General features: G+C 41.7%; 1 protein-coding gene across 2 annotated transcripts; it reads right to left on the bottom strand.

Annotated features, from left to right (window-relative positions):
- Nucleotides 1-70838: 70838 nt before the first annotated feature.
- MBOAT1 (membrane bound O-acyltransferase domain containing 1) lies at nt 70839-142410 on the bottom strand. Of its 2 annotated transcripts, none has more exons than XM_053977891.1 (13): nt 142321-142410; nt 118068-118213; nt 117467-117544; nt 114120-114215; nt 103718-103773; nt 101469-101523; nt 98591-98774; nt 96776-96968; nt 93941-94044; nt 91112-91176; nt 89639-89771; nt 88341-88492; nt 70839-70879 (listed from the first exon to the last, which is right to left on the bottom strand). In XM_053977891.1, the coding sequence occupies exons 1-13, from the start codon at nt 142408-142410 to the stop codon at nt 70849-70851; spliced, it is 1383 nt and encodes a 460-aa protein (XP_053833866.1). In that variant the 3' UTR covers nt 70839-70848. The 2 variants fall into 2 exon arrangements, with proteins under 2 accessions (XP_053833866.1, XP_053833856.1); XM_053977881.1 differs by lacking the exon at nt 70839-70879 and adding an exon at nt 84842-86614.
- Between the last annotated feature and the right edge of the window lie 1769 nt (nt 142411-144179).

Here is a 144179-nt window from a genome sequence, read left to right as displayed (position 1 = left end):
GGCACATTGTAACAGCACCACTGCTGTACACACATAACATGTTGACTGCTGTTGCGCTGACTTCTGTCTCATTAATTTAATAGGCTCCTGGACTGGGGATGGGGAGGTGGAGAGGCAGCCTTTACAAGCAGATTACTGAGCAGGGCTCTCTGCACTGATTGCAAATCCAGATTGGAGAACTTACTCTGAGCACCGCCACACTTCAGATGTCTGTCCCCACTTCTGCCGCTGCCATGTGGTGAAATAAACCAGTCAGAGGCAGAAAAATGTGTGCATCATGCATGTTATCCATGCTTAGATTATCCTGAACCCTTGTGTGAAGTAAAGCAGCACAGGTGCCTTTTCAGCAGTGACTGTAGCTGCATGCCTGTGTGAGGGTTAATATGAGTGTGTTTAAAGGGGAGTGCCGTATTCAGACAGGGTTGTGACAGCAGGAGCAGTCCTGCAGCATCTCAGTGCGGCTCTGCTCTTCAAAAGGAGCTGGTTTGCTTCCTTTGTCTGTAAAAGTAACATTCACTCATGTGGTGATGTCCAGCAAAAATCACAGCACACACTGAGGCTTCCATAGGATGTGAGCAGAGCATACGTCTTCCCATGGCCAAGGGGTGACTCTCCCTGAATCAATACATTTAAGCAGCTCTCACTTAAACTGAGGTCACTGAGTGCATGTCAGGGAAGAAAAATGGACATGGGTTTCCATTCAATTTCCTTGCCAAATTTTACATCCAATAGCACCTGAAGGAATTTGGAGACATAAACGTTTTCTGTTTCATTCTAATGAGTTTCTGCGGGTGATCTCAAGCACTTCTGTACATTTAAATTGATAAGAACATCGTAGAAGATGTCAGTGGAAGCAGAACTGCTCTGCAAATATATGCATTGTGAGAGATGTTCATTAAAGTGATCTCACTGTCAACAGGGTGGTTGGGTATGTGTGTGTATCTCTGCCCTCTCTTTATTTTTATGAATGGGTGACAAAAGAGAAGATAAAAAGAAGGTGAACTGATTTTTACAGTCTCTGCAAAGAAGCTTCACCCATCATACAGGAGCTGAATTCTTCAGACCCCATTGTTCTCTTAGGTTGTTTAGAGGTTACTCAAATGCTCCGGAGGTCATGTTCAGATATGGAACATGAAAAGGAGCCTACAGTATGTATACATAGAATCAGAATTATTAAAATTGTGAAAGACCTTTAAGATCATGCCAATTTTTTTTTCTGGATCATATAACAAAAAATGCAGATGCTGCATTACCTAAAAGCACATACAAACAAATGACAGCACAAAGAGCAGGTGGGAATCTTGTTTTGAGGGCCCTGTGGATTATACTGGCAAAGGATTTGCACTTGGTGGGTCTATTAGAAAAGAAACACACACATAGACAGCATCTTAAACACATCCCCACCACCTGGAAATGTTTTAAGTCCTTGCATCCATATACCTTTTTGGGAATTGTGCCAATAAGAAGGGAATCTTCCTTAAGTGTCTCACCTGACATCCAAACAGGTATGTTAAGATTTTTGAAACTGTGGAAATGAACAAGAATAAGTATTCCAGGAAAAAAAATCAGTATTTTCCCTCAACAACTGATTCCTAGGAAAATTTCTCCAAAGTTTACAGCAATTACTGACACTTGCTTACTTGAGATTTGATCTGGCTTAGAGAATCTAAGAATTGGTTTTCTTCACAGATTGTTGCACATGCACTTATTATGATAACTAGTGTACTTTCAGCTGCTTCTACATTGCTCCTGCATTTGGCTTTCAGGCTGATATTCCCCAGGTATCCTTTGACAAGGGCAAGGGTCTTGAGTGGTTGGGGCTGGAACAGTAGTTGGAAACATTTCCATTACCTAACCATTAAAAACAAACTTGCAGATGCTCATCATGTTTAAACATCTAAACTTAATGTTTACAGTCTCATTTTTGACCATAACCTGATTCCTCATGATGATGCCTGATTCAGGTGGAAAGGAAACCTTGGGACAGCAGTAGTAGAGACTCCCCAGACCTGCTGGCAGCCCTCCAGCCTGGCTTGCAGCCCTGGCACCTGATGCTCTGCCCATCTGCCCCTTCAGCAAAGACCACCTGCACCACCCTGATGCCAGGGAGCAACAAGTCATGTCACTCAAGTACTGAGCTGTGGTGGCTTCTAAGGCTTCCAGCAGCTTTACCCTGCTGAAGTCTTTGATTCCCAAACTTCAGGGTTAGCCTTCACAGATAATATCTCCATCTCCAGAACACACTTGTAAGATGAAGAGCAGAAAAATCCACTTATTCACATGTGGAGTCTGTAAAAGCTTGTAAGTCCAGTAATCAATGTTCATCCTGTTTCACCTTTGTGCTTTAGAATTTAGCAAAGGAATGTGAGCTGGGGAAAGGTACAGGTTTGTGAAATAATACTCCTTTTCCAGACAAAAGGAAACAAGTTGTTCTATACTCATAAGCATGGATGTTGGAATTATAATGTGAAATTACCAATAGGTGGTCCTATTGCAGTCCAAAATATGGCAAGAAACATTTGTTTCAGCACATGCAGTGTTACCTTACATTCCTATCTTTTTTTTATTCTGCTGTGTCTCTCCTCCCATCAGATGATTTTGGGCAATGCACACCAATGCTACCATGTGTGTAATATTGTCTAGGAATCTGTGTCCCCATGGTAGACAAAGGTTTCTGGGGCAAGTCTACAGCTAAAGGCCTCATTGCACATATCTCTGCAGCTTCCAGACCATGTGTCTGCTTAGATTCCCCTAGCCATTTGGTGGGACTGGGATGCAAGGTATTGAGAATCACTAATTCATGCCTTGAACTTTTTTATAGCTTATCCTTGGAAGAACCAATGCATTTAAGGCAGGGCCAGAGACACTTGTTTTCTCTGCAGGCAGTTCAAACTCCAGAGAATTCAGAAGGCTTAAGGATTTTGGGAAGAGGGGATAAAGGTTTACATAAATTAGACATATTCCTGTATGCCTTTAAGGTATGCAGGGTGGCTAGCGTCTGATTTGAGGGGCACAAGCTTCAGTGCAGACCAATCCCTACTTATTTAAGTGGTGATACAGAACATTTACACAACTGTAACTGAAGGATTCTTTTATTTTGAAACTGTTCCAAGTCAAACCCTGGTAGAAACCATATAGAGATTAATATGAATTTATTGCCCCTCCATTAATTTCCAATGACAGACCCATTCCTTTCCATTCTGGCTTGGTTTTGCTCCCAAGGTACTAAGTTTAAAAAGCCCATCTCAGCTCATCTCAAAGGTAATTGAAGTCATGCCTTCTTTGCTCTTGGTGCTTTAGACTCCCAAGGACATGGACCATTATTTTGCTCACATTATCCAAAGAGACCTGATAGATGTTCTGGTAGAAATTAAAATTGAAAATAATTTAGTCAGTCTGTTTATATGGACTGCACTTTGATAGCCTAACCAACTATAATATGATCTGCCTAACCAGCTTATTCAGAATACAATCTCCATTTTGCATCACTTGCACTAAAAGCAGAAAATTTACTTTACCTATTTTTGCTTTTGTCACCTGGAGCCCCACATATTGTTTTTTTTTTTTTTTTCTCCCCTGGCTCAATGAAATGGCTCTCTCTCAGAGAAAAATTTATGCTGCATGAATGAGAATATCTGGTGGCACAATTAATGGTTTTGTCAGTTTATAGTGAGTATTTTTATTAATGCTGCCTAATTAACTTATTTTAGAAGAACATATCAAACATATGCTTTAAAAAAATCCCAAAATGAAACACACACACAAAAAATCCAAACTACATACAAATCTTTCAGGAATGGGAAGAAAATACAAAAAAAAAAAAAAAAAAAAACCAACGAACTTTACAGTCATCTCTTGTATGCTGGATTCTTCCAGACTCACAGCTGCTAGAATGCCTTCTGCCAGCTGAGTGAAGAGTTTGATGTGATAACAAAAGAGCTTCCCTGAAAAAGCCAAAAATACGTCTGTAGCACAGCAGCTGACCAGCTCAGCAGCACGGGTCACTGCAAGCACAAAATGCCTGCTTCTCTATTCATTCCTCTGGCTCCTGACTAAATGCTGAGTCAAGCTGAAGGGCACAGACCATATTCCAACCATTCATCACCATTGCTGAAACCATTTCTGGCCCTTGGTTTTGCAGGAAACCCCAGGCAGATTCTGTGGGTCACACATAGTTCTCTTGAAATTAAACACCAAAATCTGAATGCCTAGAGCTGCTGTAGAGGACTTCTGAATGTGGTCCTGAGTCCTGTGAAGGGTCTTTGGTGACCTGGGGCTCAGGGACCTCTCTGTTTGCAGGGGTGCCATTGCTGGCTGCATTCTAACAAGTCACAGCCAGCAAGAGCTGTTTTGTTGAGGTCCAAGACCTAAACACACACCCTCAGCCCCACTTTCCCCTGCTATTTAAGCCAGAATTTATGAGAGACAGTGGGAAAAGCATCTTGATTGACAACCCCCTCAGGGAAGGAGAGGAGAGCTGTATCGTACCAGCAGTGAGTCATCCTGCTCAGATTATTTTCCCCTCCTAAAAGGCTAAAGATACTTCAGTGATGTAAACTCAGGCTGAAAAAAACATTTAGGATGATGATGAAGATGGCTTTAAGCCTTCAACACTGGCCAAATGCACTAATTTTTTGAGCAGTCAAGAGAGAAGTAATGGGAAAGGTGGTCCCTTGGGTGACTGTCCCTACTCGGGGTCCCCTGTCACCCCATCACAGCCCCATGCCAGGGACCAAAACATGCAGAGTCAGTGCAGGGCACACAAAGGAGAGCCATACAGAGGCTAAGAGAAATGCAGTGTGGATTGTAAAAAAAAATTATGCTCCAATAGTAGAGAAACACACAGACCCTTGGTTCGGTTCACAGGCTGCAGTGCTGTAATATAATTATCCTGATTTATTTCAAGGAAAGGGTCACTTTATGAAGCGACTGTGTCTAAACTTTGTTCAGATAAAAGGCCTTTAACAAAAGGCAGGCTTTGGGAAAATAAGCAAAACTCAGGCTGTGCACTCAGTAAGCATATTTTCTAGTTTTCAGTCAAGAAGTCATTGGCAGTGTCAGTGCTTGAAAACTGCATGGCTCAGACATTTCTAAACCCTTTTAATCCATCACAAAGGGCTCCCTTGATTGTTGCTTTGTTTTTCTGCTGCTGCCCTACAGTATGGCTGCCAGTGTATATTCCTGATAAGCAGTGAGCTATGCAGATGCTGCTAGGTTTCCCTGTTTTCTGTACCACTCAACCTGCCAATGCCTGTGTGAGGGACACAATCATGTGTCACAAACAACCAGGAGCAGTGACACTCCATCCTCCTCTTGTAGTCCAGGAAACCTAAAAGAATACAAGATTAATTTCCATGGGCTGTGTGGTGCCACCCACAAAAGTCCCTATTGCCATGAATGGGAAGTTCTTCTTAAAACCTGAGGAGACAATGAAACCCCCACAGTATTAATGCCATTTTAATTCCCCTTGGATTTGGAGTTTGGCATTACTAATGCAATTAATTCTGATAAAAGAGAGAGAGCACCAGCTCCATGCATCTGAATATATACTTCTACACACAATCCACCCTGAGATGTATGGGCAAGCTACATCTCTTTCGTTGTGTGACTGAAACCTCAGCACAGCCTGTCCTACTCTAAAAAGCACCACAAAAGTTCAAGGGACGTATTCAAAACCATCATGGGGAAAAAAAATGGACCAGGTCTCATGGAAAAAAAATGGAGCTGGGAGGGTCTTAGCACAGCAGCAAGGTGACAACCCAAGTGAAATGCTATGTGGATCCCCTGGCAGAGCTGGGGGAGTAGTATGCCATGTACAACCACCTGCTGGAACAGGTTACCAGGGGAAATAGGGGGACATTTCAGTTTCTAGCAAAATTCACAGCTCTGCTTCACCTCTGCAACCTCTTTTAAATGCAGCGCATTAGGCAGCAGCCCCATGGGGGATTGGAAGACTCTGGGGCCCTGGGGTTGTCTGAGCTCAGTGCACTGCCAGGATAATATTAGCAGAGAAAACATCTGAAAAGAGACCAGCGTGACAGGAACCCCATAAGCAATTCTTTGCACTTATCCCAAAAAGGAGCATGGATAAGGGGGGGCTACTGCTTCACCCCAGGTGCAGATTTTGATCAAGAGTCTGGGAAACTGAGCTGTTCAACTCAAAGCACTCCCTTTGCTTGCTGCACCCTGACAGAGAGCAGATACATATGCTCAGGATGCTCAGGTTGTCCTTTATGGCTGGCTGGAAAATGTTGTGGTTTTATCTGTAGGACAAGAGCACCTGCTGAGATTGGCCATGAACCAGTTGTTCCTTCCCCTTTCCCCTCTTCCTGAGAGGAAAGAGATTACCTTTTCATCTACAAACAATTTATTTTTTCCCAAATCATGGCTATACAAAGAGAGGAAAAGCAGAAAGATGCTCCATATGAACTAGGGTGCTTGCAAATGTTCCCTTTGACCTGGGGACAGGGCACAGGCAGCTGTACTTGTGTCTGAGCTGCAGGACAAAGAACTGATCAAGGAGTACAGCAGGAAAGCAATCAGGGACACACAGAATCAGGAGGAAGAGCAGAAGATGAGGGTAGGGGGAGAGAAATGAAAAAATGAATACAATCTGCTGATCTCTGAAGATCCTGGTGAAACATGAATGGGCCCTGGGTTAAGGAACGTCTGTGCATGGTGAGGGCTAGATGATACTGGGAATAAACACAGCAAAGGAGATGAGAGTGAACACATGCCTTATGTTCAAAATCCAAATGGAAAGACATTTACATGTCACTATTTTAAGAGTAGATATTAAACGTCCAACATTAACAACAAGAAATAGACACCCTATCAATTTTTAATAAATACTAATGACCTCTTAAATTAAATTTCTAAGCTGAAAAATATCATCAATATCAAACACTTTTGAGACACACAAAATCCTTACCAATCTGTATTAATGCCACTCATTGCAGTACCTGCAATATAAACTTCCATAGACATTGCTTGTTTGTTTGACTCCCCCCTGGCATTTTCACATGCCTCTCCCTTGCAGCTGCTCCTTCTGCAGCACCGTCATTCCCAACCAGCCTAAAGCACCTAACAGCAAACACCACAGAGGTGCTCAGGTCTACACAGCTCTTCAGTGCATGACACCTTACCAGCAGTGGGGAATAGGAAGGTTAAAACCCTGATGTGTTTTTTAACAGTCTCATACAATCTTCTGAATGACTGCAGAGCAAAACATCATATTTAGGAAGAACAGCTGGTCTTTACCTTTTCATTACTAACCAGCAGCCTCAGCGTTTGGTCTGTCTTTGGTTTTGAAGCAAGAGGATGTATTAGAGAGGATATGAAAATGTTACCTGAATCAAGTAGAACACAGAGAAGCTCAAGTATGTCAACCCCCAAACCTTTATCTTCTCTCGCCTTTGAATACTCCTATCTTATTTTTACTCTGTCTGCTAAATGCATGTACCCCATTAAAGCTGCAAGCTCTTTCAGACAAGGGCTGCATCTTCTTCTATTGTATTTCTTTTTCAGACACCCAAGGTGAGGTGAGTACTTAATTAATATGAAGTCACAATGATATGAAACAGCACACAAAAAACATTTCTCCAAAGAATAGAAGACTTGGCAGAGTAAATCTACTAAAAACATAAGATATTCATCAGGGTTTGTTTTTCTGGTTTTGGAGGAATATTCTGTACCACAGTGCATTCCCTGGCCTGACCAATGAGTTTTAGCTGGAATAAAATGGTATATTAATTTCCCTTGACAATAATTGGAGCAGCCTATGATCTCAGCAACCCTCTGGGTATATTCCTAAGGTCAGAACAAGAGTGTCACAGCCGTGTTGCTCTTTTATGCCACTCCCTACACACCTTCAGGGAAAGCTACTAATCCACTTAAACAATTACCTTTCAGAGGAAGAGGCAGAGGACTTTGTATGAGGATACCTAATAAACGACTCAGCCTGTAAAATATTTGAAAACCTCACAGAGCAAAGAAGTGGAATACAGCAATTATCTGACATGTAGCACCAATGAATAAAATTGTCACCAGACTGAAACCACTCAGTATTTTTATTCATGTCTGCATTGCAAAGTGGTTGAAGCCTAAAACTAATGAAGGAAATAATATGCAATTCATCATGGTGTAGAGAGAGAAAGGCAGACGAACATAACTCTTGACTCGTGTCACATCAGTGCCTTTCAAACTTCCCTTTGTGGCAGCTTTTGGGAAAGAACCATATTCTCTGTGCCACATGCCAGCTTTCTTTCATCCTGTGAAAGAGCCATGTCCCCAAACCCTGCTCAGGCTGCGAGCAGGAAATCCTCTCAGTTTCTTACTGCTCGCCTGGCACATGAATACAAAATAAGGAAAGATAATCAGTAATCATACCTAACTTTGAGTTAATGGGGCATAACACTGGAGGCGGATCACTAAGTAGCTGTTCCACATACTGGAGCTGGGAGTCAGATGCAGACTGCTGCTGTGCCTGGTAAGGGATGATGGGATGCAGTCACAGCACCTGCCTGTGCTGGGACCACATTGCCTCAGCCCAGCTTGCCTGGCTCTCCCAGAGAAAAGCTTGACTCCAGGAGAAAGCCTCACTCTTTGTTGTCCACCATGGACTTTGCATTTCTGCTAGGGAGTGAAAGCTCCTTCTCCTATCTTCCTGCATTCTGCACAGCAAAGGGAAAGTAGTGGAGGTAGGAGGGACTGTGACTCAGTTTGGGGCTCTCGGGCTCAGATGGAGGGGACCCTGCAGAGAGCAGTTTATAAGAGCCCTGTTTCACAGTGCACAGTGCTTGCAACCAGCTGAACAAGGGGCACTGCCCATCCCCAGGGGAAGGATCCCACCTGGGGACTGCAGTGAGCTGCAGCATTGGATTTGCTGCTGGTGGCAACTTCACAGCACACATGCACACTTGTCTTTAGCTTTTTCTGTCTTAAATAGCAGGACTTGCTGCTTTTCCTGGGTATTTGGGCACTGTCAGTGCACTTGCAGCTGCAGATTGGCACCTCTAAAATTTTAGTCATTATTTCAGTCAATTTTCACATTTCCAAAATGGAGCAATACCTCATAAAGCACAGATCTAATGCATATAACACCAATTTGCTGAATGTCAGTGTATACTGACCTTCTATTACAAACACTGGCAGATGGCCATTCCTTTAGTACTCAAGAGTTGCTTGATTAGAAAATCAAGTGAAGGCTTAGCCTGTGTTTCGCCTCTGCATCAGTGCCCATAGCAACACGCAGTGGTAGCTGCCTGAATGCAACGCCTCTGCCACCACCAGCTCCTTTCCAGCACAGCAAAGCCATTGGTGATCCCATGGCTACGATATCCAGTTCTGTCAGAGCTGCTAAATTGCAGGAGGGACCTTCTGGGAAGAGGATGGGAGTACACATGCTGCCAGGCAGGAAGCCTCAATCCAGCCATAGCACGTTGCATCCTGTAGAGCAACTGCTGCCTTGTGGTGCCACTGGGGCAAGGAGACACAGGCAGCCTAGAAGTAATGTCTTCCAAAAATGGATCATAAGTGCAATCTAACAGCAGAGGAAAAAACTGCCTGAGAAGCCAGGGAATGCAGGGTTGGAACAGACATCAGTTCTGCAGCTTGCTGTGTATGGCCAACCTCTGCACAAGTAGCAGCTACCTCCTTCCTGTGTCCACAAAAACTTTGCAGGTATTTTCTAATAGCCCAGTTTCTCTGTATTCAAGGTCTTTTCCCTATCCAGCCTACAAGGCCTATTTCCAGAGCAGAGAGCCTGGCAGTGCCCAAGCACAACGAGTGTCCCACTACAGGTAATGCACACTGTGCATTGCTCCAAATATATTCCTTCTCTTTTCTGCATCCCTCAGGTCTTCCATTTCAGAGCAGCCTGCACATTTTGGAATTTTTAAATGTGCTGTGGATGTTTTGGGAAATTGGAAGTGACATGGTGAGTAGCCAAATGCATCCTGCACTCTTTTCCTCCAGGACTCTGCTTTCTCCCTCCCATGGGGAGGTACTCAGACGTTCAAGGCCAAACTGGGTGATGGTCCTGTGCATCCAACTGAATTCTCTCACTTAGGGGTGCAATCTGCATTTCTGTGTGCTAGACCAAACCTGTGGCTGAGTTTGTGAGTCTGCTGGCAGGGCCACCAGAGTCTTCCAAGTGTTTTTGGTTGGTTTGCAGTGATGCTCAGGATCTCAGGGATGTTCCCTGCCAAACTCTTGTGGTTCTTTTAATAGGCTGTGAAATTTTGGAATGAAACTACTTAAGCCTTCTGACAACACAACACATCTCCAGGTGCCTTTCTCCACAACAAACATCCATTGTACAGCCTTCTTCCCTTACAATGCGGATTAATTTTAACCCTCACAACAGCCTAATGGAAAGACCATGCTGCACTTCAAACACCAAACACTTGCTGAAAGCTTTCCTTTGTTAGCGCCTCCTGGTTTAGTCACCACCAGCTTCTGAAAAGATTCCACAGAGTTAATGTTTCCATTTCTTTTAATTCGCTAGCAATGATGACACAGCCATAACACAGCTGTGTTCCAGCTCAAAGGAGCCGAGTGCGGATGCTGCCCACTGTTCCTCAGCCCCTGCTCCCTCCCTGGCTTGTAAGTGGGGCTGGTGCTGTTGGGAAGATACAGTGACATTTTCCAATCTGGGGTGGAAAAGTTCTTTTAGAGGAAGCCTCTTCTGTTTTATTTTTCCCCCTCATTATTTCTTCTTCTTCACTTTTTTTTTTTTTTTAATTTGACATTTTTCTCTGTGAAAAGCTGACCTAATTTTCTGGGAATAATGTAAACGGTTATACACTCAAAGCATTGCGCTGGAGAGTTTATAGATAAAGCTGAACTATTTTATGGTTCAATTATCACAAAGTACAGGGGATTCCTGTTGCATTAACACTTCATGAAGATATTACAGTGGGGGCTTCCTTGCTCTTTTCCATGTAAGTTAGGATTTGCCAGTAAAACCCTCACTGCAGTTCTGTCACTACAAAATCCATTAGCCCTGCCAATTGCAAAAGACATGTTAAAGATATTTTCCTCAAGGACTGTATCTGGTGTTAGTATTCATACCAATTCCTTGCCCAGTTCTGAAGGAAGTTTTAAATTGTCTATTCTGATGCACAAAAGATAAGGGTTATTATGGAGAAGAGTTATTCTGGGATGAGAATAGGCAAAGAAAAGGCCATGAAGCAGTGGCAAAAAGGGTTGGCAGTGGCACAAGGGCTGTAGCAGTAGGTGATGCCACTATGCTGCTGCGCTGATGTTAGGACAGGGGTGTCCAGGTCATCCCAACATGAGTGGCACACAGGCAGGGCAGGGCAGTCCCTTCCTGCAGCAGGATGTGGGACAAGTCGTGCTGGCAGAGCCCTTCTCCCTGTTGCATGGAATGTGGAGGAGGCTGCATGAGACTCCCATTACCCTCCACCATGCCAGTACAATCTTCTAGATTAGGCTGTGGTAACCTGTGTTTCAAACTAGAGTAGAGAACACCAGGTTCACTCCACCAAAGGGCCTAGGTAGTGTTGTGGGTTACAGCCTTAATGCACAGCCTAATGAAATTGTGGTGCAGGAGGGACCAAATTGTCTGGCCTATTCTTCTTATTCAAGAGTTGTCTCTTTAAGGAATTGAGCTGTAGAAATCTCTGAGACCCTGCTTGGGTGCATTTTCCTGTTGACCAAATTAGATGTTCAGTTCTATGATAGATTTGCAGTTTCAACACCAGATTTTCTGACATTTCCAGTTTGTTTGTTTTTTTTCCAAAAGAGCAAGGTTTTTTCATTTCTTACTTCACCTATTCTGTCGGTCAATGCCTTCAGCAAGTTGGAGACTGGGCTTTTCAAAGGAATAGATGTACTGCAGTTACCTTCCTTGGTGATATGTGAACCAGCAGCCTTAAGTGTGGATCAGATCTGGCTTCCAGCTCTCCAGCCATATCTGGCTGCCGTAGAGATACAGCTCATGCTCTTAAAGGAAATTGTTCATCTGTTGCTGGTGTGTGCTTTCATTTCTGTGAGAGTCTAATTAGGTTCAGTGATTAGGAATGCTAATAGGCATAACAATCCCACAGAAATTTACCTTTCAGAAAAATAACGGGAGTAAAAATACCCAGCAAAGGAAGAAAAAGAAAGAGAGGAAAACTTAAAAAAAAAACCAAACCAACAAAACCCTAACAATTTTATGCGGTATAAAATAAATAAATAAATAAATAAATAAATAGCCACTATGCAAATGCCTCTACCTATCTATCAGAGATTGTTGTAAAGGCAAATTAGCTAATTGCTGTAAAGTGCTTTGAAAATGAAAAGGGATATATAAGAGGTGATTATTATTATTCACAACAATCTGGTAGGTGAAGGCATCTGTCTATTTTGCTTTTTATATCCCCAGAGCTTTCCCAAAGCAACATTAGAAGAAAGGTAAAGACCTAAAATAGGAGAAGAACAATCCCAAAATGGAGAGAAAAGGCCTGTGACATTTGTGAATAATAAAAAATAATAAGCTACAGATCAGTTTGAAAAATACCGTCAGGAGTTTAGCGTAAGAAAGCTACACTGAGGTGCATTTGAACTGATCTTAATGGATATGAAGATCATTAGCAGTGTGCTGATACTGCTGAACTGACATGGAAAATATTAATTTAAATAGGAATATCTTACATTAAGTCTATAACTGCATTAAGATGCAAATGAGTCAAGATTCCATGCCCGATGCTTTGGCCCTTTTGGTACTATGCAGAGTGTCTGTTTTGTGTCAAAACTTAGACAAATTATAAAGGGTGAAGTTTTTATCCCATCACAGGATCTGATGCAATTCTGCAATCTAAAATGTTCAAGGATGATGCAATGAAAGCTGTAATTTAGCCTGAGACTAAATAATACATTTATCTCCGGAAGCTGTAGAATAGCATCCAAGCCTCTGCATACTTATATTATGTGTTAACTCCCCTTGCATGGGCAAACCCCAGGGAGCTACTCTTCTTGTGCTTATGCTAAGTGCACGCAAAAGTGCTACCAAGATCACTACACTAATTTTCAGCATCTGAAAATAAAATAATGCCTATACTGAGGCAAGACTCCTGATAAGTCTGTGAACTACATTCATAGCTGTGGAAGAATTAACTCATTTTTCCTTTTTTTTTTTTTTTTTTTTTTCCTTTTTCTCAATTATCACTTGCTCTAGCTATAAATCACTTCAGAGCTCATTCCTTAAAGGTATCCAAAATTCCCTCAGGTGTTTTGACATAATTCTATTACATCTTATTTCTGTTTAATATTAAATTCTTTCCTGCATGTTTAAATAAACCTGGAAACCTTTTTAGGGAGCACAGCTTAATGGGGAACTAAGAACATGAGCGCCGAATGTCACCATCTTACATGTGTTTTATTATTAATGGTAATTCATGCAGAACCAGCCACTTCACAAGGAGAGACTAAACACTTACATAAAGCTAGGTGCTTCTCTCTGACCTTAATTTGTTTCTGTACTTGAACATTGGATTCCTTTTCAAAAAATAATTATTTCCTTAAAGATTAAAAACCAATAACCCAGTCTCTTTCTGTGAGAAAAAAAAAATGCAGAGGCTTGAGTAGGAATGCTGGAAATACTTTCTTGGTGGCTATTCCAATAAACTACAGTGTAAGAGGTCTTCTTCTGGGTCAGGATGTGTGTGTTCGGAGAGGAGGGATATGGAGGATGGAGCCTGTTTGTTCCTATGTTTTTCATGGCATTTTCTGTCTTGTCTGTAAAATGTTTTCTTCCTGCTTCTGCTATTAGTTGACAAGATGTCAGGGATGGCCTTCCAGTATGAAAAGCAGGCAGCTTCTGCTGTTTGCTATCTTCTACCCAGAGTGGAGAGATTGTGGGCTGTTCTCTCACTTCTGATGCAGTCGCCCATCTATCCAGGCAGGGGCACATCTTGGGCTTTGTCCTCTGTGTGCAAGAACCATAGACCCACAGGCACTTCTGGTAGCTCACAGTCTCTCCAAATTTGCCCAGAAAAGCAGGAATAGTAGAAGAAATAGGGACAGGTTAGCTGAGACAAGATTTCCACCTCACCTCTTTCAAAGTTGGTGTTTGCTTGGGTGATTCACACACCCTTCTGAGTGAGCAGTGAAAATGCTCGTTGGAGTGGTATGTGGTGATTCCCATCACTGGTCATGAAGGACACATCATTTCAGACAGACTGGGCTATCTATACACACAGAAATGGAACATTTGGCAGTAAATCCAGATATGCCTTAACTGAAATATCCACATGTTTAACATTGCCATAAAACCTGGATATCATCAATTCTTAAAGTATTTCTCCCTCCTCCCACCTCTACCATAGTTCTTTCCCAAATAGCAAGTTAGCTGAGTCCAAGGATCATAGGGAATTTAGTCAAGTTAGTGGCAAAGGAAGGGTATCCAAATAATACGCCTGCATGGAGACTGTGTGTGCGCCATTTTTATCTCTGCTTTTGGATGTATTCACTGTGGGGAACAACTGCAAAAGGGAGAATATTAAATGACAAAGGTGCCAAAAAAAATGGGAAAGAAAAGCAAGGATTCTTGGATTATAACAACCTTTCCATTAAAAGAAAAGTATATAAAAATCACAACAGTGCATGATGTCTTTTGTGGTCCTTTGGTATTACATATCTGTTGGCATAAAAAAAGAAAGCTGTGATATAAATCTGACGCTGCTTGTCAAGACCCTGGAATATTACTCTAATAAGGCATCTACTACATCCTTTTCAGAATCCAAAAACACCCATCAAAGCCAAAGATTGAAAGGGATAGCTTCGACTTTATATTGCTAGGCACTGTTTTTTTGGAGAAAAAGTATTACTATTTTTTGTTCTTTTTTCAGGAATGCAAAGCTGGAACTTGAACAGGAAAGAATCTGACATTTTGCAAGTACTGGAAGAAGTTCTCAAAGATACATCTTGAATTTTCCATCCTATCTTTGACTGTGGCATAGTCACAGGTGTCTGCTCTGAGCATAGAGTGAGTATTTCTTGTCTAGCTTGCAATTAATGAGCAGTACAAGCAAATAGCATTGCACTGACATTTATCTCTCCAAAACTTTGCCCTACCAAGTCTAACTACACCCTTTGGGCAGGAAGTTGGTTTTTATTGTGTGGAAAAAAAAATAAAAAGGAAATTGGAGGGCTGAGCCAACACAGATGCACTAAGGACAGTGAGAACTCCCACTGAGGGATGCAGCATGAACAACACAACCAAAAAGACTTGGGTGGCAAGCAAATCTTCATCTAAAATTCTTTGGAAACTGAATAAGCAGGATTAATTTCCCTGTCAATCACAATTGGCTTTCAGCTGAGCTGGGTTGCTGAGGCCCATAGCCCAGGTCCTCATTCCTCACCTGGTCTCTCAGGCTGCGAAGCTGAAGCAGCACACTGCTTCATGCCTCTCTTTTCTCACCTGCAGAACTTGCATGCTACCTATCCACCTCACAATGACATTACAAGGCTAATTTAATCACAGCTATATGGGCCTTCTGAGACAGCTGGAGAAAAGGTGCTATAGCAGTCACTGTGCCTTTTGTTATCATTAGAAGTGGCATTTGAGTGCCAGCTGAGGACTGCGGGAGCTGGATCCAGGCATCAGCTGTGGCTATATGTCATAATGACCCAGATGATGAGAGTGCCTGAATGGGGAACAATTTTGGTGACCTGCAAAAGAGCTGCATTAAAAATGCAAACTCTTGTGCCGCCAGAATTTAATTCAGTGCCTGCAGAAACCAAAATCTTCTCTCATCGTCTCATACAGAGGAAATTAATTAATACTTTTTCTTCAGAAGTGCTTTTTCTTTTGAACAAATGAGTGATAAAGTTTCTTGGAGGATCATCTTAGGAGGATGGAAGGCAGCAGAGGTGACAGGGAGACTTCCCAACACCAGGAAAGATGTTTTGACTCTCCTTCTTCTTCGGTCTCTTTATCCTTCTCCCACTCCTCTTGCTATTGTTGACAGAAATACTTTCCAGCCCCATGTCTCTGGCAAAAAATCTTTAAAGTGTCATCCACCCACCACAGCCCAGTTATCCCATCCACTGCCTCCCATCCCACATTTTCCATGACAGAGCAGACATAGAGAAGCTGGAGTTTGCTTCAGAAAGTGAAACAGCATGGGGACGCATGCCTGTGGCACAGAGACAGCTTGGAGACACCTTCCCACTTCCCTCGCCCAGTTTCTTCCATGGGATCTAACAGAGAGAGCTGTGTGAATAAATATTGATACTAAACATAGTCAGGAATGAGAATTCATGATCTAAAATTACACAAATATTTGGGAATTTAGACACTATAACTCAAGTGGCTCTTAATCTCCAAGTGCAACCAAAAATATGTAACTCCTCGGTTTACTAGCAGTGTCAGCTCCCCAAGTGTGGAGCTGAATAATTTAGAGTGGAAGAGAAAAAGAGAATGGCTGAGCATGGATTTTGCTGGAGAGGAGAGGAGCTCCCCTTCAGATTCACTGGTGACTTTTCCTAGCTGGATGGGGAAGGGAGGCTTCAGGTCACCTTCAGGACAACCCCCATAAATGCAGAGAAAAAACAACCACTCATGCAAAACCCATGACCATTAAGCCTCCTGCCTGCAGGCTCCAGGAGAGAAAAGGGGGATACAGAGGGCGAGGAATGGGGGGCATGCAAGAGTGCACGGTGCTGTAGCCTTCCTGTGGCCGGGGAGGCTGCCCAACACCTGCCACCAGCCAGGCTCAAATCTGAGAACTACAGCTGTAGCATAAAGGCGGATTATCGCCCATCCAAACCAAATTCAATTATCATATCTATGCTGCTTCTCTATTTCTGTAACTGGAAGGCTATTATTAGGCTCCCTCCCTCTCTCCCTCCCTCTCACTCCCTGTTTTTAATACATCTCCAAGTAATGCTGCTGTAAAACATTCAGAAAAGTAAACATTAGCTTTAGGCCATTTGATTATCAGTTTTCCAGAACACTTCGTTCTGCCCTGCATTACTCCATACTCCTTTAATACCAAAAAAAAAGAGATGGACTGAGATGAGTTTAATGAATCCACACTATAGCAATTCCTCTCTCTGTCTCCAGTGATGGCTCTGGCTCACTCTCACAGTGGCAAAAAAAAATGCCAGTTTATGCTTGGATGGAAAAGAAGTGAGGAAATATGTTTTCCCTGTGGGAAAAAAAAAAAAAGACACTAAATTTCCTCCTGTTCTAATTGCTAAAATATTTCTTAGCAGGCTTCCTATCTGCACCTTCATTAATGACTACTTCTTTTCCCATGCTAGAAATGGGAGGTGGTTAGGTGGTGAGAAGGTGAACATGATTCATTCCCCGAGATGAGGGAACCAGTCCTCAGCACAGGGAGTCAACATCCCAGAAACACATTCACTGTCGGTGACATTTCTGATGCTGTTCATTTACACCACAAAGTGCATTGTCTTTCACTTGGGGTTGCAGGACAGGGGCAGGACAGGGATGAATAACCCTTCATGCATGCTCATCCTCTGCAGAGCTCTGTGCCCTTTGTGCCAAGGGCTGACACTTTACTCCAGTGAGAAGCTTATATATTTTTTGTGGATTGGTGGTATACTTCTTTCTTTCGTCAAAACACATTTTGAGCAGGAATTGCCTCTCAGATACATGGTGAAACAAAGCCTGTACACCTAAGCTCTAGGAACACAGAAATGTAAGTGGAGAGTAAGAGCTGAGTTCATCCCTTGTGACACATGATATGTCTTTGATGCCTTTTAACATGCCCATGTGTGAATAAGACACAAAAAAGGGCAAAATCTTTGCTCAGTTCTTGTGGGGCTACCAAAATACATATAATAAATAATACTCTTACACCCTAGCTTTTTGGTTGTAACAGGTGTTTTTAGCATCATAACTTTCATTTCACAAGCTGCTGTATTAAATTCCTTTATCTTGCACACAAATCAGAGTTTCATAGATAATAAAGCAGTTGGGCAAAAATAAGAAGATTGAAGAGGTAGGGTCTCACTTCTGTACTCTTGGGAGTTAACTAGGAGCAAAGAGAGAGGCTCTGGCTTCTGTGCTATGAATTCCACTCCCCATTAGCATCATCAAGCATGACTCAGGGCCACACAGAACTCGGCTGTGCTGAGGTCTGAGGTGTCACTCAGCTTACAGAAACATCCTTCCTGGTACATAATTAAGAGAATTTGGCTCACTGACATAGCTCAGATGAATCCCTCAGAAGTACTTCCTTTCAGGCCACAACCTGAGCACACAGATCTCTGCTTCTTGCAGTGACTGGTACCAAATACTCCACACCAAGGCAGGTGTGAGCCTTCTGCCTCACAGACACAGGAAGCTGCTCACTGCAATGGGCAGGTCTAAGCTGTGTGGGGAAATTGAGAAGATGAAAACTTAGTTATTGCCTGCTTCATTCTGCTGAGCTGCAAATATTGTGCAAATATTGTAGCCAGCCTTTTTTAAAATTGATTTTTAAAGCTTTTGGATAAGATTCTTATTTACATCGTTCTGATTGTGCAAAGGGACAGAACCGAGCCAAGTTTTTTAATTAACAACTCATATAGCAGAGAATTCAGCATGAAATGCAGAAGTACTTCCTCTCTCTTATGTTTTGGCCATGTGCAACCATAACACCACATAACATTAATCATAGTTGTATGACCATGCACCAGAGCAAAATCTCCTGGGATGCTAATTGGTTTGTAGGATTGGTGCTTGATGCCCTGCTCATGTCTGTAAACTAGGATAAGGCCTGGGGCTTAGCCACATGCTATTTGTTAAATACTGGAGTTTCTTCATTTCCTTTGTTTTACTACCACTGATTAAAAATTTAGCAGTGATGCTGTGCAAAGGTGAGCCTACAGGCACTGCATTAGAGAGCCACCTTTGAAAACTAAGGCACAAAGAGCAGCTGGGGAGGAGATAGGGATGTGGACTGGGATATGGGCAGCAGCAGAAAACACCCAAGGGAGACACAGAAACCATCTCTTGGTGGGAGGGGGATGGGAGGTACAGAGAAATGTGACAGACTTTGGAGGAGAAATGAAATAACTGAGAAATTATCATTGTGAGCTGACCTGCTCTGAGGGCTGTGGGCTGGGGCAGGCTTCACCCAGGGGCTGGGCCACCTCTGCTGGCCCTGCCACCTGCGGGAGGGCACTGGCTGGACACCCTTCCACCAGCATTGGCCACCTTGCCCTTGAACTAGGTGGGCAGGTGGGCACTGGGCAAGGAAGCACCTGACCCACAGGTGTCGTGTCTGGGGGTGAATTCATGCTATTTTCCTTAAATCTCAGAGCTGTTTCAATTTCATGTAACAGGAGAAGCCTAACAGCTGGTGTAGTTTTTCACTTCAGCTGTTTAATGTGGCGTCTGTGACTCAGTTTGCACTGGCAAAAATTAGGGTGAGGCCAGTATGAAACCATCCTTGTAAGCAACAGCTTCAGGTCATTCCTAAGCATCTCTGCTGTGAGGATGGGCTCAGACTTGTTCAAGCTGCTACTTCTCTATCTGGCAAACATACGGAAGGAAGTTTGTTACCTGCTAATGCAAAGAGGACCAAATTAAAAAAAAAAAAAAAAAAAAAAAAAAAGGAAAATACACAGGGAAAAAAGGGAAATAGGGAAGTAAAGTAGCTCAGTTCTGTTATTCTGCTGTGGTGTTTGTCATCGTCCAGTTTCCTTGCTGAGAACAATGAGAGATCACAAAATCGCTAATTCTCACTGGTATTTTCTCAGCAGTATTTCCTGCAGAATGTGAATGTCTCTTTTCTTGTAGGCAGATGGACAGAGCCTGCAGGATCACATTTACTGGAGAGAAACCAGCTTTGAAAAGTTTCAACAGCCGGCATGGTATCTGGTCCATCTCTATTGAAATGAGTTCATTATCATTCATTTTTTGCCAAATGCCAATCAGTTCTTAAATCACTCTTGAAATTAGGATGTTAGGAAAAAAAAATCTAAAAGTCTCCACAGATACATTTTCAACATTTGCAGGAATATTTTAGAATTATTTCTCCAACAGTTGATGCTATATAATTAATGTATAAAACAAAACAGACACAACAGATCTTCCAAAAGTGGTGGGATTTTTCATTATGTGGGTGCAGAAAGAAAGCATCAAAAGTTCACCAATTCCTTCATCTACTCATTTGCTAATGTATCACATTTCAGATAAGATGGAAACTTATTATTTTGAGAGACTGATCCTCAGTACCTATCTATTCTTTTTTTTTCAAAGGGCTATGCAGTTTTTCTGCAGAGATTCTGATTTTGCACTCAGAAATTTATCATCTTCCTAGTACTGGTCCTCTTAAACAAGTGTTTGTTAACATATCATGAAGAGACTCACATTCAGACTGTCATATTGTTCTACCAGATTAAGGAATTTGCATATTTTCCTGCAAAATAAACCCATTGTCACAGTGGATTGATAGCAAATAAAGAAAGCAGAAAAATGCAGATTTTAGCATGCATGCCCATGTCTTTCACCTATTGTATAATTGGTTTGCATTAGCTGATTAGTGAGTATGATGGCTTGGGAACACAAAGTTTTGCCACTCTTTTCCGTTTTAATGGTAGCAGATACGCAAATAAAATGAAAATATTTTTAACTGTGTGCCTTAAAGAAAAAGTTTAATTTTAGCAAAAGCAACACTCCAGTGGATATGTGGTCTCCCAGTGTATTGTTCTATGCAGATACTAAAAAAGGGAAGGCATTAAGTGTCCATGTGCTTCATGTCCCCTCCTAGCTCATCTGTGAATGCCCAGGTTCCATCTCCTTTTTCACAATCATGTGGCACTTCATGTGACAGATACATGGGAGGTCATGTCTAAATTCATCTTCTGATTTTTTCCACACAGGATCAATAATATCACTCATTTTTTGGGTGTGTCTGTGTACAAACACACAGAGGCATCAACCCTTCACTGATGGGAGCCAAATTTCTCCAATTTGCCCAAACTGGCCCTTGGAGCCCAAAAGGACACAAGCCACAGCACATCTCCAGCTTAAATAACATGAACCACATATTAGTGTAGGGAAAGGCTATGAGAATGCTTAAAAGGATATTGATTCTATAAGGGATGCAAATGTCTGACTGAAGATGCTATGATACACAGATGAAATTACTATCTGGGCTACTTCAGATGCAAGGAGCATTGCCAATAGCCAAAAATTTTTGTCTCTAAATAAATGAGGTTAAAATGGACTTTTTTTCAAGTGAGCAGTCTCATGCATTTTGCTTTTTATTGGTTACCTTCTCTGTGTTCTCTTTCTTGTTCTCTGTGATCTCTTTATCTTTCTACTTCTTCTTCTTCTTCTTCTTCTGCACCTTTTTTTTCATCTTTTGGTCTCAGGCAAAATAAAAGGAGATAAACAATTAAAAAGGAGAGAAAAGCATAAAAATCATGAGGATTTTTTCACAACCACCACTATAGTTTGGAAGGAAAAAAGGCCAAAACATTCTCTTTTGAAATGCTTGGGAGTAAAAAAAAAAAAAGAAACGCATCCCTTTTCATTCAGCTCTAACATTTGCACTGATTAACAAGAACATTTGCAATTCTGTTTAAAAGGTGTAATGCAGGTTAATATTACATCTCCACGGTATTAGTTTTTCCACAGTCACAATGAGAGTTTTAGTCTCCTTCCCACAAATATTTTGCAACAAGAGAAAATGGTTTCCCCTCTGACTCTGTGTTTTGTTTCCCTCAGGTGTCACATAGCACTCCTTTGTTTTAACCCAGCAGTACCTGCACCCATCTTGTGGCGTGCTAGCTCTGTGCCATCTCTAGTGTCATCTCACTTCCTCATCTGTGCTAATAAGGAGCATTTAGGAGCAGCTCCGGCTCCGGCACTGCATTAATGAAGCACTAACATTTGTTAGGAGAGAGATTCAGCGATGTTGACAAGTGACTTTGCTGATCAGAGGAGCACAGTTGGGTTGGAAGGAACCTGTGTTCTTGAAATGTGGGAGGTGAATTATCTCAGTATTCAAAAAAATAAACAGAGACAAGTTTGATGAGTTTAAATTCACAGAAGAGCTTTTTAATATTTCCTGAGGTTCTAATCAAAGAAGCATCTTAACTAGTCCCAAAGGGAAATGAAAGATGAAAGGAGCTGACACTGATGCCCACTCTACCTTGCCTGTCTGCTACTGGGGTTTTTTTTTAATTCTTTTTTTTGCTTGTTACTAAAAATATCTCAGCGGGTAAGAATTAACAGTAGGATATTAATGCAAAGTCACAAATAAAAATCCATTGCAAAATGTAGCATACCTTTAAAATTTTAACATCTAGTAATTTTAAATCAAGGAAATTGACATAGATCGGATGAAAGAAGATACAGCACCTCTAGCTTATGCCAACTAAAAATAAGAATTATTAATGAATCTGGGCTTTCTTCTGCTGTGCACATTAATTATTTATGATAATAATACTCCGCACTGCCATATTAAAGAATTTTCTTCACCCAGCTTCCCAGAAAACTCCATCTTCTGAAACCCTCAACATTTTAAAAAACACAAAAGAATGAATTCCTTTCAGTGTATTTATTATACTGGAAGATGAATATAGTCTTGGGTTATTAAACTGGAATGAAAAACACATCTTATTAGAACTTACATGGTGATTTTTATTCTCACTAGTTTCATATAAACTTAATGATGCAGACTGCATTTTTATGCTCATCTATTTTAAAATGGTGCCTGGAGCAAAAGAAGCTTCCATTAATGCCAGTTTGGTATTTCAAATACAATTTGATGTAATTTACTTCAAATATATGTGAACAGAGAAGGATAATGTTGAGAGTATTTGCTGGATTCAGATCTGGGTTAGCTCATGGCAGTGATTTGTTAAAATACAAGTTTTATGAAACAGAATAAAAAACAAAAAGGAAAAATGAAAATGTTTTTCAAAATATAGGGTAAAATTAGTATCTTTATAAAGATGGTGGAAGGGGAATTTATTTTGAATTGTCAGAGTTTAAAGAATTAGTACTGAAAATAACATTATTATTATTATTTAGAAATCAACAACAAATTAAACTCATTTAATAAGGGTATTGGACCGCATTTTTTTTAGAGCTGTTGAATTTGTTGTGATCAATCTAAAATAGACTGTGATGGATTTTTTTACGTATCTCCATTCATTTATTCCCAATCCAAGTTTCATGTACCTATATCCTTTGTTTTTTATGATAGCACAGACACTTGAATTTGAAAGCACACAGAAGCATCCTGCAGTATGTGGGCTATGGCAGGGGCAGAGGTCTCATGAAAGGAGAGGAGTTTTTACAACCAAGGAATGTATACACCAACAAAATATAATTAATGGTAAAAAATGCGTGCTTGAAAATGGTAAGGGTCTGTATGTGTGAATGTAATATCATACTATAAATTCACACTGTGTTTCTACACAGAGTGCCACACTTCCAATGTATCTTGCTATGTCAAGGGACAGCACTCTGAAGCAGAAAACATTGCAGCAGGTGCAAGGTGCTGATTCTGCTTTCCTCCTGCAGCTGGGATCCCCTGGCAGGGGTTTGCATCCCCTGCTGCATTGGGACACCCACCATTTCCACAAGCAAGGAGAAAACACAGTTATTGCCTCCCTGCTTTTATTGCATTTCTGCCTGTGGTTTTTTTTTTTTGGTGTTTTTTTTTTTTTTTTTTTTTTTTTTTTGTTGTTGTTGTTGTTGTTGTTGTTGTTGTTGGTTTTTTTTTCCCTTTTTTTTTCTCTTCCAGGGGTTTGCAGGGAGGGAGGGTAAACCTGAGATCAAGTAAGTGGCTTAAGGGTAAGATTATAAAAGCATTGGTGAGATGTAGGCACATAACCCCTGTGAGAAGACTTTATGCCTAGTTCCTTTAGGGCATTTATTAAGGCTTACTCCTCCTTATGAATTTCCTGAGCCTCTTTCACACTCTGTCCTTCTGAAGATAAATGCTACCCCTACCAGAGCCCATGGCATTGTAGCCTGTCAGCAGGTGGTCACAGCTCTACCCTCTTCTCATGGCTGTGCTGTAGAAAACCCTTGAAAATTTAGGCAGCACCAGTTGCCCCAAGTGCAGCTTCTGGGAATGTGGTGAATGGCACGAGATGGACAGGCATTCCCTTTAGGGCAGTGCCCCTGAACGAGGGGCTCTACAGTGCAGGGTAGCCAACACAACCCCCCACTTCTATTCTGCTTGGAAGGCTGAAGAGAGCCTGTCCCAGACCAGGGGTCCTCATCCCAGGTGGATTAGAGCCCTTTCTGGATTATTTCCATGAAGTAAATAATCAAGGACATTTGTAAAGGAATCCAATGGAAAAAATATTCCTAATTGGTTTTAGGCAAGGATTGGACAAAGAGCTGTTTCTGGAGGAAATGTGTCACAGCATCATTTCATAAATCAACAGCAGCTTTATAAATGTGTTCATAAGTTTCTGCATACACATAGAAATTGTTATAAGCAAAATGAATGCCTAAGAAAATTAATGAGCATATTTAGTGTTTAGTAATAGACTCTCTTTTCTCTGCCTGGGACAATGAAGAGAACACTGCATGTGACCTCATGAGTTATACAATTACAAAGAATTTAAAAATCATCAGCATTTCAAAGCTACATGTTGGAATTTTTTCTCTTAAATCCAGGCGTTAATGCTTTCAAAACAGCCAACCCCACCACCTGAAATGCAAATCTTCATTGGTGCAGTTCTTTGTTTAGACAATGGTAGAGGCATGGCCTATACTGGAGAGATGTTTATTGTGCACTGGAGAAAGGTGTTAAGATAAATCATGCTATTAAAAAATAAAAAGAAAAATATCACCTGTTTAGTTTGAGATTGCATTTTTTTTGGCGACTTTGACCCAGGGGCGCCCCTCATGAGTCAGTGACAGCACATACAGGCAAGGAGCAGGGAACGAATCCTGTGCTGGGTCCTGTCCTCTGTTCACTTGTGTTCCTGACAGTGAGGGCAGTTCCAGGATCAAAAAATAACCACTGAACTATGACAGATTTTCTGAATTCAGTGATTACAGAGTCTTCAAAACCTAAAGGAGATCACAGCTTGGGTGAAAATGCTGGTGGAGGTCAGCTGTATTAAAAGCAATTATGTATTAGTCCCTCACAGCTCTTGCTCAAAAACCAGTAGTCAGCTTGAGGGATATTTTGACCTTTTCCACTTTCCATCTCTCTGTTTCTAATAAAACAAACAGGATAACCTCTGCAGCACACACTCCTCAAGCTGGTATTAGACTGACACATATACTGAAAGCATGAGACCTTTCCTTTCACCTTTTCTGAAATGGTCAGGTTTGAGATTGTTACTGGAGAAAACCTTCTCTAGAATGAACCTGAACTCATAATCACTACTATATCTGATATTTAGAAAACACTCATTCACGTAGGGCCGAATAATAGGTGCTTTGAGCTACCTTTCAGCTATCAGTGAGTTTCACTACAGATATTTGGGTTCCGAAACAGGTACAGCACCTGCAAGATGGTTTTTGTTGATTTGGTTTTATTTTTTACAAACAGGAAAGACAAGAAAATCAAATAAAACACTGCATTCATTAAAACAGTCCAGCACTGTTTCACCGTAAATCAGCTATTGCTGATTAGATCTTTAATGTAATGGATCAATGTCTCAGCTGACACAAATGAACTTCACGGCGTTGTCTCACACAAGCTCAGGTTCTGGTGCAATGTCTTTACCAACATCATAAACACTCGCTGGATGTTTCCAGTGCACTCAGCAGCTAGCACCTGCTGGGCCACTCAGCAAAACAAACCCACTGGTGCTCACTTCATTTCCGGAAAAATCAAGGCAGTATGAAAGGAAACAAAAAAGCCATGTAGCTTTTACATAAATAGATAATATTAAGCCTTACTTTGTCTGTAATTAAAGAAAGGAATTCTCTACAAAGCATCGACACAGAAATGACTTTATCATTCAGTATGCTTTTCTAGCTTACTCTGATCCTATGCGTTGTCCCATCCTTCCAACAAACAGCTCCATTGCCCACCAGGCTGGTGGCAGCAGGTGCACAAGCAGTTGCTCAGTCCCATATTGATGCTTCTGTCCCCTGGAAGGTGCCAACCACATCCCAGGCTGGCATGGAGATAAAAAGCATGGAGATAAAAAGACTTCATGCACCAGGGTTTTCTAGGCTTGAAATATGCAGGAGACTCATATCCGTACGTGAAGATTGATGCTGCACTCTGGACCAATCGTCACTTTTTCCACCTCCTCTTCCCTAGTTGTGATGTTGGAAAATGAACTGGAGAGCAGAGAGTAATTGCCCTTGAGCCTTAACAAATGCAAAGTATAGAAAGAGTCGAAACTTGTGGCATTTCCTTCTGCCTATACAGTTAAAACCCCTACAATGAAGGGGCAGGAGTGACATTCAGGTATTGGAATATGGGTAGAAGTCTCTTATTCTTTCCTGGAAGAGAAACAATGTGAGAAGTAGGGGAAGTGAGAAGTAGCAAATATCACTGACAATTTATGGCACTTGAAAGAAAAATCTAATCTGTGATTTACTCATTTAAGTGCAATTTCAGTTTACCTACAATGTCATGACCTTCTTGATGATAGTTATATATGGCATGTGACATGGATAGAATGAACCTCTTACATATGTAGAAATGGGTTTAAAAATGAATGTTCTGTCCACCCTGCTTTACTACTGCTGTGATTTAGTAAAAGACTAGTTGCTGTCAGATCCAGTAATTTGAGTTTCATCTTACAACGAAGTATATATGCTGATGAAAAGCTGCTTTAGCAGCAGAGAGACTGCTAATTGTTTGATTATACAGGTCTTCACATTAATGAAGCACTATTCCATGGATTTGGAGCATGGCGTGCAACCAAATTACCACCCCAGCACTCAAGCTGTGAAATCTGATTATTCATTAGCCAGTCAGTGAGTGGTACAAACATCTTTTCTTTTTTCAAACCGTCAAAGGAGAGCGACTGCTTTCCCCCCCCCCCCCCCCACTCTTTCCTCTAAGAATATTGGGTTTTGGACTTTTATCAATGATAGTAGCTTACTTAAGAATTTCAGGATAAACATGTTATGTAAAGAGGGCCTCATTTTTCTCCAAACTGTGGTCCTTTTGCATAATTTATCCCTTATGTTTACTTAGTCCTGACCTCCCTAGAGCCTGTCACTGTAACTGACAATTGTGGTGCATTTAATGAATTGAGAGTAGACTACACCCTCCTTAATTGACAGGATCTACTAAAAGATAAGGAATCAAAGTGGGGAAAGCTCACAGTGTATCTGCCTCTACCAGGCAGACCTGACTGAAGATGGATGTAGAAGTAATTTTCAAACTTCTTTTATCATCATTGTTTTATAAACTTGAATTTTTTTAAGGGGAAATTTCTCTCTCACATAAACAATGAAATGAAGAAAACAATAATTGGATGATATTAGCAAAAAGGTCTTCCTTCCTTCCTTCCTTCCTTCCTTCCTTCCTTCCTTCCTTCCTTCCCTTCCTTCCTTCCCTTTCCTTCCTTCCTTCCTTCCTTCCTTCCTTCCTTCCTTCCTTCCTCTTCCTTCCTCCTTCCTTCCTTCCTTCCTTCCTTCTTCCTTCTCTTCCTTCCTTCCTTCCTTCCTTCCTTCCTTCCTTCCTTCCTTCCTTCTTCCTTCCTTCCTTCCTTCCTTCCTTTCCTTCCTTCCTTCCTTCCTTCCTTCCTTCCTTCCTTCCTTCCTTCCTTCCTTCCTTCCTTCCTTCCTTCCTTCCTTCCTTCCTTCCTTCCTTCCTTCCTTCCTTCCTTCCTTTCCTTCCTTCCTTCCTTCCTTCCTTCCTTCCTCCTTCCCCTTCTTCCTTCCTTCCTTCCTTCCTTCCTTCCTTCCTTCCTTCCTTCCTCCTTCCTTCCTTCTTCCTTCCTTCCTTCCTCTTCCTTCCTTCCTTCCTTCCTTCCTTCCTTCCTTCCTTCCTTCTTCCTTCCTTCCCTTCCTTCCTTCCTTCCTTCCTTCTTCCTTCCTCCCTTCCTTCCTTCCTTCCTTCCTTCCTTCCTTCCTTCCTTCCTTCCTTCCTTCCTTCCTTCCCTTCCTTCCTTCCTTCCTTCCTTCCTTCCTTCCTTCCTTCCTTCCTTCCTTCCTTCCTTCCTTCTTCCTTCCTTCCTTCCTTCCTCCTTCCTTCCTTCCTTCTCCTTCCTTCCTTCCTTCCTTCCTTCCTTCCTTCCTCCTTCCTTCCACAGCTAACGTAACCTAACAGAGATTCCAGGTACAGCCAGTCTGTTTTGTACAGTGAATGTAGCTGGGTTCAGTTACAAAATGAGCAGTGTGGAAAATCCTTCCTCACATGGTGGAGAAGGACTGACATCTATAGCAAATGGGATTATCTGTAATGAGATTACATACAAAGAGATTAAGATGTGAACTGACACTCCTAGGAGATACAAAAAGAGGCTCCTGAGACAACAGAGAAATGAGGTGTCAGAAGCAGAAGGTGGAATTGCTTCCTTGAGAAGGTTTTTCATGATAATGATAATGATCTTACCCGTATAATAGCGCCTTTCAAACCAGAAAGATCCCCAAAGAGCTGTACAAATGCTGTACACTAGTTCTTTTCAGACCATCATGGAAATGCTTCCACCCTCTGTCGAAGTACAGCAGCTGTTTAACCACACACAAGCTCACCTCACAAAGCAGTGCTGCGCAGGAACTATTAAGATAAAGCAGATCTCAGGGAAAATTCTGGACAACAAAATATAACTATATAAATCTCAAGTCTGACTCATTCCACAAAACTATGTTTTGGATTTTGAGTTTTCATTTCTTTGCTGTTTTTCCTTCTTGCTTTTCACTATTCACACTCACATGTTTAAATAAGAATATTGAATTAGTTTTTTTAATGCTCATTAAAAATGCATCTGTTTTCTTCCTCAAAAAATGCACTGGAAAAATATAAGACCAAAGCAAGTATGAAAGAACAAAGATGTTGAAATCTTGGTTGAAGCTTTGACCCTAATTTAGGTTGCATCTGACTGTGCAGTGCATCAAGTGGCATTGCCAAGTAGATGATAGACAGATGAGACCCATGCATGCCTGCTGGTGGACACAGTTTTAAAAACAAGACATCTCAAATTTGAATGACAAGGCTGTGATGGAAGCCACCCAAACCAGTGCAAACTGAGGAGAGACCTCTTCCAAAAGTAACCTTTGATTCTGGGGTGCTTCTGTTTTTGTCTCACAGAACACTATAGTACCTACTGAGCCTTTTAACTTTTCTCTGTAAAGCTGCCTGGCAACAACTTCACATGAAAAGCCTCAAAACAACAGGCAGTAGGTGTTGTCCAGAAGAAAAAAGTGATTAAAAAAAAAACCCTTCTGTGCCTGCTCATAGCTCATCAGAAGAAATATCTGTGCTTCAGGCATGGCTTGAAGACATGAGAGCAGCATAGGCGTTCCTCAGATACAGTGCTTCTCTCACTCTCTAAATTACCATCCTTGTTCTTAGTAGATTTTATTAGTCTTCTTGTCAGTCTTATAAATGGAGTTTAACAGGAAAACAAAATGTATTTAGACAATATGGCCTATATGGCTTTGCAGCTAAACCAAGTCTCACTGTCAGATTCTTTCAGCTCTCTGGCAAAAAGGATAATGAGACGTTTTGCTTGCTCCTCCGCTCCCATGTTTGCTCTGCCAGGCAACCACCAGCATCAATGCCCAAAGGAAAAATTGCTTTCAGAGAGGGGGCTTAATACTAACCCTGGATATTATCTCCTCCTTCCAGCCTTCAAGCAAGAAGCCTTAAGTCAAGATTACTCCTTCATCGGTTGCCAGGTACCAGGGGCTCACTGCAGACCGTGGTGCAGCATCCTCCAGTGCCTGTTTCTTCCCTGTGAAGGAGCCCTGGGTCCTGGCCCCTACCAACACCTGACAGCCTTGCCACGATTCCACAGCTCTGAGAAAACCCCTCTGTGGCCCAGTGTCCCTGTCTGCAGCATGGATAATGATGCTACTTATCCTGGTAGGGGTGGCTTTTATTTCTCTGTCAGTCACAGCGCACAAAAGAAAAATACACATCTTTGTAGCATCCCTCAGCCATCACAGACTGTTAAAACCAATACAAATTACAACTATTTCACCACTGCTGCTGCCACTGGTAAGCTACCACTAACCTCCTGAGAGCACTGTAAGAATGAGAGATCTCCTTTGCTCCTCCACATTTGACCTGTATCCCTCTCACCCTGGATTAAAAAACCACAATTTGTTGATACTAACAATGCTGTCCTCATAAATTAAATTATTATATCTTTTTTCACTTTTTTTTTAAACTGAATTTTTTGGGCCCTAAGATTAGTTTTCTAAAGACACTTGCCAGGACAAACATGTAATTTTAAGCTTTAGGGCCTTTTTCCAATACCTTTATAAGATTATATTGGCAAAACCCCTATTTTGACTCACTTGTCCTGAAATAAAGCTGCTTTCACTGATGTAGCTTGGTTCACATGAATGGCACATCCAGACTCCTGACATTACTTGTGTTCTACCAGAGGCTATAGCTACCCAAGGAAGGTTTTGCTCACCTAACCATCCTGACAAGGTCCACCCTAGGATATGTAAAGCGCTAATAAGTCTGGCTCTAAACTCCCCCATGGGACTTCTCTATCTGGGACTTCTTCAGGAGAATCTTGCCTGCTTCAGTCTGGTGAGCATCCGAGGCAGGATACATACCACAGCCTCTCAGCCAGCTCAGGTGGACCATCTGCTGTCCCACCCTGGCTCAGCACTGCTCCCACCCTGCCCCAGTAAGGAGATATTCCTGTCAAAACTCATGATGTCCCAGAGTGGACAGGAATCCATTACTCACTGAAGAGGGTCCTGCTTATCACTCTTGCTCTGCAGCATTCAATAATTTTGATCTCTGTCTGGGCTACCAACAAGCACTTCCAGGTCAAAGCAAGAAATGCAGCAGCTTTCATCACCCGCACAGAAGCTTTCATTTTAAAAATAATGCCTTTCAATGTCAGCTTGGCCAACAGCTGCTTCTAGAAGATTAGAGCTTTTCTCTGCCTTCTCTGGCAACCCAGATGGATTTGTTTGCCTAGTTTACATTGCACTGCATTGTTCAGCTATCTGTAAGCGTGATCAGTGCTGGCTTCCAATATTTCAAAGCCTGTGGCATCATCATCATCTAATACCAATTATGGGGGAAAAAAGCCTCTTCCAAGTAGCAGCTGTTGAGTTTGGGAGGGGTGATGGGGTACTCTTTGTTCTCTCACACTTAATCAGCAGGATGAGAGGTACTGGAGCTCACATGACACAGCACTTTTAGGACAAGAGACTACATCTGGTCTATCCCAGGATTTTCTTAGGTACCTATCCCAACAGGGTCTGCAGTGGCACTTCTACATCAGGATGATCATGGCTTTCCAGGAACATACAATATAGCAAAACTAACTCTTCCTGGCTGGCTGCATGTGCTTTTCATGTCAGGTTCACACCATACTACAACCACATTCTGCTCAAAGTAAATAAACTGATGCACAATTGTTTGAGAAGAGAAAAATTACTTTGGAGGTTTCAGCAACCTTTTCATGCGTCCGTTTATCCCTCCAAGCTCTCTTACATGAGTAGCATGTGCTTAGATGTCTTCTGCCACACATTCAAGGAGGACAAACAAGCACAGACTGCCAGATCCCCCCAGAACTTCTGGTTTTCTGCCTCCAGATCAGCAGCTAAGTCAATATATTACAAACCACCATCAGCAGTCTGTTTTTTTGGAGCTGCTGAGTGCCCACAAGTCCCAGAGATATCACGTACAGATGCTCCCTGCTCAGCTTCTTTCCCAAAAGTTTTCACAGCTTTATTATCTTGCTTCTTCCTCAGTCTGCATTAGCTTGTGGGCGTTGACATGTGTACTTCACTGCAGAGAACACAGTCCAGTCACTCTGCAGACACAGTCCATGACAGATCAAATGCCTGTAACCAATATGGATTTTCCTTGCCTTCAACTTATGTCACAACAAAGCTCTTTGTGAGACATTTGGCAGAGATGTTGCTCAGTCAAGAAAACATTTTATAACTTGGGGACAATAAACAGCCCTATTACATATGCTGCTACTTCTTTGTTTTGTTTACAAGATATTTAACACAAGAATATCAGCTTCCCTGTGATTCTTCATTTTTCTCATTATTTCCAGATATTAGGAGAAATTAATTTCCACCTGCAAATCAACTGTTTTCATGCATATCTATGCAAGGCACAATATATTTTGAATAGGCAAAGGCAAACAGTGAGGAAACCATTGGAGATACAGACCCTAAATAAGTGCAGCTCACAAAATGAGATTGTAATTTTGGATAGGAATCAGTGTTCAATCTGGGGTATAATTTGCACCACCAGATTTCATGAAACTTGCAATTCCACATTCCTTATTCTACATCTGGCTCAGGAACATATCAAAAGCTATGTTTACACAGCGTTTTGCAGGCAGACTCAAGCTTGATTTGACCACACTCCAAACCAGCCAGGAAACATGTGGCTACACCAGTGCAGTGCCAAACCTCAGAAAATCTGCCCAGATGAGAAAAAGTGTGTATGAGAACAGTCAGAGCTCAGAGCAAGTGTCAGCTTCCCTGCAAAAATGTGTGGTTATAACAGACTCAAATTTTCAGGAAACCTCCATGGGGTTTTTTGTTTAACCTTCTCCATATACATGGCTGGTAGCTACAGTAAAGAAATTTTCTTCTCATAAATCAATAATTTTCTCTAAAATTCTTTTCTACAATGACAAAAGGTGCTTTCATGGAAAGCCATGAGAGCTTGACCAACAGGCACCTGCTTCATAGGAGCTCTCTCAGCAAGACCCACAGATGAGAGCAATCTCAGTTCAAAGCAGTGGGAAGAATTAGGGCCTTTGAAACTCTTTGTCTGGTAGCTCTCAATTATTTGCTGAAGTCTTCCAGATGTTATGGAAGCAAATGCTTTTTTTCAGGTGTTCAGGTAGTATTTCAGGTTGGTTTCTGAAAAATCATCAACAAGTTATGCATAAGAAGTTGGACTGTGATGAACCAGGACAAATTTGGTGTGGGTGATCTATTCCTCATCACAGCTAAATTACTATTAGTCTTTTAAAAAAGTATACTAAAACTCAGTCCCACTAGTTTAATGAAAGACTGAAAAGTTATTATTTATGCAAGATCAGTTACCATATATTATCATGCAGATTGCATCTATTTATCACCTATTTCATTTGTTTGCAAGCCGTTTGAGTTTTCCTTTTCCTCTCAGATACTGCATTTGGACAGAAGTCAAAAGTTTATTTAAAACATGAGAGAATCACTGTAGAAGCAGAGAAGCAAAATGGTGTCATGTCCTCAATTTTGTCATGCAGCAAAGCAGGTTCCAGGCCTGGAGCAGATGGGAAACCTTAGTTTAGGCTATTTCATGGAGTCTGCTCAGGCTGGTCATGAGCTCCAACGGCTTGACATCCACTTGATTTCCGATGATCCTCCTGCAACACTGCCTTCATGGGAGCGATGAACTTCCTCTACTTCCATGCATTTTCCAAATGCATGCCAGGCACTTTTTAAGTGGCTAGTGAAGAAATTGTGACCCTGACTCAAAACCACTTTTTGTATGAATGCACACTGTGGAGCACAAACCAGATGGATGATGGTTGAAGGACTGTAGTGAAAACATTCTGGCTTTCCACAACAATGGAACACAGCCTTTTTCGTCTCCATGTAGGGAAGTCAACAGTCTGATTTCCCCACCTGTGTTTAGGAGGGGACTTTTGCTTCATGAAATAAGCTTGGTGTGTGGGTTTGTTTATGGAGACTTGAGCATAACTTTTTTCCTCGGGTGAGAGCTCTTTGCCCAGACTTAGACAGTACAAATGCATGTGATTTACAATTAATTCAGTGGGAAGTCAGCATCTGGATCTGCAGAATTTCAAATTATTGCTTAATACTGAGAATGCCTCAGCTTTTGAAGCGTTTTGTGTGAGATACCCAAAGGAAATTTTCAGACTACTGAGTTATCATTGCTGAACTACTGCAGCTACTACCTGTCCTAACATTTCACTGTAACGAGGTCATATTTAAGTTACCAGCAAGGAGGGTCTTGCAAGATCTCCTTAAAATCAAAGTGTTGGTGAACACCAAAAACAGCTCCAAATTTTGTCACTCTAGTGATGGATTTTGCAAGTAATCCATTTCTCCTCCAGCCCAACCATCCTGAGACACTGGATAATATAACTTGCACTTCTCTCTGCCTTAAACTTGCTACCAGCCATCATTACACTTGCGATAACATTTTATTGATCAAACGTCTTGGAAATGGGACATTCACAAATAAAATTTCAGCATGACAGAGGTAGCAAAAAGGAACTAGTCATGCCAAGGCAGAGCAGTTTCATTTCTTACTTATGGAGTCACCATTAATGTACTACTGTCACTTCTCACAAATGTAAGGGCCCTAAGAAAACAATGGCAATGTGTTGCCATAGAGTAGGACTGTCCAGAGTTCTCTGGGTAACACTAAACAGTCCATGTCTTTATTACACTGGTGGGAGACTTCTCCTAAGGCAAATGAACAGTAATTGCTACCAGTACCAGCAAAATCTCAGCAAGCACCAAATATTAAAAGAGGCACAGGAGACATTTGAAGACACAGATGGTACAGAAGGGGAATTTGACCATGCTTTACAGTCATCTTCTGGTATTTGTCTCCAAGATAGGGGGAGTAAGCATGCCAGCAGCTCAAAACTGTTGTCTCAGGCCCAGGTGAGTGGCACAAAGGGAGATGCAATACTTCCTGGCCCAGCAGGACCAGCAATAAGGTATTGAGCTTGGATTTACTGAACTTAAAGCATCTTAAAAGCAGTAGAGATTCCATGTTCTTTCAGGAACTCCCCCAGACAACCGGAAACCTTCTCATGCAATAAAAGGTCTCTTGAGGTAGTAAAGACCTATGAATGTCTAGGAAGAGGAAAGGGGCTTTTTACTTCTGCCCATGAGAAAAAAAAAAATAGAAAGACCACTTGAAAGACTCCTTTACTTGTCTCAAGCAAGTAAGGAGTAAGATCCTCTTGAACAGCTCTAAGCAGGAGACAGCAGTAGTCATACGATAACATTTTATAGGTCCATCTGCTCCCCAGAAAGTTATGTTCAGTAGGTATTTACAGATCTAATTTCTCTCTTTAGTTCTTTTTCATCAGGATAAATGTTATGAACTTTAAGAGATATGAAGTTGAGAGAGCAGGTGCAAAAGAAATATAGACGAATTTCAAGGTAAAAAAGTACACTCAATCCTCAATTCACTCAGCTTAAGTACTTCATGAAAATGTGAACAGCTGGTGATTTTGCATATTGCATCATCTGCACCATGGAAGGGACGTAGAGAGATCTGGATAATAACAAGAGGCTTTGGGACTTAACTGAGAATTAGTCAGGACTTTGTGGATATAAGTCAGCTATCTTAATATCAGGGTAGATTTTATACTAAAGTTTTCACTTTTTTTATTTGACTTTTTGTCACAGTGCTTGTTATTATAATTTCATTTTAAAGAGAAAGCCAAGTCATCTCTCCAACAGAAACAAAACCAATGCCTCTTACTAGAGTTCCATGAATCCACTTCGATGTCACTTGAAAGACTCCTGAGGAGTCAAGCTGCTTGGTTTCTGTGAGACAGCCCAGGAGTCTCTCTCAGTCCAGCTCACGCAGCTAAGTTAAGCTCTTATTAAACTCAGTTGTCATTTTTCTAACAGATTCTTAATTACTGTTTTTTGAAGCAACAATCATCCCACGCTTCACATTCGCTTTGTTTCTCCACCTCTTCATGCGGTGCAAGCATGTGGGCAAAGCGTGGGAGGCTCCAAGAGCCCAAGCAATTGAAAATTGATGTGGCGCTTTAAAATAAAGGAATGATCCTTATTATAAGAGGGGAACAACAAAGTAGCACACTGAGATAAACAAAGACGCACAGACAATGCAAGGAAAATAATATTAGCAGATGTTGAGCCAGCCGTTAATGATCTGTTTTATATTTAAATCTATCGCTTCAATGTTGGAGCCAGAACACCAAGGAGTGAGAAAGAAGCCTGGCAGCAGCCACGCACTTCACTTTTATTGCTCTGACTCCAGTAATTGATGTTGACTTTTTAAGTTATCGGTATGAATTTTTTTGTGTGCAAATAGAATGCTGATGGAAAAGCAGTGCTGATGGCACTGGGAGAGGGAAGGGTTCTCCTCACAGACCAAGCACAGCAAACCCCTGAGCATTGCAGGTCTTCTGAGGAGCAATGCTCAGAGCTTGTAGAACCTGGACCAGACCCTTTGTGCAAGAACCATGCAGGAGGTCAAAGATGTCAACGAGCAGCTCCCTAGCTCTAGTTTGGATTGGCATGCGGACTGGCAGAGAGCACGTCCCTGCTTTTGAGACTTGTACAGCTCATGCTGGGTGACAGGCACAAGAGCTGCGTTTTATACTTATTCCTCCCTACAAACCATACCTCACTTTTCACTAAAAGATTACACCAGATGTGTTTATTGCAAAGCAACACAATGGGTAAAAATTGGAGGCAGAAAACTTCCCTCATGTATTGTTCATTCAGGGTCAAACATTCAACTGCAAACCTGCAAGCAGCCACACAAGAACTAAATGTTGTACTATATCTCAAGATCAAACTTTAGCTAATTTAGATAACACCAGAGAAGGATGGATGTCATTTCACCATACTCTAACACAGGTCTTCTCCTCCTGCACCCTTGTGAGGAGGAAATCAAGTCCTTGAGTCTGCACAGGGCTACAGTGTCCTTTGCTCAAGTTCTCCCTCAAGGTGAGGGGACCTGAGAACCTGTCGTATCCTGCCATATTGCACCAGCTGTTTGGACTAGACACATCCAGTGGAGGCAGCCAGCTTGGCTGCTCTTCCAGGGTTGGGCTTCTTGTTTTATTCCAGGATTTCTTGCTTTGAGTTTCCTCTTGTCTTGCATGAGATGATTTCCCTGTCCTCACTCACCTGCTCCTGGAGCAGCTCCTAACTATTGGCCATATCCTCCTCTTCTTTATATTGACAATTTCATTTGCATTCCCTAACAAATACAGCACTTCTACCTTTCAGGGTATTTCCTGCTTATGCTATATTCAGTACTTTGGTAAAACTTCATAAATCAGCGCTCCTGAGGAACAGACACTATCCAGACAATCTGTTAGTAGCACAGCTGTCTGCTTGCTGTCAGCCTGATATAGACGTGAACCTGAAAAAAATCAACCTAAATGGAAAGGCCATTGCTCCAACATTTTCCCCTGCCCTTCTCAGTATCCAAAGGAAGAGTTCTAGGCTGTTCACAACTTTTGACCTAGCTGCAGACTACCTGGATCAGACTGTTGCTGTCAACTATCTTCTGTGCCAGTGGCAGAGATGTCCTCCTTAGATCATTTTAGGATCATTTAGATACTGATTCTCCATGAAATTATTGTATCTGTCAGGCTGTTTGACTCTAACTTCATAAAAATGTCTTTACAAACTATTATGTGTACTAATATTTCACTCCAATATGCCACCTAATTTAGTGATACCATTGCTTTTAGATTATTTAAAAAAAAACTTAATCAGTTGCATTCTTGCCCTACTGATTTTGGATCAACACGTGTTTTTCAGTTAAGACAAGACAATTTCACCCAAGACATGGTCTGGATGCAGAAAGATTTGGTGCAAGTTCCACATGTCCTACTCCACTGCCTGTCCGGATTAACCACTTTGGGCTTCTGTGCAGTCCTGAACCAAACAAATTGGATCCAGCAAGAAGTCAAGCACTTTATAGTTGCTTACCTTGACACTACAGGTACTTTTAGCCATTGCATTGAAATCTTGCCACTGAAAGGTACCAAGTTTGTCTTAAAAAAACATGAAAATTAGCCATTTCATAATTTCCATACTCATTTAACTATGTATTGATACCAGTAACAACCCTAATGTTATTGGTCCAGAATCTTCTTCAAGTTAAAAGTAATTTTAAACACCTGAATGGAGTAAGGATTCTCGTTCCAGACTGACCTTCTCCCACTTTACTGAAGGTCCGCCACTTTTCAGAAATAAGAAAGCCTTAGGCAGCTTTAAAAACTCTTCTACTTTGAATTACATGGAAATGCTAATTTTAAAGTATATATTAAGTTTTAATGTTTTTTAACATCCAGCAACACCACTTCTGACCTTACATGTGTACTCCAGCAGCACAGAAAAAATAGACTCACAGCTCTTTGATTTACCCTTTTCCATAGCCTACTAGATGCCTGTGTTTGCAATTATCTCCCAGTGAACAGTCATGTAAAGTCAAAAGAAACAGAAAATAGATCTGTGATGTGATCCTTGCAGTCTCCACACTTCAACAACACATTGCATTGCAATTCACTGTTGCGGATGGTAGTGAACAATTGGGACATTACTGCATCCATTATATATTAATAGCAGAAGCGTGTATCCTATTTTTCTTTCCTTTCTTTCCTCCCCTACCCTTTTTATGATAATTAACAAGGTAATAAACATGTAAAACTTAAAAACCACAGAAGCAGAAAACTGATAAAGGCCTCTGAAATGATACTAAGGAAAAAAAAAAAGAATCAGTGAACCAGAAGAACATATAAAGTTATTGCCATTGAGCTTCGCAGAGAGCAGAAAAAATTGAAAGAATAATAAATAACAAGGTCAATTAAGTTTTCCAGCAAGAACTGAATCCACGGTGAGCTCAGCTAACTTAAACAACTTGCCATAGATACAAGGAGTGGTTTGGGTTGGAAGATCATCGAGTTTCAACCTCTTTGCCATAGGCAGGGGTGCCATCCACTAGACCTGGTTGTTTGAAACTTCATCCAGTCTAGCCTCGAACACTTCCATAGATGGGGTACCCACAATTTTGGGAAACCTGTTCCAGCATCTCACAACTGTCACAATAAAGATTTTTTCCCTAGTATCTAATCTAAATCCACCCTCTCTCAGTTTGAAGCCATTTCCCCTTGTCCTGTCACTGCATGCCCTTGTGAAAAGCTGCTCTCCCACTCTCCTGCAGGCCCTCCAGGTACTGGAAGGTGCCGTAATGTCTTCCAGGAGCCTTCTCTTCTCCAGGTAGAACAGCCCAAGCTCTCTCAGCCTGCCTTTGTGGGACATCCTCCAGAACTCTTCTGATCACGGTTGTGGCCTTCCTGTGGACTGGCTCCAGCAGGTCCATGTCTCTCTCATGCTGAGACCTCAGAATGGGGTCACAAGAGAGCAGAGTAGAGGGAGAGAATTGTTTCCCTCATCTTGCTGGCCACACACAATAAAGTTGACTTTCTGGGCTGCAAGTGCTTATTGCTAGGTCATATCCAGCTTTTCATCCCCAAACACTCCCAAGTCCATCTCCACAGGGCTGCTCTCTATCCGTTCATCCCTCAGCCTGTATTTGTGCTTGGGATTTCCCCAGTCCAGGTGTAGGACCTTGAACTTGGCTTTTTTGAACATCATGAAGTTCACACAGGCCCACCTCTCAAGCCTGTCCCTCTGGATGGCATCACTTCTTTCTGACGTGTCAACTACAACCCACAACCTGTGTTATCATGTAAGCAAAAAGAGACTCCTTATGCTGGAATAACAGATACCATTCAGGTCTAGGGAGGGGGACAAGAGACATATTTTTTCAGGCACTCAGACATCCAAGAGTGTTAGCAGCTGTACCCAGCATGGAGAGGCAGCCTGTGCTCCCTCAGCAGCAAATGTTCCACCCAGCCTGGCTCACAAGGACCAGGTCCTTCCCCAGCCCACATGCTTTGAACACTGTTCTGCAATTAGCAAAGCACAAAGTGAAGTGCTGGAACAGCAGCATTACCCAGAGAGTGAGAGGGGAAATTCAGTCTATGCTGTGAAAATGGAGATAGCCAAGTGAGTAGTGAGCTCTTGAGGTGCTCTGCTGTGCTCTGCTGTGTGTTCTGCTCTGCAGTAGCTTCATCTGTCTGATTATCTACTGCCCTGCCACCTAATGCCCAGGTGTACATGTACATGCACACACAGACATGTGGGTACACACAAGCATCTACGTCCTGCCAGCTGAAAGCAGGAGCTTCTATATAAAGTGCATACATTGAGGTCTTAAGTTCAGTTAATGAACCATCATGACTAAAATTGGCAAGATTTCCTGTCTTGCTTCTTTTCTGTACCTCAGACTGTTTTGATCCATTTGTGAGAAATTTTGTTTTGGCAAGTGGAAGTCCTTTTTCACTGCCAGTGGTTAATCTGCTCTGTGACACATTCATTCAACCAGAGAAAATCCAACATTGACATTTGTACCTTGGGGGGAAAAGAGGTTAAACACTGGATGTAAAATAAACTGCTGGACTGTGCCAAGCCACTGTGTAATATCTATATTGTGTATAGGCAAGTTTCTTGCCCTTAGAACACAGATGTAGCTCGATCACATCTGGATTGCACTATTATTCCATGTAATTGGTCAAATGGATGCTGTTGGACAACATCTGGAAGTGTCTCTGATAGCTCAACTCAGCCTTTTGGTACTCTACTGAGAACAGATGGTTCACATACTACTAAACCTCTTTCTTGTTTCCACCTGCTAAATAGGATTAAAAGGCACATTAAAGTACAGTAAATACTCTCACAATATTAATTTTGTCTATAAGAAATTACTGGTTTGGCTACAAGAAGGTTTTGCAGTTCCTGGTAAGAAGGAGATGGTCTGTATGGCCAGACGTTCACACGTGGGAAGGACTGACCCCAAGAGCCCCACTAAGACATGTTTTCAGTGTTAATCATTTTCACTACTGCTGTGTCTAAGAGTCAGCCAGAAAAAAAAAATCTTATTGTGCAAGGCAGTGTGCAAACAAAGAGTGTGGTGAGACCCTGGCTCTAAAGAGTTCATAGCCCAAAGAAGTCTTCATCGCCCTCTTCCCACCTATTTTTCATTTGATTTCTAGAACTGGGTTTAAAAGTCCTAAAATCTGCAACCTTTGCATACCTTGTGCAATGCCTTTATCTGGGAACAGTTTCACTGACTTCAGGAGACCTGTTTCTAAGATGTATGTGCTTTTGGTTTAGGCATACATATATATGCTACCAGATGTGTATGTATAGTCTGTATTTCAGATTGTAACAGGCATAAATGTTGGTCTAGAAAATATTTCACAGAGGAAGATCAAAGCATACAGTATTAAATTCTCCCTCTCAAAAACTAACTGTGTTTGATCTTGTGTTTGTAGTGTAGGGTGCAGTGCTGCCAAAAATAAACAGGATTTCTCAAAGGTCATATGTTTTTCAACAAAGGCACCAAGATAATATTGCAATAATGATCAGAATTGGCTGAGATTTAAATCATGATTAAGCATTGCAAAACATTTCTCTTAACTTTAGAACTTCAGAATGACCAACTGACTCTTTTTATACTTTGTAATTAAAAAGAATATGGTGGAAAGATTGAAAGTAACCTGCCATTCAGATTTAACCAAGTTTAGACAGAAATCTGAGAACCAGACAGAACTGGGAAGAAATCACTGCTGCTGATTATTCTGACTGCTGACAAATGGAAACAAAGAGCTTTCATAAACAATTAACTTTTGAAATGCCTTAACAACTTCTTTCCCTTATATCTAGAACTTCAACCCATTAACAATGAGCCAAACCAAAGCAATGATGGCATCACACAGACTGCAAATATCAATTGCTTGCCTAAAAAGTTCTTTACATTTACTGAGGCCAGTGCTACTCACCCTGAACTTTGCATAAGACAAATTTAACAGAGCCAGAAATGGCATCCTGAAAACTATGTCTTCCTGATGTAGTCATTTTGGATAGAGAAATAACAGAGGAAAGCAAGGTGAACATCAGAGACTGCTAAACTCAGATGTGCAACTAATGATTGGGAAAAAACCTTTTACAGCTGTAAATTTGAATTCTACAACAAGGAAGATACCAACCACACAGAGCTGTAGTAATGCAATATTCAATGGGGTTTTGTCCAACCAACAGCATAGGCATACCATTAATGAAGAACATCGTGGCCAAGAAAGCTGAGAGAGATCACTCAGAAGTAACACCCAGAATCAGTGAGAGGAAGACCACTGAGCATTATTTACCTAGACAACAAAAAAAGTTTTGAGGCAGCATCGTACATCGTACAAAAAGGTGATTTATGAGAGGATAACTACCATCTACTCAAAAGCATAATGTTTTCATTCGCAATTGAAAAGCATTTTACCTGATTACAAAATAGAGAATAATGGGAAAAAAAAAAAAAATCAAGGCTCTCCTACAAAACCTTCACAATAGAAAGGTGTTTCAAGGGATTGCCCTGACGACCAGCTTATTGTAGCTCAGGTGAAGATATCTGTAGCAACAGAAATGGAATGGAAGATGGTTTGATCTGCAGCACATACAATGGTGTTAATAATAAAAATTTAAGAAAGAGTTAATATATGAAACCCAGTGAAATAAAGTGTATATAGGCATAAATAGAAGCAGTGGATGAGACTGGTACTGAGGACAAAATCACAAGTCCAGAACAAAGCAGTAAAAACGTCACACTGGTTAAGCATAGATGAGACTGATAGGGTAGTAACATCCTGTCATGGCACTTAAAAATGATGAAAAGTTGTGTGCTCTGCTAGACATGGGGTGTGAATCAGCAGGAGTGCTGTGTAGCAAGGATCACAGACCCAAGGTCTTGTCTTTGTGGATGTTAAGTAACCACACACATGTTTCTGAGGGACTACACAAGTAACAGAACAGACAGCACATCCTCAAAGCTTCCCCTTTGTTAAAAATAAAATTATATCAGGCAGTTGAAATCAGTGCCACCACAGTGCAGGCTCACTCACTGCATCCTTACCTACTTGTCAGGCTACAGCTAGAGGAAAAATCCCCCTAAATCACCCTGGCACAAGCCAGTGGTGGGTCAGAGCACTCTCCACTTTATAGTCTCCTCATCACTTCATTGTCTCTGAAAGAGATATGTTTCATCTTGTTTCCTCTGGTTTATATTCACAATCATGTACAGCTTTGTCAGTGAGGAATGTAAATACCTATACATATGTGTATATATAGTTTCACTTCTACCAGAGATCAAGGATTTGGTTTCACCAGCTGTCCCAATGCCATAGAGGGCCAAATAACAAGGGAATTATATCTGATCCATCCTGTATTACCCTTTAATCTGGAGTCTATTCCATAGACAGAAAAGGTGCATTAACAATATTATCAGGGTGAATCTATGCTCCTAGGTACTCAGCAGCTACTAAAACTTCAGTCTTTAGAAGAAAAAGGTTTATGTCTATTATTATCCCAGAGCTCCTGTTAAATCAGATGCAGGCATGGTTTCCATCTACTTTTAATGTTCCTCTTCATGTGCAGGGAGCATTTATTATCAGCATCAGCTTCATAATCTTGGGATGCAGGCTCATCTGGCTCTGGTGTCTTCTTCATCTTCATTAACTCTAATTTCATTATCACCTGTCCTGGAATGACCCTGGGATCACTCACTACTTCTTTCTTTCTCCTCTGGGAAATGAATTTCTGTTTTTGTTCTCAGCTACTGAACTGCTTTTATGAGCCCTGCAGCAAATAATTAATATTAGCAGTATCCCCTTCATGTCTAACCAATCTGGGTGCCCCACCCCATCTTAAAAGCACTGCTGACTCCTTGACTCATCTTTCTGTTTCTGATATACCTGTTTTTGAAAGTCTCTAGAATATTTCGCTTGACTCAGTACTCTTATTTCATCCGTCGTGTGAGCTTTTCTCACTTATTTTTTAAATCCATTTATTAACCTTCCTATTCCTCACCTTCCCTTCTTGCATTTGATGTTCAGCAGCTCTCAGAAGTCTTTTGCATGACATAAGAACCAATTTTTCCAGTTAATTATTCAACCCCTTCTCATGCTTCTTCCTTCCCCCCAAAACAAAAGTGTAATGAAGGTGGGCTTGGCATGACAGGGCATCGCTGGATTGAAGAAACAGCCTGAATTAAAGGTCTTTTCACAAAAGAGAGGTCTTGACTGAAAATCTCAGAGGGCCCCCTGACTTGAGGGAAAAGTTCTATAAAAAGCAGTGCCCCAGCTCCTCTCCCTGGCGGCAGCAGAGGACATTGCCATCTGATAAGGTAGCAGGGCAATAACATTGTATTTCTGTCCAGCACCTAATGAACGGGGCTGTTTGGCACAAAACAGAAACATGAAGTGGAGGAAGAATGACAGAAACATATAGTGGGGGAGGAATGACAATGACCAGGAGAGGAGAGAGAGAAGGAAAGAAACCTTTTCTTCATCTCTGTGTCTTTGATGCACATCTGAGGTAATAAATAGGGATTTTAATGAGCTAGTTGCATTTTAATTGATTTTCACTCATAACTGCATTGGAGAGGCTGCTAACTTATATTCATGTATGGCTTTACACTGTCCCTTCACTGTTAGCAATTTTATGAGAACAAAGTCTCCACCATGGACTGCTGCTCCTGAGGAGCACACGGAAACAAAGAGGAAGAGCAGGATCCTTTGCACAAACAAGGGGAAAATGGAGCAAGTGTGCTGCACAACATGAGGCAGGAGTGGAAGTTTGGTGGCTGGCAGCAACCCGCAGCCACAGATCTGTGGAGAAATAAATCCTGGCACCAAGAATTTGCGAGAGTCCAATAAAAACGTAGAAGCAAAGGCAGAAAACTCTTTCCTCCCGGTTGTGTACATGTGTCCACACAACCAGCATATGTTAAGCCTTTAAATGAACATTTGGCCGTGAAACAGTAGCTATGGCAATACGCAGGCATGGATTTATGTACTGTACGTACATATCTCATAGAAAAGCTCTCTGTTTCTGAACCGGACTGGCAGCTGCTTGAAATTTTCCCCTTCCCTTTCCCTAAGGTCTCAGGTGTGGGATTCATGAGCCAGTGTCTCAGCTAGAACAGGTGTCTATCGCTGTGTAAATAGCAATTAGGCCCAAATTTCAGACTTTTTTCAAATCCCTATCTGAGGAAAAGCCCAGGAATAAATAGTTGCTGTAACGGCCAGGGGTATTGTGTAGCATTATAGCCTCCAGCTGGGCTATTACATACTATAGACGGGTGAAGAATACAAGCACCTGACAGATGTGTTCTGTTAGCTTCATTAGAAAAGAAACAAAGAAACTCCTCAATTAATAGCAGTGGAGCCAAAGGGAAGGGGGGTGCGGGAGGGAGGAATCATAGCCTGTTATTTAAACAGAGTCAGGGAGCCTTTCACTGATGGCTTAATATGATTCATTAATAAAAACAGCTTTTTGAATGCCCAGTTTAAGTCAAAAGAAATCACTAGCGTGGGTTTTTTTGTTGATGGTGGGTATTTTTTCCCTGCAAAAGAAGGGCAAAATGACAAACTAGAGTTTCTGAATTCATTTTGTGTGAGACTGCTCCTTCTCAAAGCTGCCTTTCCCTGGGGTATTTATCCCTCAGCATGGTGGCACAGTCATCAGGAGTTGACGGGGTCATAGCGAGACTTCGGATGAGAGGGATTTGTAGGGAATAATATGGAAACATTCTGTGTCTCAACTAAGACAATTTAAGGATTTTAAGATGTCAAAATGGAGCTCCTCATTATGATGGAAGTTAGATGCATCTGAAAAGCCACACCTTGCTATCATGACATGTTATTCCTGTTTTGAGGGCATGAATTCACAGCAAAGCCATGTAGAATTTAGTTCTCTGCACCACTTCTTTAAAAATTATAGACTCCAAGTCTCTATTTAATACAGTTTTAGTTATAATGAACTTATGTAAAAACTTTACTGTACTGCATCTCCTTCTTATGCCCAAGTGCAGGACAGGGTAGAGAATCTTGCAGGTAGCTACAGAAACCAATTTCTTCCTCCTAGATGTAAGATGAAGCCATCACCACCTTTTTATATCTAACAAAACTCAAAGGTAATATAATTCTTATGCTGCAGTGCTTACTGCTCTCACTGAGGGTGGCTACAAGCACTGTCTTCCTGAAACACATTGGAAAGAGAGGGAGGCATTTCAAACACTTGCAGTTTCAGGGGGCTCCCAACATGAAGCCATCTGTGCTGGAGGATTTTAAAAAGGAAGGAATTGCCACAGCACCTCCATGGGGTGGTATAGAATAAACAGGAGGGAGCATAATTTGGCATCTGAGAGTACAGAAGGAGCCCTGCGATGGAGATGGCCACCATTTGCATCTTGACCTACCACATAAACGCAGGCCAAGAGAAGAGCTTGCAGGATTTACCAGGCTCCATCCAGGCAAGGGGATGTGGTAGTGTGGCTCTCATGCAGCAACGTGGATTCATGTGGTCCAAATGTGGTGATGACTAAGCTGGTATGCTGAGTTGGAGAGCTGGTTTGACGAAATTTTTTACAGAAAGATTGAGGAGACCAACAACACCTATCCTCTCACGTATTTCCCTGCAAGTGGTTTCCCATAGTGCATTAAATGATGTTTTGTCAAAGCCTGCCTCAAAATGTACCAAACGATGGGTCTTCCATCACTTCCCAAGGGACAGTTGTCCATGGCCAAATTGATCTAGCTGTCAAGAAAGATCCTTTTACATATTCAGCCTAATTTTTCCTATTCTTAGTTTCATCCTATTACTCTTAGTTAAACCCATTCCTATTGCCCTAAATAATTCACCTCCCTCAGGAATTAAGCCCCTCCATGTATTTGTAGGCTATTCTTTTGTCCCACTGTAGTCTTCACTTAGTGAAGCTATCTATATTTAATTCTTTTAATCTCTCTTCATAAATTAGTCCCTCCAGCCAGTGAGGGGAAGGGCATATTTGAGACATTGTTCAGTGATGAGCTATGATACTCTGCTACAGTCAGGATATCTAGAGCACGGAAAATGCCTAGGGGAAGCCTAAACATTCATATTACTTTTTTTCTTTCTTTTCCCCAGATGTTTGAATGGCTGTAGACGAAGGGGTATTTCTGAAGGAGGAAAACACTGCTGAAAATCTCTGTTTAATTCTCCCTTTCCTGTGCCACTGTTGTAAATGTCTGCTTTGTCCTCAGTTAATAACCTCCATCACCAGCTGGCCAGCTCTTGCTTACAAGCTTTGCCTTCCTTTACACCCTAGACTAGATTTTTTATGTCTGTGTGAAAAGCAGGAAATCAGACAGTGTAAAAACAGGTTAAACTCTGTATGATAATAAACAAGTGCACTGCTGCTTTGGCGTGCTGGAGGTTTTGCCATCAGGCTTGAAGAAGCTGTTTACTTGTGATAGTTGGTATACTTGTGAAAAAGTTATTGCTTTTCTAATGTACATAAATTCCTGATGAAAAAGATAGCTGCACTATCTTCTTACTCCACAGACAGAATCAGACAAGAGCAGTACTCTTGCCCTTCCCACACAAAATTAATGGCTTGGAGGACTCAGACTTATGAGTTAGATGTAAATTAATGACTGGCTTATTTGAATTGTTAGTTTCCTTCCTAAGGGTAGTTTGTATGATAGCAGAGTCTCCCTTTAGGAAAAACCTGTATAATTCTGTATAACTTACAGTTATTTGCTGCAAACCACTCTCTGTTTCAATCAAGCTCTACATCTGAAGAAAGTGAAGTGGCTTATACCAGGAGATGAGGATAGCGTAGTCTTCATGGTTTGTTGGTTTTTATTAAAAAGAGTACTTGTTGTTATTACTTGTACTGTATGTCACTTTTCCTGTGTAACTTAAACACTCCTTTACCAGCAAGTTGAATTTTTGTGTTAAAGCTTATATCCTGACACAATCTTAAGGTAAACATCAGTATTTGTTAAAGAGGCTATAAGATTATTTGACTTTTGTGTTGAAAAGGGATTTTCAATTGCTTTAAATACAACCAAAGACTTGGAATAACTGGGCCTGTGCATTGAAATAATTTAAATATCTAAAAGAGAAATGCAGAATCCAGCACATGAACCAGTGCCCACAATTGGCTCTGATACTTCAGCAATTTATTTATTTTTTTCTACAGCTGACTTAATACCAAAAAATGAATTCAGTACTTGCCAAAATGCCTATTGCAAAAAAAGTCAAACCATTCATATTTGGGTCATACAAACCTGAGAAACATTAGAGACCAATAAATGAGGTCTTCTGGAGGATATGAAAATAAACAGACCCCTATGTTAATGTGAAACAATTCAGTCTTTAAGCCTCTAGCTATTATTTTTTCTTTTTGCATTGTGGCAACACATAGGATCACTTCTGGTTATAAATGCTGTACAAGCACAAAACCCAAAAAAGTCCTTAACTTTAGAGTTTTTACACTAAGAAAAGTAATTGGATCATGAGAGAGCTGAGGATGTGTGTACACATGTACAGGGAAAAGGGGTATCAACCACATGCACAAGGTTCCCTATGGGTGCCTTTTTTCTCTCAAGGATTCCTCTCTTCCACCGCAAAGTCCATTTGTCTGCTCAGTGACCAGAGCAACGTGGCTTCATGTGGCTGGCAGTGGCTATTTCTAGAGTCAGGAGATGTCCATGAAGAAGACTCCATCCAAAACCATGAGACCTTCTGACCTCTGGAGTGTCAAGGTCGAGATCCTGACATGGCATCTCCACATATCAAACAGCTTTGCTCCAAAAGAAGGGAAAAGTGCATATTTGCTTCTCTTTAAATGTTTATGGGTCAACTTGAGTGCAAAATGAGAACATACACAGGCTGGAAATTCTATTTTAATCTTTGGGTTTGTTATATTTTCTTCTTTCATCATCCTGCATTGCAAATTATTCTAGTTCTATTTCTCTGGTGTATTCAACTAGCACATTTCTAAGTCTCAGCTCTCCATTCAGGTTCTGGCATCAAAGCCTTAGGCCAATTTTATTTCATTTGTATTTGCTGTCAGAGTAATGTCTTTATTCTAAAATGCCCTTCTCATATCAACTTCTCAGGTGGCTTGACAAAAGTAGAAAGTGTGAGGAAGGAAAAAAACCCTCCTCCACGCTGCAGACTGCTGTATTGCTTTTATGTTTTCGGCCTCTCTGAGGGGGAAAATGTACAATGCGCATAGAGAAAATGGAGTTCAGGACGCCATTTAACAATGAAAGGGATATTTTTCTAATCCTAGCTATAAAACTTGACCTGTTTTATTTTGTATATTTATATTTATGTTTGTGTGTGCGTGCGTGTGTGTGCGTGTGTGTGAGTGTGTGTGTGTGTGTGTGTATTTAAAAAGCCCACACACAGACTGTTTTTAAAAAACAGTCGAGCTGCTGTTGCTCTGGGCTAATTTATTTTCAACTGCAAGTGGCACATTTACTCAATTACAAACAAAATTTTAGTAAAGCAGAGTGAAAATCTATCACATCCAATTATGATGACAATGCAGTGCCATGCAGCTGGGACCAGACGTGTTTTTCTTGAGGCCATCAAGGATTGTGCTGGAGCTTTTTTTATGCGTGGATAGAAAAGTGATTTAAGCTGAATGACAGGAAGCCCAAATCATTTTGTCATATTAAAGACTGTCAAGGACCCACCTCAGGATGGAAGTGTTTTGTGTCAGATATAACACCAGAATTAGGTAAGGTAAGGATGGCTGTGAGCAGGATATTTTAAACATCACAGGACAAGGGGAAGCATGAAAAAAGTTTATCTGCTGGTTTTGCACATTAAGCAGTTGAAGCACTTTAAAACTTTTATTCTGTTTAATATTCCCCATTGTGTTGAGCAAAGGGCATTTTGCATTCTAATAGATTTTAGTTGTGAAAAACAAATGTGTTTTTCACACATTTCATTCACTACCTATAAAATCACACACACTTAAATATACATAACCAAACATTTTAAATTCCCTTTCATACATACACATCTGTCTGCAGCAATCCATGCATTGGCAACACTGAGGACACTGAAATTTCTGGGTCATGTACTTTTGCAGAGATCTCAGTAAGCATTGCCACCTTGCATCCCCCTCATGCTTTGTTTTCAGAAATAATGATTCTCACCCCTTTAAAAATAATAAAGATTTGGGTGGCACAAAATACAGGCGCTTCCCAAGCATGAACATATGTATACATGTTCTGAAGGCTACTCCCTATTAAGTGCTTTGGTTTTGGATAGTTTAATCTGTGTCCTTACTGGTTTAAGGCAGAACAATGGGTTTCTCAATTTAGGAATGTGCATGTTAAAAGCAGGGATCAGTTGAGACCTCTGTATCAAAGCAATGTGTTCCACGAGGGTATTTCAAATAAATCTAATCTACAGAAATCATGACTGCAGTTTGGATCCCAAAAAATGTTGTGCCTAGGAATGGAGTATTTCAAAAAGTAGTTGAACAGTTCCAGTAATTCAGCATCAGCAGTCAGGAAAAATAAACCTCAGTTCACTGCACTGCTAAGTGAATGCAGCTGATTGCGCCCTTGCAAGTGGTGACGATTCAAATTCCTCAAAAATTGTAACAGCTTCCAGTAATGTTTTACTTTGACAGTCCTGGGACAAACTTTTTCATTCATTCACTCTTTTCTCTGAATCTTTATGTCAAAATTAAGGATGAGTAAATCCTGCTTCTTTCCCTGCTTTATTTTGCTTTACCCCACAGCTCTGTTTAATTCTTTACAGGAAAAACAAGTTGAGGTAAAAGAAGTAGTGAAACCAACAGAAAACAAAACGTTAAATGAGTTCTCAGTAAAATAAAAATTGAAAGATTCTATAGCAAAAGGGGACTTTTTTCTTCCCATTTTATCTGGGAACAGAAACCCCTCTGCAGTCTACCAAGATATTGCTGCCTGAATGTATATTCATATTTTAGATACTATAGTGACAGATGCAAAAGAAGTGAGTTTTTTTACAGCAATTGGATGACAAAAATTATGGGATTGAATAAAATTTTCTTTCCTTGGGCATGCAGACACATAAATGTAGCATGCATTTATAATACTATCTCTTTACATATTATTCACACAATAATGTGTTTTGATTCTCTGCAAATTACAGAAGACTTTAAATACTAATTTTAAAAAACTTGCCCTGACTGCCTCTATCACATACAGAGACACACACTTATTTTCTACACAGTAACTCCTCTTTCTAGTGATCCTTATAGGAATATTTGCTCAGAACTCTGAAGCCTGAGAGGATGCATTGAAGGGTCAGTCCTGTAGCTACTTTTAGCAGGGTCACCCAGGGGTTGATAACAACATTTTTATGTTTCTTCTCTGGCCTTTATGCTTCTTGGTGTGCTGTATTTAAGGCAATAAACCCAGAGTGAAATATAGAAACCACAAATTCATTTATGCCTATAGGAAAAAATACCCTATGGACATTTCTTCACATTACAATATAGGAGTCAGAAGCCATGACATTAAATTAATTCAGTATCACTATTTTACTCATGTCAGATCAAAATTTGAGAGATGGTATCTGGATAATGGGATTTTATTTTTGTTATGACACAAATCAACAACCACACAGCCTGAAGTCAGTTTAACACAGAGGAAACTCATCATTACCCAGGCACATACATACAAATTAAATATTCCCAGATCTGAGGTTATGAATGAAGACCAAGCTGTTTGGAAGTTAAATCAAATGTCCATATCAATCAAATGTCCACTGTAGAACTGTCTCTGCTAATGTTTACTTTTTAGTCGACTACTTTTGACATTTCTCTAAATAGTAAACAACCACAGGAGCTATTTTCTCACCTACTTCAGGAAAAGGAAGAGTTTTGGAAGAAGTGAGTATTCATAATTTGGACACAGAATTTCACAAAGGTAGGTTTTTGGACAGGCAAAGCAACAACCAAGGTTATTGGTTCTCCACAATGCCCAGACAACATCTAAACTCTTCTGAGAAGCACCTCTCAGACTATTTACACTGCACTAGTTCTGCATATCTGAATGCTCCTGTTACAATCCAAAATAAAGACGTGCTCAGTGGAGAAAAAGATACCAGAGGGAGTTTTGAGTGGTGGGGAAGGGAAACTGCTGTGAGGAAAGAGCTTAGAAAAAGGAAGGGGGTTGAAGGAACACTGGGACACCATCATAGGCTGAGGGAGAAAGATGGAGGTAGTGCTGAATGAAACACCTGGAAGTTCCTCAACTACGAGATGGCTTGAGGCTGGGGTGGTCCAGAAAATGACAGGAGTGGAACAGAAGCAAGGCCCACCAAAGGTGTAATTTATCCCAGGGGAGGGCTTAGGATAACCATAGCCCACCATGGAGCTTGTGCTAACACCAGGTCACCAGGTTTTTGTTCTCTTGGAAAACATTTGCCCTTCCACAACTGATTGCCCCCAGGGATGCAGCACAACCAACATGACCCTGAGCAGTTCTATCAAACATCCTGGCCAGCACCACTCCCACAGGAGTCTCACAACATGCAACAACCACTCAGGTTAAGAAAGGCAAAAGGCTCAGATGATGCTGGCTCTGCTTAGCCTGATCTTCCTATCAGGAAAAGGAGAGGCAGAACAAACACTGGTGAGTTTATCAGAAACAAGAGATGGTTTATTGAGAAAGCATTCAACAATTACATCTTTGAAAGAATTTGGAACATCGCCCCTTCAACAGTGCCACTTACCATCCGCTCCAAAATTAGATTGGCAAATCCCTCCTGGCATTTTCCTACCAGGAAGACTTTCTACTCCATCCGTTAACCCTGAGTCCCACGTACTCGATATAAACTGATGATTAATCATCAATGGTATTGGCAAACCCACTCATCAGAGCTATTTGCACAACAGGAAACAGCCTGTTTCAGTTCATCATTATGTAATTCAGTGCCATGTTATTAGAAATATGAGGAAAATTTTGATAGGAAGAGAGATTGAAAAGAACAGGACTTCTAGTTTAGACAAGTAACAAGAATGGACTTTTTTATGTGACAGTAAAAAAATCTATTTTTGAGTTATCTATTGTTTCTCATAATGAAAGAACAAGAGATTAAAAAAAAATGAAAAGCATTCAATTGAAAACTGATAAAAGGGTTTATTTATTTCTGTACTAAATGCAAGTAACTTCAGGATCTAAGTGTCAACTGATATGACTGAAGGCAAAAAAACAGAATTCAGTAGGATTAGAAATTTATCTGGATATTAAGAATTTATATCATTACAAAACTAACCTGCCAAGCTACATTTTTTTCTCCTGCAGTTAGCAAATATAACAAACAGCTTTTTTGAAAATTTTGAGGTATTTTGAGGTAGTCAGCCTGAAGATTTAAAGAGACTCATAGAAAATCACTAAAAAATGAAATTGTACCATACTTGCTGTCTCATAATTCTACCTTACTGGCAATCTGAATAAAATAATTAGCTGATAAATAAAACCGTCTGGAAAACATATTTGTTGTCAAATACTGTAATATTCAAACTTCACACTCACAGTTCATTAGCAGAATAACCCCCTGGTAAAATGAAAAAAAAATCAAATCTACATGCTTTAGGATTTTCCATCATGCAAAGGTATTTCATTATTTTTAAATATATTTACCCCACTACATTCAGTATTAGGATTATGCACGCTTCTGACTTCAGAGCTACATTATTTTAGGATGTCCCAGCAGAATTTAACTTGTCTTTCTAATAAAATGCTTGGCTGGTGGGTCCTATAGTTTTGCCTTTGTAAATATGTGCCAAATTCATCTTCCAGCCTTGAACTGACTTCCCCCTAAACTCACGAGGTGAGCTACTGCATGTCTAACTGATTTAAATTCAAAGTGAACAGCATGTATCCTCTGCAATCTGCATCTTTCTTTCAGCTCATGCTTCCAAAACACGACAACTTCAAGACACGGTTTAAAAATGGAGGAAGCCATTGCAAAATAAATACTGCAGCTCATTTTTCATGCCCAAGCCTGTGAAATACCTTCACTAATCTACCTCATACTTTCCATCTAACAGTTCTACCAGATTTGTTAAAAAGCAGATATGCAAATTTTAGGTTGAAGGGAGTTTCTTTTGCGAAGTTGAACATAAGGGGTAAATGAGACTTGATTTAAAAAAGACTGCTGCAACGGCTTCCTAATTCAGGGTATTAGATTAATGCTTTATGAGCACATTACCTACAACTTAATGTAAATGCTGTAACAAACTGAAATTCAGAGATAGAGACTGTTCACGTTTCGCTTGGACCCCATCCACAGAGGCTTTATTAATGAGAACAGAAAGTTTAGTCTAACCTTTGCCAGTCAGTTCAAGGTAGAGAAGCTTCCTGAAGGATTACATAAATGTCTTCCATCCTTGCAGACATCTAGCAGCTCCCTCTGCTCTAGCCATAGGGCTGGGTCAGACCTTCCCCTGTAACCTCATCACTCCTGATGCTAGACCACCCAAGCCATGACCGAGGGTGCAAGAGTGAGCCAAGCTGAAAAGGAGTCTGCATCTGTCACATGGAAAAAATCAAAAAGCCAAAGCTCTGTATCACTGGTAAGGCCCCCAAAGCCCTACAGGACACGCACACACCCCGCAACACAACAGCAGAGACATTCTCAAGCTTTGCCCTCTGTCCCATCCATGCCTGTTGGAGCTCACCATATTTCCATCCTGCATCCTTTTACTTTTTTTTAGTCCACCACACACAAGGAGAACAGCTGAATCAGGAACAAGCAGAGAATTGTTTTTTAGCAACATTACATATGTTAACCTAAACAAACCAACAAGCAAAACCCAGCGTGGCAGTAATAGTGATGAAGCCACAGCACTTTATCATAATCTCATCCAGTGAGGGAATTTTTGTCAATATGTTTCATGCTCAGAAAATGTACTGCTCAGCACTTTGACACTGTACTAGCCAAACACATTTTATTTTATTTTATTTTATTTTATTTTATTTTATTTTATTTTATTTTATTTTATTTTATTTTATTTTATTCATCATTTTATTGTTGAAAGGTAATTTTATTTAAAAGCACATCTTGGATCCAGACCAGCGCCCTCCCATAGAAACTTCCTGACTCATTCAAACAGGGACCTATGGCATTGCCCACATGAATAGAGTGCACTGGGAGAAAGCACCAAGAATATGGGCAGAAGTCCTTGAGACAATTTTCAAGGACATTTACATGACAGAATACTAGGAACTTTTTTGAAAGAATTTATCCATTGAGAGCCCTTACAGATCTGGCACAGAGACATGTTACTATATCTCAGTACAGATTAACAGTGGAGACAAGTACGAGGCCTCCACAAGCAACCTGTATGAGCAGTCTCAACGACAAATATATTTGTAGTAAGGAGTTATGAAATAACTTACCAACTATAAAATATCTGCTGAAGCTGGACAGTGGGTGTCTGAGGTATGCCATGGCGTGTTAGGGTTTATGCCACTGGGCAGAGTGCAGCTCTCCTTCCTCTTTAGACATCCTCAGGGTTGCACACCTCTGTGAGCACCTCGCAAGCCTCTGGTCTACTCTAGATTTCATGCATTTACCCATGCATCTCTCGCCAAGATCATGTTTACATATCTTTCAAAGCTTCTAGAGACAACTTCCAGCCTTTCACTTTGCGGATTTTTTCATCTTGCATATAAAGCGTTTTTAAAATTTTCTTTATTATTCAATGAACTGAAAAGTTTTTTAAGATAGACTAACTTTCCTTCTATTGGCTGAAGCACAATTTACAAAGGGGAGGTTTTTTTAAGTTCCACAGAGTTCCAAGACACATTACTTCCTTTTTTTTTTTTTTTTTTTTTCTGGATACTCCAGTAGCTTCTGTGATTTATTCCAACTATTTCCGTGGATGTCCTTCACCTTTTTTCATTAATTAGAATTGGGTTTGACCTATCAACCTACTTGACTTTATCAAGTTACTCCAAAGTTCCTCACAGTCTTCAGGAGCTCTGAAACCTAAGGGCATTTGTATTATCTCAAATATTGTTAGCTGATTAGCGAAAATTTCAACAGCTCACAAGAGAAGAGCACTAAGCAGCACATTCCCATGATGAAGCTCCTATGAGGGTCAAAAGGCTACAAAACCTGGAGCCAGTCTCAAGCCAAGTTTAGCAGCGGCAGAGGTACACTTAGCGCCCACTCTCAGTTTTATTCCAGTAACAGCTAGTGATGTTGTTCTATCAGTTACCAGTAACTCTAATGACATTATTTTGCTCTTAACCCTTACTGAACTTGAGAAGTTCTTTCACCCTCCAATGGTTCAAATGAAGACAAAGGTCTTATTGTGCAGCTGTGCAGGGAGACACCAGGACAGCATGTTTTGGACCAAAGGCAGTGAAAAGCTGAAAGTGTGGAATTTACTCTACAATGAAGCATCATCAACTCTCAAGCAATCATCATTAGCCCTGAGAAACCACTCAATACCCTCCTGAGAAGGCTGTGGGACTGCAAGGGTGAAGCCCAGGAGACAGAGCTGCTGCTGCTGGCCCACATTGGCAGCCCTCAGTGGGCTAACAGCATGCCACAGGAATGCTTATGTGCGACAACCATAGCCTTTAGAATTGGATAAGGAAGAATAGAAGGGAAGCAGTATAAAATGTCACATCCAGACAAGAGAACAAAACAGCAGGGGAAAAAAAGTACTCACAGGAGCTTCTTATCCTTTCCTCCATCTTTTTTTTTTTTTTTTTTTTTTTTTTGTCCTTCCCAGGTTTCCTTCATGCAGGGAAATAATTCTCTTTCTGTTGACACCTATGCAACCACAGATGTGTCAGCTGATTGGGTGGAAAAGGAAAAAAATATTTACCCCCAGCATTTCTGAAATCTGCTGCATTGCCATTACTGCTGTGATTTATCAGGGCCTCTTACACATTTATACCTTAAGCTTCTCAGTCACCCAAATGATTTTCTCTCAACAAACGAAAAATACCAGTGAGCTGCTCAAGTTTGAGGGAAAGAAAGCAAAGGGGAAATGAGAAAAGGGGTCTGTCTGACCATTCATCGTGTTCCCCCCTCCAACATCTGCTTCAAAAATGGGAGTAATAAATACAATGAGGAGCAGACCACCGCTGATGGATGCTGAGGGATGCTGGAGAGCGGCAGGGTATCTCGGGCATAGGAAGCACCTCCACAGCCCCTCCTCGCCCACACGTCCGCAGCCCCGGCTCTCTCCCGGAGCCCCATGGTGCCCCCGCCGGTGAGGGAGTGCAGCCGGAGGGGGGCGGGGGGCGATGGCTGCAGAAATGCAGCCTCAGCAGGGAGACCAGGCTGTCAGCCTCCAGAGCACTTCCCTGCGAGGGAGCAGATAAGAGGGAAAAGGTGAATGGGAACACTTGTCACAGCAGATGGCGGCTTTGATTTGCAGAAGAAAGCGGGAGGGGGGCGGAAAATAGTGAAGGGGAGGCCGTGCTGCCCGACCGGTCCCCGCCGCTCCCCCGAGCCCCCGCCCGCCCGGGATGCCGCACCCCCGCCCGCCCTGCCCGGGCGCCCCAGGACTTGCTGACCCTCCCCGCAACCTCGTCAGACGAAGTGAGGGGCTCGGCAGCTCTGGCCGCCTTATACATTTTATTAACGCTATGCTAATTAGCTGGAAAGCCACACATTGATTTTCTTGAAAGGATTGAAGGATCAAATTAGGCATGAATAGAGCCGGCAAAACCTAATCTACTATGGATTTAACTTAAGAGAAATATAAAGCTCAAATAAAAATATGATTATTCGGGGAACTACTTAACTAGTACTTATCTTTAAAATACTTCACAGAATTTCCCTCTATCCACTGAGGTGGAAAAAAATACAGTCATATTTTTTAAACGTGTTTGGCCATAGCTTTAAACAATGCCTCTCCTCTCCTCTCCTCTCCTCTCCTCTCCTCTCCTCTCCTCTCCTCTCCTCTCCTCTCCTCTCCTCTCCTCTCCTCTCCTCTCCTCTCCTCTCCTCTCCTCTCCTCTCCTCTCCTCTCCTCTCCTCTCCTCTCCTCTCCTCTCCTCTCCTCTCCTCTCCTCTCCTCTCCTCTCCTCTCCTCTCCTCTCCTCTCCTCTCCTCTCCTCTCCTCTCCTCTCCCTCTCCCAGGTTCCCAGGCTGGACTCTGCAGAGGGTGCCAGGAGGCTGCACAGCCATGCCAGGGGATTGAAGAATGTGTCCCACGCTAACCCAGAGCTAGCAGAGGGCAGCACAGGGATCCTCCTCTCTCCCAGCAGCACATCTCCACCTGATGTAAACCATCACCAAGCCCATGATCCCTAGCCACAGGCAAGGCTCCCACTGTGGCATGTGCTGTATAAGCACAGCACAAGAAAATGTCTAAAATACAAAGAAATTAGGTTTAATGGGAGAAAGAAGATGTCCAGACAAATGCAGATAGGAAGGAAATATGAGGGAATAACAGGAAAATAGTAGTCAGCTGGGCAGGCAGTCACTCCAGCACACCCAAAGAAGTTGTTTCAGTCTTTTATAGATACCATTATGAAGGACAGTTTGAAGGCAGGTTGGACAGCAATAATAAGGCAAGTTTGGATTTGGCTGCAGGGGATGCATCTTGAGCTCAAAATGCAGCAGGAAAGAAAACAGAGAGACACTTGTTTTAAGCTTTTAACAATGCAACAGGGAAGAAAACACAGAGTCCCTTGTTTGAAAATTTAACAAATGAGTAATAGACACCAGAAGATTGCCTGACTGGAGGTGGAAGCAGATATTTCATGAGTACGCATGAGATGGTGGTGAATCAGTGATGTTCTAACTGGGGAATCAGGCCTTGAAAACTAAGATATGTAACTGATTTCAATGTAGCATGGGAAAACAAGTAGGTGGGAGAGATCCCTCAAGACTGACCGGCATGGTCCACACATCGAAGCATAGAAAGCTTGGGATATCTGGGTGGGTGGGTGGCCTGGTAAACAGCATGGCCCCCGAGTTTCAGAAGGTCACAAAGCTCAAAAAGAAAATTTTAAAATCAAGACTACTAATTTCATTGTGCAGAAAATTACACTGACAAATCACAACAGTATTCTCCTAGGCATAAGTACAAACTAGCAGGTCTGGACCAAGGTGCAGTTTGTGCAAGGAACAAAGTCAAAGCTGGACAAAATCAAAGCTGGTATTAAGTGAGCAGAAATCTCAAGTATGAGCCTCCCCTGCTATTGTATTATAAAAAGGAGTACACAAGCTGCCTTCTGGATCTCTCTGCAAGCCATTTTCTCTCAGTGACTCAAGATGTGCACAGTTCACTGGTAAAAAAGAACATTATTTTAACTGTCAGCAACAGCCTCAGCCTGTGCTGCCATTCTGTCTCACACGCCAGTAACAATCAAAGCCATCCAATTTGAAATTAGCTGCCAGTCGTCAGGATGTTGGGTGTGTCAGAACGAAATCAAGTAGGGCATCCCACACTGGGCTGGATATTCAGTGCTCTCTGAACACAAATGAGTATTCTCTCCATTTCAGTTAACACAGTGAACAAATCTAACTTTACACTAAACATTTCACATCCAGGTGATATAATAAGGCATGTTTCTATATTACTGTTTATGACATACAATGATTCTCCAAAAACTGGAGTTTGCTCCCCGTGTTTGTCTGAACTTCCACGTGTTCACTGTTTTAGTGATGAAACTCCTTTTAGCAATGAGTGGCTTCCATCAAATTGCACAGTTGTCAAAACTCTGAGGTGCAGGGATTTTATTTATGCACCCCAGCAGCACAATTGCTCTCTGTCCCTCAAGAAGCAACAGTGGCTGCACCATCACAGAGCTCCAGGGCAATGCACTGCTCCAGGATGCCTCAGCAGGGATAAGTCACTTTAAAAGAGTTACACCAGCTTAAAATCTGAGCAAGGCAGGGCAGATTGGATGCACTGGGTTCCTGATGATACAGTTGTCATGTAATGTAATCCATCTGTTTGGCATCCCTTCCATATATCAGTCTCTCACAATGCAGTATACTTGGGCTCTCAGTGCAATTCTTGGACAACAGTAAAGCTCCAAAGTCAACTTCCCCCTTTGAGCCACTATTTTCCTCCAAAAAATTCCTTTGGGAAAGTTTCTGCAGTCTTCCTCACTCCTATAACTATGGCTAAAAGTGAATCCTGGGTGTGATAGCCCCATCAGGCCTCAAATAGGTTTTGTTCACTGCAGCAAGGAGACCTTGCTTTAAGACACCTTTAAGACAAACTCTAGACAGAGTATTCCCAAACAGGAAACTTCACAGTATTTATAGTCTGCCCTCACCTAGTTTATGGTCAAGAGGTTCTGCCATGTGAATAAAAAAAATACATGTATTTTGATGTTATTAGAGGGTTATTTCATTGTTTTGGGGTTTTTTTCACAGATGGCTTGTGGTGCTCACAAAGGGACCATCACAGTGCTGGAAAACAATGCCATGAAAATGGTCATGTTGTTCAGCAAGTGTGACTCCTATTCCGTGGGACTTCAGGTTTTGCAGACATTTGGCTTTCTCAGGCTCAATCTAAATCCAGGTTTTGGAAGACAAGAGCTGACTGCACATGAAATCAAAATTATAATGGTGGCAGGAAATAACTGGGGGAGATGGCAAAAGTGGTGCTCGCCATCTGGATGGAGGGAAGCCTTGCCCTTTGTTGCCCGGCTGGAGAAGGCCTCCTGGATTTCCAGATGCTTTTGAATGTTCCAGTGGCAGCAGGAGCTATGAGTGTTTATTTCCCCTTCTCCTATCTGCTTGGTGAGGAGATTTCAACCTCTTGTCCTGTTGGACTGTGTCGCCATTGTCTGTGCTTTTCTCATCTCCAGACTGGATCGCTGCCATGTGGTCTGCTCAGCTCTACGTCTGAGGACCACTCAGAAACTTCAGCTAATTGCAGTATGCAGCTGCCTGCTTACATATCCACATTTCAGACACAAACCATAGAGCGCAGATGGCACACAGGCTGCGCCAATTTTCAGTTCATTTCCAGGTGCAATTCAGGCCTTAGTTTCTAAATCTCCTTATGATTTGAACCTGCTCGTCCCACAGAAACTACATCTGCCCACGAAGACTAGGTCCACCATGGAGATAAGTTGGTGCCTTTGAACTGGAAGTCCTTGGAATATTTGGAAATGGCTTTGGTTTTTTTTTCTCAGCAGAAGAAGGCCCGCACTCTTGAATTTGCTTTCTTGTGTGGCAAACCTTCAGGGCACATTGCAAAACTTGTCTCTTTTGTTAAGCTTTAGTTTAAAATATTGGGGTGGACTGGGAAGGGGAGATTTTGATGAGGACACTTTTACTTTCATTGTTGTCATAGCCATATAATTCAGTAGAGAATATGAGGTTTGATTTGTTTTTAACTGCAGCTAACGAAATCTAAGATTGTGCAGAGCATAAATGAAATCAAATAAATAATTGCAACTGTTTCAGGCCAGTGCTGTTTACAGGAGAGCCACGGAAGACAAGAACACTGTATTTCCAGAAAGGACTAAGTAGGTATGACCAAACAAAAGGGAGTTAAACAGGCCTCCCTAAGCTCAAACTATGGTATGGCACTGGTAAATTCCTTGCAAGGGGATCCTTGAGGTCTCATGTCCTTCAAGCTCATACTGAGAGCTTGCTGCAATACATGACTGCAACTGGTCTAGAGAGGAAAGGACAGAGAGAAAGAAAAGGGAAGGGAAGGGAAGGGAAGGGAAGGGAAGGGAAGGGAAGGGAAGGGAAGGGAAGGGAAGGGAAGGGAAGGGAAGGGAAGGGAAGGGAAGGGAAGGGAAGGGAAGGGAAGGGAAGGGAAGGGAAGGGAAGGGAAGGGAAGGGAAGGGAAGGGAAGGGAAGGGAAGGGAAGGGAAGGGAAGGGAAGGGAAGGGAAGGGAAGGGAAGGGAAGGGAAGGGAAGGGAAGGGAAGGGAAGGGAAGGGAAGGGAAGGGAAGGGAAGGGAAGGGAAGGGAAGGGAAGGGAAGGGAAGGGAAGGGAAGGGAAGGGAAGGGAAGGGAAGGGAAGGGAAGGGAAGGGAAGGGAAGGGAAGGGAAGGGAAGGGAAGGGAAGGGAAGGGAAGGGAAGGGAAGGGAAGGGAAGGGAAGGGAAGGGAAGGGAAGGGAAGGGAAGGGAAGGATAATAAGCATCCACAAAGCCTGGGGTGCAAAAACAGAACACATCAAAAGAGATCCCAAAATTTCCTTTGTCAAAGGACTATTTTCTCCTTTTCTTCAGATTTTAGTCCCCTCTTTGTGTAACCATCTCTGCCCTTTTTCTCAGTTTTTTTTCATCTGGGCTTGAACATTGCATATTAGAACTAAGCAGTCACACTAAATAATTCTTCCAGAGCAGAAATGAAAACTCCTGGAAAGAAGAGAGGCAGATTGCTGAAAATACCCAGATGATAGAGCTAATTCTGTTGAAAGGCACTTGTACATACATGTACACAGACACACACAGGTAAATAGCTCATGATTTCTCAAAGCATTTCTTTGAGAAATGCTTCTTTGTTTAACTCCACAGTCTGGAAACACATCTAATAATTTTATGGACACTTATATCCTTTTTAGCTAGACATCTGTGTATATTTTTTATTTAATAAACCAGCTATAATTCATTATTGCTTTTGGGTATGCAATGACAGTTGTAGTGTTTCAATTTCTGTAGCCATGTGTGGCAAAGCTTCTTGCCTAGAGCTTACAGGACAAAACATGGACAAAACACACTGCAGAAATCACTCCAAGACCCAGGAAAGGAGAGAAACCCAGGGCCTCAAAGCATGTAACCAGGAAAGAGCAGGATATGTCAGCTCTTTGGAGCTGTGCTCTCTTTACCTTAGAAAAGCTTTGTTGAGGGAGTCTCCAGTAGTATAAAGAGGACTGAAAGCTGCCTCAAACAGGCAGCAGAAAGTTTGGTCTTTTTTCCTGTGATGAGGATTGGTATAGTTCTGGGAGAAACAGGTTTATACTATCTGCTTCCCCCTCTGGTTCAGAGGAGAGGCAAAGGACAAGAATGCCATGCACCCCTTTTGGCAGCGTGACCTACAGGAGACCAATTTAAACTTCTGCCAGTAAAGCGTTCGTCCTGCTGGATCATCATGTCTTCTGTCATTGTGTACACAGCTATGTCTGTAACCACTCTGACAGAGCAAGATAAAGATATCTATCCAGGGGTTCACATTTTGTATCCCAGGCCTTTTCAGTTTTTGTGGGAGTTGAGGAACACCATTTTATTATTATTATTTTGGGGTTGGCTGGGGTTTGTTCTTTGATTCTCTTGTTAGCTCTCTTTAAATGCTGAAAAATTTCTCAGTTGCACTAACTCCATTGCCAAATGTCACAAGTTAGTCACCAATAATCTGAACATCTTCAACAGGTTCTTCCTTAAGTTAGCTTCAAAGTTGGTTTGCTCTTTGAACTCCAAGAAGAGAAGTCTGTGTTTTTAAACTGTTTTTATATGTGCAGCTCTCCATCCTAAGGAACCAGTGTGATGTCACTAACTCAAATTCACTCAATCATGAGTTCATGTCCTCCAAGTCCAGAACTCAATTGGATGAAAGGAAGCAAAAAACACTGCAAGCTGGACTTGTTACATGAAGAACAGGAAACCAGCTCTACATTTTGCAATCAGAGTACATCTTGCCCATACAGGCTTCTGTGAAAACTTCCACAAAGGTACTCACCAGCAGGAAAAAGGCAGGAGGCATTTCCTGCACTGGGGGGATTGGCATCTGCACAACACTGAGGACTGCAGCTGAGAAATGACACCTACCCGAAAAAGTCATTTTGGGTGCCATCTGAATCACCCTCTTTAGCAAAACAGAATTGGAGAGGCACTGCAAAAGGGAAGGCTGTTGTTTGAAAATCTAGAAGTCCCACTGTGTGCCAAGGCACCGTCAGGAGAGCACAAAGCAGGTTAGGGCAGGAGGTTTTTCTGGGGGGCAGAGGACACTGCTTGAGATGCATGTAGCCTGGTACAGCTAGACTTGCCAAAGCCATACTCCTGCACAAAAACCCTGACTGCCACCCCCGAGCCAGAGCAAGAATGGACTTCCCCCCCCTGGAAATATTATAGCTTTGGCAGGAGAGGACCTTGTCTGGAGGTTGGTATGAGTCAATCGTGAGGGTCTTTTGTGTGTGTGCACGTACATGTGTGCGTGCATTTACAGAGTGTGCTGTCAGGGACTGATTTTCAATGATGCAAGTCTCCTCGAACTGATAACACTCTAAATAACAGGTGAGTGACTCCTGGCAAGAAGGAGATTGTCTGACCTCATTGTTTGCCTTTTTTCCCCTCTCTTTGTTCTTCACAAATAAAGGTTTTTTAATAAACTGAAAGGTCCTCCGCTCCTGCCTGATGATAAAATGAAAGGAACCAGTGAGGTATGGTACAACGTGGCAGCAAAAAAAGAGAAGCTCATCAGAAAATAACAAAGGTGCAAGTTAAAGATAAGGCAGCTGTCAGAGATTAATCCTGCTGGCCTGATTGTTTTCTTTAATACCAAGGCCTGCAATAGCAAGCGATAAGTTTGCTGAGTAATTTGGTTTTTGGTGAGGAAATAAAATTCAGGTAGGCCTCATAATTGATTTCCCTTTCTTTAGTTTTCTAAACATTAAACAAAACAAAACAAAAAACCCTAACCTCTGCTTTGACTACACTTTCCTTTTTTCAAATTTGCTCCAATACTGGGAGCTATCCCCCAACCCAGGTCTGCAGGAAGAGAAATGCAGGGAGGGCAAAGAACCCTTTCCTTCTCCAGCATCCTCCTGGGAATACTTTTGTTTCATCCTAAGGACTAACTGCATCTCTTGGACATGACAAATTCTGCCCATTTTTTACTTCATTTTACTGTCTGAAAGAGGGCAAAATGTGAGGTGGTGGGAATATGAGGTGGTGGGAAAAGGAAATTTCTAAAGAAAGTAGGTGCTGCCTGTCACCAGTGGGTTACCTGGTACCTGGACATGGCACTGGTCACCATTTGTAGAGGGAGGAAGGACAGTGTGGCACTCATGGGGCTGGGGAAGAACCATTGCTGTCAAGCTGTGGAGGTCATTCAAGGGGGTCACTCTCTGGGGCTCACCACAGCAGCAGCATACAGGGCCTCCTGTCGTGTGCCTGGCCCTGGATGTGGAAGGAGGAAGAGCAGCCAGCAGGAGGGGTTATGTACCAAGTTGTAATGGTGAAAATCCACTCCTCACCCAAACATTCCTCCCTTAGGGGTGCACACAGCCAGCTGTCGGGAGACCAGGCACCCCACACACAGCAGTTCTGGGAGGAAGCAAGAGAGACAAGAAATTTTGGGAGGGAAATCTCTCCAAATCAGGAGGTTTGTCACAATGAGGCAGACCCACTCTCAAGTGAGAAAATGACCCTAAGGGAGAGACAGTGGGAGTGTATGTCCGTGTGTGTGTGTGTGTGTGTGTGTGTGTGTGTGTGTGTGTCTTGGAGCACGTGTGTGTGGACAGGAGGCAGCAGAGCCTTAGTTATTGTGACAAAATGAACAGCCCCCGGGATGCTCATCCAGCAGCTAATTTCTCATCTTATCTATTATGTGAATGAGATGGGAAAACAGTTTCCTGTTTTTCACAGATATCACTAACACGAAAGATACGGAATAAATTCCCTTGAAGGCCATGCAGCCAGATCCAGCCACAGACTCATTTGTTTCAATGGAATGAATAAATGCAGTTAGGGACTGCCCATTGATGGGGGAAAAAAAGTCTGTAAAGCTTTCTATAGAAGCAAACGTGCTGCCACCACCTTCAAAACAAATGAAGAGCTTGGCACACGCCTTCTCCTCATCCATTGACAGCACACATGCAGGATGCAGGCTTTTGCAACACACAAGCACGTACAGTTAACCTTGCCATTTCCCTTGCTGAAAACAGGTATTTCTAGTGTTATAATGCAGCACTGGTGCTACTTGAAAAGGGAATTCACAGTGAAGGACTTCTTTGCCCCTATGGAGCTTTCAAGGGTCTTACACCAGGTGTAAGAGCAAGAAGTGACGGGTATGCTGAGCCACCAGCCCTCAGCACACCAAGTGTAGGGTGAGGATTTCGAAAGAGTCCCATGCTAGGGTCAAACATAGGGACCAGACCAGCTGTAGTAAAGCTAGGTTGTCATAAAAGGTGGCCATACATCTCTTTTAAAGCATAGACTCACAAAAAACCCATGGGAACAACAAACAAATTTCTGTGTGTGTCCACCGGCAGTCAGTGGCTGCAACTACAGCTAGACAGGCCTCTGACAGAATGGAAAGTGTCATGTTAGCACTTTCCAGGCCAATTCTGCCCATTTTGTGTTGATTTTCATCTCTTTACTTTTCCCAGCAGAGGGAGCACCGGACCAAAGTGCTGAGAGGCTGCGACCCATAGAAGGCCACTTCAAAAGTTTCCTTTGTCTTGCTTTTCCTCCTTCAAAGGCACAACTGGGAGTAGAAGGCAATGGGAAGAGCCAGCTTCCTTGCAGACTGCACAGCTTCTCAAAGACCAGTCCCATCCCAGCCCCTGGCTGGAGGGAGAGAAGGGCTGGGCAGGAAGAATGGCTTTTGACCAGATCAGGGTAGGATATGCACAGCTGTATTGCACCATGCACAGCTGCAATGCACCATGCGCAGCTGCATTGCAACATCCACATGTACCCCTCTGTGCAATGGGCCCTGATCTCCTCTCCCCGTGTCCCACCTGCTTCCCTGCTTTTTAAATATTAACTCTTGTCTCTCCTGCTCTTTTATTCCCATCCTAGAGGCAGCAGGAGCTTTCTGCACTCCCTCAGCCTCTTACCTTAAGTACATCTTCTGATCCACTGTAGCTGGGGGAAAAGGGATATATACCTGTCCCCTGCAGCGAGATTGGGCTTGACCCACAGCCCAGCTGAGTACCAAGCGTGTCAGGCATCCTTGCCTGCTGCCTTTCCATTGCTAGCAGAGGATGAATCCAGATGATGCCCAGCATCAGAGGCTGGATGAACAAAGAGGTGGGTAAAGAGCTTACAAAAAGAGGAAAGTGGGAGAAAGAGAAGTGGGAAGTGGTGGAAGAGAAACCTGAAAAAGGTTAAAAGAAATGAGAAGAGACAAGTCTGGTATTTTAGTACACTAAAAAGAGATGCTCCAGTTACACTGCAGCAAGGCATTAGAGTAGGAGAAATGAAAATAAATTCAGCCTACAGTCCCAATGAAGTAAATTCCAGAGTGGGCTGAGACCTTAACTGATACAAATGAGGATCATTATCTTCACTCTGCTATCCTGCTCAGCACAGGGCAAGGAGTACAGAGACAGGAGGGGACAACCAAGGATGAGATGAAGTACAGCCCTGCCGCCCTGCTGCTGTCCTGTGATGGGGAGCCTCATGCAGGGGGCCAACAGCAGCACTCTCTGTGAACTGTGCAGGCCATCTGCAAGCCTCAGCCATCTTGTGGTTTAGCCTCAGCTCTTGGTCCAGTCAGGAGAAGGGCTTCTGGATGCCAGGCAGGCAGTCTGGAAAGAGGAATGATGGGTCTCTGCAGGGATGGATTGTGAGCAGCTTTGTGTTGTTCCCATGTGTGTCCTGACAGGGCATTGGCAATATCAGCCACCTGTGGGAGAGGCTTCTTTGGTTTCAGCTGCCTTCCTCTGCCTGGCAATGCCCACTCAGCTGTTGGGGTCAGTGCTGGCACCCTGGGGACTGGGTTGAGCACTGTGAGATAAGAAACAGCAGGTACAAAACAAAGTGCTTTTCACCTGCCCATGATTAGTGTTAGTCCCCAGGGTGAGTGAGGTGGGCACAGTTTTGATGCTTCCTGCTGTTACACACAAAAAAACCCAACAAAAAACCAATTTAAAAAAATTTAAAAACAAATAAACAAAAAAAAATTAAAAAAAACAAGAAAAAGCCATGCAGTGGTGCGAAGCAGAGCAGCACATCTGCTCAGCAAAGCAGGTCTTTGGGAACAAACCTCTCCCCCCCATCCTGCTAGTGGGATGCAGACTCCTGGGTGCAGCCAGAGAGGTTTCAGCTGCCTGCTGTGGCTACATGCGGCCCCGCCAGGCTCACCTGAGAGCTCACCTCTCCCACCAGCCATTCATCTCCTCCTGACAGCAGCACATGGCCACTCTCCCACAGACCCGTGATTTATGTGGTGTGGAACTCACCACCATCAGAAATTAAAATGACCCCAAGATTTGCCACATCCAACATAAACCTAGAGCCTTGCTGCCCTATCTCCTAACCTTGTCTTCTGATCTCTCCTTCAGCTCTTTCCTCTCAGAAGGAGCAATGAAAGCTACACAGAAATACAGCAGAAGCTTTCTCTTGGTACTCTCCATCACCATATTTACATATTAATATTTCATATCATATTTAATATTGACATCATAAATCCCTCTTGGCTTGGCTCAGTCAGGTATGACATGTAAGTAGGCAGTGACTTAGTTTCTGAGTATTTACCCCTAATGAAAAGAGCAGGAGCCCAGATAGGTCTGAGAAAATAAAGATACATTGAGATAAATTCACTGTGGCATTAAATCAAAATCTTAACAGGATGTTTCATTTAACATTTCTCTAAAACTCAGGCAAAAGCCTCTCATTCAGAATCAATGGAAACATTTACCTTACATAAATGTCTCTGTTGCAGGTGTAGGGTAGTGGCAACAGAATGGTAGTGGCAAAGAGTGAAATTCTAATGCAAAACTGAAGCCTTTACCCAATTTAATCTCGATAAAAGTGTCATTAAAAAGATACTAGAATGAAATAAAAATGAGTTAGGTGCTTTCAATCCAGAACACGTTGGCATTTTGAGGTCAGATTTTTGAGTTTTGAAATAATATTTGAGAATCTAATGACAAAATGGTTTTAGGTGGTTTATTTTAGGGGTTGTATTATTTATATTTCTCATCAGGATAGTTCTGATAACTGACATCAAGGAACACCATAAAATTGTAATAATTAGCTTCCAAATTAAATAAATGACCAAGTGATCTACTTCTGAAATGCTATAAGGCAAATTTCCAAAGTGAAATTTCAGAGAAAATATTTAAACAAACATGTTTCTGGTTCAAACAGGGTAGAAATAACAGACCCAGTGAACTGAAAACTCAGTCTCAGCCATCTGTGGTGGAGGCTTGCATCTGAGCACTGCTCCCAAGCAGGCAGGCAGCATTCTTGCTTCTCTCTGAGGATGCAGGCTACCATGCATTGGGGTAGGAGGTCCTCTGCCTGACCTCTCCCAGCTTGGTCTGTGGGGCTGTAGGAGAGGGAAGGAGGTGCAAGAAGATGGATAAGAGCTCTAGCAATCCACTTGTTAAAACACTCCCACTTCAGTGTGCAGGACAGCAGCATGCACAGTGTGGCTTTTGTGTGTTAGAAAAGCAATCCAGATGCTCATTTTCACCACCATGTCACAGCAAATGAGTCATCTTCAATCTAAGCCAGACCTGGAGACAGGGGTTGGACCAGAATTCACATGAGATTTTGTTTATCTTAATTTTTCTCAGGCTGGACCATGGAGGGTTGGAGTTGGGTGGCAGGTTTGGTTTTTTACATCACCATATTTGTGTAGCTGCAATGTGGTTTCCTCGACTGCTTCACAGTTGGGTTAGCGACATTTACACAAACACAGTGAAACGTCAGCTCGAGCTACTACATGAAACAAACTCATTTTGACCTGAAAAAACACTTTTCTTTGTTATGCTCTGGAGAGAAGCCATTCACAATATTGTGGTGGAGGTGTATGATCCAAAGGGTTATGATAACTGTGCCAAACCCTTCATAAGCCAAGTACACCTTGCGTCAGGTCCACAAGTGTTATAGGTGAGGTGGTATCCCTTACTTTTCCAAAGAAGTGGCAGCTGATTTCCCTTTCATCACACACACCTGCTCAGCACATGCAAGCTCCAGGGTAGGTTGTATCCAAATCATCCAAAACTACAGCTTTGAAAAGACCCCATAAGAGCTACATCTTTGCCTCATCTAGGAAGGAGCTGTGTTATCCATCTCTCCCATCACACACTGGTTTCAGCCAGTCTGGCTGCTGTGCCAGGAGCAGGGAAGAGGATGGCTGTGGCTTCCCTGGAGCTCTTTCCTAGGGAACTCATTCCACCCCACAAGCCATCCCAGAATGAGTCTTGTCTGGCAGGTGCCCCTGGAGCAGCTTCAAAGGTGCCATGCCCTCAGTTCCCCTCTCCTTCAGGGAAGCAGCCGGATCTATCCTGCCTGAAGGTCTCACTCTTAATACAAAATTTCACTGCCGAGGAATTTTTGGTGAACCAGGTGCTCAAACCAAAAAGGTCACAGGAATAAAGATACAGACATCCCAAATATGGTCCTCATCTCCTTGGATGTGATTTTGTTCACTTAAATACAATTTTAATTTGTTTTAAAATCTGGAACAAAGATGATTTCAACACAAGGAGTATACCTAACCTGCACTAAAAAGAGAAGAAAAGATTGGCTTTGGGAATGACTGGCTAAAACCAGAAGGACCCAGGATTGCTATTTTATTTTTTACAATCTGCATGATTTTAGGGGCGACATGGCAATTAACAAACACAAGAAGACCAGAACTCTGCCCTGAGGAGCTGGTTTAGCTTAAATTAGGCAGACCAAGCACAAACAAGTCTGGATAACAAGAACATCTAGAATTTAAATAGTAAATATTAAGAAAAAAATCAACTAGTGCTCGAGGCCATAAGTCACCCTTTAATTGACAGCAGTTCAAAGGAAAGTTTCCCAGGGGTGAGCCATTTCATAACCACCTGCTGTGGGATTCTCCTCTATCTCCTCAAAGCACATGGCTCCAGCAACTGCTGGCCATAGGCTCAGGGCTCAGAGCTCAGCTGAGCCATCTCTACTGACATCTGACCTCCCCTCTCAAGCCTGACCATGCAGGACGTGGCTCCCCAAAAGATGTTGCCAAATGGGAGAGAAGGCTGGTGGAAAAGTGCACCCAACTGCAAAATACTGAAGAAGGGGTCAGGGTGGAAAAGCCTGAACTAGTCATGACTCAGGCCCTGGACAAGGACACTGGAAATCTGGTTTTGATCCCAGTCTTGACCTTGGACAAGTTCCTGTGTCTCCATTTGCCTGCTTCCACTCCCAAATATCATCTGCCTTCTTTGCGCTGTTTCTAAAACTCTTTGGGGCAGCAACTGGCTCTTGCTACACTCTTGTGCAACGCTGCTCACAACAGGGTCCTAGTCCTCCCTCAAGTCTGCTGGCGTGGATCTAATAAAAAAAAAAAATAAAAGTCAGAGAAAAAAAGGTGTAAACACTTCAAAATCTGTAAAATATTCAAAGACAGGCAACTGAAGGGAATTCAAATAAACCTCAACTACAGAGATGTTGCTACTAATTACTACAAATAAAAAAACACCCCAAACTTGGCTTTGAATCATCAATGAATAATGCCTAGGACACATTTTTCACCCAGGAACAATGGAGAATTTCACATTGAATACATTTTAGTTGAAAAAAAAAAAAAAAAAGACATTTTTCAGGATTTTCCCTCCCTTTGGCAAAAATTTGCCATCATTTTAACAAAATTAGCACCGAAGTTACTGCTGAGTGGTTTTGCTCTCTGAAAAAGAAAGACTGCTTTCAGTAAATTAAATATCTCAAGAGTTATCCTGCTAACAAATTTCACTAAAGGCTACTATGGCTTATTTCACAAGAAATTAAAAAAAAAGTCTGTTCTGCTCCCTGCACAATGAAAATAACTTAAAAAGTTCAAAATTTGACAAAGCTGTTTTCCTGAATTGAGGCCTGCTCTATTTTTCATGCAGTGTTGACAAGAGCAAGATGAGAAAGAAATGCAGTTTCCATCATCTATTCAATCTCTGGCCCCTCTAATGATTAGCAAAAGTGCCTGTTTCACTGGTGTTTTCTTGTTAAATAGAAACTCTTTCCATAGAAACACAACTCGAAACCATCAAATCATTTCACAACTGAGAGATGGTAACAGCCATCCATGCAGCCCTCAGCCGGTTTTAGCCAGAGAAGTGGAGGCAAGAATTGCTGTATCATGATCAAACCCTACACACCTCATCCATCTTTTAGGATTTCCTCTCTGAAATAAATGCACAAAAAAGCTGCAGTCACACAACTCACTGGTAAAACCATCTTACCCCCATTGCTTTGCTCTGTCTTGAAATTAATTTCTTAACTAGAATAATTTTTTTTTTTTAATAGGGATATAGGATTCTCTCTGCTTCCCCCTAACTGAGTAGCAAGGTGAGAACATTCAAAGGCTCAGTATGGTTTTTGAAATCCAGATAAAGCTGTTCCCCACCACAGGAAAGATTTATCAGCATTGTCCTGTTGTTTTGTAAAACTATTTCTTCCAGAGCAGGCAAGCCAGGAAGAAGCCAAGGGGCATAGGGATGAACAAGGCTATGGGAGAACCTACCATTCATTGTCTCTGCACACTGTTACAGTTTTAGCCTGACAAGCTACTTACAATCAGTAATGGTCACTCAACAGCCTCTTTGGAAGCAGTTTATGGCCTTGGTCTCGTGTTTGAGACAGGTAACTTCAGCTAAAACCAGCTCTGCCAGGCTCAAAGCTGTGTCCAAGCATCCCAAGGGATGGACCAAATGAAAATCCTGCATGCAAGGTGTGAGGTGCTTCCAGAGGGGAGCAGTGCATGTGAGGGAAGCTGCCCCTGCTGCTGTGCTGGCTTTGTGTACAGAGGGTTTTCCTTTCCTTCCTGGGACTCCCCACCCTGCTGCTGCCACACTCATTGAATTCACAGGAGATGGAAAAGCAATACACTACATAGAGGTTAGCTGGCCGTGAACCCTCAGCCTCATCCCTCACAGATGTTTGGCCTCCCCAGGAAAATGGCTAGAATGAACTTTGGGTGCCATTTTCGAAGGACCTGGAAGAAAAACAAACATTTGCAAATGCTCCTCGCTAGCATTTTCAGGTCAGAAATACAGGCAGCCGTGGAACAAACGTAACATTACAGAGCAGCCTTCACACCATGCCACCATCCAGCCCCTTCTGTACCTCACTTGCACTTCCAGAACAGCCTTCATGTATGCATGCAGTGCAAAAGAAGTTTAAATTGAAGAAACTCCTATGTAAACTACCCTAAAGAAAATTCCTTCCATACCCTGATGTTTCCTAGCTTCTACTACAGTGACTGTCATGGAGCTGTGACATTCAGGGAGGATTTGTTTGCAGCACTCAGATACATCATTATCTGGACAATTTTTCTTGTGAGGCTTATTTTTTTCCCCTGCATTATTGAGATGCCTGCACTGTACTCCTGCCCTTGCCCTAATCTTTGGGGCACAAACACAAAGTAAGCAAGGAAAAGTCCATCATGGTGTGGAAATAAAGGGCAAGAAGTGATAGGACAAGGGAGAACAGTTTTAAATGACATGGTGAGAGTTTTAGGTTAGATGTCAGGAAGAAATTATTTACTCAGAGCATGGTGAGGTACAGGAACAGGTGGATGCCCCATTCCTGGAAGTGCTCAAGGCCAGGTTGAATGGGGCTCCAAGCGACCTGGTCTGGTGGAAGGTGTCCCTATCCACAGCAGAGGGGTTGGAACGAGATGATCTTTAAGGTCGCTTCCAACCCTACAAATTCTGTGATTCTCTGAAATAAAATATGAAAAAGAACTCATGCAAAAGGAAGGAAAATACAAATAAAACACAACCCGAGGTTTTACAAGAACCTACATAAATTGTCTATGGGGCTGAAGGAGAAAGAAATGTATTTGCATCAGGTGAAAGAGAACTAAATCCATTTATGTGCAAGCTGCAGGATTTTAGCCATTTCACTGATACAAAATACAGCAGCATTAGTGGCTGGCAATACTGAGAATACCTTCTCATCCCTAACCTGCTAGTGAGCTGAAGGTCTGATCGCTTTTAGGCACAAAAAGGAAACCTTCAAGATTTATTTTTAAACACAGTAGAGAGCTAAATACTTCTATGTTTCCCTTCGGAAAAAAAAAAAAAAAAAAAAAAAAAAAAAAAAAAAAAAAAAAAATCAGGAAAGAAAGGGGAGGATCCCAGCGCTTTGCCCTCGTTTTCCTTTGGCTTTGCAGCCGCCTCTGTGCAGAAACCGCTGGGCTTGGGCTCGAAGCGCCAGCTCCGAATTCTTGGGGGAGCACTGCCCCCTGCCGGGCACTGCGGGCGCTGCGGGCCCCCGCCCGCGCCTCCGGCCTGGCCTTGGACGCTGCCAGGGATGGGGCATCCATAGCTTCTCTGGGCAGCCTGCGCGTCGTCACTCTCGCAGGCAAGGATTTCTTCGTAACAGCTCATCTACACCTGCTTTGCTTGTTTAAAGTCATTGCCTCTTGTCCTATCACTGCGTGCTTTTGTAAAAAGTCCCTTTCCAGCCTTTAAAGTCGCTCTCCAGCTTTCAAAATGGAGTCCAGGAAGGGCCAGGTTTTCATCACATCAGTCCTATTCACTCATTGTTTGATTCCCTTCACCACAATATCACCCCTGAACACTTAGCAGGATTTGGGTTTGCTAACTTTATTTAATTATGGTCAGCTTCCTCAGAGCGACCTATGGATGGATGCGTGGTCATTTCCCCCACTTCCCATTGCGCTGCTGAGCCATTTTTCAGCCTAAACACGTACAGACAGCTTTGGTGCATCTGTCCTAGGGCAGCGGGCTGGGAGCAGTGGCACCCCTGCAAGCACAGCCTGCTGCTCAGGGCAGGCTGTGGGTGATGTACTCCAGCACTGCCTGACAAGGTGAGCAAAATCCTGCCACCAGCTGTGACAGCCCAGTCAGGCACAGGAGGCCTGGACTAGGAGCACTACAGCAAGAGCTCTGAAAAAACCCATTTTCCTCTGAGTGTTTGTGTGTGTGTGTGTGTGTGTGTGCGCAATTTCCATAATAATTGTGTCTGTTGTCTGCAGACATGAATTCATTACAGCAGGAGGTAAGAGAACAGCCAGCTTCAATATACATTTCAAATTCCTTGCTACAGCCTTGATTTATAAGGCACAACCTGAAACACTGACTAACTCGTTGCCTCTCAGTGAACTGAATTTACCGTGATAGCTGAGAGGACTGAAAAACAAATGAACAAATTTTGTTCTTAAAACACTCCATCTCTGTATTTTTCATTTTTAAGAGTTGCTAGCTGTGTCCTGCATATCCCCCTGCTCCCCCCACTCCACCCCCCTCCTTCCTCCTGTGCATGCTCCATCGGCACTTGCATTAATCCAGGCCTGAAAGTACTAAATTGATTCACAGTAACGCAGGCACCCAGGGGCAGAATATTCCAGGAACAAATGAATTAATCATCTCAGAGCCTCTGTGCTAACCCACATAAAAGCCCACTGCCCAGAGTGGTGGTGATGAGGGGCTCAGCCCAGCCCCTCAGCCGACCACACAGCGCCAGCTCCCATAGAAAGCATCCCGTCTGCTCCGGATGCCTCTGGACATGCACGTGGAGGCTGCCATGCATAAGCCCATGTGAGACAGTGCTCTTTGAAGAACTACAGCATAGAGGAATTGGTCTAACAGGGAATCCTGCAGAAAGAGAGAGGCCTGCAATCATTATGAATGGACCTTCATGGCAACAACAACAGGAAACAGAAAATAATGTTTTGCAATTAGGGCCCGCAGCTGCTGCAGTGCCAGCACACCGGCTATACACAGGTGCAGCTATTACAGCAATGAATAGCACACACTAAAGGTACCATCCACATAGGCAATAACACCAGTGCTGAAAAGGTATTTTCATTTGCAGCCTGATGTCGGGAAGGAAAAAAGCACAATAAGTAGGCTGTCTCTCAGCCCTCCAGGCCTCAGCCTTGTCTGGAGCACCAGGTGGGCAGGTGGGTACTGGCAGAGAAACTTCTTTCACCATCTGACTGGGTAAACCAGGTAATGTCGGAGTCAAGACCATGAGACTTCAGCCAATTGAAAAACTGGCAATTTTTTTGCTTTCTTTGTTGTGAATAGAGAGTTTTTAGAAGTTTATTCCCTTCCTGTTATTTAAAACACCCAAAAGGTTCTTGAGAGTAGGGAAAAGGCATGAGTGTCTCTTCTGGTCCCTTTCACACAACACTCTAGCACTCCGCTGACTTCAGTGGCAGGGTTTCTTACTGGTGTGAACAAGAGACAACGAGACACAGAAAGAATTCTGTGGGACTCACTCATCAATATTTTTCCCTTTCACCCCACACCTGTCCCCATGTCAGCCCCATGCAGCAGCAAGTAGGCCTGGAAAATCTGACCCCAGAGGTTCACCCAGCCTCAGTTATTCTGCTTCTGTGACCTCCCGCTGGTGCAAAGTGGCTTAAACTTGTTTGGCTCCATCATGATCTCTTGCAGCTCTCAACCACTCTCCAGTGGCATAGATCTGTGACTCCAGGGGCACAGGATGGTTATTTCTCTACAGTCTGCTTTGACCCCCTAAATCTTAGAGACGGGTCTTAGAAAGGGAGAGGGAATCACAGACTTACCAACCTCTTGCAAGCAAACCAAACATTTTCCAGACTGTTTTACCACACACACATCCTTTCTTTCATCAGAAAGGGGAGCTATTTCAAAGACACTTTGCAGAGAGCTAAGAGAAGAACAGAATAGGGGTTATCCAGTGCAATCAGGCATCCTGCCCCAGGATGAGCTTTTATTTTTCTGATCTGTAGGCCACTAAACATTTTTTTCATTGGTGGTGGTGAAGACATCTAAATCACAAATGTAAGGCTCGCATCAGGTTTGCCTTTTTCTCGTGGAGGTCTTGATTGCTGTCCACAGACCCACGAGCATCCACAAGTCACAGACCCCTGGCTTTGTGTGCAACTCATGCAGCTATCACAGGTACAAGGGTGTCCTCATCCCCCCTCACCTCTGCCAACTCTCATCCCATGCCAAGGTCCATGTTGCCACAGAGCCACATAGTTTAAAGCTAATGTGAGTAAATAAGTCCACCATGAACTGCACCCTTTTGACTTGCACAGACACAAACCTACGTTTTTTGTTTTGGTTTTTTTTTAACTTTGCATAGGAAAATCAAATCACTTGTCACCTCAACCTCACTGCTACCCACCAGCTTCAGCTGGGCTTTTTTGGAATGAGCCAGTTGAGCATGGAGACACGGGTGTGAGGCTCAGGACTGCCCTGCTGGGATTGCCTGACCCAGCACAGCGTGGGACAGGGCTGTGACATCCGAGGCATAGCTCCATCCTTTGACCCAGGGTGGAAGCTGAGGAAGGTCCGGATATTTTCTGACTGATAGTGCCAGGAACCCACTGAATGCAGTAAGGGGAAACAGCTACCCCCAGCACCAAGGCAAAAGCATCCTCCAGATTCCTGAACAGGTCCCAGTTCACCAAGGTAAGCAGAACCAACTTCTTTTTATAGGCCTTAAAATTGAGGAAGGCAGTAAAATTAATTAGAAAACTTTGCAGGAAGCTGGCATAATGAAAACAAAAGTGGATTGATGCACTGGCTGGCATAGCCTCGCTCTGGGAAAGAGCTCAGGCAGCCACTTCCAGAAAAGCTGGAGCCTGCTGGAAGAGAGCACAAAACAGGAAACACTGCTCAAAGGAAGCTCAGAGACAAAGTAGCAATGTGGAAAAAATTATAATCATTAATACAGAGCCTGAAGTGTGCAGGGGAGCCACAAAAGATTGAGAAAAAAGGCCCTGAGATTTGATTTTCCACTGCCCTTCATCAGCAGCAGTCATTTTATACCAGCACAAAGCGGGAGTGCAATCTTCACAGCACAGAACAAGTGCACTTTATGTTGCCTTTCTCTTTATTTTCCTGCTGCAAAGCTCCCAGGGAAAGGGGCAATCAACACCATTTGTCCCTGACCACTGGGGCTTGGAGCCTAAGCTAGGACAGAGACCATAAACAACAGACAAAGGGAGAGGGAAATCACTGGGAAGAGCTACCACATTTATCTCTGGCTAGGATGGAAGAGGCAATATGAATAAGCTGGGGACAACATCCACTGACAAGCTGCAGAAAAAGCAGAGTTATAGAAAAGAAAAACTTGTTCCTTCTCTTAATTTGATTGTGTTCCAGAGTTTTGCCATAATCAGTCTCTTCTAATATCAAAAGCAAACCAAATTAGAGCCTTAGATAATAACATTTTAAGACTGTAGTTCAGATTCACTCACTTTTCTATATCCATCATAGCAAGTCAGCTGCAATAAATGAATAAGGATTGAAAGACAGGCATACAAAACAGGTATATAATGCCACCAAGGCCAACCAGCAGCTTTTGGCCATAGCACCAGCTTTCAGCAGATCAACAGTCCACTCTCAGGGCATTAGGGGTTTGTCCTTTGAGGTGCGACCACACTTCAGGTGCTGTGGTTTCTCCAGAGTGAAGAGGGTCAAGATTTCGGTTCTTGGTTTCTGCTCTCTGAAAAGCTGTGGCTTGACTTAAGAGGTGTCTTGCTCAGGTTTGCTGTGGATGGGAATATGTTTCTGCCAGGTCTGTCTTCAAATCCTCAGTGCAGATGAGCAGCAAATCAAATTGCTTATGAGATTTTCACTACTAGTACATTGAGAAAATTAAGCATACCTAGGTGGCATATAGGTTTACAACAATGGGCAAAGGGGAATGTTAGGTATAACTTTCCCTCAGTAAATTAAAAACACATATATTCACCAATTATTTATCTGCTACGTCAAGTCCAGAGCAGATGACATTTGCATGATTTGTATCTCTGTGACAGGGGAAGTATGTTTGGTCTCTCTACACTCTGGCTTTATAAGGCTTCATAAAGACATTCAGATGTATAGTAGTTGTATCCTAATTTGTATATATGTTCTGTGATAATGTTTGGACTAAGCTTCTAACAGAGAGGAAAAAAAAGAAGAGGGTAATGTTCAAAGGAATAGGCCACTTTTGCTTAAACCAAAAGCAAACAAACAAAACCAGAACAAACTTTGTGGCTAGATCCTTTATTTTGTTGTTTTTAAAACAGAGGAGAAACATTTTTTTCTTTTAATCTGGATATCCAGAATATTCTTCCAGCTCAAAAATATTTATCTCCTGACTTGCACTTTCTTGCAGCAGTCTCTGAATTCCTTTGAGCCATTAAAGGATTTTGTCCTCAAGTCATTCCCATTAGGGGAATATTCAATTTAGAAACTTGCCTTCTGCTCAAGTTTCACATATGAAATTCACAGTTAACATCCCTCCTCCCTGTGTTTCAGGTCAGTGCCCTATCCACTGAAGAGGGAGAGATACTTAACAATTAAATAGTCCTCTAGGCTACATCCATATGAGGTAGTCCAGGAGTGCCTACCAGCCCAGGGCTCTATGTGCCCTGACTGTTTTCATTTCATGATGGAATGGTGTCACCCTGCCTCTCCTCACACTCCCCATCCCATAGGAAAGAAAATTCTCTCCAAGGGTCAGGAAGGACACACAGTGCCCTCCCAGTCCTCAGGGCAGGTGACTGGGATCTCTGGCCACAGAGCCAGCCCTGCAGCTGAGCACTGCTTGAAGAGCTGGGCACAAGCTCCAGAATTACCTTGTGGTGTCTAAATACCTTGTGTAAATCTGTCCATTGCTTCAGGCAGCCAAGAAGTGGAGCAACCTGAAAGGCAGGAGGATATAAGGATGTATTTTTGCCTGTTCAAAGATGACACAGTTCTGCTTGTAGAAAGTGAGATATTTTTCTATTCTCAGGATTTTGATATTAAGAATTAGCTATCCACTTTCCAGAAAACAGGGAATTAGTCTTTCCAGACTACATGTTTAACAGAGAAGAAATGAATCTTCATGAGCTCAAGACATATTCCCTCTTCTTCTCTTAGCCCCTCACCCCCTGCCTCATATCTCTTCTATGCAGTTTTTCAAATAGTTTAATAATATTCACAGGGACATTAGATTAATTGGATTTTAATTCCAAATGACTGTGAAAGCAGAGAAGTGAGTCACCAGTCCATGCTAATGAGAAGATCTATTAAGGACCCTTCTCTGATAGACACATAGAGTAGGGTTATAAATATTTCATATTCAATTAATTGAATTTTGCCCCCTGTTATATGATGCTGCCCTGGAATGTTAATCAACTGGGACCAGAGAGAGAGGGAGAGAGGAAGAAAGAAGGAGGGAAAAAAAAATCTAAAAGAGAGTCTTTAAACAACATCAGAGCCATTTCCATCCTCAAATCCTCCCAGTTCACACGGCGCCCTGTACATCAGAGCAGAGGCTTTCATACAGACTGCATCTGGTTACACACAGTGGATAAATTAATGTTAATTAATCAGACAGTCATTTTATGGAGAACTGTGCACAAAAGGTTATTCGAGCCCTGCTGCAAATAGATTTATAGGTATAATTGCCATGTTGAATGACCCTCTGTACATGGGCTCATTAAACTGGCCATCAGTCAAGAAGTCTAATTGAGGAAGGCCCATATCGTGCCGCTGGGACCACGTGCTGGCTGCAAACAAATCCGCTCTGCAGAAGCCAGCTCTCTGAAAGCTGCCAGTAATGACACTTCCCATCCTCTGGGCACTTCTGCCACTGCCACTCCTGCCAGCTGAAACTCTGGGCAGGAAGGAAAGAGGAGAGCTCCCGTGCACATCATCGTGGGTTTACATCATTTGCAAAACACACTGGGGGACTGGGCGCAGCGTGGAAATGGTTTTATTGACAGCTACGCTTTCCAAATGCCTCTCTGGCCTTGGCAGCAGGGAACAGCTTGGATGCACAGGCTTCAAAGGCACCAAGATCAGAAGGCGAATATAAATACACTAAAGATTCTTGATGACATTTCATATTTCAAGAGCATGTCTTGATTTCATTGGAGTGGAAGGAACATGGGAGAGTCAAGGCCAGGAGCTGAAATGTCCAGGACTGGCAATCAGGCAAAAAAGCAGAAAGCAGAGCAGCTCATGGGACTACAGTCCTTCCCTCAGTGCCACCCAGGTCCTTCAGCTATGCTGTGGCAGACAGACATTCCCACAGGGGCTGTGTCCAGCCCTGTGGGTCCTGGGTCCAACATGGAGCCCTCCAAAACAGCAGACAAACCTTGTCACCATCCCTGGCAGCAGATACATGAAGCCATAGGCTGGCACTGTGAAAACTTACCTTTTCCTCTTCTTGTGGCATGAGCTGCCTGCTCACAGTCAATTGTCACAACTCTGTGCCTCCAGTCCCCACCTCTGCAATTATTTGTTTGAGGATTGCCCCTTATTTCACACACCCGAGAGGCCTTGCACCCTGGTTTACACTCTGAGGGCTACAGTTGCAAGAATTCTCTCTACCCGTGCTATGGATCACACACGTGTTCCCAGAGTGGAAACAAGGAGGAAGTACATGGCACCCACCACTACCCCAAAGTGTCCTGGGCAGCCACTCACCAAGCCAGCCAGGGGGGCCTCTGGGTATCAGAAATGGATGGTTTTTGTCTAAGCTGGTTCCCAAGACATCTCCAAGGGAAAACAAACCATCTGCTCCACACTTGAAGGTGTCATTTAAGGGTGCTTGGGGGAAAAAAAACCAAAACACATCAGAGTAACAGACAGGTAAATCTGAATGTGTTCACATTATCTCTTTCAATACTCATGGCACTCACTTCTTTTAAGGTTGCCCTTAGTAGTGTATCAGCCTGATCAGATCTAAAATGGCCACAAAACGCCATCTTTCTCAAACACAAATTAAAAATTAAAGCAGAAAGACTAAAGTGCAATAATACAGAAGCCATCAAGGCAAGAATATGTAAGAATAAGTATGAACAAAGAGGAAACCCATTTGTCTCAGAGCAGTGACAATGTCACTGTCTGAAGATGTTTCTGATGAAGAGGGGTTTCCATCCCTGGACAAGACAAAGATTGCCTAGCATGTCTGGGCTGTGGCAGCATTTCTCTTCATCCATGACTGGTTTGGCCTCGATATGTTCCACACTCTTTTTCAGTATTGGTAGTCACAGTATTTACCTATACAGCATCTGACAGAAGGATCAGGAAAACTGACTGTGAGCATGGCATGCTCCTGGATCAGCTGCCTGCCATTGATGCCAGGGCTTCAGAGGCCAGCTGCACAGCCCCTCATCTGGGTGCACAGGGAGCCATGCTCCAGCAGAACAGCCTCCAGGCAAGCCTGAGGTCTCACTTCCAGAGCTGTTCTATGGATGGACAATAAATTGGGTCCCAAGGGCACTGTCAGAGCACTTCTCAGAACTGATATTCCCCCCATCCTGTGCACCCCTTCTAAAGACCATATTTGAGTCAGGAGAATGAAAGCGTACCACAAGTTCTTAAGGTATACAAACACAATTTCTTCTATGAATAAAGCAGCATTTCCTCCTCTAATAATAGGGGTTTCCCCCTATTTATCTAAGGTCTTCCATTTCTCCCATTCTCCTGCGCAGCACACCTGTGTTACCACAGACTTGAAACCCATCAGCTGCCTGGCACTTTGGGCGTCTGGGCTTCTGCTAAACCTTTCGCCTTTGCAGTGTCCCCCTCTCGGCACAGAAGGAGAATCTCTCGAGTGCTCGCCCACAGAGGGCACCACTTGTAAATGTATCTGAGTAAACCCGCTGCCACTTCACTCTCACCAGCACAAACCCAAACCCTTCATGCATATCATTACTGTCATCTCCAGGAAAAAAGGGAGCAGCAGGCTGATGATGCACAAAAGAAGACGATTTTAAAGCACACACAGAGCATTCGCACTCATGCTGAGATGTCAGGCAAGGCTTCCCATTCTGTATCACTGTGGAATGCCTCCAGCCCCTGAGAGCTGAACTGCATCAGTTCAGTGACATCAGGAAAGAGGACGGTACCTCAAAGGATAGCTGATATTTCCATATGCAACCATGCATGTCACTTCATCTTGGGCAAGGATGAGAAGACACATATGCTCTTCCTCTACCCACAGCAGGTCAACTATGGGGATTCTACCATTAAATATTAAAGACAAGTTTTTATTTATTCTGCAGCCAGTAGATATTTTTTTCTGAAGTCCTCAGTCCAGGGATAAGAAGACAAAGGATTTAAATATGAGTCACTAACCTCACTGATAGAAATTTTTCCCCTAAACTTCCTTGGGTGTTGGAATTTCAACTTGTATTTCTATGAAAGACCCCAGATCAGGTTTGTTGGGCCTGCTTTTACATGTGTAGAGAGGTAAGTGCAGCTTTATGCAAACATCTACCAATAGAGTAAAAATCTACCGCTTTCTCACCCACCTACTTCATTTTAAGTGATACAGAAAATCCCAGCTATGTGCAATGTATGCACAGAAAACAGAGCAGCCGAAGAGGGAGAAAAAATATCTGCCCACCTTGTATCCCACTTCTGTGCTGCCTCCATTGCTTGGCAAGCTCCAAGTGGACATGCAGTAATGTATTTAGGATGGGGGACAGCTTACAGGACAGTAAAAATGTACATTGTGCATTCAGTTCACTGAAGAAATTGCTGAGCACTTGCTTCTTTAAGTACCAGACCCATAGTTAAGTTGAAATGAAGTTTTACTCTTTATTCAGTTTTCTCTTCCAAGTGCATCTCAACTTCTAGTTTAGAAAAATCAAAATATGCTGAAAAACAGCAGCTAGAATATGCCTTCAATCCAAGGGGTAACAGTGGTAGTGTCTTTTTGGCATTGTCATATTTAAAATCAACCTTTGTCCATCCAATACAATCTACCTTTCTCATTTCTGTGTGATATGCCTGTATTTCTTTCTTACAAGCCATCAAGATTGTTGTTCTCTTCAGAATCTCTCTAGATGCTCTTGAGTTTTTTGCAGCACTAAGAAGCCAGAGAGGGATTAGAAACTAATAACACGTTGGTAATCACCACCATATATAACCATGATGTATTTTAATCACTGAAACGTACTCTCAAAGTATACTAGAATTAGAATTACCAGAATTCAAGTTCCTGACATCATCTTTTTTCTAACCTAAATCTCTACTTTGGCTCTTTGAATTACATACTCCTGTGCAAAGTAGATGCACATTACTAGCACAAGTCTCCTGTAAAGTGTAGTGGCTGTTTGCAGTCTTCCTATAAAACAAAATGTCATGCCCCTGAGAAGAAGAAGAGGAGATGAAGGCTCAACAAAACAAATTGATCAAGGTAACCTTGATCAAGGTTACAGCCTTTTTTTTCCAAGGAATTTTTTACAGCCATTTATATCCACTCTGTGTTAGCTTTGCAGGACTGCCACATTTGGCTGGGTATGCTGCCTAGTCCATAGTAACATAGTACAGGAAAGATTTTAGGTAATTGTCTTCTTTTCCACCCAGCTTTAATACTAATTTAACCACCAAGTTTCCCTGCAAATGCCATGTTTCAAAAAGCCAGTTTCAATTTTGGCTCGTAACATATCACATTAAATCCGTATGACCGGTTCTCTTTATTCCCAAGGGCAGCTGTTTTCAGGGAAAAGTTCAGGCTGAGAAGGCACCATGACAGGAGAGTAAGTTTGCTCATTAGCCCAGACTAATTAATCACATTATAGGAGCCGAAACTACAACATTGTCAATGGCATTACATGTAAGCAAGTTTCACTTGGGGAAACACTAGAAGAGAAACCCCACTGATGATACCTGGCCTCTCTTGAAGGTACACAGCTCAGGAAGAACTGCAGAACAGGGCATGAGCCATGCAGGCAGATCTCAGGGCACAGAGCAGCAGGTACAGACCCACAAGCCCCTTTGAGAGCACTTATTTTTCAAAGCAGGTGCTAAGGCAAACCTGTTGGGAACATTTGCCTTCTGCAGTATTGCTGAAGCCCAGACTTGATGTGAATTTTGCTGGCTCTGCCAGAGCTCACACTGATTCTTTAATTTCTGGGAGGCAATTGCAGACTGGCTTCAGCCCACAGGATTCCAGGACCAGCAGCACCTAACTCCCCATTTCTTTCTGGGGATGTGCCCTCGTTCCCTCCCACAGGATACAGGAATGGCACAATCAGACCTCAAGGGAAACATTAAATGCCCAAGATGCAACTGAGGTTGGTGCCACAAGGAGAACACGCATACCATGACAAAAAATGACCAGCCAAGTTAAGGGCAAAGCTGCCATGAAAACAGACAGGGGTCACCTTGTCTCTGTTTCAGCAGGAGCAGGATGGAAAGCTCAGCTGTAGTAAAATCCAACAGACCTGAACATCTTCCTTCACAAGTGTGATTTCACCCATTTTTCACATTAGACATTAGTGATCAATAATGCCAGGCAGTGACACAAAGCAAATTGTTTATTCAGATCAATCTTTTAATCCCATATTGCCCTTTAAAATAAATTAGCAAATAAACTCTTCCATGAACTATGCTCTAAATCATAATGTGGTCACGGGACAAAAAATTCCCAACAAAGAAAAAAAAAATCACTTTTTTTGGAACTTTGCTGGTTTCACTGATTTGTTTCTTCTCAAAACATGAGAAGTTCTGCAAAACTTTAATCGACACAAAAATTGGAATGCAGTAAACAGCAGATTTTTTCCTCAATAACACATTAGTTAAATATCAATAAAGTAATACCAATACTTTAACAAGGGAACTGCTTCTACAAAATCCTGATAAAAACATTCCTGGGAAACATTTAAAAAAATGCTTCAGTTGGTTTTGATGTGTGGTACTAGTCTATTTTACTGGGTTAAGTGGATTTAAGAAAGAAAATAATAAAAAATCCTGACACAGCATTTTGCAGGAGGTTATCTCGATGCACAGCAAGCACTTAGGAATCAAGCCTCAAAACATCACTGTAAGTCAAGGACTTTACAAGCAGAGAAACTTGCATCAATAGTTAAGTCAGATGTCAAGATCACACAAGGACTCAGTCTCAAGTCTTGTGGTGATCACAATATTTTGTAGAGAATGATTTATTATGACAGTGATAATTACTGTTCAGGTTTCCTATTAGAGTTGTCTGCTGGAATGTAACCCCTCCTTAAGATGGGATATTTTTGAGTAGAACAGTCTGATCCACTACAAAGCTTTCTCAGATTTAACCCATAACTGCAGGTTTTAAAACACTAACCCTGTATGGCTCCCCACTCATTTTGATACCAAAAAGGAAGTGCTGCATCACTAAGACTACAAAGTAAGGCTGATGTAGCAATGAGCACCAGCTGTGTCATTAGAGAAGCGCAACACTACAGACCACAGTCTGTATGTCCCTTCTTTTACTCTAAATTTGAGTTTCCCCTTCTGCCTTTTGTTTTTCTTTTACTTGGCTTTAAATTTTGGCTCAGCCACTTATCAGTGCTCCCAGACACCGAATCCCAAGGGACTTGTCTTGCCCTCATCACCAGCAGGTGTCACATTGAAAGATGTGAAGTACCTTTGCTGCCCAGCTCAGGCTGCAGTCCCTGCTCTGGGGTTTGCCAGGGAAAGCCCTGCTCCCCATCAGCACCAGCACCTTGAGCAACCCCATGCCTGTAGTCTTCTACTTGCACCATCTCTCTCCACAACCAAGAAATGAAAAGTTTCCCCTGATAGCTGCCCACAGCTCCAGGCTATCAGGCAGCTGGTCTAACTCTTTACTAGTTGCTTTCTGTCCCTCTCTCTAATCACAAGATTATTTGTTAATTAATAGTTGTGTATTTCTGTAAAAGAGAAAAAATGCCTCTCTGTGAAAAAGTTTAAATATATAAAAACACTTCATAAAAATATTTATTATAAAAATGAAATGCCCCATGAGCCTGTAAACGTTGTCTGTAAAATCTCCATTAACTGGAATAATTTGAATTACAGTCATTCAGGCTCTTCTCTGCCCTCTCCAGTAAGATTTTAAGATAGCAAACAGAAATGCCACTTGTCTTGTACTTCAATCCTCCTGCAACCCATTTTTGTTCTTTTTTTTTTTTTTGTTTACAATACAACAGTTTGATTTCCCAGTGCTGGCAGTTTTCTTTGGAGACATCATTTATCTTTACTTTTGATAGAGTTCAGCATGGCCTGATTCTGAGCCCTTCTTACAGAGTGGGTTTGAGGTCTGATTGGTAACAGGAGCAACACCAGGATGCTTAGAATGTGCATGTGAAAATACACAGACCTGGGAAAAAAAGCAGAAAGAATATTATATTTTTGTTAGGAATAACATGAATTCTGCAACCCCAATTATGCAGAATTTAGTGCTAAGGGATGAATGCAGAATGTATGAACCTGACCTAGAAAGCACAAAAATATACCCTTGAATTTCACACAGTCTCGGAATATGGTGTCTGCTGGCATGGATGAAAAAGCTGCTGTGGATGATAATGGGGCAAGGTAACCATCAGCAAACCCTAGAATCCAAAGTCTGACAGCTCAGATAAACCCATGTAATTCAACCCCAGACTTATTCAGCCCATCTCTCTTTTAGTGTTAGAATACACAAGGCCAAGTTGTGAAGAAATATCATTAATGGTTCCAAAAGAATTTTAAAAAGTGACAGAAAGAAATAAATTCAACCAAAGTGCTGAGATCTGAAATAAATCAAAACACTCAGTTTTTAACTGAAGAAGGTCAGGTAATGATGTTTACAGAAGGCTTGCATTTTTGAAGGTAACTGCTCAGAGATATCTGTATTTGGTATGTTTCAAAACATCAAGTATTTTTATTTCAAATAATTCAGTATACACAAGTTCAAAGAGAAATAAAAAGTACTTAAACCAAATAGATGAGGTTCTGGCAGCTTGGGGAAGATGATGATTGGGACCAGTAATGTCCTGCTGTTAAACATAGCAATGCACATTTCTGTCGTCTCATCTACGCTTCTTACCATAGTTCTGAATATCCTTGTAAGGTGTTTAAGACCACTGTGTGTGGTGTGAAGTGCTCCAAAAATCCATGCCCTAGTCCAAAAGCATAACATTTCCTTGCTTACAAGTCTCAAAGTTTAAATGTTAAAGTTAACCAGGGCAAAAGTCACCAGGGCAAAAGTATTAAGAAATGAAGCTAAGAAAGATCTGGAGAAATTTTTACTCCATGGTAAGTTTTCTGTGTTGAAATCAAATGTTTCAAGAAACAGGAATAGAAAGTGTTGAAATTCAGCCTCCTGCAAACAGACAGTAGCTATCTTTAGTACCAGTTTTATGTCTTTTATGTTGGAGGAGGGAATTGTCTTTCTTCTGAACCAAAAGCTGTTACTCTATATTGACACTAAAATGCAAGAAGAGTAAAGCCATGTAGTCCTGTTTCCCTTTTCTAATTATTTTCTCAATTTTTCTATTTTGACTTAGTTTTATTACAGCACATTCAATGTGCTCTGCAACACCTGTGTTTTTTTTATTTTTATGGAATCTGGGGAAATACTCCCTTTGTAATAAAAGCATACTTTCGTAACAAAAAGCATACTGATTTCAAGGAGCAATGCTCTGCCAGGAGCCCTCCATATCTCCTGCTGATCCATTGCACCTCCCCTTATACGCATTCAGCTGCTGGAAACCTGGTCTTCGATCAGCACCTCCTTCCTACTGCCAACTCACATTATTCTTAACCTCTTCAACCTTGGCTACTGCTAATGGTTGAGGCCCAACTGTTTTGAAAATGGAAACCGAGTATATGAAATGTCACATAAGGACACAGAATGAGAAGAACAACCAAAGTGCTCTGCCTTGGCATTGTTATAATCTCATTATGTTACAGGAGTGCAAAAGTCACCTCTTATACTTTATCAAGCATCCTGTCTGAGTTCCTTTCAAATTTGATGAAATGATAACAGCTTTTCAGTGTGGTTTGGGTGATTTAACTAAAGTCTATACCACCCTGGAGAACAAAGTCAAGGGAAGAGGACTTACTTGTAAAACTTAATGGTGGGCTCCACAGCCAGCATAACAAATGGTGCAACAGTGTAGCACACAGCCAGCTGAGTGACCGCCCAAGTAACAATGTCGTAGGCTATCTTAAGAGGCACTGACGAGAGGAAGTAATGTCTGCAGTTGTTTCTTATCTGCAGGTCAGGAAAAAGTAAGCAGAAAATTATATTAATTCATTTCTTAGACAAAGTCACACAGACACAAAGCAGTGCATGACTCTCTGTTTACCATCAGCATTAGTATCACAGCAAAGTTTATTCACCAGTTACAAAGCACTGGAAGCAGGAATACAGACATGTATGGACAGGCATTTTCAAGATTTCATAGTCAACCAGTGGCAAACAGAGAAGCCGCCCCCAGTTTAGTCTGTCATAACCACAGGTGCAGACTCTCTCATTCTGGATGTCTGGCACAATATTTTTTGGGAGGGAAGCTGTTCCTCCCTCCTGGTTTTCATTTCTTACTGATTATCAACAGTAAATCAAAGTTACTTTAAATGAACAAGTAAGTGCTTATACCTACAAGTGTGTGCCATTCCCTAGAGATTTTAAGTTAGTTTCACATATGTGAAATCCTTATAAATGAGAGGCAAAGCAACCTGCTCCAGCGATAGTGGTTAATACTGGTCACTAGTTTAATTCTCCTTTCAGATTAACCTGGTTATTTATCTGTAGTCAACTCCAAAAGACAAGTGGTGCTCCCCAGCCCTGCACAAGTGTCTGGTTCAGCCTGAAAGATCAGCAGTGAAAATTTAAGAACAGTGAGACATGAACACTGTTCTGTGTTTCGTGACTCTACACAAAATAAGGCCCATAAACACAGAGACCATTTTACTGCCTCAATTGCATCCACACAAATTGTTCAAGTCTGGGCTAATGCTCAACCCACAGCACCTTCTTGTGCAAGACTGGGCCCAGAGTTAATTATAAACCAGCATACATCAACATGACCCAGGAGAAGTCTGGAATCCAACATGACCTTGAATCCCAAGCTAATTTGACTGTGTGGACATAGCTGGTGGCACCCCTAACTGTACATCCTCAAGCAACATTTCCTCTGACAGCCAGGGACAGCAGTGCATCACATCCAGAATTGGTGCTGGTTATAACTGCTGGGTACTTTGCAATTAGCATCAACACAGAACAGAGTTTCAGCAAACATCAAGCCTGCAAAGGCATGAAAGAGGGCTCACAGCAGGGACAAGCTGCTTGACCATGTGAGGGTGCAGCTGATAGCTGGATAGTGTCTAGCCTTAGAAGAGAACAATGAAAGGTACGTACTGCTCTGGCTGCGAGTGTGATAAGGATTCCAGTGAGAAACGTAAAATAATATCCAGGATAGATACCATGCCACAGGGCCGACAGGATAAATGTTAAAGCCGTAGGGTACCAGGGAGCTCTGTCATAGCAGACACTGCAAAAATGAAAACAAAACAGAAGAGGTTGAACAATGGCCACTGCACTTGAAATCCTTCTGTTTCTAAGGTCTTACTCTGTTTTCTTAGTTGTCTTATCTTGGTTCAGTCACAGGCTAGGGCATGAGATACTCTCCCTTCATTTAAATGGAGGTTTAGATGGAATGAGGAAGCATGCTTATAGGCAAATGAGTTCCCAAAGAGTGCCTGTACAAATATTTCTGGTGCTCAAAGCATTTAAACCAATAATGGAATAAAGGGCAGGCAAGACTTTGTTCACCTTTACATCTCTATCTGGAATCATACATTACCCTTCCAAACTCTGATGACAGATCAAGAGCAAGTTGAAAGATAAAGAGATGTGACCCTACCCTTCACTCTAGTGAAGAGATGTATTTTTAGGCACAGTTATCTGGCAGATGCTGGGAACAACAGGGAGTGCCGTAAACTACTGCAAAACAGGGAATTCCAGCTAACTTTAGCATCAAAAACCTTACTCCCAAGATGCAAGGATAAGAGTTCAAGAAAACAACACCCAGTCTATTTGGCTATCTGAAGTTTAAATCAAATGCTGTGCTCCACAGAAACAAGTCAAGATAATGCATTTCTTACCAGGAACCATTTGAATAATGAAAAATAGTAGACATTGAGTTTTAAGATGTATAGATTTACCATCATTATAGTTACAAAAACTACAATAAATCTGTGCCTGCATTTCAGACACTATGTTGACTGTACACTGAGCTTTAATCACACCAGAAAGTGAAATGAGTAATGAGACACAATCCAATCTACAAAATTTGCATTTATGCTAGTATTTATAACATGTGCCTTAAAAGTCACAGGTTAAAATCAGATCATCTCAGTGCTATAAGTATCTTCTGCATATCCTAAGCAAGGACTGCCTAACAAGCACCTTAGGGTAACTCTGAACCAGACTACACTGGTGCTCTGAAGATTTTGACCTTATTTCTTGCTGACTTTTTGGATCCCAGTGACACAGCAAGACTCACCTCAGCATGGGAAGCATAACATAGCAAAGCAAAACAGTACAGGAAAGTTAATGGAGGGAAACAACAAAATGCTATTGCTTTCTATTATGGAAGTTTTGAACAGTTTGTTTATGACTTTGCTGCTCATATATAAAATAGGAGCATTTTACACTTGTAGCAATAAAACTTTACAGCACCAAATACCCTTGTATTGCACCAACTATTACAGACACAGGAAACAAAGGAAGAACAAGAGGCTTTACATTTATGAGAGCCAAAGCAACGCTTTTCCAGGCCATAGAGAGCTTTTGGATCTCATGAGCACGTAACTGTTTCATTACTCTTACCGTTTCAGCCAGGCAGCTGTCTGAATGTTCCAGTTTTCAATGTACATTTTAAAACTTGTTGCAGTCTAAGAAAGAAGTTCACATGAAATGTTAGCAATGAAGCCTGTGAAATACTACTTGCAATTTAAATTAGTGAGGAGGTACATGGAAAATATTAATTCTAGCAGCTAACTTTTATGATGACTGTGCCACAATCCATCATTATACTAATATGACTTGGGAGGGACATTAACTAGGCTGATGGCTCACTGCTAACACTTGGCACTTGCTCTAAAATCTCACTTTGTCTCATATAATTAAATACAGTGTTTGGTTACTTTTCAAATAATGGGCAATCTGAGAAGCTTTCTTGTTTTATATGTTTGGCCTTCCTTTCAGTTCATTGTTTTATTTCTGGAAGAGATATCTTGCCACCCATAATGCAATCTGGACTTCCCTACGGTGGTACTAAAACAAAGTGTTATTTAAAAAAAAAAATACTTTATTGTTATTTTTATTATTACTATTACTTTCTGGAGAAGGAAGGGGGAAGACATTGTTCCTTGAAAAACATAGGCAAAAAAATTAGGACTAAATTTAGAAGCCAGTTCTCAGCTCACTGCTGATCTTGAGAAACCAGAGTGGACTCCAGTATCCTGAGAGAACCACCCATACCTCCTTCTCTGAAGTCTCCCAGATTTAGAGGACTGCTGGACGCAGTTGTTCAGCATTGGTTCCCCCACTGCTGATGAACTTCACCTCCCAACTCCATCTTGGTCCCTCACCTGCTGGCAGAAATCTCCAAGGCCAAGTCCCCACCCTGGCCAAGTGGGGACACCGCAATATTTTCCTATATCAGCCGAAGGCAAGGGATGGAAAAAATGACTGAAAAAATGGATTAAGGGCAAAGGCTTCCAAGGGAAATGTGCAGATATCTTTGCACTTCCACACAGAATCCTTAAAGCTAGCATTTCATCCTCTGCATTTAAAGAGTTAAAATGATTAGCAATTCCCAATGCAGCACTGCCATATTTAATTGCATTACTGCACCACGAGATGCCAAGAAAAACACCATTTCTCTTCTGACTAATATTGTCACTCTCTTTTGGCCTCCTTTAAGTTCCCCTGTTACATTACCAAGAGAGGAAGTAGTTGCTGGCTGTCAAAACAAGCACGCTGCCAAGGCTTTCAAGTCCCCCACGTGGGCTTAGCCCCTGTCATGTTTTAAGGCCCACACAACCCCTTCCATGTGCTTATCTTTTCTACAGATCAGATAGTCACATTTAGCACCCAAGTTCCCAACTCCGAGGTAATTTTACACATGCAGGTGGCTCTACCTGCTGAATATGTAGACTGTATCTGTATACACTGTACAATCACACTTCAACCACCAGCACTGCTATTGGCACATAAAGTGATGGTTTAAGGCTTAGCCAAAGCCATGGTCTCCGTAGCCCCTCTTTTTCTCATTGCAAACATGAAAAAAATCAGACAGCACCCTATTTTATGCTCTTGGAAATAATTTCTGATCTCTGTTGCCCATGTGACCCATAAAGGAAGTACATTTTGAGAGCCCATCAGTTCAGTGGGTAGAGAGGAGCAAAGGCTCCTGTTTCCTTCATTTGGCTTGACTGAAGAGTACTGGCTGAATTTTACTTTCCTCTTTCAAACAGAAGCTGCCTCAGCCCATCAAAGTAAGAATCATCTCCTGCCCCAAAACTGTATTAGATATAGATTCAAGATCTCAGAGCGCTATCTAGGGTGTTGCTGTCATCAAGAAGTGTAAAGCATTTCTGGGCTGTGTATCCTGTACTCATCAAGGACTACACTGAGGATTAATCATGGTTAAAAAAGAAAAAGAGAAAGAATGTTGAAAAACAGAGACTTCCAATTTTGGCATCTTCAAGGAAGAATTACAGGGGCTCTTTCATTTTTGAGAAGAGCTATTACAGGACATTCATTTAGTCACAGATTGTTCAGCAATAAAGCAGGCAACTTATTTTTATCTGTGATTACTTTTAAAATCACAACTAGAGAATTACAGAGGGAGACTTCTCCTATTTCTAAAAAAGAAGCCTTTAGAAAGCAGTCACAGACACATAAATATTTCCACATCTCACTTGCACTCACAAAATATTCTTCGGGGCAAACAAATTATATGGGCCACCTTTTACATTAGAGACACAAACATTAATAGTTTTCAGAAGGCTAATGTATCAAAAAATATGTAGCAGTCAGAAGGAAGGAATGAGAGATGTTTTGAGCAACAGTGTGGCTTGCTGCATGGTGTTCTAGACTGGCACCCACCTAAACTCTGTGTGCCCCTGTCAGCTCCCACTCAGGTTGCTTGGTTTGTACCTCTTATGTCTCCTACCCTTGCTTTTCTCCACATACCAGAGGCAGTTCAACCCTTGCATGTGTCTGTGCCACTTGTGACAGCCTCTTTCATCTACCACCATTCATCTCAACTGGGCTACAGAAGTGAAAGATTGTTAAAAGTAAATAAACAGAACACACCACAGATGGTGAAGAATCAGAGCTGTGAACAATTTACTGACCCACTGAGCTCAGTCACAATCTACAGTAATTGACTGCTCATTTATTAAATATCTGATATCATTATTTTTTAGCCCTCATGACACTATTTAGAAATACCACCTGAATACAGAATGTAAGGAAGCCTGTGAGACAGATGCATTTTATCTGTCCAACAGATAAAATACAAAACCTCTTCATGTTAAAGAGGAGCAGTCTGGTAGCATAGATTTACTTTCCTTTCAGTAAAGCCTTTACCCAATACCATGCTCATTTCTGTATAATTATGCCAATGCAGCCACTCCTTTATCTCACCTCAATGTTCCAGATATTCAAATTGGACAACAGGTCCCAGCGGAAAGTGCCTCTCTCATCAACTCCACTGAATCCATAACCAGCTGCATTGTTGACTGCATCTGCTGCAATGTCAAAGCAAAACAGGTAAAATCAGACTGCTGGAAGAGACCTGTTTTCTTACAAGTCACTGTGGCATTAAACAAACATTCAAGCCAGATTTGTAGGATTTAGCAACCTCTCTTTCTAGGAGAAGCTTCTTCTTTGCAAAGGGGCATTACTATAAGGCTACACAAGAGTCATTTCCTCAAGAGGAAAGACTAGCTATTCCTTGTGCAGAAGAAATAAAATAATAAAATAACAACAAATATAAATCACTTTTCCTATTATTAGGCCTTTATTATTCATCTGAGACAGATATTACCATAAAATGAATGAGCAGTTTTCTCGAAAGGGCACCTGGATGTCACAGCATTTTCCAGAATTCAGAAAAAAACTCAATATCTCAAAGACATGCTTATTATTTCTATTAAGAGTTCAAACATGGCTATGTTAATTAAGACTGTCATTCAGAATTCTGCAGACAAAGCCTTTTGCTAATCCTGTTGCTGAGTGCCTCACTAAAGTGCCTCAACATCTCTATGAACCAAATATTGAGTAACTTCAGTTACACATGTAGCTACCTTAAAGAAGTAAAAGCTTGGATAACAGTAGGCATTACACACTGATGCACTCTTGTCAATCACATCCCCTCTCAGAGTGCCTGGGAGTCACCTCATCACTGGGTCTCAAGATTCTGATTTCAATGTGCCCCTGCTAGAAATACCTACTTGGAGGACTATGGAAACAGAAAGGAGAATTCTTTATTGTCTCAGGATCACTAGTTGCAGCCAACACTGAGGATCATTGGAAGAAAAAGGGAAGCACAAATACAGGTTAGGCTTTTCCTTCCAGGTCATTTACAAAATACAAGTCTGGTCATTCTTTAAAAAGGTCGGCATTTCTTCCTCAAGAATGAAAACTGATTTTACTTTGTAAATGCTGTGAGTACAGGCACAAGCTCATAGAGAAGCCCTAGTGCACAAAACTAGGGAGGGAACCTAATTATCAGCAACAAGACTTATAATAAATAAATAAGCAAGCAACTTTCTCTAACCTAAAACTTTCTGTTTTGTTTTCCACTTTCCTAAATGAGATAGGTTTTACTGATGGAAAGAAAGCTCCCCATGTTTTTCATCTTCTCCCTGCTTAAAAACTCCTCAAACAATAAACAACAACCCTGCCTGAAGCTGGCCCACAAGATCCTGCCCAATCTCTGAGACTGGAGCTGCACATAACCATCCCCCAGAGCAGTGGACTCCTGGATTTGCTCTTCCTTGCTCCAAGAGTAGCAGAGACCAAATAATTAGTGCTTCTTCACCAAAACCAAGAAACCAGGAATCATGGAATGAGCAATAATTATATAGCATCTCCCTTGGCCTTTTGCTTCCCAGGCTGCTGTCTGCAGAGCAAGGTGTGAAGCACAGAAAGGTCACAACTGTGCACCCTCAAGCTGCTCACAAAACCTGAATCCCCACAAGCTCTGCAGAGCACAGAGCTTTGTTTCCCCGCAGGCTTGAACAGCTCAGGCTGTGTATTGGCTTTCACAGCTCCTTGGACGGAGGCACTCGGACCCAAAGTGGTTTCAGTGACAGCTCGGAGTTAGGTTTGCAGCTGGGTTCCCAGAACTACCCCTAATGCAGTGAGAAGCTGAATTTTCTTTCCATGTATCTGGGCAGTGCAGCTCTCACACAACAGTGTGCCTGTCCTGTCCTGAGGACAGGAAGCATCTATCACCTGCTTCAGCAGGCTTTTGTAATGCCCTGGGCCATGCCACTGGGAGCAAAACTGGGAAAGGATAAAAAAAGGATAAAGTGCCAACTGTTCTCCTGCCGAGATTTGGGATGTGAATAGATGAGGCCTTACCCTCCACTATGCAATACATACTTTTCTGCGAACTGCCTCATTTGTAAGACATTTCTAGAGCCTCTGCAGCTTGGTCTTGTCACAAATGCAAGTTCAGCTTATCTCTTTAATAATAGCCTTCCAGTTAACTATAATGTCAGAAAAAAATTAAGGCAACAATTTAACATTGGATCCCACAAAAGTAAGTTTGTGACCAAGCCATTCTTTCTCTCAAAGCCTTTCCCATCCCACACATGCCAGTCCTGGCTGCCTTCCCTGAATCTGACAGTTTTATTCCCAGCAGTTTAATCACAGCCTTGCAATGAATCTCCCTGGCTACTTCCATCCTGTCGCAGTGACACCCTTCTCCACTTCAAGGTATATGCATTTCTTGCTGGACTTCCAGGATCTCCCCTACACACAATGTCTTGTAACACCAGTAAAAAAATACAGGATATTTTCAGCCTGGCCTAAAGGATTTGACTCCTCACATATAGATGGTGAAATATGACTTGTAAAAGAAGGTAAAATGCAAAAATATTATTTTGACCATCAGTCTGAATGCTCCTAAAAAAATTTGCTTCCTTCTTCAGTGAGCCCTCTTACTTCTCCTCTCCCTTTTCCTTGCAGACATTTTGGTCCTCCCCAACACTTCTTTTGCTCCCTAAGTTCTCCAATCTTTTCTCTGGACTGCTTAAAGCCAAGGTGTATACAGGACTCCACAGTGCTTTAGAGGCATCAGCCCTCCAACAAGCACAGGGTCCACTGCCTAAAGGAACACATCTCCCACGTGAACTTGAACTACAGGTCTAGGGACAATTTCATTTCCCCCCCATCCCAGATCTCAGACCTCCTCCCCCATTTAGAAACTTATTTGCTACAGATAAAACTACATAATGTAGCCAGACTTACCTAACGTCCATGCAAAATAATACTTTGGTTTTGCTGCCTGTGTTACAACATACAGGTAACCAAGTCTTGACAAGAAGGGAGTTTTATCAAGAAATTCGTTATCAATAATATATGCCATTGGAAAGTTCTTGGTAAGTGTCAAGAATAAAATGAGAGATACTAGTGTGATACACAGCTTGTACATCACTGCTCCCTAAAAAGCACAAACAATGAAACATTGATTAGAAACACTTGCTTAAGGGGAAGAACAAGGCAGTGCTCATGACATACAAAAACTATGGGCTTCAAGAACCATTAAAGTTACCAGTGACAAAGTTGATACTAATTAATTTAGAAGAGGTGACCAAGAAAAGGCCAGAGTCACAGCTCTAGTTTAATTTGGTTTATTGAACTACCTTTAGATAGGTAGGACAATCACAAATCAAAATCAGTGATGAATTTCATGACAGACTCCACATCAGTGTGTGGAGATTCTAAAATGGGAAAGGAAACATATCAAGCCCTACAGTGGAAAGCAGAAATCTTCTCTAAATGTATTGTCCTCTCCTGGAACTAAAGACTGGGTTCCTCCTGGAAGCCAAAAGCAGTGATATTCTGTGCAACAGTAGGTCTTACTAGCCAGCTACCACCCAGAAGTCTTACTGAAAATCATTTGTCCAAAAAGCATTGTGTTGTTACAGCACACTTGTATCCACTCTACAGGGTATGTGCTCTGCCACGTTTTCTATTCCAGCTCCCTAGCTTCCTACACACCATTATTGACAATCGTTGTAGTAGTTCAAAGCTTGTTTGCAAATACACAACATGGGCAGACCCTTCTTGATCCAGCTGTAATTAAAAAGTAATCTGGTACTTGGATACCATGTGAAAATTGACTCATGTTCTCAAAAGGCTAATAAAAATGCAATATCCTATTAAAACAACCAAGTATTTTTTTATGCTTTTGATTTTTGATCTATTTTTATATATTCTCCAAAATTCTGGAATAAAGTAATGTGAAATTGTTTTTTATGCAGATTTTAATATTCTCTCCTGACTTGCAGCCTCCACAATATAGGCCTTATTCTGACATCAGTCAGTCTAATGTAAATCAGAACTAACACTACTAGGGTCAGTCGAAAGACAACTGTGTACAATAGGAATCATTATACAAAAGCACATGCTCAACTTCAGAGGACATATTCTGTGCACATTCACAAAACTACACTTTCACTGTCACTTTAAGACAAGAGAGAGAAATCTGAACCTCATGCTACACTATCCTGCTTTACAAAAAGGCTATTTTCTAAGAACGCTTTAAGTAATACTAAAATAATATAAAACCAGATTAGTGGTAAAACTATGTGATAAAATTACCTCTTGAATCATCTTAAAGTGTATAAAGTGTATTCTTGCAAACCACCTGGACAGGCTATGGTTTCTGATTAGCAGTGATTCATGTACTTCTAATATCGCCCGCACTATGGGGGAGATTTGACTTTTTTGCATTTTTCTGACATTTCCTCTTTTGTCTAGAGCTGAACTGCAACTTGTCATTGTCTGAATCTGCAGCCCATTCCCATCACTGCACAAAGGACAACCACTAACAAGTGACCCCTTTTGCATGCCAAAACCATTTGGCAAATTCGCTAGCCTCTTCACCCATTCTGACTTTTTGATAAAACCAGCAGCCACTGACAGAAAAAACTCACTGTAACCTTTACTGGCAAGATAACCCAAAACTGGTTTGTCTTCTTAGCTTTTAATTATGAGAATCATGTACAAAGCTGTACTTTCCTGCCCCCTACAATCAATCTTTGTCATTTTAAAACTTACAGTTGGAGAAGGATCAGGAAGTCTGTCATAACCCTTCTGCTTCCAGTTCACTTCTAACAGTTTCATGTGCACATGCCTCCCTTCAATGAAGGCGATATAATCCTTGTAATTGCTGCAAGGCCCTGCTATGATGCTCATAAAATTGAGGAGATAACTTAAATACTCCAGTAAAGAAGGTCTTGACCTGTGAAAAATCAGCCACACACAACAGAACAAACAGAAAAAACCAAAACAAGGTAAAACACATCAAAGGCTTTCACCAATGTTTTTTGTTGCACTGTCTACCAAAGTTCTCACCTCTCTCCTACTCCTTTCCCTCCAGCTGAAAACTCTCTAGATCTGTTCTGGGGGAGATGAAACACAGCCTGTCATATTCTGGTGATGTCTGGTAGATGGCAGTAAGAGCAAAGGTAAAATGGAAGTGTTTAAACTACAGGTGAACTAATGCTAATGATTTGAAAAGTTGTAATCTCAGAAACTTTTTAGCTAAAAACAGTAACAAATGTGTCCATTTTGGACAGTCAGCAGTACCAGGAGGGAGAAGCTGGTATTTGGTTTTGGACCTCTGTCCAGGATGTCAGGGATCAAACTACCTTGTTATACAAACCACAGGGCAGGGAGTCTCCAAAACCAGGATTCTCAGTCCTGGGAGAAGCTCTCACCCACCCTTCAGTTCAGCCTTTCAAAAAATAGGAAGTGTCACGTGAGACATACAGGAAGAGAATGAATAAGCACCCTCTCCTACTGTTCAAATAAAGGAAGTAATTGCCTGCATTGCATCATGAACAGGAAAAGGAAATAAGGGGGAAAAAACACATTAATTGAAAGACTGCTGAAGATGAAAGTCAAAGAAAGTCTGTCATATTAATTTTTTTTCCATTTTGCAAGTGCATATCCCACCAGTTCCTTCTGGGGCTGTACATTTGATGTAAAATGAAGAAGATCCACTGCCTTTGCTAGAGATCATTACAATGGAAAAAGAAAGCTGAAAGGCCTCTCAGCAGTAGTGTAATTTGTAAATTGTTAGGCTCGGGGTTTTTATGTGGCAGAAAATGCCAACATCCAAACTGTGCACTGTGTTCTGCACTGCATTAGAGTGAGTGCTCTCCAAAAGGGTCCTAATTGTTACCATTCAAGTAAACATGGAGCCCTCAGATGAGAACACAAACTTGGGTACAGTGCTTCAGGGCTCTCCTGCCCAAGAGACAGATGGACACACATAACCAAAACACACTTAAAATTCTTTAAGACTAAAACAAATTTGTAGCAGAAAAACTAAGCAACAGTTAAACATTTGCTGTTGCCTACTTCTATTTTAAAGTGGAATTAGTTTGAATAAACAGTTAGATTAGCAAGGATTTTCTGCATTCACCCTACTGGTTATTGTAGATATTAGTGCCTAAATGGTATGTTCTCTGGTGAAAGCATTTCACAGAAAGATGGAGCAAACAATTTGGGGTAAGAGTCATCTTTCTGTCCTGCAAAAACAGGTCCATGATGTGGGCTTCCTAGCTCTACAGTAAGATTAAAAATAAAGTCAACTTGGGTTCTGCACATGGTTGGGTGGGGAGACATGAGCAATGCACAAAGGAATGTACAGAGGATGAGTGAGAAACAAAAACAGACCAAGAACAGGAGGGAAGACAAAAGGCTGTATTACCAAAGGGGATTTAAAACTCTTCAGTTATGACTTGCCTGCCGCTGACACTTAAGCTATTGGCATCTTCTTTTCTATTATGAACTCATCTACTGTACAAGAAAAAAAACCAAGCCTGTTTAGTGAGAATTTGACTAGAATTAAGGGCCAAGTGCAGTTAAAAATTATGCTGCAAGCTTTAAAAATAGATACTATGGAGTCACAGCTACCTACAAGATTTTTGCCTTTTAAAAAATGACTTTCTGAAGTTCATAGGCAGATTTTCTGATGGCTGAATCTTCTACCTTGGAAATTAAGGAAATAATTTCCTTGGCAATAACAAACATATTATGGTGAAAAGTAGTTATGGTTATAAGAGTAATTCTTTAACACTAATTCTTCATTAAAAACAAACAAAAAACAAAAAAAGGCAAAAAACCAAAACCAAACAAACAAACAAACAAAAACTCAACAAAACCACCCAAAACACTAACATGTTGCACTTGTATTGAGAGACAAACTATGAAAAAAAGGGTGCTCAAAGAGGTGCTCTCTCCATATGAAAAATGAGAAGTAATATAATGCAGAGACCTAGGAGTATTAACATTATGGAGGGAGACCAAAAAAAAAATAAAATCCAGTATGCAAAAATTATGGCAAGGAAAAGCAGTACTTGAAATGTCAGACTCAAACCAAAATGGATTTTTACTATGCAGTGGATTGTTGACAGGAGTGATTACTTGGAAAAATAGCACATCACAGATCAGATGAAGATAACAGCCAACAAGTCTGTATAGTATAGTCTTAGCCTGAATTTAAAAGAGTTAATACAGCAAAGACTTGTTCTGTTGCATGTGGAGTATATATTTAAGTCAATAAGACATTACCAAATACTTCAGTGCTTTACTGACTAGCACAGGTGATAAAGACAGAAGTCCTGAACCGAAGAAATAAGGACTATAAGGGAGAAGGTATGTTTGTGTAAGGAGGGTGATGACAGCAGCATTACAAAAACAAAACTTCTCAAGCAAATACAAAAAGCATGTAGGACTTTTGGCATCTCATGAACTGGAAAATAGCAGGAAACATTTCCATGGCTGGGCCACTATGTGGTCCCTGACACTGTAATGAAAAAAAAAAAAAAAAAAAAAAAAAAAAAAAAGAACAAATAACAAACAACTTAAAGAGTCAACTTCTTTGGAAGAAATTAGACACAAATCACTCAGATAATTACATCCTTACTTTACAGCAAGCCGATTTTGCTCAGCAGTGAGTTCCTCAGCTTGTCGCCCTATTCCTGGAAAGAAAAGACATATTAGATCTTTCCAAAAGGCAAACAGTAAAAGCTATTCCCAAAGCCTTATGCTTGCACCCCACAAATAAATTTCTAAAGCCATAATTTCAAAATTTCTTTGTCACAGGTGGTTTTAAAACATCTCAATCCCTAACTTCTATGTCAAGTTCTACTCTATCTCTTTACCCAGTTCCTTACCTCATTCCCCCTTTCTCACCCTGGCTACACTGTCAGGAAAACCAGCCATAGATAGCATTCCCACATACACAATGGAAGTGGCAATGCCACCAACTGGCTGCAACCCCCAACAGCCTCTACAAACTGTCCTGGGCTGGAAAAACCTCTGTTGCCAGAAGCTGCTGGCTCATTTACGCACAAGCCTCCCGCTGGCTCCTTGGTGAGAAATGGAGCATTTCACAGCAGGAGGAGTGGGCAGGGGAAGGGAAACAGGCGCTCAGGGAACAGAAGCTCCACTGGTGTGAACGAGCAGCCCAGCTGCCTGCTGCTGGAGCAAGCCTAAACAACCACATCAATAATAATCTGGAATTGTACAAGGTCCAGACTGGAAGGGTGACCTCCTGTTGAGTGCACAAGACCTTTGGGGCCAGAGGTAGCACACAGACTCAATGTCCCAGGAAAATTATGGGAAAATCTTGTGTCACGGCCAGTGGTAAACAGATACTGCTTATAGCACATACCTCAAAACCTTCACCCTAGAGCTTTAGCTGCACATACTGCAGGGAATCCCACTGGCTTCAGCAGAACTACACAGGATGAGTCACAGCACTTGATGTGGAGCATGTACACAGCTCCATGTGCAGGGCCCCAGAAGATCAGGGGCTTGGCACCAATTGACACCACTGTTCTAAACATACTAGCCATAATTACCAATACAGACACAGGACCCACATCCTAAAACGACTGCTGATAAGCTGCTCATTTACATTCTCTCTCCACTGTTTCAGTTTGTAAATACTGGGAGGGCCTGAATTTCAGAGGAACAATTAGCACTTAATTACAAAAAGAACTGGGTATTTTGTCTGTTTCCATTTACTGACAGCTGTGTTAAATTTTTACAAATACAAATTTGCCACTGATGTTTGAACTGCAAGCTGCCTTCATTTGATCAACTGCTCCATATATGGATGTTTGCAATGTAATGAGCCTTTTCCACCACCATTAATCTGTAGGATTTCTGGTCTGTTTGGAATGCTTCTGCCTCTGCTGTTGTCTTTTTCCTTTCTGTCTGGTCGTTTACCTTCAACATCCTAGATGTGTATCTTGGCTGCTGTGGAATTGCAGCAATACCTGAGCTGACTCAATTTACAGAAGAAGATAAGCCTCAGCAACATGAATGCCAACAACATGGTCAATTAGCCAAGCTTCCAGCTGTACCTATTATACCCGGGAAAAAGCATTAGATTCACTTGTGCAAACCTGGCTTGCAAATAATGCCAGACCCCCATGTGCCATCACCTAAATCTTTGCTCACAACTCTATATCAAGGCACTTATTCAGTCACCCACAGCTTGTAAGGCAGTGGGCCTCAGACCATCAGAAATTTGCACTGCAACATCAGTAGGCACAAGCAATAATGCTACTGATGACAAGCGACATTTTTAGCCTTTGCACTATACTAGACACAGGCGTTTTACAGGGAAATAATAGTGCTCTTTGTCACAGCACAGCACAAGACTGAAGACAATGTTATTTTGCTTGCAACTGTGCTTCTCTCTGCACTGGGGAAAAGCTACTGAATTCTATCTCTCCCAACTCATGGAGTATATTACCACCACATATACCAGGGCTAGCATATTTTTTGCTAAATTAACATGAATGACTGACCATATGTATCAACAGCTCTTGACTTCTGAGAATTGGTAACAGCTTCAGAGAACTTAATGGAGATGCACTGTAGCATCTAAACAGGAGATACTGGTACTAGCTAAAATCCAAATTAGGCCCCAAGGAAGTAGAATACCCAAAGGGGAAAACAGTTGTCTCTGATATTGCAAAAACAGTTTGATCCTAAAAACTGATCAAAACTTTAAGTTTCCCATTTTCCTCCATAAAGCATTTTTCTTCTTCATTTGGAACAACTCACTGAACTACATACATTCACTCCATAAATCAACCATAGAATTCACTGGTATATAAAGGCTGTCTTCAGGACATGGGAAGAGATTCCTCTTCTTACCATCGTGTAGCTGGCATGCAAGTGTTGTGATCTTCTGTGTAATTATCATCAGCGGACTATTACAAAGAAAGAAACAACAGTTACATGTCTTGTAATACAAATTATTCCCAACTTTCTCACTGAATGTCTTTATGCCTTTAAAAGGCATAACTGTATTAGCAACAAGTGGAAAACATCCAATTAAAGCTGAAGGAGGCACTCAGGCATAAGACAATTGCCTGGGTTCAAAACAAGCCCACAGTAACTTGCACTGGAATTTTTAATTGCTAAGTGCACACAAAGCCTTATTTTATATCTCCCTATCATGCAGCACTGCAAATTGTAGTTCAGAAGAAATCACACCACCAGGAAATACCAGCTTCTGCAGCCCACTGAGCTTCTTTTCAGGCAAAGACCAAATTGAATCCCCATACAACGAAACACTAGGTTACAGCAGTGCTGCTGTAACCCAACTGGCTCTTCTTACTGTTTGTTACTCTCCTATTGTCTATCTCCTCAGTGCCCTAAAAAAATGTTGACTCTGCAGATACAGATGCTTATTTCCCCACATGAATAGCTCTATCAATTAGGACTGTGTGCAAATACCAGAATAGCTGTCAGCACAGCAGTTTCCCTCTTGCTTATTGGCCATGCATCTGTGTTGTGAACAGCCTGTACAAGATACACCATCCAACTGGGAGTGTATGGGCATGTGGGATCTGGAGTCCCTGGAAAAAGGAGTTGGTTGTACCTGAGGCAGGCTTGCAGCCGCCCAGCAGCTTTGGTGCCAACTAAACATGCCACACAGAAATATCCACTACTCCCAGTAGGCCACTCATACTTCCCATATCCAGCTTTACAAAGCTTTTTGGCACTGAAGGCAAATGTGAGCTGCTGCAGCTAAGGAATGGGGGAAAAGATTAAACTCAGCTTGGTGGCATAAGGAGCTGGTTCCCACAAGGATAAAGGACACAGCCAAGAGTATTTAGAGGACAGTAAGAGGAAAGATGGGAGGAAAACTGACCAGTTCCTCCATTGGTTTAGGGTGGCACCTCAGACACGAAACCTGGTGCTGAACATCTGCAATTTGGAAGGACCCATGGCAGGCAAAGCAAGGGATGAGCACCCCATCACACTGCTTCTCCCAGTCTCTCTGCCACTGGGGACAGCAGCACAGGGTGCTCAGATCACTCACAACCACAATAGCCACAAGATGGGAATGGCTGATGAGGATACACCACTACTTTAAAAGCATGAGCTGTGATGACTGTATGTAAAACCAGTCCCACAAAAGAGATCTGCCTTCACTGAGGATTAATACAATGGGTTGTTTCTCCATTTGAGAATAAATTGACAGCATTAACCAGATGGAGGTTTCTGTTTGAACAAAAATGATGTCTTCAACCTGGAAATGAAAACTCGAGTTTGTACACATTTATTTAACTATTTACACTATTTGACTAGTATATAGAGCTTTTTTAAGAGACATAGATGATTGCCTCAAACATTACAGTTCTTCACTTTAACTACTGAAATATATTTTCTGGAACATAATTAAAGAAAAAAGTTGAGGGATTTTTTTTTTTAGTTCAAGAACTGTGTTTTTTTTCACAGATTTCTCAAGGTAAAGAAAAAAAATGTGGAACTTACATTCAGTGATGTCTCTGTCTAAAATAACAGTCAAATACTTATGTTCTACAGAGATTTTCAAGAGATTCTGGATCATCCTTAACTAAATCAACCTACTGGTTACAATCAAATGTAAACCCAATGGCTAAGGTAAACTGTTTACAACCTGATTACCTCACTAATATAAATCAAACAGATTCTCAAGATAATTCATAGGCTTAGCATGATAAACACACAAATACTGGCAAAGACATTCTTTCATTTTAAGTACTTTTTTTTTAACATTTAACATGGTTGATCTTTTTCAAGAGTCCACAAGTAATTCTGTGAGGGTAATTTGCATTTTCTACCCAAAACCAGAACATGCAATATCAGTCAATTATTTAATCAGAAACTGCTTTTATCATTTCAGAAGTACCTACTTGAACTGCCAATTAAAAAAAGTTTGCAAAAAAAATCAGAATAGGCTTAAATATACACAGAACTTGAATACATTTGTAACAGAGGGGTTTGTACAGCAGCTCTTCTTGGGTCACCTAGACCACTGAGGTCTAAGGAATGGATGGAGAAATAGACCACTGAGGGCTAAGGAATGGACAAATTCAACAATGACTTTTCACCTTCCAGCAATATTGTCAAACAGTTATTCTCAACACAATTCTCAAGAAAAGTGATTTATAAGCCATTTTTACCATTATCTTCAACATCCTGTTTCTCAAAGTAGATTTTCCAAGACAAAATTTAGCTTTGCTTTCAAAGATACATAAATCCTAATCCTTTAAAAGGAAGATTTTTTTAATCCTTAGGAGATACAGAGGCTGTCACTGAATCAAGCAGTTTTATTGCAATAAACACAAATTTTTATTTTGAAAGTGTTTGACCTTTTTAGCTTTATGGGGGAACATTAACACTTGCTTCAAATTGCTTCAATTTGTTGCATACGTTTCTTATGGGAAGCACTTCACACCAATATTGAAGTGGGCAACTTTAAACCTCAGGCTCTAAGCCAAAACTATATGACTTCAAGTGTCTAAATTTAGACACTTGTCTTAGACAAGGCCCCCATGGTAAACCAGAGAGAACCAAAATGCAAACAATCCGAGGGCAGCAGGAGTAAAGCCTGCACTGAAGTCATACTACATATAAACACAGAGGAGAGAGGCTCTCCTCATCTATATTAGGAATTCATTGCCTCATTAATGGCACATTGTAAGCCAACAGAACAAGTCAGCCTTTCCTGCACTTTCATCAGAAAAGATGGACAGTCTTTCTCCCTCAAATCTCCCAGCTCCACAGGAGACAAGGGATAACAAAAGTGACATGTCTCTCAAGGCGAGTGGGAAGGAGGTAACATTAGATACCTCCTGTTCTCCCTTCTGACATCATCATATTACATGTCATACATATTTTCCAGAGTGGCTGGAAAGTGGCCCAGCAGAAAAGGACCTGGGGGGTGCTGGTCAACAGCCAGCTGAACAGGAGCCAGCATGTGCCCAGGTGGCCAAGAAGGCCAGTGACATCCTGGTCTGTATCTGCATGGCCAGCAGGACCAGGGCAGTGATTGTCCCTCTGTACTCAGCACCGCCGAGGCCACACCTCCAATCCTGTGCTCAGTTCAATTAAGAGGACAATGAGGGACTGCAGCATGAGACCAAAGAAGGGCAACGGAGCTGGGGAAGGGTCTGAAGCACAAGTCTAATGATGAGTGACTGAGGGAACTGGGATTGTTTAGTCTGGAGAAAAGAAAAGAGGTTCAGGGGGGACCTTATTGCTCTTTACAGCTGCCTGAGGATGTAGACAGGTGGGAGTTGGTCTCTTCTCTTGAGCTGCACCAGGGCAGGTTTAGGTTAGACATCTAAGGAAAATTTTTACAGAAAGAGTGATTAGACATTGGAATGCACTGCCCAGGGAAGTGGTGGAGTCACCGTCCCTGGAGATGTTTAAGGAACGACTGGATGTGGCACAAAGTGCCATAGTCTAGTTGACATGGTAGCGATCGATCATAAGTTGGACTTGATGATCTCAGAGATCTTTTTCAACCTAACTGATTCTGTGATCTCTTTTCTACCCTGCTCAGGTAGGTGGAAAACGCTGTAGAGTGTAGAGTGCTGTAGAGTGGCAACAGGATGACACACACTAAATCTTGCACAAGATCAGTGTCAGGTATCAGCCAACATTTCACACAAAGGGTAAGCAATCTTTCAGGTGAACAAGGAGCATTCTCCTCCCTCCTCTCCTCCTGCCCACCGTTCCCCACTGACTTGATCTCAGGGGGACCATGTCTTTGCTGCAGGAAAAGGCAGAGCACAACAAAATAATGACATTACTGGAACTCTCCCTTAAGGGTGGGGAGGGGGGAGGGAAGTATCATAAATTCCTAAACATGTGAGTTTTGATTATTAAAACTTTGAATTACCAGAGTATTGAATTACCATTTCTATTCAGCCTTTCAGGCAAGCTGTAACTTTAAACAGCAATAAAACATTGAGTAAGTTAATATATTAAATCAGCACCATATCACATACAGTCAACCGTTTCCAACATGATACTATTTTAACCCTTAGACTCTACTGGAAAAAGTCAATAGTGCTAAAAATAAGAAGGGAAGTTAACAAAACTATAAACCTCCCAACCCCTCTTCTTACTCCCAAATTTTGCGATGCACAGGTTTTTGGAGGGGAGCAATTAGGTTGGATTCAAAAAGAAAATCTACCTACTACAGATGAAGCACAAAGACTTATTCCTAGGAAGGAAGCATTTGAAATAAAACACATTTAGAAGCCTAAATAACTTGCAATCCATCACATTTGAACACCTACCGACTGCTTTGCAGCCACATGCTGAGTGGTGATTCCACACCCTCTTAATCTGTCCTATTAAGCACTACAGATACAAACTACCACAAAAACAGAGAATCTGATTTATGTGTGGTGTGATTTCCCCTCCTTTCCCATGTTTTATATATTGGCTATGAGTTTAATCTTAGGTTGTAGCTGCGCAGTACCTCTTACACACAAGTCATAGTGGCCAACTTTTAATTTAAAAAAAAATCAAGAAATTGACCCAAGGACAATTTTATTTTTCAAGGCATCTAACGTAAGGTAAAGACAGCTTTGGGTTTTTGTTTACCTCACATTAGATGCCTTGAAAAATAACACAAGACTAAGATACAACCATTTACAGAGAATGCTCAATTGAGGGGTTTACTCCCCTAAATAAACTCTTCCAAATGAAAACATATCAGTGACTATAAATTTTAAATACAGCTTGCCCCAATGCAATAAATTTGCCAGAAGCACAGGCCAGTGGAAGTAAAGATGCTTTGTTTGTAAACTGCTGTGGGGGTCCTCACTGCATCACAGGCTGGTTTCTGCACTGAGTAAGTTTCAAGGCTTACGAGAGAAAAGATGTTTTCCAAGCACAGTCTGCTTGACCTTAGGTAATCCCGTGGAGAAGTCTGGCACACGCTTGCTAGAAATAGTTTCCACTGACCTGATTTCACTAAGAGAGGAGGTGGAGTCCAAAGGCTCATAGCAGACAAGACTCCAAAACAGAGAACATGTATTTCAGGGTTACCTCTGCAGTGCTGAAGCCATGACAAGAAGTTCACACAGTCACACCCTGCTGTGACAGTAACCATTGCTGACAAGGGGATAGCCAAGCTGGCAGTGAGCTTGTACTTTTGCTTTCAACAGTAAAAGGAAGAAGTACTGAAGTACATCAGAGGAAAAACACTTCTCTAAACACACTTGCCACCTCCAAAGCAACTTACAGTTTCCTTCATGTGATGTGTTGCCTTTTTGTGTGTGTGTGTTTGTGAAGTATTTCTTAAGCCTTCATGATAGAAGCATTTCATTTAAAAGAGTGTTTACTTCTGGAGAAGTGTCCAGGGATGTACTAGATGTGAGGAGCTCTCTAGTAGTGATAGACTGCTTGAAATCTGCCTAGTTCCCACACAGCAGTTCTTGCAGGGCTCCTGTGAATCCAATGATAAGTGATCTCAGGGCTGTTTCCAGTGGACAAGCACCCAGCTGAGCAGCAAAGCAGCAAGCAGGCATGGAAAACAGACTGACCACCCCCCCACCCCCTTACTCACCCTGCACCTGCACTGCAGTGCACTGCTGCACTGCCTCTGGGGACCAGCTGCACACCAGGATTACCCAGCACTGCAGGAACAGACACTGCAGCATTATACTGCATGTCATACATTTAGAAGAGAAAAAAATAAAAATAACCAACTGAACTTGCAGGACCAGACAACGTTTCTGCTCTGTGTTTTCACATGGTAACATCTATCCTTGCTTTCATTAGCAAATGTATTTCCTTTGTGAAAAACAGCCGCTGTACTTTTATTCCTTCCTTTTGTGGTTGAAACTAGAAGCCACTGAGAGAGGAAAAAAACAGCAACAAAGACCTAACCACCCAGCAAAAATTTACTGCCTGAAGTGACACTTGTTACTGAAGCATCTGCTTATATATATGGCTTTTTGAGAGGGTTCTCTCAACAGTCATCTCTTTCTAGGTGGTTTGCTGAGAATGCTGCTTCTGCTGCTCTGCATTTGGGATAGTGCAAACACAAAGGTGGTGCCTGGAGAGTGATGTCCACCAAAGCATTTGTGCCAGAGCTATAGATTTTACAAATGTGGGGTGGAAAACTGCTCAAGTCTCCCAGATACTTCAGCTATGGTCTCTCTAAGACCAACAGAAGATTGAACACTGTGTATGGTGACCTTCACGAAACTGAGTTTCTCTTCCGTAAGGAATGGCAGCAAGAATTATAGAATCATTAAGACTAGAAAAGACCTCTAGGATCATTTAGTCCAACTGTTAACCCAGCACTGCCATCTTCACCACTAAACCATGTTCTTAAGTGCCATAACTGCATCTTTTTTGAACACTTCCAGGGATGGTGACTCCACCACTTCCCTGAGCAGCCTGTTCCAATGCTTGGAAACACTTTCCATGAAGAAACTCTTCCTAAAAGCCAATCTAAATCTCTCCTGGTATAACCTAGTATAACCTGAGGCCATTTCCTCTTGTCCTGTCACTTGTTATATAGGAGAAGTGACTTACCCCAACCTTGCTACAACCACCTTTCAAGCAGCTGTAAAGAGTGATAAGGTCCCTCCTGTTCTCCAGGCTACATAACCCCAGATCTCTCAGCCACTACTCATATATGAAAGAAACTCCCGTTCTCCAGGATCATTCTCTGACATTTCACTGAATAACCTGGAATATTAGGAAATTTTGCTCAGACACTGCAAGAACTCAAAGAGGAAATTAAAAAGCTCTATGGCCCTAATCAAGCAAAAGATTGAAACAGACACAAATTCCATACCTTCTGAATTTTATCTGGATGATCATGTCCATCTTGCATTTGGTCATGAAGCTTGCTAGACTGAAACCCTATCTACTACTACTTTCCAAAAATCAGTATCAAGATTTCTTATTACAAACTAGTTTTCCCTAAAGCTATCATATTGCTATACTCAATCTGACCCTGTGATACAAAGGGAAAAAACAAAACTGTATGATATTATTACTGTTTTTATGAAGTTCTATAGGCAGGCAACTTACCAGCATAATCCTCTTAGCATAAAGAAGAAGAAATAAGAGAGAGAAAGAGTTAGGATTTAGTTTTTCCAGGTACAATGTACAAATGTCATGGCAAACCAAGCAAAATAAAACATGCATGTTTCTCTCAAAGATTGATATGAATTAAGGGAGAAGCACAGGATTCAGTCACTCTACAATTAGCATTCAAAAACAAATAGGATTTTTGAGGAAGTAGTAAAAAGAAAATTCCTAAATTATATCATCACTTATTTGAGATAATATAACTGAAAGAAATTTGATAAAATATATACACATTTTTTTAAAATAATTAAAATTTAAGTGCAGCAAGCTGGAAATTGTTTTCCTTAAAACCTGGCAGTAGTTTAAAAAAAGCAACGAGTTTTTCCTTAAGTACTATGCAATACATGAAAAATTCTTAAATCAAGAAATAGCTGCAAGCAGCCTGAATACAGTTTTGACAATGGGACTCAGTGACCAAACCTCCCCTTTTCAGGTGTTAAGAATTAACTAGTCACCAGCAGGTAAGAAGTCCCTTATTTCTTATTTTGTAACCTGGAAGTGATATGCCACAGGTTGATCTTTCATTTTCCAGTTTGCTTAAGATATGACTCAAAAATTACCTTCTCCATCTCTACCTGCATTTTACAAGCTCTGTTCTCAAAATGGGAGGGCTCCAAACAAATAGCATGGCCAACTATTAGTAAAAACACCCCAAAAATGTATTTGCAAGTACACTTCAAGAGGGTTATGCATGCAAGTTGTTAATTGCACAAGGCAGATCAAGAGAGCAAATGACAGATGCTGGCTTTCAGCACTGCCACTGGGAAATACTCAATGGCTCATCACTTCAGGGAATTGACACTGGAAACTGATGGCAATAGAACTGGTTATGTGCCTATTTGATATGGATTAAAACTGCCTCCTTGCAACCAGATATCACCAGACTTAGGGTATACTGAAACCTCAAACGCAAGTCAGCAGCTGATAGGTTTTTTGTTGCATCTTAAAGATTCCTCCAAATACAGTGTCTGGCCTTCTCAACATGTATCCCCAGCCACATTCACCCAAAACGGTGGGAGGCCCAAGGGAGATGGGTACAGCTCCATGGTTCAGTCTGACGCATTACAGAAACCCTGAGGGAGAACTTTAATGCCATCCTCTCAGCCAGACCCTGTCTTAATGATTCCCTATTACCACATGCAACAGATGAGGAACAATTAAATATGGGAGAACAAACAAGAGGAGGTTCAGTTGCTGCTCATACATAGTAAAACTTTGTCCAGGGAGTATATTTTGGCTCTCTGGGTCATTACATCTGTTCAGGTATGGGCAAAAAGCTTCAATAGGCACATATTTACAGCTGAAGAAAACAGGTTTTAAGACAGATTTATGAGGATGATCTGGGTTTCAACACTTTGGATTGCAAGTTTTTATTGATATCACTACAGTATTTTTATTTATTCTTAGCTTTTAAAATATACCTGAAGGTGCAATTCATACCTGTAGTACATTTTCCACTTGTTTACTACTTGGTAGTTTTATTTTTGACTGAAGTTTAGGAATTGGTGTGTATCTTGAAGCATCAAGTCAAAATCAAATAACAGAGTAATTTCAAGCATTTTTTTTCACTACCATTATTATCCTCAAGCTCATAATTAAATAAGAGTAGTTACTTTTCCATCAAGGGAGCAGAGAGCACTACCTAATCCATAACAAACAGCCCCCATTCCTCTTCTTTTACCCCCAGTCTCAGCTGGATCTTTATTGAATGTATTCAGAGAGAGAGAGAGAGTTAATATGTGCATTTCTGAACACAGTATTCAGAAAAGCATGATCTCTCTCATTTCTCTCTCTGTCTCTGTCTCTTACACACACTGAGCTATAGCATTCCAATCCCATTTATAGCCTTCTTGGTATGACATGCTCTTTGAGGACATGCTTTTGTGTATTAAAAGAACTGCAGAAAAAATTACAGAACTAAATATCTTTAAACATATAAGTTCCCATTACTGCAGCCTCCTTAAAAAAAAAAACAAACCTCAGGAGTTTGAGAGAAACTTCCCCTCCACCACCTGAAGTTTAATTAAATGCTGAAACCCACCACCTCAAAGAGAGAGACACGGGCACAAAGACAGCAAAGAGCTTCATTCTCCTACTCTGTGCCTGTAAGATGAAAGAGACTTGGAAGAGTTGTGTAAAACTTACTGTGTGAGTTTACAGAAATTTTTCATGGTATGTTACTAATTACTGTGCTTTCAGACATTCAATTGAACAAGTGGAATACAGATTAACACACTGGTTTTAAATCACACAAAAGCATACCTTCCTCTCACAAACAAAGCACATAGGGTTAGCTGTCTCTATCTCTGCAAAGCATCCTCCACTGCTTCTCTGAGTGAAATCAGAGACTACAGCATGTATGAAAACCATTTCACACATATCCCAGCATACAAAAAGTTGTGCTATCTAAGCAGCAGTCACAAGCTGGCCCCATCAGAGAACCAGTGCTGACAACCCGAGCTGATCTCTTGTCTCTCTGCCTGGGTTACTCACCCAGCTCCACCAGCAACTCACCCCTGCCCAAGTCCTGCCCTCACACCCTGGAGAGACTGGGCTGGGAAACACCTTCCCAGCTGGGGCTTCAAGATAAATCACAATGGAGGAAAAAAGACACAGAGCTGACAGCTGTGCCTAGAGGGACAGCTCTGGAGGGAGAACAGCCCACCCCACCTCTCAGGGCAGACCACCAGGGAGCAGAGCATCAGCCACTTAAGTCACTCCTAGAGCTCCAGGGAGAGACTGCCCAACTTATCCTTCCAGGCTGCTCCGCAGGGAAACCTGGCTAGCTAACTAAGCTCTACCTTCCCAACTACACAGCCTATAGAAGGAAAACAGTAGAAAAAACGAATCAGTACAAAAGTCATACAGTGCTTCTTCCTTTTTTAAAAAACAAAACCAAAACCCAAACCCCCCCAAAAAAAAACCAAAAAAAAAACCCAAACCAAACCAAACAAAAAAAAAAAAAAAAAAAAAAAAAAAAAAAAACCACAAAAAAAAAAACCACCCAAACACAAAACAAAATGAACCCCAACAAAACCCCAAAGATCACAACAAAAGCCTCAGAAAAAGCTTAAGGGAAACAAAATTTCAGGTACTCCACAGATCTAACATCAATTAATACTGATTGACACAGGAACCAGTTTGCAGACTCACTCACCCGGAAAAATCTGTAGTGAGAATACCATAATGAAATATGTATATTCGGCTTATGTGGCATAGCGTGAGGTATCCCATAGCTACAACAAAGGAGTACCTAAAAACATAACACACAGAACACATAGTTATCAACATAAGTACCAACAAGAACTAGAATCACTCAAATTGGGTTGGGCTTGTTTCGATTTTTTCAAATCAGATTGTTAAAAAGTCTGGAGCTATGCTAAAACACCTGGAAGAAATTCTCAAAGGGGGCTGATGATTTTGTGTACTCAGCTGAAACCTTACAGAGGTGTCTCCTCATTCTGGAGATAGGGAAAAATAGAAGAAGAAATAGGATCAGTTCAAGTTGCAAAATTGAATTTTCAAAGCTCCCATCTTCACATATTATTTTAAAATTTCTGTCCAACTTAAGTATTTGAAACCAGATGATAGATACTGTATGCCATTCACTGAAGTTATCCACTGCATTTTTGTCTGTAAATGTTCTTTATTTGCAACTCTTCCTCAGATCTAGCAAAGACTAATATATTTCAAGCTTAAGGTATTCTCTCTCTCATGATTTTATATAAAGGCAGATGATGGCACATAGCCCAGTCTTTTCAGCTCTCCATACTGAAGCACACCATCTTCCAGAAAAATCATAGAATCTGATAGATTGGAAAGGACCTAGAAGATCACTTCAGAAGCATTCCTTAGGAAGGATGTGACAAATTCACTCTGCATTGCAAGATGATAGCACACTTCTGTTGGGCAGGGCAGGAGCATGATTCTACCTTAACAGCTGAACAGTCTGAAGACTGACAATATTGCAGTGTCTGCATGGGCAGATGCAGCCTTTCATACAAGTAACTTCTCCCGGTATTTACATGAGCAAGGAAGATGATACTGGGGAGGAAAGAAGTGGATGGATGTTTGGAGACAGACTGACACATGAAGCAAATTACACTGTGCAATGGAGAACTAGGACACCAGAACGAAAGGCTGGCACCACGTGGACAGGCCAGGACCAGGTCTACTGGTGTCCTCCATAGCAGAGGTTATCCATATAGGAGAGAAGAGGCAAAGACCAACAGACTACAGAAGGAAATGGCACATCCTGCATGCCTGGTAGGGCTGAGCCTCGGGAGGCTGGTCAGCACACACTGCCAAGAAGGGTTCTCCACAGACCCATGAGAGCATCCACCACAGGGGAGAACTAAAGGTGAAATCAGACAAGAGGATCAGGCAGCAGACAACTGAAAAAGAGCCAGACCTTCATCAAATTATGGTTGGTTTTTAAATAAATGAGTTTTCCTCCCTGGGGGTTAATAAACTGCAGTGTGAGTGACAGTGATGAATCACAAGGCGACCCACAGCAAACAGCCGGATGAAAGGCAGACTGAAGGGACATGACAGATTCTTCAGGAGATTCAGAGTAGAACTTATCGCATTTTATCTGGGTCAGGCATCTAGTCCTGCCTCAGCAAGGTCCTTGGTTTCTCCTCTCATCAACGGAGAATGGAAAGCATCCATCCAAAGGCAAATCACCCAGTTCAGACATGTAACAGTGAGAGGCAGGATGAAGCATCTAAAATAAGCCCCCATGCTGAGGTGTAAAGCACTTAGATTGAAACAGGTGGCAAGCAGGGAGAGATACACTGAACTGCTCCTAATGCTGGATTAATTTGTCTATTTATAAGCCTTGAAGGCTAGCAGCTTCATCAGAGAGCAAAGTAGCAAAAAATAACCAGGGAAAAGAGTATGAAGGTTAAATTATGCAGTTTATTTAATTTGTTCTCTTCCACTGTGTTTTTTCTGGGGGAATAAAGAGCCAAGTCTTGAAGCACCACTCTGAGGGATCTGTTCCCCTGTATGAACAGGTGGAGACCTTAAAGTGGCCTTGTTCTAGCTTACTCTCAACTGGTTTGATTACATTGTTACTTTGCCAAAATTAATAATGTTGATGCACTTTGAGTCACACTGCTGTGGCTAGTAGAATATAATAGAAAAGTCCTAACCCAATCCTCCCTCAGAACTCCTGAGGTTTTTCAGCACATTGGATGGGCATTTCACATTGACTCAAATCAGCACGTGACTGTCTTGCAGCAGTGGGTGACATTATACGAACTGGCTTGATTTGTATTTCAGTATAAAGCTATTTTGTTGTTAGCCACTGCAATTAATTGGCTAAAGAGGAAGAGTGAGGGGGTTTCCCGTTGAAGCTGTGTCCTTTTCCTTAACACCACCCCAAGTTGTCTGGGAAGATGTAAATAACTAGTGGATGATTCCTTTGTAGACTTGGTTCTTCTGATCTACAGCCACTAACTCCTGCATTTCCCTCAAGACATGCAGGACATGCAGAGACAACGACCAGGAAACCATACTACAGATTTTTAACACCTTTTTATTTTGGTCTCTGGATGGCATTTCTTTAACTAACATTGTCCAATTACCTTTCTTTTTTATGACATTATTAATTACCTCTAGACTTATGGGCTTTGCACACTGTGAGAGGGTGGAAAAAATACCTCGTTAATACCCCATCTTGCTGGTGCAAAATGCTAGTAACTGCTCTAGACAGGATTGTTTTTTACAGTTCACATTTCTAAATAATATTAGCAAAATCATAAGTAGGGTTCCCATTTAGAGAGGGAAAAAAAGGAAGGTGAGAGAATTATCTGACCAGATTCTTGACAGCCCTGGCCTTGAAGGCAAGTGAAGAAAGGGTTTCCATTACCCAGCCCAGATTTATGTGGATTCTGAGCATTCAGCAGCAGCTACAGAGACAGTCAGACAGTGCAGAGACAGAAAACACCTGTCACACACCCAAACCATAAGCTTCTACTTTAAGCAATAACAGTTCTGATATTTTCTACTTTTTCACAAAGCCCAGTACCAAAAGCAAGACCTCATTTTGTGGATCACTAAGCTAAGCTGCCTCAGTGACCTTATTTGAACAACCTAACTCGAGAATAAGTGGAAAATACCTAAAGGCCAAACAGTAAGGGGGAAAACACATTAAAAAGGATTATCAAATGCAATCTGGAAGAATACAAGACCAAGGAGAACATGACTTCATTATGTTTAAGAAATCAAAGGTTTGTCCATAAATTATTATGCCTGCAAAAGTCAAATTTTGAAGCCGGCAATTTCATAGGAAAATGCAATACATCAACCCAAAAAAAACCACAAATTGAGATTACAGCTGCTTCTGTAACTCCATGAACAAAGTTCCTGCAAGTAACTGGGAAAGAAAAGAAGGGAAGGAAAGAAGAGAAGGTGGTTCTAAAAACTCCTCACGATTCTCCCTGAAAGCAGAGGAGTTATCAGAGGGGCAGCTGCAGACTTGCAGCCGCATCAGCTCACCTGTGGATGTTGGGAATACTCGCCATATTCATAATGCCATAGCTCATCATCACCAGGACAAAAAGATGAATGGAATACCTTGAAGACAACAAAGTGAGTATTTAGATAATTTCTATTTTACCTGGAAGTGCTGGCAGTTCAGAGCAAGAGAATATTTTTCCATGCAACTGACATCAATGTGATGTCATATCAGGGTACCAGTAAACCTGGATTACCACAGGACATCTTTATAGCCTGACTATCCAACACAAGCTGATACTTATTAAAAAGATATTATCCGTATGTTTAACTGAAAGAGTAGCCTGGCTCAAAGTGCACATTCAAGTTGGATACATCTTTTCCAGAAGAGGTATCTTCACAGCAGACTGTTGTGGCCTTAACTTCCAGAACAAACATCACAAATTAAATTAAATACTTCACTTAAAAATACTTTAATGAGTCATTCCACTTTGAGGGTTTGGAATGGTTATGTTGGTTAGGATATTTTTTTTAAGGTAGCATTAAGAGCCTTCAGATTAAAAAGATCTTATCCAAAAAAGCTGATATGAAGTTTAAAATTATTTTTACCCAAGGCTTGTCTAAATGGTGACTAAATACTCACCACCCAAAGCAGAAGACAGCAAAGTATATTCCAAAGAGGGTGGCAAATGCATGGCGAACAGCAGAGCTGGCATGACTGGGACTCAAGTAAATACGAAACCAAAATGCAGCCAAAAGTGCAAACAGCTGACAGGCTACAAAATTGATCTGTAAAAGACAAGAAAAACAAAAAAGGGTTTTGATTCTTGGAGGAGGAGGAGGGGGAGGATTCTCTCTGTTCTCAGAACAATTAAGAGCAGAGGTAAGAAAAGAGGGGGAAATCGTGAGCTATGAATCTTTTGTTTCTCAGCATTCTCACTTGCGAACTAGTGTGGTAACTTTTCTTGGCCAGTGACAGAAGGGATTAAGCAGGCACACAGCCACCCAGAACCAGATGAGGAAGGTCAGGCTCCAGCTACTCCAGGGTGCTGGTGGGGCTCTGGTGGTTCTCTCTCATCGGAGGAAGGCTCTGCTCTGCTGCCAGCCTGGCCCAGGTGCAGGGCACATCATTCCCCTTCTCAGTCCTCTTGGCAAGAGGCAGGGGCCAGGAAGCAGTCTGGGGACTCTGAAATATTACCCAGTACCTGACTCTCCCCCATCCCAACACAAGCGCAAAATCAACAATCCTGATATGACACTCACACTAGCAGTGAGAACAGGGCAGCTGCCTTAGCTGAATTCCTCCACTCCATAGCATCTTCCACACAGACCTTCCAACTTCCCATTGTTTTGTGGTTTGAGTGCAAAGAAAACAACTTTGCTCTACCATCAAGCAGACATCTAAAGGAATGTGCTTCTCAAATGTTCTTTGGCTACTGCATGTGAAAATCAGTCTGGCCTCGATGCAAGGAGGTAGTGATGGAAGTGGGAGCACAAGACATGCAGAGGGCAAAGAGTACAGGAATAGAGGCTACTCTTGTCAGACACAAGGACAAGCAAAAGCTTCAGTGTCCTCCAGAGAAAAACTGACATCACGCTGCCTTCTTCAAGTCACCTTCTCTTTGACAGCCTCAGCAAAAATCCCAGAAGTCAGAGGAAAAACAGATCAAAGTCAGAGGCAAAACAAAGCCAGAAGCTGTGTCTAACAGAGCAAATGCACCACTGGGATACAATATCCTTAAGTCCAGCCTGGACCCTGGACAGCTGCAGGAAAATTCATTTATTCAGACACAGTGTCACAGTCCTGTTTTGGGGGTTTGTTTGTTTGTTTTTGTTTGGGTTTTTTTTTCTTTTTAATCTTTTGGGTTTTTTTTCGTTAATTCACCCTGAGCTCTCCAGCAGCAAGTCATCCCAGACCAAGCAAAACTAAGCAGGCTGCAACATTTAAGCAATCACTTGGATTAGAGGATTATCCGAAGCTATCAGTCCAGGACAGGATAATACATCTCACTCGGAAATGCTCTGACATGCTGGCTGTCCAGGGCTGGTTGGATTCTGCCAGGCTTCTTGTCAAAAACATTTACAATGTGTTTAACAAGATACTATAGCCCCAAAGTGCTTTTATTCTGGTGGACTACATCCAACATAGTGTTAGCTGTTCATGCAAATGCTTCCATTAAAGGTTTGTTGGCTTCATTGGTGCAGTTGCTTTATTTCAGTGATGCAGGCAGTCATGCAATAGAAAAATGCAATAATTTAAATATTTAGGCATGCTGAATTCTAGTTGTTTGGAGCAGAGACAATATCAATTTATTTCTTGCTCATGCAAGCAACCAGCATTTATAATAAATAGTATCACAGAATTATAACCAAAGCAAGCAATTCTCATTTTTAGTGCAAGATCTATAAAACAAAAAGAACAAAATAACGTAACTGCACTGGCCTCACAAAACCCTGATGCTGTAAGCCCTGAACTTGTCTGTTACCATAGAGTTACATTCAAATTCTAACACCTTGCTCCCACCCTTCCACAGACAGAGGTGCAGCAGAAACCACTGAAGCTCCTACAGGGCTGCTCTGATTGCATGCTTTCCAAGCAAGCTCCCAAGACTGATGAGTGCCAACTCATCAGTGCCAATTCAATGAACCTCAAACCCCCCTCATCCTGCTCCAACTCAGGGTCACACTGGTACATCCAGTGCAGCTCAACTCTGTGGCATGCAGAGCTTCTCTGATCTGGTATGAAGAAGGAAAGTGCAAAGACTCACAGAAACTGACTTGGCTGATTATTTGAAAGACAATGCCCCCCTCTGCGCAGTGCCACTCACAGAAATTTTGCACCAGTAAAAGCCATCACAATAAGCAGGCATTTGCTCTTTACTTTCATCCAGCTCTTGTAGGCCCAGTTCGAGATGTTAAGGATGCTGGGATCTCAGAGGTTCACACACAGAGCGTAAGGAAAGTGCAAGACCCCAGAGCAGACACACTTGTAACATTATTTAAACAGCTAAGGTAGGGAATGATAGTGGCAGGAGCAGCAAAAAAGCAGCTGCGAATTCATCACAATAACATCCAGCGAAGGCAGCTCAGCAGACTCACACACATGTGCTCTTGCTTGCCCTGTCCTTTGAGTGTGTGTTACCTGTGCTACCAACCATGCCACTGTCACGCCTTCATTTTTTTGTGCAAATTAACCAAGACAATTGACCAAGACTCTGTGCTCTTTTTCAAGGGTCAGTGCAAAGCCTCATACCAAATCAAAACATCGCTCTTATGTTTCAATGAGTTTTTGGTTTATAAGGATTGTTTCTGCAGAGCAGCCAAACATCACAGACCCAATGCACTCAGCAAGCAATAATCTGGCAATAGACCACATTTGCTCTACACACAGGAATAGAGGGACATAATAGCTTTTCATATAACCTCCTCTATTTACTTATTTCTATGTACCATTTTAAACACCTTTAGTGTTCACATGCATACACACAAAGGCTGAGAGTTCATCTGACAGTGACTTTCTGTCTTCCATTTGACATTAGTTTTATTCTTCATTCTACATACTTAAGGCATCCAAGTAAACAAATCCCTAAGAATTTAACAAATGTTGTGCTGCATCCCAAGTGAACTAAGTCACACTTTCCTTCCTTTCCCTTTCCAAAGAGAAAAGGATTCATACTAATCCCTTTTGGTTATTTCCACTGTTGCTAAAAACACTTTATAAACAGAAAATTCGGGGCTTCTGAACACTGATGAATGGTGTCCAGGCAAAAATAACACGGAAATAAAAATTATATGCCAATTAACCTTTTTCAGAATTGCAAGTCATTTGATATGTGTTTTTAGCTAGCCAGGTCTCTTTGGTGTTACCACCAAAATTTTGCACATCTGGTTTCAACTTTGCTAGCAGAAAGGAAACACCTTTGCTTTTTACAGTCACTTTCTTCCATGCTCTAGAGAGTAAGATGTAATAAAATTAGGAACCAGAGCACATTATATGCTGCCAAAAGAAGACAGTATCTTCCTTTCATTTTCCATGATTAAACACTGGAACACAGAAAGGCAGTCTCATCACAGTATTCTGCAATGACATCTGGAAGACTTGTATCTGAGTCACAGCCAGCTGGAGACAGCCTTGCAATACAGAAACAAGATATCCACACTTTTGGAGAGAGAGAAAATCTGGAACAGTTCCAGTGCAACTGAGTCGATCGTTATTGTTGTCTGGTTAATGAATCCTTTAATTCTTTATTAGTCTCAACTTTAAAAGGCTTGATGGATCCAGAGCAGGTATGAACAACAAAGGAAAAAAATAAGCTGTAGTTCCTCCCTGTATTCTTTCAAATTCTGTAGTAGCAATAACTCAGCAGTGATGTTTAGATTGCAAATCTGAGTTTTACACAAAGTTAGCAATCAGGTCAAACCAACCCACCAAGCACCCATGATGCTGATGCAAGAATAGCCAAACACAGTGGTTTCAAGATCCCCTTATTGGATTATGCTGTAATCCTATCCCTCAAAGTACACAAAAGGTCAGTTCCATCTGTCTTGAGCCTTTGTATCTTCTCCCATTTTTAACAGGGTAAAACTTGGCAAACATTGGACCGGTACTGTATGAAGGGGAAACACTAACATCTAGGGATTTGGAACCACATTTTCAGTCACCTCCATCAACAAGCAGGGCCTTTTCCATAGGAAAGTCATCTCCTCAACTTCCTAACCACCCTGAGAGGAAATCCATATAATTTTTTGCTCAGTATTTATTTGATCCAATTAACCATTTGCAAGTGGGCACTTCTAAGGGCAAATGCCAGTTGGCAAATCACAAAATAAAGGTTCTAAATACATGGAGTTAAATAGATGCATCTAAAAATTTCACCCTTTGCAGGACATGAGCCTGATGTCAATAACACTGAATGGGAACAATTATCACTTTTTGTGCTGGGAGCAAACTGGGTCCATGGTGAAGGCTGGGGAGGGAAAAAAACCTCAAATAAAAGTAGGAACTTGTCAAATCCCTATAACAGAAGAGCCACGAAGCCATAGAAGATTTCCAAAGAGAGAGGTAAACATGTTACTTGGTACACTGAAAAATTACTGAAAAAAATCCCACCAAAATCTTAAAAGGAGAAAAGAGAATGTGAAATGGGAAACAGAAAATATTAAAGGATTCAAAACCTGAGTATACTCCTTTAAACCAAATCATTACAAAGAGTCTTGGTCACTGCATCTTGTAAGTGAAGGTAGGCTACTGATAACCTACTTCAGGAAGTTTCATTTCTTCTCACCCCATAAGCCTTGCATCTGCATATTTCCCTGTTTAAAAAAGTGGCAATACACAGTTCAGAGTTACTAGATCACACTCTAGGAAGAGATAGTTAAGTACAAACACATAGCTTCTTATTTTAGTGCTTTTAACCTTTTCCTTGCAGTTAAGTATTGGAAGGAAATATCCTGCATTCTGTTTTGACCACAAAAATACTTTGTTTTTCCTCTACTGCATTTTTCCTCCCTTAGGCTTGCAGAAAATCTGATCTCACTTTCCAAAAATCTAGGAGGATATAACAAATTGACCACGCAGTTTTCTTTAAACTCCAAATGCCAATTAAGTCCATTACCCAAACCAGACCATCCTCTGCAAGCAAAATTCCTATTAATGCTGTAACTTTGACAATCACTACAAGCAGTCACACTGCTAACTTGCCCCTTGTTGGATGACAAGGTGCTGGTGTATCCTCAAGAGCACACAATCTGTAGATAAAAACCAGGCATGTTGGACATTCACACACATTCACAGAGAGAGGTACAAGTGTGTTTGAGCACAGCCAGGCTGTCAGAATATTCACAGCCAGCATTCAGGTCCATGTCCACTTCAACATGTAGCAGATGATGCAATCAGGTTATAGATATGGCAGAAGATACCTCTAATTTATTCCAGGCCTTAGACTTACCAGCCAAACGAGAGAATAAAGGTTTAAATCTGCATTTCATCTGCTGAGCAGAAATATAAGAACAGAGGCCTCTCATGGTGGTTCAGTATAAAGATGAAGTTACAGCTCATGGTCAAGATACTCTGTTGCCATGTACTAATGAGATTCTGAGCAGTACTTTAGGAGATTGCTATAAGGTTTTTATCTGGTAAATTAGACTTTCTCCTCTATTCACAGACTTAACCACAGGCAACCAAAGAGCTCTTTTCAATACTTGGAAAAGCATAAAGAACCTTGCTAACAGAAACTACTGCCAGCAATAGCAACTCAAGTCAAACCACTGTCTGTGGAATACAACAGCGCTTGGGTAGTATTTTGGAAAGGGAATGCCATAATAAAGCATTCCACTCTGCCAGAGATCAGCCCCTTCTTCCAGGGTGATGCCTTTTTCCCAAAGAAAAAAGCAAGAACTACAGAAATGCAGTAATTTGTTTTCCATGTTTAAAAGATTATTTTGTACATATAACCAAAGACACCTGGCAAACAACATGTTTAAGTTCACTTTGCTGGAGACATTTCTCCTTTGATGTTGAGAAACAGACCTGCTGTTATTACAGCATTTCATAACATCAAAAGTGTGATATTTAGAAGGGGCGTGTTGGGAATGAGAGATGGAATAGTCTTTAATCAGATCTCAAAGACATCTGATACTTGCTGAAATTTCTCAAAATATTTTGATCTTCCAGACTATTTTTATGAACCATAAGGACAAATATCCTCTGCAAAGATCATTTAGCTCTACACAGGGAGAGGACAAGTGCCTCCAAAAAGGAGGGCAATACCATAGAGATCATGTCAAGTTTCCCACTGCTAGAATTCTGACGTAGCTTCCATGAAGGAAAAGGATTTGTGTAACATCGTCCATGCAGTTCCCCTTATTGCCCACAATGGTATTGCTTTGCACAGAACTCAGTGCACTGAGAGCCAGCACAAACAGGTATTTATTTGTAAAGGAAGCAGAATGGACTGTCACTTGCAGGATGCTGTACTTTCTGTTCATAGCCAGGTACTGCGGACTGCAATCAGCATGGATCAGAGAGGAGAAAAATTAATTTACATCGGGGAAATACTGATTCCACTACTGACATGTCACATCTCCAGTACAGTACTATACAGAAACAACTTATTTTCTCTGGCTTTGTGTTGTAGGAGTCCTATGGAAGATTTTGCAGGGGCAGAAGCAAAGGCTTGAAAATAGAACTTCTGTCATGGGAGAGACAGAGAGAGAAAAGCATATATGCATGACTCATTTAAGATTATTGTCCTTTTCAGAAGCAGCACTAAGTTGTCATAGCCTTGGCATTTTTTGTGCAGTTGCATGCAGAAGATGGACTTGGTGAAGTAGAATATACAAAATTGACAGTATTTTGGCTTGTTGTGCTGTTTTCCTGGGTAAATTCTGTTTCCCTACTTACAGGGTCAAATATCCTTCCATGATTTAGACTGTAAACTTGAAACAGATGTTCTTTCTGGATTACCTCTATGAAACCACTAACAGAATAATCACTAGCAGGACACAAAATACAGTTATAGATTAAATCCTGAGTCATCAAAAATTTTAAAAGAAAAGCATTTAAGTCAAAAGTAAGCTTGAGAAGTCAAATCTACATTATAATGCTAAGTCACACTCCCATACACTTACCTTTGATAAATTTAATATGTGGACCTGATCCAAAAACAGCTTTAGCTCACTGTCAGCAGCTCTCACATTGAGCTGTAATGACTCTGTATGTTGAACAGATGTTTAAGCAATGATCATTTATGTGCAGCAATGTTCTGCCACTACCTGTACCTCATTAATTACTGCTCTTTCAGCGAGTGATGCCAAATGATGAAATTCCCTGGTATCTCAGATAGTCAGCACTAATTCTTACCCGTAATAGGAACAGCAGGAAAATCAAACAATCTGGAGCCTTAAGTCATTCTGGTGATTCTTTTAAACCAGAACACCTCTAGGTTATTAGAAGATGTCTTGCTTCTTCAGACTGCTCAGCAGTGAGGCACACTAATTACAATACCTTTAAGTCCAAAAATACTTTAAAATAATAATTTGACATACTTCTGTTCCGGTGGAGTATTTTACAGTATTACGTGTCAGACATGTCTAAAAGCAGAACTACAGCTAGGAGGTCAGAGTATAGAGGGCATTTTAATAAGAAAAGGAAAAGAGGACTGAAATATTGCTATCCAAACAAGAAGTTTGGCACCCAAAAAAAACCAAAAACAAAAAACAAAAACATAAACATAAACAAAAACACCAACAAAATTAACAAGCAAAAAAACCCAATACCAGAACTAACCAGAACTACCAGCTTTGCTTCCTCAGAAAAGAGTTACTTGGATCAAGTACTTCTGATAGGAAAGATGGCATCTTGTAACATCCACCCTCCTTGGTTATGCATAGATGAAGAGGGAATAGACTGTATGTATGACTTTATCATACATTACTCCATCACTCCAGCTCTTCTGTCAGGTATGCTCAGAAGGCCCCATTTAAACATATGTAAAGTTAGGAGAAAGATGCTTAAGTGAAAATTAACAGAGACAAGGAAGACAACAACTCCAGGAGAGTAAAATAAAGCAGACACTTGAGTCCCTGCAAAGACTTCTCTGAAAGTCCCTAAAATTCTAAGAAGTTCCCAGGGTGGGAACATCACAGCAATGCTTCCCCCCTCTCTTTCTAAGCCACCTGCAGGGCTCAGGCACCTATTTGGAGCTTGGATCCTTGGTTTCCATAATCATTAAATACACCACTTCCCCACCTTTTTCTCACAAAGGAATTCTTGGGTAATAGATGCTGACCCCAGCTAGTCTTTTCAGATGTGATGAGAGCACCAAATCCCAAACAGGTATTTCCACACCACCTCTCAAGAGCACAGCTGAGCTCCCAATCCACAACACTGTGTCCCTTCATCCACCACAGACAATGGATGGACACAACAGCACCAAAAAGGAAGCAGGACCAAGACAGGTCTCATTAGACATGATCCAGTTCGAGTTTACTAGCCTCAAGTACTAACTGATCCTGAGATTTCAGTCCAGTTTCTACATCTGCATTCTTGAGTAAATAACTCCAAAGAAGCAGCACTAAACAGCATCAACACAGACCTGATTTTTCTCCCATCACATTTAAAGGTTTAGTTTTTAAAAACTTAGAACAAAAAACAGTAATCCAAGCACCTTTACATTTTGTCTGTGTAACTGATAAGTACACAGTTGATTTATTCAAAACACAAAGAAGGAATACAGACAAATGTTTGTCTGCCCAACCACCCTCCTGTGACTTCAATGTAAATTATCTTCCCCAAATACCAAGAGGGCTTGCCTGAACGCAGGGATGGCAGGATCCTTACAGCAGTGTTTGTAAAGTCCCAATTCACAAACACACTTAACTTTCAGGCCAGATGAAAGCCTTGAGCCTGCACATATTCATCAATTTAAAAATAAAACAGTAGGCTTAAAGTGCAATCCGTCACTGTAATAGGAACTGGCACATCTAAAATAACTTGCCCAATTCTTGCTCCTGCAATGTCTGTGCAATTCTATTTTCAGCTCCTTTTCTATAGAAAAATGTCAGTGGTCTTTAAAAAGCAAATCAATATAAACAGAGCAGTTTTGTTCTCATTACCCCAGTGATATCCCAGAAAGTGCACACAACAGAAAGAAATAAATATCAGTAAGGGGAAAAAAGTGCCAACTTGACAGGTAATTCTATGCCAAAAGAAAGTTGTTTTTTTCCCCACTGTAGAAACTGTCAGCACTGTGCTAAATTTAAGCACATTATCCTTGGAATTAGTGGCTTGATCAAAGACTAAACTTTTCAGACATCAGAATGGTATTATGTAACACTTTATTAGGCCCTTAAACACAGAAAATCTGGAACATCCTGTATTAAAATGCTCAGTCATGTTCACAGTAACTTAAAACAAGGGCGCTGTAAAGATCAGCATATTAGGATGTGCTTAAAACATTTATGCATTGACTTTGCTACAGAAAAGGATAGATTTTATCTGTCCTTACACTCATCGCGATAGCAGAGCTAGTCAATCTAAATTTCTTTTCATTTCAATGGGGAAAAAAGGCAATTCTTGGTTGCAGTTCATCCAATCCTGAAGCATAACTCTAAAACAGGTACTTCTACTGTAAAAGTACTCCAGATTAGTAAGTTTAGATGCAGAAATGTACAGTACAGACTTATAAACAGTATTTATACTACACACACTAATTTTACCGAAGCAAAAAGAAATCTCTGGATTGTGAAACTGGACTTCATTTAGTTTTAAGAAATGAAGTTTTCAAAAATGACCCATAGTTTCTCATGTTTCAATTTTTGGTTTAACACTTAAAGACACCATAAAAAGGTATCATATTCCAGATGCTGGTACTCTACACTGATTTCAAGTGCCTGAAACAGAACTGGGATAAAACAAAACAAAACAAAGCAAAACACAAACCTAAAACCAACCAACCAAAAAAAGGTGCCAGTCAGGAGAAAAGCAAACTAGTATATCTATTGCTAGATATGTGTGGAAGAGTTTTAGGGTAACAATGCTCCCACACAATGGGTGTAGTCAAACACACTCAGTTTCCTGCTTCCCCAAGTAGGTGCTACAAACTTCACTTCTTCCTGTGCTCTTCCTTGCCTAAGCAGTTTTCTGTCTCAGAAATACACAGGAACAGCACTTGCAGAGAGAGTGAAGAACAAAGCAAATGCTTCAAACAAGCATAGAAATGTAATTTTGGGGTATATCAACATGGAAAGGTGGAGATCTTGCAACAGATGTTGCTGTCTTATGTTCCAACCTGGCAAAATAAAGGGAGACCATACCCTCGCCACTAATGCAGTCAACAGAATTTGGTGAAAGAGGTACAGAAAGTATTCCCAGCTACCTTTCATGGGCAGAAGAGGACACACAAAACTTTTGGGAAGCCAGCAGTAAGGGGCAAGGAAAATATGCAGTGAATCTGCAGAGAATTTTTTTTTTTCTTTAGAATTAATTTTCAGTCAGCTCAACCAGATGCACATTAGAGAGGTTTTTCACATGGGGAAAAAAAAAGAAGCATGGCACAAGGGCAGGAAATATATGCACAACCACATTTTTTGGCAGTGAACCTTAGTGAGAACCATTTAATTGGGAAAATCAGTTTATATTTAGACAATTATATTTGCAAACATAAGAGATAGTAAAACTTATTCTTTTTGCTTCCAAAAACAATGAAAACTTTATATTTTCCAGCAGCTTGCCGAGTCACTCATTTCCCCCAAGGCACTTGATTCTGCTGGCCAGCAGATTTTCTAGATAGCTATTTTCTTCATTTTTAGCCTATTTCCAAAGAACTGTGTGTGTGCTGCTTTTTTTTTTTTTCTTAATTTAAATACAATTATCCTCATTTAATTCCTTTGCTTTTACAGTGACCATGTAGAATCTGCAAACCTCTCTTAACTGCCAGCTCCAGATACTCACTTTCACAACCACAAAATACTGGTCCTTCCTATTGTTCTACAGTTTAAAAGTGAAATTATCGCTCTTTGTTTTTCAATATATGACCTGTTTATCTAACCTTCATTTATGTGGGCTGCAGACTTATATTTAATCCCTTCAGAACTGTGACAGGAAGAGAAGACACCAACAAAATGTGCACAGTGACAATACCCTGTTGTGGCTTTTTTTCTCCTTCCTTATTTCTGCTCAGAATTTGCAGCATACTTGCTTCATGGTCATTTATTTTGGATTGTGAACCATGCAAAAAGACAAGAACATAACCCCAGCTGTTTAGCTATGCCTGTTACAGGCACCTTACATCTACAGCAAATATCTCTGAAAGCTGAACTTTGGAGCATGTGTAATTTTAGGCATCAGCTTCACACACTATTGAAAACAAGTAACTTGGAGATGAGAAGTGGTCAGGACTTGGCACAAGTCAAACATCTCAACCACCATTAATTAACTTATTTGGAAATCATCAGTACCTTTCAGAAGTCATGTTCTGAAGGAATTTTAGGGATTGCCCTGTCAAATTAAACAAACAAATAACAAAAATGAAAAGAAGCCCATATTTCCTAGTTTTCAAACTTAGCAACCAAATCAAAACACAAGCTAACAGGAAAACACACAGCATGAACAAGCGTCAGTTGGTGAATAAAGAAATGCAAACAAACAAAAAAAAAGAAGATATATTTGGCTCCTGCTATAAATTAATTTTATTTGCACTATACTATATTTGAGGAAAAAATATTTAATTTCCTTGCCTCATTAAAGTCTTCTTTACATATCCCCCCACTGGAGCTCTGTAGTTCTATTTGCATGCAGTACAGCAGAACCTTGGTTTATAACGCTGATATTTTCCAAAGATAACTGTGATATGAGGAGGAAAAAACTCACTCACCTTTGCTTAATCATGGTACTTTTGTATTCTTGCTATGCTTATGAGTCAGCAATAGCAGAAACTTAACTTGCTTTTCTTAGGCAACGGCAATAAGTCTCACTTTTTCCTCTTCAACAGTTAGGAAAAAAAGAGAAGAATGTCCTTACATTTTAAAATTATTACACTGATGCTCCGACTGTGCAGTGACAGGCAACTTATTACCCAAGAAACAAAGTACAACAACAAAATTCCAAAAACTCCAAGTGAACTCTTCTCAAAACACCTTAAGAATTTGAACATAGCCAGGGAAAAGAAACTCAACAATCCTTTAAGTTGCATAAACAATTACAATTTCCCTTTCAAGCAAGCGCTTTACACATAAAGCCTAAAAAAACATGCTTTGAAAGAACTAGGACTTTGCACGATCTGCCCAGCTGGCTTAGGAAATGTACTTCCACCTCTCTATCGCAAGGTTTTATACCACTAACATCTGGATATTTCAGAGACACTTTGAGGAAGCATTTCAGGTCTGATTTTTAGCAAACTTCGCTATCTCAAAATGCACATGGCGTTCTTCCCACTGTTGCTATAGCACCAAGGTGCAGATTCAGATTTGTGGAGCGTTTCAGTTTCTCTGATGCTGGGAGACACCCAAGCAATGAGTGGCACAGAGTTTATATGGGACAAAGGGAGAGGAGACTCAGGAGCCAGAGGTGACCAGCGACCTGGGTCCCCAAAGACCACCTGAAGCTTTTCCAGGGCACAAAGCACTAGTTCCACCTGTCAGCAAATAAATGAGGCCACTGTCTCATAGGTAGAAATTCTCCAAGCAATTGCAGAAACATGATCCTAGACACAGCAAATAGGCACACTTGCCATTTAGGCCCTTCTAAAACTGGGCAGGTACGTCATCTTTATTAATGACTGTGTTCAAGAACTCAAGTGCCACAGGAAAAAGAAGGAGAGAAGGCAGATACAGAATCTATTTTCTCCTGATAATCATTTAAACACTAACTCAACTCTATCTAGGCAAAAAAATAAACAGGAAGCCTGAGACACCTAGGCAACTGAGGTAATGGTGCACATAAAAATGTATGACTGATAAAGAGATAGATAACAGACTACAGATCAGGATGTCAGAACCCTATCAAAGGATGAAGGCAGACTTCACCAGACACTTGCTGGCATAATCCATTCAAAGAATATATGCAGATCACAAAACTATCAAATACAGCATTAAAGATATGCAGCATGAACTGAACAGAGTGGAAGTGCTCAGCATATGGACAAAAATCCCCCAGCAGTTAATAATCAGAACAGAAAAGTAAGAAGATAACCCAACAGGGGAATACATTTCAAATCATATAAGGAGCCAGTTACTTTTTATATAAACTAATAAGCAGAAGGACAGCTGCAGCTGGGGCTGCCTGAAAGTGGGATGTGAGAGAAGTGACATCTCCTGGGTGTTGGCTAATCTTCCCTGCAGAGATCTGGTGCTTCCTGCTATATTATCACCATGTGAAGAAACTCAAATAATAAATCCAGCATAAGTCAAGGTCTGGGAGGGGATGATGACTCGAGCAGAGCCACCCACCCATAATGGAAGTAGCCATGCTTTGGACTGTCAGCAGTAATTTGGGATCCTACAGGCATCAGGAACACCAGAAGAAGGGCTGACAGAAACCAGCGCCAACAGAGGGAACAAGCCCTGAAAGGAGCCAGCAAAAAAGCAGGTACTTCCAAAAGGTTTTTCTTTTAAGCTATGCTTACCCTAGAAACTCATGTCTTTCATAGAAACACGCAAGTGCACTCTGGCTCTGGCCAAGTTCTTGGCCTTCACAGCCTCCTGTTGAAAGGGTTTCACAGCCAGGTCTGGACTACATAAAAAACACCTTAACCTTAATCACTGTTGAATCTGCCACCTATCACGTTTCTCTGAACGTGAAGAAACACTGGGAGACAGAAGGGAATAAATCCCTTCTTTGCTTGACCAAAAAGACTGTGAACTCCTCATCCCTGGAGGTGTTCAAGGCCACCTAGGGCTCTGAGTAACATATTCTAGTGGAAGTTCCCTGGCATAAGGGTTGAAGCTAAATGATCTTTCAACACATTCTATTACATGATCTAAGGCCTAGATCAATTTCTTTCATGCTGCTCACATACACTTTCACCATGATCCCTCTTAAAAGTCACATTTCTAAAGCAAACCTCTCTGTTACTTCACATTGCTTCAGCAGGTTTAAGAAAATAAGCTTACCCTGTATTTTTTTTTTCTTTTATCTAGTTCAAATTTTCATGCTGGTTCATGGCAAAGAACAGCTATAGTCATCTTTTCATTGACAAAACCAACCACAATGGAACAGAAATATAGTAATGTCATTCTGCCCTGACCATTCTTTGTTCTAATCCTCATTTTATTTACTGATTAGCATCAGCAGAACACCTCTGAAACTTTCTTTTTTCCAAACTGCTGAGCCCATTTTCTTCTCTGCAATGTTAGGTTTGCAAATTGGGAAATAATACCCTATCAGAGAAGTAGTAATAAAGGTAACACAAAATTAAAATTATATTCTCTGAACAAAAAACAAACAAGTGTTTTCTCTCTCAAGAGTCTATCATATTGCACAGTGTCTCACAGCAATATGCCTACACTTTCAACATTCTTGTACAAAGTAGGGAAAACCCACCCATACTCTGAATGCAGTGTTATTGTTGCTGTGGCAACTACAGACCACAATTTTTTGCCTCTAGAGAATTAGCATGAACACAAACATACACAGAGGCAAAGAGCAAAGACAGCTGTGGGTCCTAACCGTGCCTACAACTCACTGTGGAAGCCTAGTGCTGCCATCAAAAACTGGATTTAATTTTTAAAAAATGAACTTTAACTTCTCAGTCACTGTCTCCATTTGTCCACACTTTGTTTTCACCCTCAATACAGCATAGTTGGCAAAATATCCTGAGAAACCCTGGCACATAAGAATTGTAAATGTCAGACTACTTAAACTACACTTATGAGTGAACAGAGTAATTATAAAACTCTCTCTACAACAGATAAATTAGTGATCGATCAGCTGGAATTTGCTGGTATAAATATTTAAGGCAAACTGTAGGAGTCAGGGATTTGAACCTGCCCTCTATGTGTGTACACATGAGATAAACAATCACTACTGTACTCTCTTTAACACTACTTTGCACTGGTAATAGGGGAAAAAAAACCTACTTTCCCCAGTTTATAATGTCATTTAAGCCAGATGTAAGAGTTAAAAATGAAAACTTTTCTATTCAGTGGTCCTTTAAAAATAAAAAGTTTTACTTAAAACCAATACATGAGCATGAAAACAAGCACAGGAGTTATTCAAGAAATACTGAAAGCAGGAGGTCCTCTATTTTATGCTTTACCTTGTCATTTTGCCTTCCCCATTCCTGCCCTATCTACATACCAGGGCCAAATTGCACTTGAACAAGAAACCACAAATGAAGAAATTGCTGAAGTCCAATTAGAGCTTTGTCACAAGACCAGTGCCTATGGAAGCAGCAAACATTCACCCATTTCATTACAGTCAGCATTTGAGGTCTGTTTCTTGGACTGAAGTTGCTATTTAGCTTTTCTAGTATTATGCACGTAATCCAAAGAAATTATTTAAAAGAGTATTTTCTTGCCTCCTGTTGTGGTTTGACACTGGTGCAATGCCAGTGCCTCTATGAAAATACACTTTTTTAATATAAATTCTGTGAGATGTTATTAGGAACAGAGTAGAGCAGGCTTAAGCTTAATAACAAAGGAAAAAAACTTTATTAAACTACTACTACTATAAAAGACACACACACTAAATTTAGGATGAAGACTTTCTAAAACACTCTTCTTTTCACTTAATTTCTAGAACAACTACTATAAAACATTACTCGGGATTTCTGATTAAGTTGCTACTTTTCAGATAATTAATACTCAGTTTATTTAGGGAGAGAGGAGTCTTTCTTGTACTATGGACTTCTCAGGAAACACAGTTGCTACTTCTTGTGTTCTCATGTCATACATGGCAACTGTTTGGAGAAAATCTGTCAGTGTGATACTTTTTTTTCATGTTATAGTGCTTTCACTACTATGCATGGACAGATTGTCTATAGGGCTCCTTTAAGGATGCTTTGCTACGGACTAGAAGAGACAACAGTTCAGCTTTTCATTTTGGGACTACAGTCTCTCTCTATTTTCCCTTTGGGGCTGAGGGTCTAAGAATAGAGATTATTTTCTTCTTGAAGATAGAGGGCATCACTACACTCTCTTTAGCGTTTTTCTGTTTTTTCCATTCCTGGGCTGGTAGTTGCTGAAGCAGGTATTTTTGGTTTACGATTGTATTTCTTTAAAAATGCAGTCTCTGTTGTAGGAGAATTTGGTTTAGTTTATGGCTAATAAGAAAAGTCTAGCTAAAAGCTACTCTATCATCTCTTCTTACTTAAAAATTTCTTCTTCTAACATCTCAGGTCTCAGAGTATTTCTTTTCTACTTGAAATTGAAGAGGAGTAATATTTTACAAAGCTTTCATTTTTTAGAAAAGGGTTAAAAGTCTCGGACTCCCCGGACAGCTGAAATCTTTGTCCAGAACTCTCAACTTTTATACCGGGTATCTTCCTTCCCTTTCTCTTTCTTTTTTGCCAGTAAATTTCTAGGTGCCATCAGGCTCTTTGTCTCTTTCTCTTTTGGTGGGGGGAATAAAGGTATTTTTGTTTCTCTCTACCTTTCTGTCTGTAGGAGCTGGCCTGGTTCTAGTCGCTTTACCCTTCGCTTACTTTGATTAGGTTGTATGGCTTCCCCTCCCCCACCCAGCCTGTGGCTGGGTAGGGGAGGTCTGCACTGTACTTTTTGACGACTGGAACTAAAGAGAGTTCTTCTGGGAGTTCTTGCTTTTAACTCCCTGTGTTCTCAGAGGTGTGTCTACACTTTTAGTGGTTACTCTAGGTGCTAATATTTAAACTTGACTACTGATTGGTTTGACTTAACTTCCTGAAAAAAATTACTTCTGTGTCAAACCACAACACCTCCCTTTTCCATCCCAGATGTCCCCAATCTGACATACTCACTGAACTTGAAGACCACAGAATATAATCTCTCACTGATCAAAAATTTAAAACTTGCTATTCCATAGTGTTGCCAGGTCTTTGTCTGGGTTTTAGCAGCCAGATACACACACTCAGGTCTATTTGTTTTTTGCTTAAGTCATCTAGGTAGGCAGCTCATATGCTTTGAGACAGCTTTCCACCCACTACACTGCAGAGTGTGACATGAGGGTACAGGCAAAACTCCCATTATCCAGACAGTCTGTCACCAGGCAAACGCCAAATCTCACAAGGACAAAGCAACCAGAAAGAGGGAAATGAAGAATTGTTCTGATGTTTAGTGTTTGTTTTGCCTCAGACCAGATAGCATGGCAACACTCATTCTACAGACTGATTGATTGACTTTATTAAAAGTTTTCAGAACAATGAGTACCATTTCCCATTGAAGAAAAAAATAAAAATAATTCCTGGCTGGAAAAGCTGTCTAGTTAATACTTTGGATTTTGGTTTTAAAAATTGCCTTCTATTTGGGTATTTTACTAACAGTTAGAGGAATGATTGAGAACAAATTCTTTGGAAATTTGTAAATGATTCAACATATTTCATTCAAAAATATGTTTACAAGAGTTTTTCTCCTCACACTATTAAGATTGGTTTTTTAAAGCCTGAAATTTTCTTATCATGAGGGAAGCTAAAAACACAAGAGAAAATATATTTCCACTCAACTCCATTAAGGATGCAACATACTGTAAGTAGGCCCCATCCAAAAAACTTCTAAAAAAAAACATTTCTGTCAGAATGTGTGCTTTTGGTTGTACATCTGTGCTCACCTGTGATTTTGCAAAAGCTGTTTAAAATGCTTTAAGCTGGGGGAAAAAAAGGACTGGTGAAAATAAAAATTCCCAAACAAGGTCATAAGAAGGGAGAGTGATGCAATCTTGCTCTGGGAAAGGACCACCCAAAGGGTTTCCCTTCGCTGTTTTTCTCCATGGGCCATTCGTTCTCTCTGTTGGCAGAGGCAGGCCTGGCTGACCTGCCTGAGCCCTGTGCAGAACGGGCTGGATTCCACCTATTCAGGAGTGACCAAACAAGCCTGACCAGTGCTGCGTGCTGAAGGAACCACCAGGTGAAGGTCAGAGAATTCCACTATGTCCATCTCAGCAAGTGCTGAGGTGGAGCAAAAATGGCACTGAAGAGCAAAGTAGCTGAGGTTGAGGTGCCTCCTTCCTGTGACTCATTGTCTGGAGGGTCTCAGGTCAGAGGAGCTGAACTCAAGTGCTGTGTGCCCCTCAACAGCTGAGGGACTGCAGGTCCCTGGGGAGCACCCTCTGGCTTCACATTCTCAGAAAGGAACCCTGTGTAGATTCTCCAGGGCCACTTAGTGTCCGAAGTGTGCCCAGTGGGGACAGTCAAGGGCTTCCTTCCAAAAGCACACTCCTGGTCCAAACTACATTTTAACATAAACAGTCTCATCACTATTAGTGAACTAACTGTAGAAATTTTTGCATCAAGCTGTACTTTTAAGAGCGGGCCTGAGTTTCTGGAAAAGCTCCTTAATGACCCTCACTAGACTATCCAAGCATCCAGGAGATGAAGTTTGGTACCCTCAAGGTTATCTGTAACTACTAAGTAACATAAAGAAGGATTTTTTTCACTCCAAAGTAAAACATGGCCCATTGACATATTTTAAAAATCATGTTACCTGTTACTTGATTTTGGACAAGTACAAAAGGTTGGATTCCTGCAGTAATGCCAAGCCCAGTGCTGCAGCCTCCCCTGCCCAGGGACTAGCAGCAGCACTTGGCAGTTTGGCAAGCCTGCCTCCAGTGCTGCCCATCCTTGTGAACTGTAACGGGAGCCAAGGAGCAGCCAGAGTGCAAAATACCGTGCCAGGCTGGCAAACACACAGCAAATCCCTAAGCATCAGGGGCTCCCCTGAAAACACAGAGCCAGCTCTGTGCTCAGCGCCTAGACCTCTAGGCTGGAGCCCAAGAGTCTTCATCACTACTTTAGATTTTCTCAAAATAGCTGCAGAGCACCACTAAATCAGTGGTGGCGTGATTAATACACAGAGAAGGTTTCAGGGAGCTTTATGCAGCCCTTCAACATTTATTTTTACAGATCTTGTTTAACACAGATGAGAAGGAAAGTGCTTAAAAGGTGGAAAATTGTAAGCAGCTGATCCCAGTTGCACTTTTGTCCCTTGCCAAATTAAAAAACTCCAGGATGGAGTTTTAGGACAGGCTTTGTTTTTAAGGCATGAGGGATGTGGAAATATTTACACTCATAGTATCAAGACATCAGCCATAAGGTTCAAGACTACAGTGCCAAACACAGTGAGAACATGTTGGAAAAGGCAACACACATTTCCAAAGCAGAGAACGTGTATTTATTGTAATTGTTAGTCATAGCTGACCTGAACAGAAAAAAAAATGCTTTGGGTCTCCTCTGGGGCCTTAAACTTTGGAAGAAAGTAACATAGCACTGTCCCAAGATTGTCCCAGGAGGATACAGACTCCTGGATCTTGCACAAGTGACTGAAACAAGTCAGAGACTGGATTCACTGTAAATGCACTATGAACTGCCCTGTTCACAAGCACCTGTTAAACTGGGGACCCAAACGAGGGTCACTAAGATTCTTCCTCTGTTCTTTACATCATGCCTTCTCCTTCATGGCATTATAATAAGAAGCTAATGGTTTCTTTTAAGGAAAACAGTTTTACAAAACCAAAGTATTCAAAAGTCAGAAAAGCTCAATATTAAAGTTGGTTTTGGCAATGTAAGTAATATTTCTCTATAAATGTGTTGAATTCAAATTTCATTTATTATTTCTTTTTGCTTCTCAAATTACTAAAATTTACATAGCTTTTTTTTGCACTTGAGTGTGTTAGGCAGGGAGGGATCTAATGTAACAAATACTGCTGCAATTCAAAATGGAAATGTAGAATTTTCAGCTGTAAAATAATGACATTAGGAAATTGAAATGTAGCATAGTTCATACCAACCACGACAGTTTTTTCCAGAACTTCAGAGCAGCTTTTTTCAGTTAAAAACCTGATACTAACCCTGCTTAAATCTTTAATGAACTTCCACCTTCAATTATCTCACTTTGGTCTATGACAAATTACCTTTCTTTCCTCAGCATTACATTTTCTAATGTCTCTATTGACAACCATTAAAGGATCCTCAAAGTTCACAGACTAAAGTCCGTTAAGTTCCTAGAAAGATAGTTTTTTATTTGACTTTACACTGCCCAAAAACTGGATAAGAAAAGTCATGCAAAGAAGCTTGGGACTAACAGATCTTCTGATTAGTTTAATCAAAAAGCAGAGAAGTAAAACTGAAGTCAGACAGAAAAAAAAAGAAAAGAAAAGAAAAATGTTAAGAAAAAAGTTAACAAAACCATCCCTGATTTGGGATTAGAATACATGTTGATTTTTGTAAAAGTTAAAAAAGATACATTGTTTTTTTCTTCTTTCTCCTTTTTAAACCAGTTTACCATCATGCTTTGTGCAGAGAGTTTTTCAAACTTAAGGAATGGTGGAAAGACATTTTTAATACTCCAACTATCCCAAGATTCAGAGGCATGTCCCCGAATACCTCTACAGTTAGTTTTTTTTATTTAAACTGCTGCCAAAATATAAATATGCAGATGACCCACAATGAAAGAATTAAAATGAAAAGTTTTTCATTCCCAGCAGCAGACAAAATTAAGTTCAAGTGAAATTTTTTTTTCCACTTTGGGGAAACATGCTGGCCTCACAAATGGAAACACCAAAATTAAAAGCCCTCTGACAGAAACATGAGAAGATGCTCATACAGGTTTTTGAGGGAATTTTCTCTGAACTTACTTTCCTCAAAGTTAACAGCCTTGGTACTGTCTGACAATAGGTCAGGGTAACAAGGCCTGATAAAATGTAAGGTTTGCTGTACAGCAGTTCACCATTTGCACTAGAGTTGCTACTTCTAAAGCAATAGGTAACCTGGCATATCAAGGGTACTACAAAATAACCTTGGGAAGTGAAACTTTTTAATCATGTGTCTTAACCCTCTGAGCCTGAATTACTTCTAGAGATGCCTAGAGCTTAGGATGGCATGGTAAAACTGCATATGAATAAACAATGCCATTAAATTTCCTTTTAATATAGCTTGAAATAGTATATTTATTTCTTCACGGTATTTTCACATGCACATGCTTTGTTTACATAAATTTCACTATCAAGTTTAATGTTTGACTTCCCATATCTCACTGATTTATTGTAGAAGACTATATCCCGAAATTTGTGATTTTGGGCATGTATAACAAAAAAGTGTATACTTTGCCAAAAGTCATTGTATAAGCAAAAGGGAGAGACAAAATTCCTGCATCAACGATTTGGGGAATACATGGTATGGAAATAAAAAACACCCCAAAATTCATTTGCAAATGCTGCTGAAGGCATACCATTGACCTAGACAGATATTTTTAGAACACAAGTCAACTAAACTTCAAAGTCTGCTTTCCTGAGATATGAGAATTAATTGAACACAGAGAGTCTTTTCATCTTCTCTTTCAAGATCATTAATCTTGTTACCACATATAGCACTTCTTAAAAAATAATATTTCAATGTTAAATTCAAAGATAATCATCCATTGAAGAGACATGCTGACACATCAGGATTGTTTTAGCATCTTAAGCAGAAAACACCGTTATGTCCTCATGCAGTTCACTGTCTCCTAGACAAAATGTGAGCTGTCTGCCAGGTACACAGTGCAGAGAGGAGCTCCATCCTCTGTAATTCTGAGCTGCTTTTAAACCCAAGTCGCAATTTTTTTCTTAAGAAAACCACCAATGTGAAAAACAACATTTTCATAGTCATCCATGCTTCCCATATTGAGTGACACAACAGCTGCTTCTGAAATGACAAAACATTTTCCAAGTACCATTGCCACAGCTTTTCTGCCCCAGGCATGGAAGGGTAACAATTACAACCTTCATTCCTCAGACCTTCAGCTCAACTTTTTTTCTGGTCTTTTACATTGAGTGAAATCGCTCTCATAGCACAGTTCTCATGGAAAACCATCTCTATAAAAGAAGGGACAAGTCCTCTGTTCTTTTAACACAAAGACATATGGCTTTCACATATTACAGTGACCTGAAGGGTCTAAACTCCACCTTTACCTCTTTCTCTCCAGGCACATCCTGGAATTTTTGAAGGTTCAGGGCCAGCCATGCAGAACTGCCAGCTGCATGGACCAGAGGGAGACTGGGACTGTCACCATCCAACAGGCTAAGCACAATGACAGGGACACAGAGTGGCAAACCAGAGATACCTCCTCTGCTGCAGCCTGGGCACCAAGCAGAAGGCACAGAGAGCCTGTCAGCACTGCAGGAAGGGGCTTCTGTAAGACCAGTCCCTGCTCCACATGGGATTCAGATCTGGCAAAATTGTCCTTCATATACAGAGCTCCATTCTGCACAGAGGAGCATGTGACTGAACTTCTCTCTGCTCCAGCAAAACACTCCCTCATTCTTATGAGGAAGAGAAGCTATCCACCTGGCAGAAAAGTCATGTAAAAAAGATTTTTTTTTTTGCTTCTGAGGGCCTTAGCACTGCAGGTCAGAGTTGAGACTCATGCAATTTGAGGGAACAGTGGTGGCACAGTGCTTCCACACGTACCCACAATCTGGGTATATCCTGTTCCAGGACAGCAGAAGTCCTTGATGCTTGGCATGGTGCAGCATACAGCAGTGGGGCAAGAGGAGTGGGGGAAATTTTAAAAAGTATTGACAGCATAATCTCACAGGGACAATTAATTAGAGGGATTTTCAGGTGAGGAAAGTTCTATGTCATTGCAGCTATGCTGCAGTTCTGTGATGAACCCCACAAAAGGGGAGTTCCTCCTGGCCCATCACTGTCCCGTGCCACTTGAGCCAGTAGGGTCATGGGCAGGGACAGCACCCACACCTGCACACACACTCACACAGCCCAGCCACACTGCTGACCTCAGAGCACGTGGCCCCTACTTTCTGCTGTGGGCTCGAGAAGCAAACCAGCAAACACAGAAGTGCCCACCACCAGCACCCATGAGACCAGAGCCCAGGGACAAACATAGCACATAACCAGATGCAGTGAAGAGTTCTCAGGCCCAGAAGAGCATGAGAAGAATCTTCTCCACAGACAACACCATCTCTGTATCACCTCAGCTGAATGGAAGGGCAAGATTTTGAAAGTTTAGAAAGAAAAACTGCAGTCTTTCAAGACTTCATTGTTTGGGAACTGAGTCAGCCCAACACTGTGGTACCACAAACAAGCTGGAACAGTAAATGTTTGCTATTCCTGGTTTCTTTGGTGCTCCTGCATACATCAATCATGGCATGGAATACCTCAAAAAAAGAAGCTATCACTATTCATGTGCCTTCTCCTAAACTAATAGCTCACAGATAATTATAGGCCTTTATTGTTTGACTGTTTTAGTGTTGAGCAACATATCTGTCTTCTTGCATCAAAATCTGTTTTCTGTCAAAAAAAGGGAAAATTGGCATGGTTAGATGAAGGAGTTTAATCTACAAAATGACATATTCCTTAGTCAGCTTTAAAAACAAACTGTAGTAAAAAATGACACATAGCACCACTCACTCTGCAAACAGAAGAAAGCAAATAAATCTCAATCTTCTGTTGATATTTTACCAAGCATACCTCTGCTGCCCTGGTTTCTTAGAGCACAGATCAACTTCCTAGTAGTTTGGTGGAGTCTTTTTCTGTTCAGCACAAACTTCCAGACTTAACTTCCTTGTTGCTGAAAGAATGCAGGAAGGCAGCAGGTGCATGCAGGCTTGAGAGACAATAAAAGGCAGGGGGTAGGGGAGAGCAACGTTTTTCTGCCTGTTAGGGATAAAGTTAACTAGGAGACTATAAACAATTAGAAAACACAACCACAGCCAAAAATCTATGATGCTGTTAAGGATTTAATGCAAACTTGCCCTCCCAGAAGACCACTTGTGTGTCTGTGTGTTCTGCCTATCTCCATATATGCACTTTGCAATTCCATCGGGCACTTGGACTACGTTGGAAGCGGCTTCTAAGCTTCCCTTCTACAGTCCTGTAGCCACGAAAACAGTGCCTGAACGTAAGGATTCCCTACAGGGCACCCCGCATCTCCGCACGCAGTTCCCAGAGGTGGACCAGCACCAGAGCTCCTGAAGCATTCCAAACTCTGCCCCAGTCAGCCTAACCGTGACTGACAGCATCCAGCAGCATCCAGCGGCGACTTCTTGCGAGAGCAGGAAAAGCGCCAGGCATTGCCGGGAAAAACGAAACGCTTCCCCGGTGACAGCAGCCCGACCCCCGCCCAAACCCGCTCCTACCGCGGGCTCTCCGCGCTGCTCCCGAGGCCCCTGGGCAGACACGGTGTGACAGAGACTGACCCGCCGTCCCTGCCGGCCAGGGATCCGCCCTGAGGATGCCGCCCGGGCCCGGCGCTCCCGGCGCGGCTCGCAGCCTCACCTGGTCCAGCGGGATGCCCAGCAGCGCGCTCAGCGGGTGCAGCAGGGTGGAGCCGGTGGTGCGCTGCGGGGCTCCGGGTGGCTCGGCCATGCCGCATCCCCCCCTCCCGCCGCCGCACGGCCCCGGGGCCACCTGCGCGCACCTCCCGCCGCCGCCGCGCCCGCTCCGCGCCGCGCCGCGCCCGCCCCGGGGCCCTCCGTGAGGCGGGACCGCCGCCGACGGCCGGGGCGGGGCAGGACGGGCGCCGGGGGCGGGGAGCGGGAAGCCCTCGCCATCCCCGGGGCCGCATCTGCTGCCTCCCGCCGCCCGCGGGCGCAGTGGCCTTGCGCGGTGGAACCGCGCGCGCCGCGGCGTCCGCGGGTTCGGTGCGGACGGGTGCGCACGGACAGCCGCTGCCCCAGCGGAGTCTCCCTGCCCCAGGTTCCTGCCAAAAGCACACGTTTGTCAGGCACCGGCAGAGCTCGCAGCTGCCCCAAGCAGGGGAGAGCTAGAGTGTCACAGCCAAAACAGTCCCAGGAAGAAGTATTTATTTACTCATTTATTTATACAGAGACCCTTCACAGGGAAAAAAAGGGAAAAATTAATAGTAAGCTTTAAGTGATATGTTTAGCTTGCAAGTTTTTCTGCCAAGCTCATCTTATCTGCAGGAGTGTTCTTACGCTTGCCCCGGACAATGTGGTATTGTGTTCCAAGGAGAGCTCGGTCAGCGCTGCAAGCTCTCTGTTCAGCTCGCAGCTGCTGGCATGCTCGGAACCTGGAATATCCCAAAGGATCCTTGCGGGCTTGGTTACACGCTCTTCAATAGGCCGGTCGTTTTCTTTTCTTCAAGTAATTGCCAACTGTGGTAGCTGAAACTGTAATAGTGGCTTAAAATGGTATTGTGCCATGTTCAAATGCCCTGCTTATGCTGTGCAAGGGTGTGCTGTGCTGGAAAACCCAGGCAAAGGCTGTTCAGTGGAGAAGGAGGATTACAGAAACGACATTCTCTTAGTATCATTTTAGTGGTGCCAGTTTGAATGTATGTGAAAATATACACATGCATACATGCACACACATACTTTAAGTGGAGAAAGTAAGAGGTTTGGAAGAACTGGATAGGCATGCATGAGAGTTCTTAATGATTTCCATTATAAATTGCTCTTTCCAGTTTAAAATTTGCCAGCCTGAAACTCTGGATGGAACTTTCCATGGGCTGTGTCTGCCACAAGCAGGCTGCTTGTTGAGCTTTGGCTAAAAACATTGATCTGCTTTTGGGAACAGAATAAAAGTGATTTATGACACACACAGTACAGATAATATCAAAGCTTTTTTTCACTGTGGAAATCTAGTACCTCTGGGAGGGTGACTTAAAGTTGAGACATGGTAGTTTTTTTGAATCAAGGAAATGCCTTTCACTGTGTTTGTGAAACTGCCCAAGAGCCATCAACTGCCAGAGTTCTGGGGGAAAAGCCACACATAATCCATGTGGATAATATAACATAATATTTCTGGAGACCATAAGCATTCTTCTCCCCTTTGTATTTCCTCTTTGTGACTGACTCCACCTATTTCTGCCACTAGAGGAGCAGCATGGGATATCACACAGCTCCAGGCACAGGAATTACGTGTCTCTCTGTATTCAGTGCTCAGCCATCTGGGCTGTGTGTGGTGGTGAAAACAACTGATCTGGAAAACAGCTGGAAGGAGGGAAAGACAGATTGAGAAAGTCAGGCACAAGAGCACAAGAAGGAAGGAGATGGCAACTATGAAGTGGGTTAACACAAGAAGCCCGGGGAAGGGAACTAAAGCAAAGCTGGCTACAGATACAAAGGAACAGAGCAATCCTTTTACCTTGTACTGTAGCCATCAGGACTTCCAAG

This window comes from Vidua macroura, chromosome 1 (genome assembly GCF_024509145.1).
Source record: "Vidua macroura isolate BioBank_ID:100142 chromosome 1, ASM2450914v1, whole genome shotgun sequence".
NCBI lineage: Eukaryota > Metazoa > Chordata > Aves > Passeriformes > Viduidae > Vidua > Vidua macroura.
The sequence above is the reverse complement of the archived record's forward strand: the minus strand, read 5'-3'. Positions and strand labels throughout refer to the sequence as shown.

Bases quoted from the DNA above. Each gene is read 5' to 3' on its own strand.
- MBOAT1 (XM_053977881.1), bottom strand. From the start codon at position 142,410: ATGGCCGAGCCACCCGGAGCCCCGCAGCGCACCACCGGCTCCACCCTG. The intron at 91,177-93,940 runs GTGAGATAAAGG...CTTCTTTCTTAG, and splicing joins TGAATATCTGGAACATTGAG to ACTGCAACAAGTTTTAAAAT. The intron at 89,772-91,111 runs GTAAGAGTAATG...TCATTTTTGCAG, and splicing joins ACAGCTGCCTGGCTGAAACG to TGTCTGCTATGACAGAGCTC.